Raw genomic sequence first — 122,348 nt, forward strand, 5'->3', positions numbered from 1 at the left:
ACTGAACCGGTAAACTTAATGACGCACTCACTCTTTTAGTTTTCTTGTGACTACTAATCACCAATAAGAAACGTTGATTCATTCTCTTTTTTCTTTCTTAACCCGGTATTTGTTTCTCCATATATATACATTGGTGGTGTGAAATAAAAACATGGGTTGCTCAAGGACTCAATCATTTGTTGTTTTCTGAGAAATACTACTCTCTTTAAGAAACTCTATCTTGCATGTAATTATTTTCTCTATGCTGTAAGAAACGGTTATGTATACTGATTTAGCCAGAGTGGATCATGCCATGATTAACAAGCTTCTAGTGATAATTCTAATAAAGTTTACTTTGGTTGACGCTAATATTCTAGTGGAGTTTGAGGTAAACCTACATGTTTAGTTCAGGCTTCAACCAATTTGTTGCACTTTAGCCACCAAAACCCAAAACATCTTGGATATGAGTTTTGGATCTTGTGAATTAAATCACAAAGCATATTGGATTCTTATGAACCATCCTCTACATAGTGATAAGACCAAACAAACCATTGCGTTTTCTTGCAGATCCTTGAGAAGGACACTTTACAATATCATGGTCACTCTATATACACTTCAACATTTGTGATTGACACGAAGCAAATATCAATCTTTCTCTTTGAGAAGAAGCAAGAAGAGAGCAGTTAAGAAAAGATCACCATCTTCTTTGTCTGATAAAAGAATGTCGACACGTGAAGACAAAATCATCAAGGACCCGTGTTTAATTAGTTATCTACAACTACAAATGACACATTAAAATTTTAAAAACTTATAAATGAAAAAAGGAACCTACTTCTTCGTCGGTAGCAATAAAACCATATGAATGCTCATGTCCCTACCACCTAACTTCAATTATTGTTGCTTTTACTACAAGTCCCTTTCTCATCCTCCACATCAACACACCAAACCCTAACGAACCGGTAAATTCAATGACGCACTCAACTCTTTTTTTTTCCTTGCTTTTCTTAATATATAATTTGGATTTCTTGTAACTACTAATCACTATCAAGTAACGTTGATTCATTCTCCCTTTCTTTAATCCGACATTTGGTTTTCTATAGGCCTTTAGGAACCTACCTAACCATACTTAGTTTGACAAGTTTATAGAGTGTTCCAGTGTCTAACAATTCAAGAATATTCCAAACGTATTCGACGAAAATCTTAAATCGTGTTCTCTTCTCAGTTCTCATACCCTAGAAAAAGTCCGAAGCACATCACATAGAAAGTGAATATATATAAATTTTCTATATATTATATGGCTACGTCGAGCAAGAGCTGCACTACCCAATGGGAATATTCGCTATAATTGGCTCAGTAGTCGCTACCAGCAGCCCCATTTTAAAATACAAACAAGAGAACAAAATTTAATTTAATATCCTAAATGAAATCTTGCCGACAAAAGATTTATCCTAATAAAATTTCGGATTTATGTCTTTCTTTTTTTCTTTCAGCTAAAATATATATTTGCCCTTTTTTAACTACGAATGAATGCACACGAGCGGTGAAACGCATAAAACCAGAATGATAACCTTTTTTGGTAATATTTCTATAAATTGTGTAAGATGCATTAAGGTTAAAAATCATTTTAACTGATTGTGATATGTGAATGTTAGAATCTACAGTTTCCTTGTTTGGTTGTGCAAAATTTAATGCTATTTTTCACCGTTTCCTAAGAAAATCTTACATGCTTTTTCCTTTAACATTAGCTAGGAACTTATTTTTTTTTAATAAGAACTTTATTCATTGAAGTTCTTCGGTAGTCTAGTGTTTCTTATGCGTGTGTATGACCTCAATGTTGCAGGTTCGATGCCTCAAACTATACGTTTGTTTTACAAAAATAAAAAAAAACTTTATTCCTTGCTTGGCTGTACAAAATCTGATATTTATAGAAATTTGTAAAGAAAAAAAAAGTATTATCTTATTCTTTTCCCAAAAACATTATTGGGAAATATTTTCTGGGGTAGATGGTATTGCTTGCCAGTACGAAACTCATGTATAATATTTTGTAAATAAAATGAAAATTATTCATTTGACCAAAAAAATAAATGAAAATTATTCTTTGTTCAACTGGCAAACCAGCATTTATTTACAGACATTTTCTGGTATCTCGATGCCATTTTCTCATAAGAATTATTATTACAAGCAAATATATGTGTGCAGCGCACGTGACAAGTTGTTTACATTCAACTTCTAATCTTTCAATCTCACCCGTCCAAATCGCCACAGTGGAGCCCGTTTCACAAAAGCGAATCATCCAGCTGTTTCCCTCGACCTGCATAGCTGGCACTGTCTTAATGGGTCAAGACAAGTTTCCAAAACCAACCTTTCGTTTTCTCTACAGTACACCCTCCCGCAGAGGAACAAATCCACTCTTATTAAACTCACCGATATCTCGAAATTAACTTTTCTAGTATGGGTTAATTAAAGTTTAGGGATTGCTCTTTGTAAACTTTCCCTTAACGACTAAGCCATACTGCCTTCTCACGCGCTACTAACGGAGCGTGAGTTTCAATCTCCTAAACAAGGAAACCAAATCATGAGAATCCAAAGTAGACATCTCATTTATAACCAATCTTTCTTCTTCTTCGTCTTCCTCTTTCCTTATCTCTCCATCTCTGTGGAGAGAGAAAGGAACATTCTTGAGATCTTTCTTGCACAATGCTAACTCATTAGCAGATTCAAGAACAAAGCTCAAATCTTTCTTTACACTCGCTTTGAAGCTAAACGTGTTCTTGTTCTTGTTCTGATAATGCAGTCAAACGCCGTCGTTTTAGCGGCGGTCTTGTGTTTGTTTCTTCTACCACCGTTCGCCGTCGGGATACGGACGGGTCCAGGGAGGATCACGACCGTCAACGGCGGAATAAATACGTTTAGTAAACTCGGTCCGTTCATGGAAGCTCCGGAATACAGAAACGGCAAGGAGTGCGCTTCTCTAGTAAACAGAGAGAACTTCGTATCGTCTTCCAACGACCCTTCTCTAGTCCACATCGCCATGACTCTAGACTCTGAGTATCTCCGTGGCTCGATCGCAGCCGTCCACTCCGTTCTCCGCCACGCGTCGTGTCCAGAAAACGTCTTCTTCCACTTCATCGCCGCAGAGTTCGACTCAGCGAGTCCCCGCGTACTGAGCCAACTCGTCCGGTCGACTTTCCCCTCGCTGAGCTTCAAAGTCTACATCTTCAGGGAGGACACGGTGATCAACCTGATATCGTCGTCGATCAGACAGGCTCTCGAGAACCCGCTGAACTACGCTCGGAACTACCTCGGAGACATACTCGACCGGAGCGTTGACCGAGTCATCTACCTCGACTCGGACGTGATCGTCGTCGACGACATCACCAAGCTTTGGAACACGTCGCTGACCGGGACACGTGTCATCGGGGCTCCGGAGTATTGCCACGCGAACTTCACGCATTACTTCACTTCGAACTTCTGGTCAGACCCGGTTTTACCGGGTCAGATCTCGGGTCGGACGCCTTGCTACTTCAACACGGGGGTGATGGTGATGGACATGGTTAGGTGGAGGGAAGGGAGCTACAGGGAGAAGCTAGAGAAGTGGATGCAGCTCCAGAAGAAGATGAGAATCTACGATCTTGGTTCTTTGCCACCGTTCTTGCTCGTGTTCGGAGGGGATGTGGAAGCTATCGATCATAGATGGAACCAGCACGGTTTAGGAGGGGACAACATACGAGGAAGCTGTCGGTCTCTGCATCCTGGTCCGGTGAGTTTGTTGCATTGGAGTGGGAAAGGGAAGCCGTGGGTGAGACTTGATGAGAAGAGAGCTTGTCCGTTGGATCATCTTTGGGAGCCGTATGATCTGTATAAGCATAAGATCGAGAGGGTTAAAGATCAGGCTCTGCTTTGGTTTGCTTCTTTGTCGGAGTTGGCTGATGATTGAAGCTTCTTGTGAGAGAGGTTAAAAGAAAAGTTACATTTGTTTATTTTCAATTTTCATGTTGTGCGTTTACAGGTTCTACAATACATTTGTTCAGGTGATTCTTTGATTTTGTGGTGTATAAATGGAATTAGAGAGGGAGAGAGTGAGAGATATAGAGGCTGTGGAAGCTGTTGATGAACCCTTTCTTTGAGAATTCTTTTTCATTTTGGTGCATCTTCTTGTTCCTTAATAAAACTCATCTTGAAGTGCCTCTTGAGATTTTCAAGTCAGACCATTTAGGTTGTGTATTATAGAGTAGCTTGGGTGACAAGTGATAAAGGAATGGATTGGTAACAATCAGACGGTATATCCTTTAACGCTGTGGTAAGAGATGCCTAATCAAACCATGACAGTGTGTGCATGCCATGGTCGACCTTAAGATTTACGAGGTTTAAGATAATCTACTCTATTAAAATTAGGAAGATTTACACGTATATTTTGAATGCGTAGGTTTGTGATTGACAGATAATCTACTTGATCGTTATCAAAACCATGATTACAAACATGACATAAACACAGCGTCGTTAAGGGATTAGTAATGGGCTGGTCTGTTAAAGCCCAAATGCGGTTTTCCTGGGTCCATAGCTTGTCGTTGTAGTTCACCGATGACTCTTGACTGACTCTTTTAGAAGGAATGAATCGAATCTATGTGGTCCCACACGTTCACAGTTGTCCCTGAGAAGCAGAGGCAAACATTTTAATTAATTTGATGATTAAAGAACTAAACTCGTGTCTAATTCAAAGTCTTTTGCGTCGAAGTCTTCAGCTTTCGAAGGTCTCGCTATTAGAGAAACACTGAGTTTCAATTTTGTGTGTCCACTGTCCACTGGAAGCAGAAATCCAAAAAAGTTGGATCATCATCATTTGGAGCTAACAATTGTTAGATTTTGTGGGCTATCTTCACTTTTTTTTTTGCTGGTAAGTTTCTCTTAAATTCTCTCTCCTTCAAAGTGAAATTTGAGTACTTTCAATCATTGGGGTCTTTCTATTTTGCTTCAATTATTTGAATGCTTGCTCATTTCAAGTGCACTTTCCGACAAGAATCTGAGTTTGCTCACAAAGAGAGATTTTGTCTTGTGTGAAAGTAGTAATTAGATCCTTTACTCTTGAAGATAAAATAGCTATGGCTGATACAAGTTGTTGTTGTTGTTGCCAATATTGACGATAAGGTATTATAATCTCTGTCTTCTTTTTAGATTGTCTCTGTTCTTGAGAGAGCTTCCCAAGTTCTTGACAAGATTGTACTATTTCTCATAGGTTTCTTGATTCATTCCTTTGGTTTCTAGGGGGTTTATGGCTTGATGGAGGATAAACAGGTAAAGGCAATGGCTCCATCGAACCCGAGCCTGCAAGTGTCGGTTTCATTTGGAAGGTTTGAGAATGATTCACTCTCGTGGGAGAAGTTCTCTGCTTTCTCTCCAAACAAGTACTTGGAGGAAGCTGGAAAATTTTCAACTCCAGGTTCCGTAGCTCGGAAGAAGGCCTATTTCGAAGCTCATTACAAGAAGGTCGCTGAGAGGAAAGCTGAGTTCATGGATCATCAGGATAAAGAAATTGGCAAGAACGCATCCTTTAGATCAGTCCTTACAGATCAGGGAAGTGTAGAAAGTGGGCCGGTGACAGAGTCTGTGGTTGAAGAAGGATGTAATGGGCAGCTCACTTGTGAAGAAGTTAAGCATGTCACTGACATTGTGAAAGAAGAAGTCAAGAACAGTCAAAGATTGGAGAACTTGAAAGAGATTGCTCTTGTGAAGGAGAAACCAGATGATGTTGAAGTGAGAGAAGAAAGTCTACCAAATGATACTAATGGCAATACAAATGAAATACCAATGAAGGAGATGGAGAAAGAGAAAACCCAAAAACTAACCAAGAAGGATGAAAAACGTACAAGAAACTCTCCCAAGGTAAACTTTCTTGTCTTCTGCTTCGGATGTGTTGAAACAGTTTGTGTCTTCTAAAACGCTCTTTCTTGTTCTTGTCTACAGCCTGATCAGGTGAGGACAAAACCGACAACTAACAAGACTGTAACAAGTAAGAAAACTCCACCGAACAAAAACATGATGAAGACAACAAAGAAACCAGCAGCCCCACCAGTGTCTTCAACTCTAAGAGTGTACAAGCCAACTTCAAAAGTCACTTCACAGTCTTCTGCAAAGAAGGAAAAACGTCTCGTCTTTACTGAGAAACAAACAAACCTCTCTGAAGTCATTGCATATGTCCATGAGTCTTGGTCCATCTGCCTCTGATCCTACTTCTCTAACAAGCACTAGAAAGTCATTGATCATGGAGAGAATGGGAGATAAAGACATTGTGAAACGTGCTTTTAAAACGTTTCAAAAGAGTTATGGCTTCAAAGCTTCTGTCGACGAGCAAAAGCCAGCTCTAAAGCAGGTATATTAGTATTTTCTTAGTAATGTTTTTTTTTGTAAAAGATAACCACTGATTCAGCTGCTTAAACACCAGAATCCTGCTAAGCCAACTACGAAAGCAAGTGGCATGGAGAAGAGAAGTAGTACTAACACTCGTGGACTGAAAAGCAATGTGACAGCTGAGAAACAACAAAAGGAGGTAATCTCTCTCTCTCTCGTGAGTTATGACCAAACTAAACATTGGAGGTTTGCGAACCCTAAGGCTGGAGTGGTTGATGTCAAAACTCGGAGAGACTCTCTTAATCCGAACGCAAGTTCTCTTCCAGTATACGTACCTTACAAAGAGGCTCTTCAGAAAAGGTGTTAGGATAGTTATAATCGGTTCGGTTTTAGTATGATCTTTGCCACCAATGTTGTTCCATTTAGTCTTGAGGTGAAGAGCCAATGATCTTTTTGTTATATAGAGAAGTCTCTAGTTGTTAAAAATAAGCCTAACGTTAATATCATCCCTGAGGGAATGGATGATGAATGGTTATAATTTACATTCCTGTGTATGTGTATAGACTGTGAGAATCATACAGTTTGTTTTGAGGATGAGTCAGAGCTACCATCTTTGGCTGTGATAATCTTGTATCTTGAAAGATATCTGGACCTTCGAAAAAAATTATTCACGGTTGGTAATATATTCGAAGAAGTAATGATAAAATTTTAGAAGTTACTAACTTCATTTGTGTTTTTTTTTTAATTATAAATAATAAATTGAGAAGTATAATTAAAAATTTAAAGTTTAGATCTTAATATATACTCCCTGTGGTTCATATTAGATGATGTTTCCGTTTGACCATTCTAATTGCATATGCTAAATGCATAACAATAAGCTCATTATGGAATTTGGACCTAAGCCTAAACTGTTTCCTCGCATAATCATATGACAAAGCGTTCCAAATTCCAAATTATAATGTTTTTGTTTTCCTTTGAATTTGACTGTATTGAATGAGATCCGTAATTATTTTCCTTAGTTACTAGAAGATAGAGAATATCAATAGTCGATAATCATTTACGCAAGACTCAATAGTCGATAATCATTTACTATAAATTCATCACTCATGCAAGTTTTTGAACCTCACTCGAAATAAGAAAAGCTCATTTGAAGTGTTATTACTATTGAAAATGTTTGGATTCGGATGCTTCATGATGTTCGTCTCGTGTGTGGTGATGATAGTGCAGGCTGCGATAAGCCTCGCTTCTGTCTTAGGTTATGTTTAGTGCTTAAGTTGTAATCGATCGGGCTTCTAAGTCAGATCTCACTATGAATTAATAAAAAATAATTTCTTCTTATTTCTTTAATCTCTTGTTCTTACTTTTTGTGCTATTTACACATGACTCTATATTCCGGAATTGTTTACGTTCGAATTTTCCTGTTACACGTTCTTTCTATACTTGTTAGTTTCTCTGGTATTTGCACGAAGTCAATGTTGATATATGTTCATTAATTATGAGTTCTTGTTTTTCTTTCAAAAAATTGTTTACTATTCCCTCCGTTTCATTATAAGTGTCGTTTTAGGTTTCGACATACGGATTAAGAAAACAATTAATTTTGTACATTTCCTATAAAAAAATACTATTACCTATACATCTAACCATATTTCAACCAATTGAAAAAATAAATTTTGCATAAAATTAATAAATTTTGCATTGAAAATCGAAAACGACACTTATTTTGTAACGAATAAAATTTTTTAAAACGACACTTAATATGAAACGGATAGAGTATAAGATTTTTGAAGCCCAAGAGCATTCCCATCGGTGAACTTGGGGGGGCTCGATTTCCAAGACAGTTTTATTGATTTTTTTGTTTTTTTTATCTTTTTCGTTTGACTTTAAAAAAAAATAGAGAAATTATGTCGTATATACACATAAAACAAGAAAATTAGCTAAATACCCTAACACTGTTGAAAACACTGTTATATTTTAAATAATACAAAACAACCTCTGTACACCTACTCACCTATGCTATCTCTTAGTTTAGATATTGTGTCAGAGACTACCAGAAATCAACTTCTATTACACACCATGTAATTAACTATACTATTATCCTAGTAAAGACTTCTACTGTGAATGAAAAGTCGTCATTTACAGAGTGTATAGTTCCTTTTTTTGCATCCGGATGAGGTAGAGTTTCTGTGGAATACAACAACTCAACCACCACCACCTTCTAGTTACAAAAACCAGCTTTTTCGTATGTCCCCTTTAAATCATACCTACAAACTGAATCAGAAACACTTCTTCCTCCTTCTCTTTTGATCTATTGTAAACCAGATTTTTTCTAAGCTCATATCTCCTCGATGAACTCTTTTCCTCTTTCTTATTCATGATCCCAATAGATCAATTTCATTTACATCTCTTATTTTAGAAAAAAAAAATTCGAGTCTTTTCAATAAACAAAATTCACTAAAACCAGGATTTTGGATCTAAATAAAGTTTGCTACTTTACAGTTTGAATCCCAAGATTTTTGAAAGATTCACAAGCCCATAAATTCCACTAGTCGAAGGTATGGTGTGTACTGAAATTCAAGATGGGTTTCTATTTGGTTTCACTGCTTTTGTTGTGACTTGTTAGATTAATTATTTTATTGTCGATATCTATCTACTTACATGTAACGTCTATTTGTCACAGTTATTATTAGATACAAAGAGAGGTTTCACAATTTAACATACTTTATACATGTTATGAATATAATCTAGACGTTAACCTTTTCAGTAGTATCTACCTTTCATAAATATATATTGGATTTTGCAATGATCTATTTATTTGTTATTTTTCGTTTTTCCAATTTTGTAACGATATCCAACTAGTTTCTTAACTTCCATAGTAACAGTTATTATTATTCTTAGACGTTAAATTTTTTTCTAGCTTTTAACTTCAAATATATTAGGAACTTGTTAGAGTTGACCAATGTGGTCACAATATCTGTTTAGTTACTTGTTAACTTATATTGTATTAGATATAAATATCTATGGTGATAATAATTTAGTTACACGTTAATGTCTATTGTAGTAGCTATTAGTGGCAATATATGTTTAATTATTCAACTACTATCTTCCATATACATATAGGATTTGCAGTGATAGTGTAGAAAATCGTTGAGCTTAGTGTATATTGTAGAAGTTATAGCTTGTTGTTTTTAATGTTGTAGGTGGAAATATTGTCACCAGTGACGGAGTTGGCTAGCACGATGAGGTCGAGGACAAGACTGTGGACAACATAGTTCACCTTATCAGCGAACAACACTTTTCTTTTGGTTCCTAACATTGTTATTATTCTCTATGTACAGTTAACAATTCTAATGATTTTATTATCCTATAAGTTTACATTTAGTAAACTTTAAATTTTACCCTAATCTTATAATGCTAATGTAATCAATATAATTACATTAAATGTTTTGCATACAATCACTAACTCTTACACTTCTGTCTCTTCTCTAGCTTCACCAACAATATATTAACAATTAATCATTGATGTTTGAATTAACATTTAATACAATTGTTGGATTCGATTTCTGTTACATTATTAACATATAATATGAATACTTAACAACTAACATTTATATTTACCAATTTATTTATTTTTTGTATACAATTACCGATGCTCACACTTCTCGTTCATTTTTTAGTTTCACCGTACATATACTTATTAACTACTATTATATGAGTTAACAGATAAGACAATTGTTAGTCACTAATAAAAATATATTTAATACAATCTAACATTTCAATTAACAAACGATGTAAATGTTCCATATATATGATAATAACATTTAATGTTCATAATCTAACATTGGTGCATACACAATTAGTTAACGGTTACTCCTATTTGTCGTTAGCGTCTAACACTATCTTTATCTTCTAATAATTTTACTATCGAAACTATGAGAATTACATTTTATATTAATACACAAATAAGACGTTTGCGGTGCCATCATGTTTATATATAACATCTAACATTATCTTTGTAGATTAATATAAATATTTCATCTTAACATGCATTCTATAACCACACGATATTCATTTATTGATAGAGCATATTATATAGTGTAGACCCTAAGTGTTTGAATAAGCTAACACTATAATTATCAGTTATGTGTAAATGGTTCTAATTAGCACTTATATAATACTATACTTTAGTGGTTACACATTACAATTAGTTGAAACCATTATATATACTCCACGAATCCTTGATATCTCTTACTTCCCAAAATATACCATGACAACTTGATATTTGTGCAGATTTTATTGAGATTTTTTTGCAGAAGGGCCCGCACACCAACACAATCATGTGGAGGAGAATGAACCTATTATCAGCCTATGTTTTAACATTAACCTAGAAACATGTTTTCAGTAAAGGGTATTATGGGAATGGGGTACAAAATTATCTACAGGAAACAAGAGTTTTGAAGCGTGCAGGGTAGTTTGCAAATATTTTCCCCTAGAGTGTATATCTACCTAATTATCTCAAAAAAATATATAAGCGGACTAATCACAGACTGCCATGTGTTGTGAAGCCCGCGAAACAGTAGTGATACCACCTCTTACGGGAGAGGCTGCACAATATAGGCTCACAAAAGACAGCTTATTATATATTTTTTTTCTTGGAACTTGTGTGAACTTGAGGTTAAAACCTCCAATGCACATTGCTCTAAGCTTATAATCTCTTTGTATTGGGGATCATATTAGTCAACCTCATTATCTTGAATTCTTCTAGAACCGAAAAAAACAAAAAACTGAAAAGCCAAAGAACTAAATGCTCATGGCTAGCTTAAACCATTATAAAAAAAGTTTACACAGAAAGTAATTATGATAATTAAACGTGATTTGGTTAATTTGAAAAATAATTGTAGAAGATTGATTAAATTATTAGTCTAGAAAAACAATGGAAAAGATAAACAAATATGGGTGTACGGAGGAGTGTTGGTGGGAGTAGGCATGGGACGGATCGGGTATCCGGGCAATTTTAAGGTATCCGGATCCAGATCTTTATCCGGCGGATCTATAATTTTGCTATCTTTATCCGGATTCGGAGTTTTCGGATATCTGGGTTCTCGGCTATCCGGGTGTCGGATATCCTTCTAAAATTTTTAATATCTGGCGGATATCCGGATTTGGATCCTTAAAATAAATAAAAAATAATATTAATATATATAAATATTAAAAATAATTTAAAAATAAAAATATATATAATATTTTTTTAATTATTTATATGCATAATATTACATAATTTATATAAAATTTATATATACTATATAAAAATGAAAATATAATAAATAAAATTAATATATATATAAATATATATAGATATTACTATTTTTGAAATAGTTATTAATAAAACTTACGGATCCGGATATCCGAACTAAAAAATTAAGATATCTGGATCCGGATCCGGCTTTGACGGATTCAACATTTTACTATCAAGATCCGGATTTGGCCCCTCCGGATATCTAAATTTTCGGGTCGGATCCGGATCGAATCGCGGATCGAATCGCGGATCGAATCCGGATCTCGGATAAAAGTGAGACAACTGATGTCAACACAATATTAATTTGTTAAACTAATCAATATAGTTTTGTCTGAAAGGCCAGCATTCTCCACGTGAACACTACGCGCCACCAAAAAACAAGAAACAACCTGACAGGCTCGTCCCTCTACTAAGGCACATGAAGCATTAGCTTTAGGCCACATAATATAAAGTAAATTATAGGCCAAAATTTATGAAGTTGTTTGTAGGTGAAATGGTTAAACAAGTGAAGTACAACTTCTATATTTGGGGTTCGAGTATTACTACTACCATTGTTTTTAATAATTTTAGATAAAAGTTACATTAGAATGCCACATTTTCTGACAGGCTTTAGGGCATCAACATCGCGGTCCCTTAGGGTCCGTCCCTTAAGAAGTATGGGTCGAAAATAAATCAAAAAGAAAAGAAATTGAGTGGAACGGGCCTAAAATAAGGGATTTCGGGCTCGTCCCGTGAGGCAACGTGTCAGCTCGAGATTGGGAGAGCAAATCGTCGAAATTGTCGGTGTCTTCGCGTCAATCTCATTCTGAAAGAGAAATTGAAATACGAAATCACGAAGGTGAAAAGTTGATCTCCTCAGATCGGAAGATCGATCTCTCTTTCACCTGAGGTTCAGTCTGCGTGTCTCCTCAATCGAAAGCCCAACTCACCAAAACGAGAGGTCGCTTCTTCCGTTGGCGTTTGATCCCCAGATCGAGATTCCGAGCTCCATCGACTTCCGTTCGCTTCCGGTCTTGTACGAACGGTCTCATCTTCCCCAAATCCTCTGAATCTCGACCCGAGCTCAATCCACAGCCGCTACCAAGGTATTTTCTTCAACTCCCATTTGAAATTGAAAAGTTTAGGGTTTTGTATTTTGCATGCGAATAGTCTGTGGTATAGATTCTATGTTGTTCGAGAACAATTGTACAGATTCTAGGGTTCACAAATGTTACATAGTTTTGTATAGATTTGTAAAGATTTAAATGGTTGGATTGTGTGATTGTTTTCGTTGTAGCTTGATTGATTGTTTCGTATAGATTGAACCATTGTAGTCGTTGTAGCTTGTTTGATTGTTTCATATATATTGAACCATTATAGTCCTTGTAGCTTGTTTGATTGTTTAGTATAGATTGAACCATTGTTTTCATTGTAGCTTGTTTGATTGTTTCGTTTAGATTGAACCGTTGAGTTTGGTTGTTGCTTGTTTGATTGTTAACAAATGTATAACAAACCAGTAACTGGTTTTAGCAACATGAAAGAACCGTTTGATAGTTTAGTTTTGATGCTTTGCATCCTATAACTGGTTTTGCGTCTCCGGCTAGCCATAGTTCATAAATCATATTTGTGAAATCGTTTACTTAATAGTCCATATAATAATAAAAGTAGGTTCTATACTTCATCTTTCAAGTTGTCTCTTGTTTTTTTTAACAAGTGGTTTGTGGTAGTTGTATATTAAAGACAGTGACTTGCTTTCTGCTTAGTTACATTGTATACAGTATGTTTTTAACAAAATCCGATTACATTAATGATGTTGTTACGAAAGTTGATAGCTTTTTTTTGGTGTAATAAGTTAGGATTTGACATTTCTTGTTGGGAGTTCACCATTATGAGTTTCTAGACTTCACTTCAGCCTATAAAATCTATTCTCTTATCTCTTTTATCTCATAACTCTTTCTCCATTCTATCTCTTATCTTTCTCTCTTCAATGGATCCAAGCACTGTTCCTAGTAAGTCCGCTAGCTACGTAGGACTGCTTCACAGTCAACAAGGAAGCGTTTATCATGAAAACTTCCTTTACATTTCCGGCTTTCAGTTCTCAGCAATCTGAAGACGCACCAGTAGATGCATAAGCTGCCCGTCCTGTAAGACGCAAGTGGACCCCTGCAGATGACGAGGTGCTGATCAGTGGGTGGCTCAACACTTCAAAGGATTCGATTGTTGCAAATGAGCAGAGGTCGGGGGCCTTCTGGATACGGGTTGGTAAGTATTATGCAGAGAGTGTCCATGGAAGAGAGGATGGTGTGAGAGAGCACGGTTGTTGCAAGAAGAGGTGGCACAGAATCAATGATGATGTTAACAAGTTCTGTGGCGCATACTCGGCAGCTCAGCGCCAAATTAGCAGTGGTGAGTCTGACACAGACGTTCTGAAGAAGGCGCATGAAATTTTCTTCTCTGATCAAGAGCACAAGTTCACACTTGAACATGCTTGGTGTGTGTTGAGGTTTGAACAGAAGTGGCTCAGCCTTAACACACCCAAAGCTGGTGGCGTTTCAAAGAGGAAGAATGTGCAGACAGATTCCCAAACTTCTACCAACGAAGGCTTCGTTGATGTTGAGAGCAGGCCCGAAGGTGTCAAGGCTGCTAAGGCTAAAAGAAATACAGGTAAAGGGAAGTCCGTCGCTGAGATTGCAACAGTTTGGGAAATGAAGAAGAACGATTTGGTGAGGAAGGAGAGACTGTCGAGGCTAGCAATATTAGACACTCTCCTCACCAAGCCTGTTCCATTGACTGAGAGGGAAGAATCTGCGATGAATAAGCTCCTAGCCGAGTTATTCTGAAAAAAATTAGATGTTCTTGTTTCATGTTCTTGTATGTTGTCACTTTAATTTTTAGGATTGCTCTATGTTTGTGTTTGCTCTATCTTTGTGTTTGGTCTATGTATTTCCGGTTTCGTTAAATGAATGATTTTCTTTCAATGTTTGTGTTATTGTTTATCTGTATATTTATCTGTTTCTGATTTTCTTTCAATGTTTGTATTTCATGTTCTATGTTTCTAACTAGTATGGCTCGACAATGTTTGCAGGTTAAGTAAAAAATGGGACGTTACAGCTACTCGCAGCCATCAGAAGACGAGCCTTTATTTGGAAACAATGACGACAGCGACTACAGCGAGACGGAGGATCTCATACGACGCGACCAAGCTGAGTTAAGCTTGGAACGTTGTTCACAGGTTCACTACCCCCCGCAACCGGAGGTAGAGTTTGGTTTCCCGCAGGTCTGCTATTGTGGTGCTCACCCAGTGCTTGCAACGTCTAACACTAGGAATAATCAAGGTATGTGCTATGGTAGTTGCTTAATTACTTAGCCTGTGAAGAAGGCTTGTGCTAGTTTATGTATGTGCTTAGCGAGTTTTTGCGTATGTTAAACAGGGAGAAGATATTACACTTGTGCGAACAAGGACGACGGAGATTGCCATATTTTCAAATGGTGGGATGACGTGGTGATGGATGAGATGAGAGCCAGAGATATACATGTGTTTCAGCTGGCTGAAAAGGTAGAAAGCCTAACCATTTTAACTGACTATGACACTGAGGAGAAGCTACGAAACGTAGAGAAAAAGGTTGGTGATATGGCTAAGGATAAATCATGTATGATGAAGGGGTTTGAGTGCTTTGTAATGGGCATAGTTGTTCTTTTTGTTGTAATATGCTTGGTGGTTATGTTTGGATAATTTTAACTTCTCTAACCGGCATGGTTTGGGTTTTTACCGGATGTAACGGATATGGTTTTGTACTCTTTAATATAACGCATAAGTTTGTTTATTTGTGCTCAAATAGAATGGCTGCCAATAACTAACATGATCGAGTTTCTTATTTGTAACATAACTCATTTGTAAACCAACTCATAAGATAGTTTATTTGTGCTCGTGACCAAATAGAATGGCTAACACATGTTTATTTCATTTATAACCATAAGTCACAAGTTGAGATTCTTTGTACCAATAAGTGAGTTGATAAGTCACATGTTTATTTTGCTTTCTACCAATAAGTCACAAGATGTACTAAAGAGTTAATATCAATATTCATTCACGGGAGGATTCGTAGCGACTTCTTCTTTATCATATAAGTATTGAGACTTCTTCTCTCATCTTCTCTATATTTCTAAACACTTTTTTATCTTTTGTTAAAATTTTCTATGGCTTCTTCTTCACATTATCATTACCACAAAGATAATGATGATGAATTAGATGACATATTTGAAGATTTATGTGAAGAATATATTGATTTCAATCCACAACCAAAAGAGCGAAAAACACGAGTTTTTATCGAGAGACACCGGGAGGAAGGCCATCAGAAGCTCTGGAATGATTATTTTAGCGAGACTCCAACATACCCGCACAATATATTCCGGCGACGGTTTCGAATGAGCAAGGCATTATTCTTGCGTATTGTGCATCGTCTGTCTACAGAAGTTGAGTATTTTCAACCCAGAGTAGATGCAACCGGACGGTCGAGTCTAACTCCGCTGCAAAAATGTACCGCAGCAATTCGTCAATTGGCGTATGGTGGTGGGTCTGACATAGTTGACGAATATGTCCGAATTGGAGAAACAACAGCTCGAAGAAGTTTGCACAATTTCGCTGCGGGAATAATCGACTTGTTTGGCGATGAATACCTAAGACGTCCCACACCGGAGGATTTGCAAAGACTACTATATATTGGAGAACAACGTGGGTTTCCAGGGATGATTGGAAGCATCGACTGTATGCATTGGGAGTGGAAGAATTGCCCCACAGCTTGGAAAGGAATGTATTCACGAGGAACCGATAAACCAACGATTGTCTTGGAGGTGGTAGCTTCATATGACCTCTGGATTTGGCACGCGTTTTTTGGAGCTCCAGGTACTATGAACGATCTTAATATTCTCGATCGATCACCCGTTTTTGATGACATTATTAACGGAATAGCGCCACAAGTTAACTTCCATGTTAATGGTAATCCATACAATTTGGCATATTATCTCATGGACGGTAATTATCCAAAATTGGCTACTTTTATTCAATCTATCCGACTACCACAAGGTCAGAAGTATTCATTATTTGCTCAAACCCAAGAAGCTGTGCGAAAAGATGTCGAGCGTGCATTCGGAGTCCTACAAGCTAGGTTTGCCGTTGTTAGAAATCCATTTAATATTTGAGATAAAGAAAAAATAGGAAATATTATGAGAGCATGTATCATACTCCATAATATGATTGTCGAAGATGAACGATCATCAGGAACTCAGGACAATGGTCGTGAATTTGAAGAAAGAGAATAGGTGGCTACATTTTCCGTCAATATGCCTTCACCTATCGTGAGTACAATTGATCGTGGAACGAGCGTTCGAAATAGACAAGTCCATGAGCATTTAAAAAATGATTTGATTGAAAATATTTGGACTAAATTTGGACATCTTACCCATAACATATAATTTATAAGTTTCTATTTGTATTGGAATAAATATTTGTGTGTTTTTTTTATAATTATGATGTTTCGTATTTCTATTTTACAACTTTGTAATTTTCTTAAAATTTCAATTTTAATGTTAAACTTTTTAAAAATATATTTCATTTACAACTTCTTTTTATATGTTATACATTATGAAAATAATAAATTAATTAAATAATAACCTAAGAGACCAGAAAAGTCCACTAATAATCTACCAAATTGTTTAATGTCCTTAGCTTAGGTCCCTTAACATATAAACTTAATAAAAAATGCTAAGGGCTTGTGGGTTAAGTCCCACCAATACCGATGCCCACGTAAAAGTTTGGGACGACACTGCAACCTGAGGCCCTTAAAATCCGGAGCCTCGCGGGCCGAACAGCGAAATGTAGTGAAAATCCAGAGAGTTTTAAATTTCTTCTTCTTTATGAGCGAACCTAAACTGTTTCTGCTTTGACAGTTCAGTCTTATGATCTCTCTAGATTCTTTAAGGGTTTTCTGGTGAGGTGTTTTGTTCCGGTTGAAAAATGGCAGCTCATAGATTTAAATCGGAGAATAAAGATGCTGAGAAGCAGCTACGTCGATACCCGTGCGACGTTCTAGGCGTCTTGAGGGATCAAGAAATTAAGAGCGCCTACCCTAGTAAAGCTTCTTTATTGGTTTCTTGTTGTCTCTGTAGTTTGCTATGCGAGTTTGGAAGATAAAGATCAAATCTCGTCACAATCTTAGTGGAAGATAGAATCTTTATGGGTTTGGGAGAAGATTCTTGAATTGAGTTTACCAATAAGTCTCTGGCAACATGTTAATGGGTACTTATACTAAAGGGAAGGCGGTGGTCTAGTCTCCTTCTGCTTATCTCTGTTTTAGTCTTGTTCCCTATTGTAGCCAATGCCTGGCTATGATCTCACTTTTGTGTGCGTAGTGAGTGTCTTATCTCCCTCCTTATAAGTATCATATGTGCAATGTTCACACTCACAGTAACGGAAGAGGAAGTAACTTCCGGGTTGGTGTGCAGAGTAGAATCATCTTAGCAAAAGAAAATTCAAGGTTGGCTCGCCATAGTCTTTTCCCGTCAAAGTGGTATGAAAATGCCAAAGCATTGAGATAATTAACGTGTGCGTCTGTCTGTTTGTGTATTTTGATCAAGAAGCCAATAGCGGTTGAGCTTAGCCCTCTTATTTCATTTTAAAATTCATACCACATGAAAAAGAAAAGGCATGTCATTACTGAGTATATAAGAAATCCTATACCTAATTTTGGTTTTAAAGCATTGTACAAAGGTTGATTTTCATGTGCTTTTTGAAGAAGAGAAAAAAAATGCACTCAGCCTACACGACTGCTCCATTAAGAAAGCGGAGCTCGAGCAAGAACCGACTGAGAAAGAGCTCGTTCAAGAAGGCGGTGGCTGGGGCATATGCACCAATTGATCAGGAAGAGGGAGAGAGCAGCAGACAGAGGAACAAGAAGCCATGTAGTACTTGTCATAAGTCTGAGACATTTAAAGGAGAAAAGCAGATGGTACAAATTAGTAACTACATTTGAAATTAGACAAGAAAAAACCATTTGCTGTTAGTCTTTGTATCTGTAAATCAGTTGCTGTTTTTTCTCCTTCAACTCTATCATTAGTAGTAATCAAAATTATTTGTTTGATACCTTATTATTAGAGAAAATTATCATGATCAAAGCATGTATGTAAATGATCATGGCATATATATAGCCTACAAGTTTTCAATCAGTAAATGTTTTAGAAACTCAACAAAACCACATTGTAAAATGTACTTTCTAAAACCAAATTGTAAAATTCTTATTTTAGTCTTCACGATTATTAGAAAAATGAAGGAGAATGTGGCTTCAAAGTTCAAACCATGTTATTGCATATTTGCTTATACCAAAGAAAGATCTTTTATCGTAATGGAAAGGCCCAGTAATACCTACAGCCCATAAGACCTTTTAAGAAAAAGCTTCAGCGTCCCACATCGGGGAGCCGAGAAGATAGGATCTGTGGAGACTTCAGTATAAATACGCTTCACACTCTTCGTTAGAAAATCACGCAGCCATGTGGTGAGCACAAAGCGAACTATTCTTTCGCCTTTTACTAAAGAATACCGTGTGCTCTCCACGCCAAGTGGCATACGCTTATTTTTGGAGGGATCCACTTTCGAGTGGACCCAACATATTTCTAGTATAAATTTTATTTGCTGTTAATTACAACTTGCGAGGGAAAGTAATTAATAATACAAAATCTAAGGGATTGTGTCGTTAGCATGGATCAATGAGTGCATCTCGGTCTATAACCCGCTTCAGCAGCTCTCTTTTCTTTCAGAACCAAGCAAGCATTGTTGGCCAAATGGAGAAAGCGTTCAGACAAAGTATGATACCACTCGGAAGTGCAGCCGCAGAGTCAAAAGGTACACACTCAGAGAGGATGAATCCTTTGACTCTGATCCTGAACTATGGGCTTTTAGGAGAAAACATGCTGATCATGAAAATTCAGACTATGCAGGAACAACCATTGACATGAGGAGTCACTACGCAAGTACATGGCAAGAACTCAAGAATATAAACAGAAATCACTATGAGATCATATGACATGAGAAGTTATTAATCATTATGCAATTAACTAAGTTAAGCAGTCTACAAGAGATAACTCCTGCTGAGTCAATCATTTCAGCATATCAATTAAGCTTATACTTAAACAAAATCCATACATGGCTCATTATGTTACTGTGCAAAGTATATACTCCAAAAATTAGAGGCAAAATCAGTCTTCTTTCACCGACGATAATAAGGAAATGATAAGTATAAAGCCGTCACGCCACTTCAACTTGTCCTTGTGTGTGTAACGCACAATAGGTTTAGTTAGCTTTTTGTATTCTGATATTATCTAATGCAGAGAAAAGGGAAGACTAGGTTGTCTAACCGGGACGACGGGTAGCCAAGTATGCTTGTTACCCCGTGTAGTGATCCACAAGACATCATCTACTTACAGAGAGAGAAATGCACTTAGGAACATACCCTTAGTACATGAACATGACTGATCTCGAAATATCCTGCTTCTTACAACTTGCTTTCTTAGTGTCTCTAGTCTTATCTTTTGACCTCATCTCTGTGGTATCCTCTTCTTCACATACTTAAACTTTAGGAGAAGTTGGCTCCTAAAGAAGGGGTTTTAAAGAGAGGTAGAGTTTTAAATATACACACTCAGTTCAGAATACACATCAATGTATCTAACATGGAAAAGACAAAAGGTGAGAGAGCGCAAAACATACATCCTCTCTCTCAAGTCTGAAGCTCCAAAACTGTAGAGTGGGTTCTTCATCCCAACAGAAGAAAGATATTCCTATGTATATACATAGCAAAACAGATTGCAAGGCGAAAGATGAACTCACGGATGAGCATCAATCTCTCTTTTGTTCAAAAGCTTGCTATCACATTTACAGCTGAGATGTATGAGAGAAAAACATAAGAAGCACACATCTTTAGTTGAAAAACTATAAAATGCGAAAACCCAGAATGAAAAATCAATACTTATGTTCAATATGACATCTTTGCGTACAATTCAACCATAACTTTCTACTTCGTAACGATAAACACGCCTAGTGTTATTACGTAATCGATCTTCAAACAAACATCTTACCAAGCACAAGGACGTGAATCTCTCTCGCCACTGGTGCGAAACTCTCAGTGAGCTCTTCTTTCCGCTTCGTGGAAGCCGAGCACGGTGGGTTTGGTTCGTTTCCCGGTTAATGGGTTACGTGTTTTTTAGAACTTGCTATATTATTTAGTTTGTAAAACAATAACCATCAGGTTTCGTGGTGTAGTCGGTTATCACGTCAGTCTAACACACTGAAGGTCTCCAGTTCGAACCTGGACGAAGCCATTTATTTTTTTTCCTCCACCCGCCCGGAATGCTTAATGGGCCTAACTATAGGGCTCGACAATCAAATCAGATATAGGGCCCGTCTGCCTGTGTTGTTATTTTCACTGTCAACGTCAAGAAAAACCAGTACGACTGTAAAATGCATCACGACCACGTGATAAATACTTATAAAAACTATGAGTGGGTTAAAGAAACAAACAGTTTGTTCTTTTTCTCCTGTGTGGTTTGAAGCTGCCATACTGCTCGTGAGTCACTAGAACCTCCAAACAATCATCAACGTACGTTTTACAACTATTAACGTAACCGACAAAGTCTAGCTAGGACCAACCAAACTAAAACACAAAATGTCCTAACGAATACAATAAATATAACGAATTAAAAAAAACCATAGTGCTTTATATTAGAAGCAATGCACCACTGAATCTGAACTCTCCAGAAGTATGACTCTGTTTCTGAAGCCTCTTATCATCTTCCTACATGATTCATGGCTTGCCCTCCTCTCTCTACTGGTAATCAAGATGTCATCTTTCTGACTTTCTCTATCATTCACTCGCCCTGTTTCTCTGCTCTGACAATAATTTCTTCCTTTGTCTCACGAGAAGAACTATGGATGGAGCTCTGAAGAGGCAGCTGGAGTTCCAAAAAGGCTCCAAGCATCCATTAAAACGACATGGGGGCGACAATTGAGGAGTTCACTTATGGTTCCACTATTCAAGTGTTTGGTGGCTTTTTGCTTGATAATCTCCCTCTTAGTTTTCATAGAGGGTGTTTACATGAACCTAGTAGTACTCTACGTTAAGTTATTTAAGCGAAAACCCGAAAAAGTTTATAAATGGAAGCCTATGCAAGAGGACATTGAGCTCGGAGATGAATCATATCCCATGGTCCTTGTCCAAATCCCAATGTACAACGAGAAAGAGGTATGCAATTTATATTTGAGAAAAAGACAAAAATAACACTAAATCAAGTTTATGTTCCCAAACTAGCACTCAAGGTCAAAAGTCACAAAAATAGCACTTAATGTTTTATCAAAAGTCACAAACTTAGGGTTTAGAGTTAAAGTGTAGGGTTTATGATTTAGGGTTTAGGGTTTAGATTTTAGGGTTTAGGGTTTAGAGTTTAGGGTTTAGGGTTTAGGGTTTATGGTTTAGGGTTTAGGGTTTAGAGTTTAGGGGTTAAGGTTTAGAGTTGAGAAATGAGGTTTTGGGGATAAGATTTCAAATTTTGAAAAATAAAAAAAATTAAAATTTTCAAAGGATAAACTTAGAAATGTGCTATTTTGGTCATTTTAGTTTTTGAGTGCTATTTTTGTGATATAAACTTAGAAATGTGCTATTTTGGAGATTTGCCCTATATATTTTATATCATGGACCGATATATTAAGATTAACCTCAAAAATATATATTGACAGGAAATATAAAGATGTGAGATTCCTAACACTCACGACGTGTTCTTACACCGCAGGTCCTTAAATTATCTATAGGTGCTGCATGTAGACTAACATGGCCATTGGACCGCTTAATTGTTCAGGTTTTAGATGATTCCACTGATGAAACCATCAAGGTCTCTTGCTAATCAAGTCTGATTACTTAATCAGACACATATCTGTATTTTTCTAAAATTATTAATGTGAAAAGGATTGAAACGCAGGAGCTGGTGAACAATGAATGTGCAAAATGGGAAAGTAATTAAAGGCGTGAACATTAAGTGTGAGAGGAGAGACAATAGAAATGGCTACAAAGCAGGAGCTCTTAAACAAGGCATGAAACATAACTACGTGAAGCTTTGCAACTACGTAGCCATATTTGACGCTGACTTCCAACCGGCCGGAGCCTGATTACCTCCAACGCTCCGTCCCGTTCCTTGTACACAACCCTAATGTTGCTCTCGTTCAAGCCCGATGGAGATTCAGTACGTAGACTACGGTATCTAATTATATTTGACACACCTAAAAGAACTATAATTAGTAACTTTTCTCTGAACTTTTATTTTAAAATTAATTGGACACTAACAAAAGCAATCATTTGTTAAAATAAATTATATGCATGCAATACCGGATATTCTTTCAAAATGACTTTTTTTATTATTCATTTCACCAAAATTCCTTCATTCATTTTCATTATATATACATATATATATATATATATATATATATATATATATATATATATATATATGAGAAAAAGACAAAAATAGCACTAAATCAAGTTTATGTTCCCAAACTAGCACTCAAGGTCAAAAGTCACAAAAATAACACTTAATGTTTTATCAAAAGTCACAAACTTAGGGTTTAGAGTTAAATGGTGGGGTTTAGGATTTAGAGTTTAGGGTTTAGGGTTTAGGGTTTAGGGTTTAGAGTTTAGGGTTTAGGGTTTAGATTTTAGGGTTTAGATATTAGGGTTTAGGGTTTAGAGTTTAGGGTTTAGGGTTTAGGGTTTAGGGTTTAGAGTTTAGGGTTTAGGGTTTATGGTTTAGGGTTTAGGGTTTAGAGTTTAGGGTTTAGGGTTTAGAGTTGAGAAATGAGGTTTTGGGGATAAGATTTCAAATTTTGAAAAATAAAAAAAATTAAAATTTGCAAAGGATAAACTTAAAAAGGTGCTATTTTGGTTATTTTAGTTTTTGAGTGCTATTTTTGTGATATAAACTTAAAAGGTGCTATTTTGGAGATTTGCCCTATATATATGTATATATATATATTTATATATTTTTTTAAAATTAAAAGCTAATGATAATTCATCTTAAAACGAACTAGTAATAATTTGAATTCGTTCTCGATCGTACAGTATGTTGATTAGGCCGCTTTATTTTTCGGTCTAAGAAACGTAAGAAAAAGTCTACTTTCAAATTGGGTGATTCTGTGTGTGGGGTTCATCACATTGAACGCAAACAAGTGCTTGATGACGAGGATTCAAGAGATGTCACTCAACTACCACTTTATGGCAGAGCAAGAATCTGGATCCACTAGACATGCCTTTTTCAGCTTCAATGGTGCATTTTCCTATCATCATGTTAATTTCTCATTCCCCTCCACGGCTCCACCCCTTAAATCTTTCGTATTCACCTTGTTTGACTCTTATTAGTGGGATGGTAATCAACTTATGTGTTAATATTCGATGTTTAACATTAAATCTTTGTCAGGAACTGCGGGTGTATGGAGAATGGCGGCGATGTAAGAAGCTGGAGGATGGAATGACCGAACCACCGTAGAAGACATGGACTTGGCCGTTCGTGCTGGTCTTCTCGGATGGAAGTTTGTCTTCCTCGATGACCTCACGGTATTCGATTATGTCCCTAATTAATTAACCATTAATTTTTAATAAAGAAAACTTGCCTCGAATCAATAAAATCCCCAACCTTAAAAACTCATATCATGTTAACTTTACTCGTCATACTGGATGATATCTAATATTCAATGATTGACATATACACATGTTGTCTATAAAAATCATTGCATAATGCATAATGCACACTGAGTTTTGTAGGTGAAAAGCGAGCTACCAAGCAAATTTAAGGCCTTTAGATTCCAGCAGCATCGATGGTCGTGTGGTCCAGCCAATCTCTTCAGGAAAATGATTATGGAGATTATTCGCAATAAGGTCTTTTCCAAAAAAATTGTTTCATCTTAAACACACACGTGCCACAACTATTTTGTTTTTTTGTCCATCACCTTACTAGTATGAGATATGTGATGTGAGGCTGACGTACATTTTCTTGTTGAGTGGTAAATTTCTTTTGTTTTTTTTCTTCATTTAACTATATATCAATTTTTTTCTTATATGCTTTACTGGAAATATGTAGATTTTGATGCTGAACTTGATTTGCTAATGTAATGGCCTAATGAGAAGATCGGGTTCAATCTAGTGTTATTTGGTTTGGGTAAAATATGTTACGTATTTGAAAGATTGATTGCTTTTGTTTTACTATACAAATAATTAACGTATTGTGTGTAATAACGAGCAGAGAGTGACGTTATGGAAGAAGTTGTATCTGATATACAGCTTCTTCTTCTTAAGGAAGATCCTAGTCCACTTTTTCACTTTCTTCTTCTACTGCGTTGTTCTTCCTACAAGCGTCTTCTTCCCTGAAGTAAACATTCCAGCTTGGTCAACTTTCTTCATTCCCTCTCTGATCACTTTCTTCATCGTCATTGCTACACCAAGGTAATTGGTACTACACTTCTTGATTTATTTTGTTCAATATACAAACATATAGTATTAACCTTTTAAGTTACTATATCGTAGATCCTTCTATCTCGTGATATTTTGGGTCTTGTTTGAAAACGTGATGTCAATGCATCGGACAAAGGGAACTTTCATCGGTATACTCGAACGAGGAAGAGTGAATGAATGGGTTGTTACTGAGAAACTAGGAGATGCTCTTAAGACTACGCTACTTCCTCAAATTGGAAAACCTCGTAACGGGTGTTTCGAAAGGTAACTAACTAATGAGCTATGAACTAATCAAAGCAAAATAAACATAACAATATACTTAGAAGAGTGTTTGGTTTGTTGCAGCATGAACTCGAAGGAGATAATGATGGGGATTTACATATTGTGTTGCGCATGCTATGGACTTTTCTTTGGAAACACATTGTTATATCTCTATCTCTTCATGCAAGCGGTTGCTTTTCTCGTCTCTGGAGTTGGCTTTGTCGGGACTTGAAAGTATAACACTGAAAGACCTTTTGGTTCCTGATCAAGAACTTAGTTGATGCTTGATGAGCCGTTCTGAAGCTATAGTTTGATAATTTCTTGATCTTTTGTCTAGCTACTACGTTAGTTGTATGTTTCGTGAATTGAATAAGATGATGATGTAATAACATTTAACAACAACAATAGCATGGTGTAATCCACCTGAAATTCAAGAAATCTCTAATCTGCTTATAAGGACAAGCAAATTCTAGGTAAAAACAACAACATGCGAGAAGCAAGCGAACATGCTTCTCGGTGGTCGATCAGATCTAGACGCTGTTTTTCGGGATAGCAGTAACATATAACCTTTTTAGCGCGATTTCACTGGACTCATGTGCCAAAGAGATGCAACCTTCGTCTCTCCAGCTCAAGCTGTGTGATGAGGACAAAAATGCATTAATATCACAGACACAGAGGCTTAATTAACATTAGACAAAATGAAATGAAAGTGAGACTTACCACTTTCTTGACTCGGTTGTTGGCAGCATCAGTTCCTCCAAAGACACAATCGGAAAGATAGGGGCTACGTACCCGTACTTCTTTCATCACCAATATGTCTGAGTTTTCCCATTGCACCGGAAGCCTGTAATAGAAACCATATTCGATTCATTAGACAAATCATTCTTCTGCTGTACTTGCTGAAACGAAATTAGAAACAATGAAAATTTCAAGATATATAATGTCCAAAACCATGCATCTCGACTGTTTCTTAACTCTATCACAGAGAAGACTAATAACGAATCCTTTGAAGCCATAGCACACTACATCTATCTGATGAGGATCTACTCTCTCTCATATCTACTAAAGCTATCACTTTCAAAAACGTTAAAAAAAAAGGAAAGAACTTTTACGTCTTAGACAAGGCGTCGAAGATACTCTGGGCCTCAGCGGTAACACCAACACCCATTCTCTCAGCATCCGCTTCCGCTTGCCTGCCTCAAATACATTCTCCCACTTAAGCTAAAAGACTTTGCATGCCAAAAAAAAAAAGGATTCAACTTTAACTAATTCACCTGACAGCAACTGCTTCTTTAGCTCGGAGACCGTCGAGATTAACCCAACAGCTGTCCGTAAGAAACGGCTCCTCGGTTTTGCCCAAATACGAAAGCCCTGTGATGAAACTCGCATTCACCATCCGAGTGTTCTTCGTATGCCCAGGTCTCGGTTTCGAACCCTCTTGTGGAAAGAAAAGCCAATCACTTTCGTCAAGGATTCATCAAATTAAGCCAAAGAATCATAATCAAAAGTTTTAGAGTTCGAAAAGGATATCGAAAACGACGAAGTTGGGGATTGTATCGTACGCCATGACGATCCCTCTGAACTCATCTCCGGTGATTAGCTTCACCGAGTAGATATTCCCTACAGCGAATTTGTCGCCTTCGCTTCCTCCGATGACGTTGGCCACCGATGCTCCTGCTGGATCCATGGCGGCCGCCGTGAATCGCGCCTTCCGAAACGCCGAAGTACTAAAACGTGAAATGTTTTTATATGCATGCCACGATATGGGCCTTCTTTTAGCCCTATTACATAAATGGGCTTTTTGGAGATTATATAAAACGATGCGTTTTATTTCGTTTCCTAACGTCTGAACCGGAAATTCGATCTAAAACCAAATTACTTATCAGAAGTGGTTGTGATTTGCTCCACGCCTCCACCCTGAAGGAACTTACACGTGACTTGACCAAGAGGGCGAAGCTAGCAGGGCCGGCTTAGGTAAGGGGTGAGCGGTGCAACCCCCGGCCCAATCCGTTGTCTCCCTATTTTTTAATACATAATGGCCGATTTTTTTAAAAAATACATGTATTTTATATTAAAAATAAGAAAAGTGGTCCAAATTTTTTTTTGTAGGAAAGTATTTTTTTATTTCCATAGAATTATTTTTAAAAATACTTCTGGTATTTTGAAAAAAACATATATCTATTAGATTTTGTAAAGAAAAATAATAGTTTGGAAATTAAAAAAAAAAATTTACCATGTCCCATGACACTATAGAGCCGGCTCTGAGCTAGAATAATTTTATTCAATGGGTGCACCAGTGCTAAACTATATAGCTGATATATTAATTAGTAGACATTGAATTTGAATTAAGGTTGCACAACTTCACTTTTGCCATCTAATACACCAATTTGTTTTTAATGATTTTGTACATAAAATGGTAAATAATATTATTATGGGTGCACTTGCCCCCACATCTCTCAACCTGCCTTCGCCGGGCAAGAGCATGTGTTGTTACCACCTTCATCCCATTGTTGTTCCAATTTCTTGCAACTTGCTGTTTATATGATTGTAGTAGAGTATGTCTCTGATCATATTCTTATCTGAATTACCTGTTGTTTTCTTCCTATATTAGTATAGACTCACTCTTGTTTTTATATGTGCGGTTCAAACTTTAAGCAAAATGCGGAAAGATAAAACATAAAATGATTCACCCTTGAATGTATTATGTATATGATACTAGGGCCGGTCCGCGCTACGCGCGGAATGTGATGTATGTTTTTGTGAAAATATAAAACTTGTATAACCGTTTTTGTATGTTCATTTGGTTGACAGTGCAATTTAGTCGATGAGGGTCATCAACACCGGTCTATTGTTTTATTCGTTCATTTTCATTTTAGTAGTTTATAGAATAGTGACTTCGGTGACTAATTTGATTTTAAACCATGAAGTGTAACAACCAATCCATATATATTTTTTTTGTTAATACTTCTGGTAACCAACAAATGAGATTAAAATAGTTTATAGTTTCTTCGCAGTAGCAAATAGGATTTAAAAGTAAAAATTGGGAGTTAAGTTTTTGAAAATACCATCCGTAGTCAACTGAGGAATATATATAAAATATACCTTGATAGGAAATATTGTTTGTCAATAAAGAAAGAAACAATTTTTTTTTTTGAAGATCTTTAGCTTTTAAGATTACAAAATGAAGCTATGACATGATTTGTTATATATATATATATTATCCAATAAAATCTATGATTAATATTTTGTAAAACAATAATTGAGAATTTTGAAAAATTATTTTAAAAAATATTTTTTTTTTCATTTGTGGGTGTAAATGCATATTACATAAGAAAAAATTTTATAAAGTTGGTTTTTGTAAGTAGTTTTTTAAAGTTTTTTGTGAGCTTTTTTAAATATAACTAATACTACTATTTTAACCAAACTTCCGTTGTTCTTTGATGTTGGTTGCATCAAGTCTTGAGTTAGCAAATTATCAAATGGTGTAACCTAAGTATGGATTTGTTAGATGAGCATATCGAGAACTTTCATTTTGGGAATCCATAACCGCAAAAATCCATTTATGTTTAATTATTTTATATTTTTGGTTTATATTTGGTTAGTCTAAAATTTGGTTTACTTGGGTTTTTTTTTTGGTTTTGGGCATTACTCGGATACTGATTTATATTGTGATTTTATAAACGTATCGAAGCTACTTATCTAGACCGGTCAAGTTTAATATAAAAATGAACATCATGAAACAAAGATAAAATAATGAGAAAATTGCCAAATATAACTCACAACTTGATTTCAAACACAAAGGTAAATCCAATCTTGAATCAAATGCAAAAGTAACCTAAAAAGCTATTGAAATTACAACCAGCCCCTTGTGAACAAACAAAAAAACCGAAATTTTTTTACGTTTCTAACCCCCGTAAGTCGTCTGGACGACTTACTGGAAAGTCGTCTGGTCTAGTTCTACTTAGAAATAATTTACAAATTTTGTAAAAAGTATTTTGATAAGTGAAAAATTGAAATCATGTAATTAAGATATGTTTTAAGAGATATAAATTAAGATATAACAAAATTTAATTGTTTTCAACATAGATGAGTGAAAGTAGTGAGTCATGATATTCTTTGGTTTAGGTTTTGCCAACATATGTTGTAGTATTGTATGTGTTCTTAGGGTTAGATTTTGGAATGCATAAATGTTTTTTTGAAAATTTTAAAATTTACCTAAGTGTGTTTATTTATGTGTATAGTAAACACTATTTAAGTATAACTACGGCTTTATAACATGGTTAGTTAGTTAATTTAGTCAATTTAGTTTGGGTTAAATTTAGGGTCTGCGACGAATTACTAGTAAGTCGTCCGATGTACAATATTCAACAGACGACTTACTAGTAAGTCGTCCAAACCGGACCGAACCTTTAATTTTTTACAATGTACTTTTAAACCTAACCGGATTATTTACCGACCATATATAAGGTGTTTTCTTTTTTTATTCACTGTTTCGCGAAAATCAGAAAACCCTAACGCCATTTCTCTCAAAGGCGATTTTGATGGCGATTTCCGTCGATTCTCTTTAATTGTTTGAGATGGTTGTCTTTGATTGTTTTGCAGGCAAAAAAAAATGGAGATGCCAAAACTCCCCCGTAGGATATATACATTAGGGGAAGAGCCCCCGCAGTGCATAGCATTTCGTATCATACTTGTTGGACGTTGCATACTGCTTTAAAGAAAGCTCTTCATGATGATGAATATGAAGAGCTGAAGGAGTCGAAGTTGGGAGTTTTCATCAAGTTCCAGGAGCTGGAATTTGATTGGGCTTCAAGGCTGGTTCACTACATGCTCGGTTTCCAGCTGGACATAAAGAAGAAATATGAGCTGTGGAGTCTCGTTGGTCCACAACCTGTGAGGTTTTCACTGTTAGAGTTTGGAAACCTCACTGGTCTAAACTGCGAGTACATCGAGGACCTTGAGAGACCTCATTGTATTGTTACAAAGGAGTTGACTTCTTTTTGGGAGATGTTGGGAGTTCATGTCGAAGCTGGGCCATCTACTCAGGAGATAATAGCAACATTTGAGAGATGCGAATGGTGGTCTCGGGATGATCGCAAGCGGCTTGCGTACCTTGCCATCTTCACTGGATACATTGAAAGGAGAAAGTATTCAACCTCTACACGGGTTAGTCTAGCAAGGCTAGTGATGGAGCTAGAACGGTTTGAGAATTATCCATGGGGGAGAGTCGCGTTTAAGGTGCTGATGGACTCTGTGAAGGGCAGAGATATTTCGGGTTGTTACAATATTAATGGGTTTGCGCAAGCTCTCCAGGTCTGGGTGTACACAGCTCTTCCAGAATTGGGTGCTACTTATGGTAATCCTCTCCCAAACAATCCGTCTCCACCGATACTGGCTTACAAGGGTCGCAAAGGACGCATACAGTTTAAAGAGGCTATCCTCAGTTAGGTATTTACTTCAATCTGGACGACTTCACAGAAGGCTTATAATTAAGTCGTCTGATAAGTCTTCCAACTGAACGACTTAGTAGAAGACTTATAATTAAGTCGTCTGGAAAGTCTTGCAGCTAGATGACTTAGTAGAAGACTTATAATTAAGTCGTCTGGGAAGACTATCCTTAAAACCTTGTTCAAGGACATAGCTGATGCCATGAGGGAAGGGTTTGGGACGTGCCTTAAGGAGATCAAGTATTTTTCGGAAAGGGTGGAAGCTGTGGAGAAGAAGGTTGGTATCACCACAAAAAGGAAACGGACATCATCTCAAAACACTACCTCTCCACCTAAACCGACGCTCGAACCCGAGGTTAGTAACGAATCCTCTCCCAACAAGTGATTGACTAGACAAAGTCTTAAGAATAAGAACTGAAAAGTTGCATTTGCTTTGTTTCTTGTATGTCAGAACATGTGTGCTTTGTTTATAGTGTATGGATTTTATATATGTATTTTGTTTCATATTTGAAGACACTCATTGGTTATTATTGTTTGAAATGGATCTTTGGTTATTATTGTATAAAGCCATCTTGTATATTGCAGAGTGAAAGTGTTAATGGGACGAACGTGGGAAGGAAGAGCTTGGCGGAGGATAAATGTCCAGATGTGCCCGCAGATGCTAGTTCCTCGAAAGATAAAGCTCCAGAACCAACCTTGTTCTATTGGACAAAAATTAACCCACTGTTTCGGATTTACAGAAGGAGGATGCTAGATATTAGGAAAAGAGGGAGGTTGATTTGGCACTTTGACGTGCAAAGAGTGATCGAACAAGGAAACTTGCTGCCTCACAGCAATCTCCTTATACGGCAAACAGCACGGCCAGAGTGATCATTCCAAACAAAAAGCTTTATCCAGGCTATAATCCTTTTGCACCAATTGACAAGAAGAAGTTGAAGGAGCTCGCTGATTGGTTGAAAACTTGTCCGTAAGTGTTTGCTTTTCCCATAATAGCTTGCTTTAGTCTACAAAAATTTTGTTTTTCAACATTTTGTGTTTGCAGTCATTATAGAACATCTCTCGATAAAAAACCACGTAAAAGTAGAATTTGGTGGTATCAAATCCTCTGAACCTCCTTAGAGTGGCTGGAGGACTGTGTAAGTCTTCTGCTATGACTTAGATGACTTACTGATAAGTCTTCTTTGTAGACGACTTACCAATAAGTCGTCTGGTAAGTCGTCTACGTAGAAGACTAACCAGTAAGTCGTCTGATATTTTCTGACTTGTACCCTATTTTATATGCAGCATATTGATGCTTGGATTAATGTGTTGAGGAAGAGGTACGACGCTAACCCACAACATTTCAGGAGTGAGAGAATGTGCTTCCTTGATCATCTCTTTGCTCAGCAATGGAGATTCAACATCAAGGATTTTAAGGACTCGGAGCCCGATCAGAACGGTTTAGGAAGAAGACTTCCTGGTGGGGCGTGGAATTATTATGCAGGCACTATACCATCATTTTGCCAATCGAACAAGGTTTGGGGGACAAATATTGATGATATCTATGTGCCACTGAACTACGCCGACACTCATTGGATTGCGTGTGGATATCGATCCCTAAGAGGCACATAGTCGTCTTTGACAGCATTTGTTCCAGTATCTCCCCAGAAGAACTCGATGTGGTAATGGAGCCTTTTCTCTACATGGTCCCTTATCTGCTTGTTGAGTGCGCTTCCTCAGACGAATAACGTGCCCAATACAGTCTGGAGCCATTCACATATGAGAGACCGACCAATATACCTCCGGCCCGAGTTTGTGATTGTGGCGTGTACACTCTAAAGTACATTGAATGTCATGCTCTTGGGATAGATTTTAGTAAAAATGACTTTGCAAAGGCCAACGGGAAGACTATGAGGGATAAGATAGTGGTGAATATATTTCAAGAGCTTCCTGACGCGCATGAGTTCGAAAGCAAGGACAATGATGCCAACCTGGGTGCGTATGAGGGGTGATAAATAAACTACGTTAGATTATTTTGTATGATAGATTAGGCTGATGTGTGTATTTGAACTTGATCCCTATTTTGTATTTGAACTTGATCCCTATTTTGTAACTATATTCTGCGCAGAAGACTTACAGTTAAGTCGTCTGGAATGTTGGACGACTTAACTATAAGTAGTCTGGAAAGTCATCTGAGCAGTGACCTTTTGTAACTATATTTCGGGTAATATAAAGGGCAAGACCATCTCAAATTTGTTTGGTAGTGCAATTTGACAAAGAAGTTGACACAGATAAGTTCATAACACAAATTTTTAATACATAGACTAAACACTGGACGATTAACTGGACGACCTTCTGGACGACTTAATTGAAGGTCTTCTGGAAGACTAAACACTGGATGACTAACTTGAAGGTCTTCTGGAAGAAAAAAACCTGGACGACTAACTGGACGACCTTCTGGACGACTTAATTGAAGGTCTTTTGGAAGATTAAACACTGGATGACTAACTTGAAGGTCTTCTGGAAGAAAAAACCCTGGACGACTAACTGGACGACCTTCTGGACGACTTAATTGAAGGTCTTCTGGAAGACTAAACACTGGGCGACTAACTTGAAGGTCTTCTGGAAGAAAAAACCCTGGATGACTAACTGGACGACCTTCTGGACGACTTAATTGAAGGTCTTCTGGAAGACTAAACACTGGAAGACTTACATTGTGGTTTCGTATGGCCAGTTTCCTTGCATTTTGAGCATCTATAAACCCTGTGTTGCTTCCGGGGTTTGCGTCCTCTCATCCTGGATAGCTCCAACCAAGATTGTCATCTTGATTTCTTCTGTCTTCCCGGACCACGCTTTACATCTGGAGGAAAGCATGTGCGTTCCTCAACTTGTTGTCCAACACAAGGATATATATTCTATGAGTATCCTGCAAACAGAAAATCTTTTGAGTACACTGGACATACAAGTGTGGAGATATGCAAACCAGCAGATATTCCAGCAGCTATAGCATGAGAGCAAGGTATTATCTCCACTGCATAGACACCACAATCACACTTTCCATGTTCCAAATCAACCACACAGTCCATTTTGCCACCTTTCACAAAGAATCGCCATCCATCAATTGGTTGTACCGTCATCGTATCCGCTATCTTCGATTGAACAGCAAGCAAGTATTCAACACCTCGACTATGTTGAGTTGGGAGACTCAAAGCATCTTCTCTCGTTTTCCAAAACCACTTTCCTAGCTTCTCCCTTATAAACTCCAACAGGAAATGAACCAGAAATCCTCTAGCTCGCTTCATAGCGGAATTAATAGATTCAGCGATGTTGCTTGTCTTTATGTTGTACATGTCCCCCTGACAATAAACCCTTGACCATAGGCTGACGTCGGCATTCTCCAAATACGTTGCAAGGTCCGGGTTTGCACTTCGTATCTCAACCATGTACCGGTCAAAATCTGAAACCGTATGAGCATAAGCAGCACCTTTCACCAAGTACAAGAGATGTTTCCCTTTATACTTTTTGACAATGTTATCTTGAAGGTGATAATAACATATTCTTCGGGTTGCCCAAGGAAACACCTTATCACACACACTTTTAATGGCCGCGTGCCGGTCGGAGACTATCACCAGAGGCTGCTCATCAGATACATAACTAGCCAATTTTGTGAAAAACCATTCCCAAGAAGGTTCATCTTCAGCATCTACGATCCCAAAAGCCAATGGAAATATCTGAAAATTCCCATCTTGTGCGGCTGTAACTAACATAACACCTCCATACTTCCCACTTAGGTGAGTCCCATCCACCACATTGACCCTTCTATGATACTTAAAACCTTTGATAGAAGCTCCAAAAGAGAGAAATAGATACTTAAATCTATTGAAAGAATCGGGATTTGCTAAGGAGATTTGCTCGAGATATGATGGCAGACGCGAATACCCATCTTCTGCTGATCCTCTCACCAATGTTTGTGCATACAAAAGTGCTCTGTATGAAGTGGTGTAATCAAGCGTCATGCCAAACATGTTCTTCATTGCATCAGTGATATGCTGCGGATTCAACCCATCAATGATTACAACACGATCAATGAAAAGCCTACCAACATACTTCGGAGTACAGTGTCTCCGCTGAGCGAGTCGGTCTCCCACTGAGCATGTATGTTTTTCCACATACTTTGTTACCCAAAACGTGTTTGTCCCATGTTTCACACTCGCTCTGACCTTCCATTGACAACCACTAACCGGACATGTTGTCACAAGGAGAGTTTTCGTTGACTTGTATATTCTGAAGGAGAACCTAAACCTCACTGCTGTCAACCGCTGCTCTGAAAACAGTGCATCCTTGCTAACAAAACTCTGGTTGACATAGATACTGTTTGTTAGGAAATACGCGGCCAAATTTTTGCGGAATTTGGATTGACCCCGTCCTTTCCTTGACTTTGATCTGCCATTACTCCGTTTATTTTTATCTGGGTTTCTCCCTCTGTTTTCCACATTGAAAGCAGAGCTCGTTGATGCCTCCCCAGAGTCTATCCTTCGAACTTCCTCAGCAAGGATACGATCTCTAACATCATTGAATTTGAACTTTTGAGTACCCACAGAATTACTAACCGCTGCCCTCATTGGCTCCCAACTATTTGGCAGAGATGCCAACAGAATCAGTGCTCGCACTTCATCGTCAAACTCGATTTCAACTGATGACAGTTGGTTGACAATCGTGTTGAACTCGTTCACATGTGCGGCAACCAGGCCACCTTCTTCCATCTTCAAATGGAAGAGTTTCTTCATGAGAAACACCTTATTGTTTGCCGAAGGTTTCTCATACATATCAGAGAGAACTTTCATGAGCCTTTCCGTGGTCTTCTCCTTCGCAACGTTGTGAGCAACGTTTTTCGACAGTGTTAACCTTATAACACCCAGAACTTGTCTATAAAGGAGCTCCCACTCATCCTGATCCATCTTCTCAGGCTTCTTGCTCAGCGGTTGATGAAGCTTCTTTCCGTACAGATAATCTTCAATTTGCATTCTCCAAAATGCATAATATGTACCGTCAAATTTCCAGATACTGTGCGCCGAACCATCTTCGCCTCTCATCGTTTCTGGAACCACCGTGTATTAAAACACCTCTGTCGACAAACCGATGTTACCGACAAAATTCACTATTCACGAATTACTGTTCACGTGAATAGTAACTCCGCAAAAAATTTGACCGATCACCGTAACTCAAGCTCTGATACCAGTTGTTAGGAAATACGCGGTCAAATTTTTGCGGAAAATCAGAATTTATGGGAGCGGGAAAGAAGCACACACACAAAATTGTTAACGGAGTTCGACCAATGTTGCATACGTCTCCGGAAGAATTTTTGTGAGAAATATATATATATTTTTTTCTTCTTCTTCTTCTTCTTCTCTCGTTCTCTCTCTGTTTTCTTGTTTTGGGATGCCTTTCCTCTTCACCTCAGCTCTCCTTTTATAGAAGAAGCTTGGACATGTGAAAGCCATAATTATTGACAAAATCACCTCCTTCACCGTCCAACTTCACCGTCCATCACCGTCCATTATGAAACACATGATTTTTGACTTACACTGTTACCATTCGATCTTCCTCCTTCAATCTTTTTGATATCTTCAAAACACATATCATCATCTTCCTCATCCTCATCTTCAACCTTTCTATAAACACTGTAATCCTCACCATTCTCGTCCGCTTCAGCAACAATAGAGATACCAGCATCCTTCTCCCCATCGTCCTCCTCCCCATCATCCTCCTCCCCATCATGATTTTCATGTTCAACCAAATCATCATCGTCATCTTCAAAACATTCATCAGCTTCATCAGCTTCATCAGCTTCATCAGCTTCATCAGCTTCATCAGCTTCATCTTCTTCCCAGAACTCTGAAACCGTTTCCACGTTGCTACGGCTTGATACACAAAGCCGTATTCCATGCGTTTTGGTTATCTCGAGCAAGTTTCGAACTTGTCTATCACTTGTAACATGAATAGGAGGGGTGTCTGGAGCCTGCATCATTTTTGCTGGTAATGAGTAGGTTGTCTCCACAGATTATGTGCTCATGTCCAGGTTATAATCTTCTTGAGACATTGCAAGAAGTTCAGCATGTGTCGAACCTTCCCCCAAAAAAATGATTCTCGCTCCTTTGACATTATCAATTACAAAATCCCAACGACAATCTTTCAACAACTATTCTCCATACACTGTATGTAACTGACGCATCTTCTACAAATATTCAAAATAAAACACATTAGTAAACATAGAGAAAATGAAAGTTTACTAAACATTAACGCAGACGACATACCAGTAAGTCGTCTAGAAGACTTACCAGTAAGTCGTCCAAACAGGTCATTTTTGCAATTGAATTTTAAATAGGACGACTTACAAGTAAGTCGTCCAGCTTTGTTTGTTAAAAAAAAAACCCTAGACGATTTACTAGTAAGTCGTCTAGGATAAACGGGTTAGTTTTGCATTTGACTGAATTGTGTCAGATATTTGACTTTTTCTGGACGACGTACCAGTAAGTCGTCTCCGGGAAAAGACAAATTTTAATATTTTATTAAAGCTAAACGACTTATTTGTAAGTCTTCTCAGGTTAGTTTGCAATTCGAAAAAGAAACTTAAATATTTAACTTTACCCAGACGACTTACTTGAAAGTCGTCCAGGTAGACGATGTACGAGAAAGTCGTCCGAGATAAGCAAGGTTTGACCATAATCTAGGAAATAAATCTCGACGACTTTGCTTATCTTGGACGACTTTCAAGTAAGTCGTCTGGGAAAAGTTAAATATTTAAGTTTTATTTTCCAATTGCAAAAGTAACCTGAGACGACTTACAGATAAGTCGTCCAGCTTTAATAAAATATTGAAATTTTTGTTTTCCCGGAGTCGTCCATTAAAAGTCAAATATCTGACACAATTCGGTCAAATGCAAAACTAACTCGTTTATCCTAGACGACTTATCAGTAAGTCGTCTAGGGTATTCTCTAGATTTTTTATTAACAAACAAAGATGAGGACTTAAAAGTAAGTCGTCCGTTTGACAAGAAGACTTACCTGTAAGTCTTCTACAGCCAGAATACTTACGGGTAAGTCTTCTACACGATCAGATCTGGAAAAAATTTCAATTTCATACCTTAAACTAGTGAGATGACTTCCTTAGCACACAGAGTCTTTTCCAACCACCCAGAATCTCAAACGAAAGTAACCCACCAAGAATAATATGCTTGAATGGCTCTATCAACCATAAAAAAATTTGAATCAAAAGCTTGAGTTTTTTGGATGAATATGGAGACAAAGTGAAAGAGATGTTGTTTTTAGTTCATAACAAGTGAGAAAGAGAGAGTGTAAATCGATTTTAGGTGCATTAAGAGCTTCAAATTGGTTGTTCATGGTGGTTGGGGTATTGATGACAATGGCAATCTTGTAATTATTTGAAGATGATGAGGGTGAGAGAGTAAAAATGTCATTTTCGGAAAAAAAAAATTGATGGCATTTTCGTTAATTATATGAACTTGTGGGGTGAATAGGACAAAAGAAAAATCCAAAAAAAAAACATGGGTTAATTTTAGGTTTGACTTTGAATTTTGAGTCAATTTTGCAAAAAGCCCTAATATAATCCATAATTAAACATTTGAACTTTTTCATAGCACAAGGAAAACTAATCTTCCAAAATCACACTCGTTTCGGCACATAAAGATTTTAAAAGAAATGTGTATTCGCCAAATCAAAGCTAAAGGAGTGAAAAAAACTTTTTTGTATGTTATGAGGATTATTACTGGTTTCTTGCTCGAATTCTTCTTCATCTGAGTCCTCTGCATTGTCTGCATCATCAGCGTCATCTGCTTCAGTATCGTCTTCTTCTTGATGGTTGTCAACTACTGGTTTTCCAATCATGGGTAAGCTTATGACTCATCTTTCTGATCTCGTTGCACTGCACCAAAACGAAAACACAACAGGAGTTTACTCAAGACTTACTTTGGCATTCACAAAAACAAACAGTGAACAAATACAATAATGCTTATAGTCATGTGAAACGTTCTGCCTTAAACCATTTCGATTTGTCAGTTACCAACAAAACCACCTTCATCAAATTTGAACGGAAACACAAAGATTACTCATTTATAATCTTTCAATTCATCACCAAAATTCACCCAATACGCCATCACACATGGACTAAACCGACGTCAATTTCAAAACCCAGAAATTTTTATTCTATCATCATTTTACTTATTACATACATATCTAAAATATTATGTTCGATTTGTCACAACTGAAACAAAAAAAAAGACATTTAAAAAAAAACATAGAACGATCATTCTTATGTGGTGTTTCTTATCAGTCCCTAGGCGTCGGTGGCTGCGGCTTCTTGTGATTCAACAGAAGCCGCCTCCGTCTTTACATTAGCTACTTCCTAAGGAGTCTTGCCATTGGTCACAGGTGGCACTAAAGAGTCAAACTTGTCTGATTTCCCCAGCACAATCTCAATCTGCGTAAAACATAATGTAAAAATAAGAAGTCAAAATGTTACACAAAGGGGAGGATGATGCTAAAGTAGTGAAACTTGCCTTTGCTTTCTGAACCATCTTTCCTTTGGCCTCATCCTTCATTCCCACAGTGGATGTCAACTCTTCTGAACAATAATAATAATAAAAAAAACAGATTTGAATTAGATTGAAAGCTTTTCTATCATCATGAAAAAAAGAACTTACTCTTATCTCTAGTCAATCCAGTGTTCTTCAAGATCTCAGAGATTGTTACCACCATCATTATTGCTGTGTGCAAATTAAAACAGTTAAAAGTAAAATACACAAAGAAGAGAGAGACCAGTCCATGCTTTTTCGATAAGATTTTAAGTTATGATGAAAATGTGGTGTATACCCATTCAGATTGCAGAGAGCTTGACCTCATTGTGTTGCTAAATGTACCTCTGCATCAAACGCAATGCATATCACACAAAATTGATTCAGAAACTTTTTCAAATTGCTCTATTTGGAATACAAACAAACACTTTGGTGGACATATAAAGGCTAGAGATCGTTCAGGAATCAAAACTAAATCAACCAAGCCGATCTCACGCTTCCACAAACGAAATATAAGAAGTAGATGCTTAAAAACCTAGATCCGGTGTGGAATTTTCGTTCCCATCAAAGAGATTTTAAAGTAACAATACCTTGTCGAGATTAACGTCGAAGAACAATGGGTTCTTCGTGTTGGAGACTTGAATCATGTTCTTCTTGTGAGTCTCCGTCTTTGCTGGAGAGAGGATAATGTTTATCTCTGGGGATGTGATCGGTGCAGGAGCCGGTGTTGCTATTTCCATCGCCATCTTCTTCTTCGATAACTCTCAGTTTCTTTCTGCCTAAACTTTCTCTTTTCTTCTCTTCTCTCTTGTTGGTAGCAGGAAAAAGTTAAATCGGGAATCAAAACCCAGAATGTATCATTCATGATTATCACACAGATTTCATCATACGTGATTAAATATTTGATTTTGGCAAATTACATTCAAGTGATATGCGAAAACTCCAATGGAAGAATACAGAGAAGAGAAGATATACCTTTTCTTCGAACTCCGCTTCTTCCATGGCAAGACAAATCTCTTCGCTCTGAGGCTGAGGCCACTGAATGGGTAGCAGACGCCGGATCGTCTTCGTCGACGACGGAAACTGGCTCATCAACGTCGATCTATATACGATAGGATGATTTCGAGAGGAGGGATGCAACACTACAAGAAAACATGAAATTACCGACTGCATGTTGCCACTGATTATGCAGTCGCAAATCAGTCGTTATTTTGCGACTAAACAAATCAGTCGCAAATCAGTCGTTGTTTAGCGACTGTTGTGCGACTATTTACTTTGGTCGGCAACTATAGTCGCAAAACAGTCGTTAAATAACGCCTGATTGGCGACTAAATACTCCATATAGGATATATATTAAGTAGTCGCAAAACAGTCGTTAATTACCGACTGTTTTGCGACTACAGACTCTATACCCTAAACTATTATCTTAACATCTATACCCTAAACCCCAAATTTAAACCTACATCTAACATTATAAAATTTAATCTTTTCAATCTTATCATTCAAATTAAACTTAAACTTTAAATATTTTTTAAAAATGATATAATAAAAATATAAACCTCATATATACTATATACATTAAATTTTAAACTAAACTCCAAAAAATATAAATTAATCTTAGGCTTTAAATCGCAAAATAGTCGTAAACACATGTTTTGCGACTGATTAGCGACTGTTTTTGCAGTCGGTAATAACATGTTTTCTTGTAGTGAAACCTTTTAATACTTGAATTTCCACAGCTTTGCAAGAGCTAACCTCATTGAATGTAGATCGTGGATGATGGATCATGGAGCCATTAAACCGACCGTTTCAGGTTGTGAGAAGAAACACAATCGTCACCGCATCGCCGCCACACGAAGAGGAGAGACGAAGACGAACCGCGTTTTATCACTTCACCCGTACTCCATAGGCCCAGAAAAATCTTCAATCTTCGGAGCCCAAGTACACAAATAAGCCAACAAAACAAAGCCCAACATACCAACGATTAAATGATACGCTGCGTCGAGAATCATGGGACAAGTGGCATCTCCTGATTAAACGACTTTCCTAGCTGGACGCTGAGGTGGCAGCACCAGGAGAGAAAAAATTCTTCTTTATATATAAAGATACTAATTTTTCTTTAATCAAAACATTATTGGCAAATAAGGCTCACCGTACACCCTATTTACTTGGTGACTATATAGTATATACATCTACATAATTTCTCGTCTTTATATAATTTGAGCAGCTGGAAAATGAATTCAAATACCTCCATGTTCTTAATTGGGACTGTTATCTTTGTCTTTTATCAAGTTTCATCAGCAACCTCTCATTTTTGGTGTCTAGAGCCTTCTCAATGTCGGAATAGTCTCACCCAAACCACCCTTCGAGTTTGCGTAGATAATTAATAGCTGCAGTTCCTTAACACAATCCACCACCGAAGGTAGCTCGCTGCTCTCTATACGGATGCACCGTGATGCCAAATCAGCAAACATGGCGTGCAAAGGAAGGAATTTCTTTTGAGTTATTATTATTATATACCTAACCATCCAAACACATTATCGTAAAAATGAAGAGCAATATTTTAGATCTACTGTAGTGTTGCAATCACTAGGATACTTTAAAGAAAATATCAACTCTTGTCAAAAAAAAAGTTGCAATCAAGGATACTATGTTCGAAGTGATTATATTATTTAAAACCATTTGAACGTCATCTTGATCACAATGTTGGTCCACATAAATGATATCCAATTATATGTAAAATGTGCTGCAATTCACTTATTTAGTTCTTTGTTGAACTAAATAAATAGATGTTATAGATTCTACGGGTGGGCACAAGGCGGATACTTGTTTTTTTTACGTATACGATACTTGGCTTGCGTCGAACGAGTAATGAATTTTTCAACTTGTACTTGACTTATCGGAAACGAGTACTTGTTATTTCGAGTACTTGTCCAAAAATATGTTACTTGCAAGTTACTTGCCTTGTTCGATTACTTGATCCTTACAAGTATTTATTAATTACTTGAATATATTCCAAGTTTCTAAAAATTACTTGATAGATAATATCTTACGAGAGAAAGTTACGAAGTTTGTTTTATTTACTCGACTTGGTAAAAACACGAGAGTTATTTAAAATAAAATATCTGCACCTAAAAAAAGAAAATAGAATTCGATAAGAAAGTATTGTTTACTTCTTACAACAAAGAAATATTTGTTTAGGGCTTTGGTTTTTATGGTTCAGTTATCATTTTTTTAGTCGTAAAACAAGTAACGAGTAATATCAAGGGAGTCGTAACTTTTTTTGTGATACTTGTTACTTGCCTTGTACTTGCAAGTAGCAAAACTCAACGACTTGATACTTGACTTGGTAACGACGAGTACTTGAAATAACGAGGCAAATACGGGTCAAGTAGCAGATATAAGGCAAGTAACGAGTATTCGTGCCCAGCTCTAATAGATTCAGTGGCCATCCAAGGGCGAAGCTAGAAGAATTTTCGAATAAGTGCGTATGTGATACAAAATGAAATGAAAGCCAAGGGGTCAACAAACTTAACACATCAGTAGGGGCAGAAGATCACTCTAACCATCTTTCCAAGCTGATTTTATGCAATTTTACATACTAAATGCATAATCTATATTATAATAGTTGAGTTTTTGCTCACTCCTTAGCGCGCCACGTCAGCGTTTTGTGGGCTCCACTTTTAAAAAGTGTGAAAAAATATCAAGTCCATGGCTCGAACCCGGGTTATTGAGATATAAACACCAACATTTATACCACTAAGCTAAATGATACTTAATAGTTGAGTTTTTGCTCACTCCTCAGCGCGCCACGTCAGTGTTTTGTGGGCCTCACTTTTAAAAAGTGTGAAAAAATATCAAGTCCATGGCTCGAACCCGGGTTATTGAGATATAAACACCAACATTTATACCACTAAGCTAAATGATACTTTGTACATTGATGGCTGAACCTAATATATATTTATGAAGGTCGGAAGCCCTTGCTTCTTCAGCTTCCTCTGAAGGTCGGGCCTACAAGTGTGTTATGGGTTTCATTTTTAAATGAGATTCATCACGTTATATGAAAAAAAGCTCAAGTTTGCAACAATTATAGTTTTTCCATATTGTAAACTGTTGTCGTTTAACATGAGTTTGGGTTCTTTTCATCATTGTCTCAAACAAGTCTGAGTTACAGAGTTGCGCTGTGTGTCTGTTCGTAATCTATTTTTTCACCAGTGAACTCTTCATGTCCACATCTTAAATCGCTTGATCATAAATTTTCCTGATTTGTAGTCCATCTGTAAACCCTATATATATGATCCTCATCTTTGATGAACCCAATTTGCATCTCCACAAAACTCATTGATTCCTCTTAGATTTAACCATCTTCTAGAAAATGTTTCTCTCTGCCTCTCCAGTTCGTTAAACCTGCATCCCGACATCCGTCACTCAACCTTCGAGTCTCTCCGTCTTGGTCGTAGTAGTCATAGCATAGCCTCTGGCTTCCTCCGCTTCTGGGATTCCCTGAACTTCAAGAAAGACAAGGAGTTTGTGGGAATCACGGTTCTCTTCCTTGATGAAAAGGTAAGTTAATCTTCGATCTACCACACTTATTTAACATAATTGTTTTAATTGATTTCCTGATTCTTTGTTGAATAATATTATTTGCAGATTCTGTGATTCATGGGTTTACTCCCGTCGGACGTGCTAATCATTACATGCCATCTTTGAAAGCATGTTCCATTGTGAAAATCGATCATTTTGAGGTTGTTAGGTGCTCAAGCATGTACAAGATAACTCATCATCCATTTCTCATTGGTTTCATCTCACTAACCATTATTGATGAAGTCATCACGGGTGCTCCTGAGATCAATCTCCAGTCAAGATTAGACTGTTCGACAATCTTCAAGTGATTGCGAACACAAACCTAGAACTCCCATGTATATTATCATATTGTATCTGATTTATATTATGTTTCGATATGATAACTGATATTTAAACTCGCAGATGTGGTTGGACAAATTCGTTCTGTCCAGGGCTCTGACCCCACCAAAGAAACAACTGGAGTCGTTATCCGTCTCCTCATTGATCTATAAGAAACAATCAACACATAATTCCCTTTATATTACTGTCTATATTGTGCTAATATCAATAATCAAAAATATTTTCTACCCAAGATTTGTGGTCATGTATTTATTTCCCTTACTTATCAATTTAATTTTACACAAATCTTTATTTTACAGCTTAAAAGAAACCACAATAACCCAAACAATCCAAACACCAAAAACTACAATCCCAAAAAAGATGAATCATTAATGATCACCTCTCTTTTTTGTCTAATCTTACAAATAAACTTCAAAAAAAATATACCAAACCAATCAATTCAACTAAAACTCAACGACACATACATTGAGCCAGCTAAACAAATACAACTACACGACCAACTATTTAACAATTTACAAACTTACTTTCGTAGATGCTTATGAAGAAGACGAAGACGACAACCAAGATCAATGAACTTACCTAAACACAAAAAAATAAGTTACAAACTTTGATAAATACAACTAACAATGATTTTTGTTTACATATTACCCATCAAATAAAAGATAAACAAACACAGCCACACCATGAGATACAAGAGACAATCCCAACATAAATGTGGCAACAACATCTCCACCTGCTCATTCCTCTTGTCTTATGAAAATAGCTTACATGCTCAATGTCAACATGCCAATGCTATTGTCTTCTTATGAGAAATACATATATTTTTTTAAAACCCATTAAGATTCAAATACTAATTGTCACTCATTTTATAGTTATTTCTACAAATCTTCATGTATTTGTTTTAAATGTCCGATAAAAGTAACAAGTTTAAAAATTAAAAAAACATATAACCAACATAATAAGAATAAAAAAAAATTATTACTTAATACACACAACTTACATAACTAAACTGGAAAAAATATATCCAGAAACAAAAGATACTCTCAACAAACTTAATATAATTTATGTAATCTCAACAGTATAAGTAACAAATTAAAAAGACAAACAAACAATAAATCTCAGTGATACAGCAAGCAACACCACGAACTATATCAATCACATTACTAACACAGTTTAGTCATTCATGAGTGAAGAACAGTGCATACACAGTTCATCATTATAACTCTAATCCTATAACAATTAAAAACTTGAAAAACAATGATCAACCCAAAACGCAAAATTCACAGCTACAATAACCCTAACAAATTTTAAGATGAAACAAGAACTCTGTCCACGACCCCGTGCTTGCACGAAGACAATGCCCCTAATATCAATAATATTACGGGTGCACGTGCCCTATTCATGCACTGGCTACGCCCCTGTGGCCATCCCGCACAATCAAAGCCATAATTAAGTGAGAATATAACTGAAGCGGAATAGAATCCTCCTTCAGATATTGAACCATTTTCACGTCAGTAATCCTACACACGTCGCATGAACTGAGATAGAAAATGATTGACATACGTCAAATGAATTTGATGTGGGTATTTTGAAAAGATATTATTATAGCTCGCCTCATTTTTCAACTGTATAGATTAAATTTTATACATAAATTAGGATCTAGAACAACTAAGATAGATACATAATTCACAATATATATATATATATAAGCAAACGAGGCATGGATATTTGGTATGCACACCAATATATTCATCTACCGACATGGTTGGGTGAGATATCAATGCAGAATGCAAATGCATAAGATTTGCTTAAATTTACAAGGACCCATAGGATGAATAATTAGTTGGATGGGTTGCTGCAAATTTAATGCAATTACCATATCAATTGGGCTTCTAAAAATCTCTCTATAAATAGAAACGTTCATTGGCAAGCTTAATATCATAAACAAATATTTCTAATAATAATCGAGCTTGTTAAGTTAGAAAATGGGATTGAGTGGTGTTCTTCATGTGGAGGTTGAGGTTAAGTCTCCAGCAGAAAAGTTCTGGGTTGCACTCGGTGACGGTATCAATCTCTTTCCCAAAGAGTTCCCTAAGGACTACAAAACAATGCAAGTTCTTGCCGGAGATGGCAACTCTCCTGGCTCCATTCGCCTCATTATTTATGGAGAAGGTATACTGTCTCATTTTATTGTTAATTTGTTACCATATATTGTTTCTTATTCAGACGTGACTAGAGAGGACCCGATATTGAGTAATGAGTATGGTATTACATTCATGAAATTTTTTTTTATATCACAACATGTACAAACCAAATATTTTAACAAAAGAATCATTCATGTTTCTTGATGGTTTCTTGATTGGCAAAATCATCACATTTTCTCATTAAATTGTTTTACCCTTTCATTGTTTATTAATAAGTATATACTTTACCATATAAAGGATCCCCACTGGTGAAAGTATCGGCGGAGAGAATCGAAACAGTGGATCTGGAAAACAAAAGCATGACGTACAGCATCATCGGCGGTGAAATGTTGGAATACTATACGACATTCAAAGGAACCATCACCGTTACTCCCAAGGGCGGTGGCAGCATTTTGAAATGGTCTGCTGAGTTTGAGAAGACCGGCCATGAGATTGAAGATCCACACGTCATCAAGGACTTTGCTGTCAAGAACTTCAAAGAGATCGATGAGTATCTCCTTAAACAATCCAGCGCCTAAAACTCTAGAAGCTTCTATTAAATATAAGGGGGTTCGATCATCTCTATCAGTTGTATTGTTGTCTAATTAAGAAGTTAAATAAAGTGGAATCTCCTTATGAATAATCATTTTAATGATTCCGAAGTCTGAGTATTGGAGATACACGTGTCTTTGAATATACGTATATGCATGATATCTTGGTAGTACATTTTATTAACACACGATTTAAACAATTCAACAATGCTTTCTGTTGACAAAAAGGCTTGTAGTTCACCTATTTAGAAAAGTTTTCCGGTTTTAAATAGCCAGTAGGCCATAAGATTTATACCAAAGCCTAACTAGAAAGAGTTTTGATCGCACATTATTGAAAAATATTAGAATAATTTAATTTAGTAGAGTTTTAAAAACTTGAATAAGGGTTCATAAACACGACGTTCTTAAACTTTTCGAATATTTATAATTTAGTAATATAAAAAAAATATTGCATTGCATGCATGTTTACGTCACTAAGATACAATATAATGTTTAAAAATAGTTACTTCATTGTTTGGTTATTTGTGACGTAAGAAATAGTTTTAAGCACACTAGGTTCTCTCCGCGCGATGCAGATGCACGGAAAAGTGTGTCATAGTCGAATTTTGATTATAAGTTTCAATATTTTTGTTTGAAATTGAAGCATTGTATGTTCCAAAATGTCTGAAAAATTGGTGAATATTGAGTTTACGTAATTGTTTAAAAGGAAAAAAAGTCGTAAGTAAAATAAATAATGTAAGAAACATATTAAGTCTTTCGCAGATCAGAAGTTGTGTTGAGGGTCATAAGAAATGAATGGTCATAAGAAATGAATGACCTGAAATTGGATAAGAATAAGTTAGTTAGCATAAATTTAGGTAAATACAGTAGTATTGCTATTTATATAAAAAGGTTTGTACCTGGCTTAGCTGGAGAAAAACCTATGTGTAAGTCTCTTCTTTATTGGATTGTATCATCGCTTGGTTGATATGTCGGGCATTGTTAATATGTGAATATAATATTTTATCAGAAGACCTCTGAAAATGATGGGAGTGAAAACTACTAAGTTATTTAAAATTACCTTTGTCGGGAGGAAGACCTTTGAATATTTCTTTCAGCTGGTGGGAATCTTCGGTTTTGATGATCGTTAATCCTGCTTTGTTTGTGACACGTGAGAGGGCCACATAAAGTTGACCATGAGAGAAGACCAGTTTAGACAGATATAAGATGACCTATTTTAAACTCTGGCCTTGGCTTTTGTTGATTGTCATTGCGTAGCACAATCTGATAGGAAATTGCCGCCGACGTAATGTGAACGGTAACTTTGTTTCATCATACCAAAGTACAATTCTTGGACCTCTTTTCCAATGTGGGAGCCAGTGATAATCTTGACATTGAGCACGCGATCGCCAACGTGGGTTAGGATCATTCGTGTACCATTGCATAATCCTTTTTTCTGATTTATGTTTCTGAGAAGCATAACTGAGGCACCAATTTCAAAATCTTAGCATCCCTTTAAATATAGTATTAATCCAATTTCATAATGAAAACACAACACACTGTTTAGTGTATAGTATTAATCTAATTTGATATTTTTATGGTCATGTGATACACGTATTTATTTATACATATTAGTATATGTATTTCTATATACAGTGAATCTAAATTAATGTTAATGAGATATGGGATTTCAAATATGGTAACACTTAGTTTTAATTTAAAAACGTAAGTATAAAATATGGTACACATATATATAAAGGTTAGTAGGTGCTTGAAGCAAGACTACACCATGTGAACTCGTCCGACCGACAAAAACGTGGCCACGTGGGGGTTTGACTGAACTTCGATTTGTTACCAAGGAAAAACGTTAAAGTAGAAGATTATTACCAAATATGTTATATAATGCTTGTGCAATTGCTTAAGATGGGAGGAAGAAGATTATTTAAAAAAGTAGGGACCGCAAACAAATAATTGTATAGTTATATTTCCTCTCTTTGGATCTCTCCCCGTCTTCGTATATCAGGATAGATCTCTCCCAGTCTTCGTATATTATCTGAGTCATTTTACAATGTAACTATGATCTAAATAAACTAATAACGATAATAATGTGTAGAATAATTAGTTAGGAAATGATAATATTTTTGCCGAAATTAATACACTAAGTTTATCTATATAACTCGTAACCATATATTTTATTTAATAATGATTATGATAAAGCGAAGGTTTTTTCCTGCAAAACCAACACATACCTAAAAAATTTCAACAAAGTTTTTTTGTGTGTTTCTATAATCTTATAATTAAATAATAATTCAGAAAATAATTAAGGTAATTGATTTTTTATAATTAAATAAAAATTGATAATAACATAAAAATGTTGAATACATGATATTAGATTAATGTTTAGTTTTAAAAGTATATGTTAACAATAGGAAAAAATTAAAAAAACATCATCTTTATTAAAAAAAGTATTTTAGTTTAAATAAGATAAACGCCACCAAGTAATCGGTAACATTAGGTTAGGAGGATGAAGTTAACATGAAGACAAAACTGATATGGCAATTTAGAATTCAATAATTTTTTATTTATTTTTTCAGAGAAGCTTGGCATCATAGATTAGTTTCTCTACATATCGGACAACTTATATTTCTGCGAAGCCACTGGTCAATGCATGCGAAATGGAAACTATGACCGTAAGCAAGGATGCAAAGATTGTTGTGTTGGTTGTAATTTCCGAAGCATACAATACATATATCGATTTCCTCTTCCGTAGTTGGAGGCCTATTAGTATCCTATAAATCAGTAATGATCAGATCAACGTCTAGTCTTGATGTTGCATTTGGGTTGTAATCTTTGATAGTAAGAGTAACTTGAAGATCATTAGCGAAGGTATTGATGTTGGCTCTAGCTTCATTCATCACGTATTGTTTGGTTTCTTCAATAAGGTATGTTGAATTGGGGTGGTCAATGTCGTGACATGTTAACATATCTTCCATGATTTCAGATATGGTGTCACTAAATTACCTTGGCTGTCGATCATTGATAGAAATTGAAAATCAATCACGGATTGTGTTGTATTGGGTCTGAGGATGTAGATTTGGAGGGTTCGCTTTGGGTTTCCACCTGTAGATCTTGTTTGATGTGAAATCCGATGAGATATAAGTGGTATATTACTCATTGTTGAGGTATCTGTGGGGGCTGAAGACTTTGTGTAAATGTGGTAAATAGGGTGAGTTTAAGTAGATGCTTTTATTGTCTTTTAACGTTGGTTTAAATGATCATTTATTCATGGATGTTAATTTTTTAGAGTTATTTGTTTCTGTTGAATTGACTTTTATCCTAACGTGTTACAGTTTCGTTGAGGGTTTAACATCATCGGAAATTTCTAAGTATTAGTTACATATTGGGTTTAGGTGTAATGGGCTTAACAGTGATGGTGATGTTATTTTACTTTAAGGTTTAACATTATCGGAAATTTCTAAGCAAACTATAAATAATTAACCTATGTTTAAATTAACTAATAATATATATACATCAAAATATATGTAGCACGGACAACATATATAATAGCATGACAATTAGATTTTATTTAGTTTAGTTCTTTTATTATCAAAACTCACATTTGAAAGCTTTAAAAATCTTAGTACCTTATGAACCAGCAACAATCGAAAATTAGAAAAGTGTGTGAAAATAAGATGTTGTCATGTAATTAACTGCTAAATTCAAGATATTAATACCTTTTATGAATTCTTTTAATGATGTTATATAGATTTTCTCACAGATTAATGGAGCGAGCACAATATATTTTTCTATCACTCAATATGTGACTATATTGTCTGCCAAATTATTCTAATAGTGTAAATAAAACCTAGAAATTCAAAAAATGATATATATAAATTATTGAATCAAATGCTAAGATAACAATATTCAAAGAAATCTTAGGTGAATAAATTACCAAATTCCATATATATATATTATTTTCTGATGAGAGTAAAATTTTGACAGTGCTTTTCTTAGGTGGATAACCAACTATAAAACAAAAAATATTGAGTCAACTTCTAAAGCATAAAACATTGTTGGTGCTAAATTAATGTTTGAGTTATCAAATTTCTAAAGGATCACTCAAAACAACAACTTATTAAATATTTCTATAGGATAATACGTAAGTAAGGATTTGTTTTACCGGCAGTTTGTGAAGGGGGTGGAGGAGGTGGGTTCTCCATTCCTTTTATATTTCGATCCTTAGAATCAAACCGATTGTCAGTTAGAGAGATGGACTAAGATTTGTATTTTGTTGGCTGCTTAAAATATTCTTACACTTACGCAGTTGGTTGTAGTTTAGCGTTGATTAGAAATTTCACGGAATAACACTGTACACAAACAACGGAGAAGACGAACCTGAGAGGTGAAGCACACAAAGAACGGAGAAGACGAACCTGAGAGGTGAAGCAGAGGAAACCTTTATTCTGCGTTTGAGGCGGCTGGAAGAATCTATATGTTTACGGAATGACAGTGTAGAATTTCTAAGAATGATTTAAATGTGTAAGGATGTATGCGGAAGGAAATCAGGGCCTAAGATATGCAAATATTTTCTTACGTTATTGGAAGGAAATTTTGGCGTTGAACACGTTCATGAAAGCTGGAGTAATTATGTTGCTTAATGAAAGTTGGTTGCTGAAATATTCTATCATCAATTTTTTTGTGTTTGTGGAAGTGGTGGTGAGTAACTTCCCTCGCACTCATGCATTAAGGTTCACGTCCACATATGAAAATGATAACATGTTGACACACAAAAATGATTGACCTGTTTCTTATAAGTCTAGATTTCAAAACAATTAAAGAAACAGAGTAATCCTTAAGAAGCAGAATAAGCGTTCAAAGTAGATACAAAAGTTTAAGAAAACCGAAAGAAACTATGAGTCAATAATACACTGGAAAGAAACACTTTAAAAGCAATCCCTTGCAAGCTATGAGACGCCACACGGAATCTCTAATTCCCACCCTTAAGGCATTTAGCTTTCCCCATCTCATCAATGCGACAAGTTCTCTTTGTCCCCTCTGCAGAATCCACACTGACTATGGAAGCTTCACACACGTTGATTCCAGTCTCAAATGTTTCCTCCGAAGATTCTGTTGCTGCTGGAGTGTCAAGAGGGAGAATCTTGGTCACAGTTAAAGATAACTTCCCTTCTAAGTTGTGCTTTGTAACTTTCACACAAAAGTTATGTTTTTGACCGATGGTGCTGATTAAAGCTTCGGGCACAGGCACCTCTTGGGTAACTCCTTGGTTTCCATTAGCCTGACAGTCAAGTTCAACAACGTCAGTTCGCAACATTTGAGGGTACCGAATGATGAAAGTTACCTCAAAATAGCTGCTGACCAATTATGATGCATGCTTCCCAGTCAACTCATAACCAGCATCACCAAGCAGTACGAAAACAGCTTGCTCACTGTTGTCATAGACAGATATCTGTGCACGGTACCTGTCATGAAAAAATCAGAAGCTAATACCATTCAAAGCGATACTGAGTACAAAGTGTAGAGTAAATACTGTGCTACTCCAGCTATGTTGACTTTCCCACATTTCGAACACATCAACGAAGTTGGGCCTTTCGTAGCCTTAGTATGGTAGCCACTGCATGAAATGTAATACCAGGTTGAGCCATGGACTACATCATCAATCGTAGCCGTGCACTCAAAAAAAACCTCCTGCACCGCAAAGCTACATAAGCCTCAAAGCTGTGTCTCACGTTTAGTAACAACTTTTGCATTAACCCGCTCAGCACTCTGTGGATTAGGGCCCAACCTGAGACAGAGTAGTAAGCATTGATCAAGTCAGTCATTGATATTGCGTTATGTAGGGAAAGAGTACATGTAAACATCCTTAAATATTTACCAGTAGTAGTCGATCGTAGGTTGGACGTCGTAGTCCATAAAAACACGTGAGGAGGACATTGAAGTGAGGACAAGAGTACCTGTTGTATTTAGAAAAACCCATTTAAAGAGCGCAAAGAGTAGATATGTAACTGTAAGAAAGCTTTACTAAAGATAGAAAGCGCAACCTCCGAGACTATTAGTGTTAACGGTCGTGACCAATAACACGGTGGGGGTGTTTTCGTATGATTTGAATTTTTTTTGCAGAAGTCTCTTGCAGCCTGGTCCCAAAGGTAGAGCTTCATCATAGGTCCACTGCAAAATATCGTCACTGAATGATTAATAGAAGTAGAGAGAAGCGGTGTATAAGAAATAAGAAAAAACATACTCGTGTGACTGCACATGAACCAGGACATGCCTCGCCCTTGCTATCTCCACTTCGTCAAGGACTGGGGTCTCAATAATACTCTGTCCATTAACCAGCTTCATGTGTCCAACAACATCTATCCCATTGTTCATCAAGTGTGTAAGTAAGAAGAGTAAGAAATAAGTAATCTACTATTTCATGACCACACAAAACCGAAACACACAATACTGAAGCAGCTAACAGATCCTAATCATACTATGCTACGATAGAACCCTAAAAAAAAAAACAATTCAAGACCCGAGTGTAGTAAAATGTGCTTCTTAATGTTACAAACAGAATTAGGGAATTTAATTTGTCACGTTATATTCTGAAAGAGTGATTTCAGAGACTGACAAAGACAACGGTTTCAGAGAATGCTTATCACAAATCTAAACACATTTTAAGCAAAATTCGAGATTTATATGTCTGAGCAGCAAGAAAGACAAATACCACATCAAGCACTGCAACAAAGAGATGGTGTGGGGGATAACAGAGATTACCGTAGAGGTCTCCTTTGCGATCGCAGTTAGCTTGAAAATCCTCAAAGGAATGAAATCGGAATCTGTCTTCATCAAAAGGGGTGGGACTGTCTTCAAGAACGGACAGTTCAGAGTTCCATGAGAGCGACACCGTCACGGCATGATCAAAAACCCGATACACCGATTTGTTGCTTGATCCATAGAAATTGTTTAGTCTGTAAACCGATCCAGGCTTCATTTTAGGCAAATATCTCTCAATACGTCCTGGCGAAATGAAGCCCTTGGATAACAGTGCCCTGCGAGAAAATACACTCACAATCAAATCGTTGTTTTTAATTTAATAGATACATAAGTAAAATTGGAGATTTCACATTTCAACGATTAGTTTTCTTCCTATTTTACTAAATATAAGCGGGATCTAAAAAACGATCTAAATAACAACGAATCTAAATAAATATGTTTGGTGAAATCAAGTACATGTTCGTCGATTAGAAGCATCTCAAGGCCAATAAGCGTCTTCTTTAGAGGGTTCCAAGCTTCCCATAAATGAATCAAGCGGAAACGCAGCTGGGTTTCGAGGGGACCCGGTGAGACATCTCGGAAGAACATGACCTTTGCATCATAATCGGAGGTGATAGGGGATTTTCCATTCGGTTTCATCGCCAATTGAAGTTAGAGAAGTTTTAGGGTTTGGTTTGCACTCAGGAGAGAAAATTAGTATATAAAGTAGCAGGAAAAGAGTAAACGGAATCGAAATCATAAAGAAGAGATTGATGGATCGAGATGTAGTGGAGTATTGATTGTGGAGATGAGGATCGAGAGAACTGAAACGATAGAGAAGAAACAGTGAAGACGAAGAGATAGAGGCGAGAGGCGTAGATCCTCGTGTCATCCATCTCGGGTTTTTTTTTTAATTGAACTGGATTGCTCAGCCCAATGCTAACCGATGAAGCCCATCGGAACACATCAGAGCCCATACGAAATCAACAGCTTACTGAGGAGATCCAACGTGTATTATTGAAATGTTTTGGTTGGCCAAATAAATTTGTCGACGTGGACATGCTAAAATCACTCTATATCTGCCTTTTAGTATATGATAGATTGGATACTCATATAGTAACAAAAGTTAGTAAGTTTTTTTTTTTTTTTTTTGTAAAAAGGGCTTAAAGTTAGTAAGTTGAGTGACTTAAAAATCTGCAGATGTTTATTTTTCATTATATATACTCACTGGTCAAAACTATTCTCAGTTCATGGAATTCGTATCAGCCCACATAATTAGTTTTAGAGATACAAACAAATGGTTCCAATTACTTTCTAAGTTAAGCAGATTAAATAAAACAGCACGTTTTCTATATCGTATAATGCAAGGATCTGCCACTGGTTCATTTAAAAGAAAAACTGGTACATCTCAAGAAAAAACTACTTTTGGTGACTCATGCAGTTATGACGAACAATTAAATCTAATCAATACTATTAAAATAGGAACATGACCAATTGATATAAGTGTGGTCTAATTATTTTAATACAATTATTAAAACTTCTTATTAATCATTTAAGATAAATATTATACAAAGAAAAACATATATATGAATAAAAACACAAATATAAAAATTAAATTTTAACAAAAATGTAAAACAAAAAATATACCCGCCATTTTAAGGACGGGTTAAAATCTAGTAATCTATTAAATTAGGATGATGACCTATTGATATAGGTTTAGTCCAACTAATTATTTTATAACTGCATCTAAACAACCAAAACCACTTTTTAAATATTGATAAATGTTATGTCTAACTATTTATTACTAATAATAACTAACTTTCTACGTTTAATTTATAATCTCTTTTTTTTATTTCCTATATTCTAGGAACCCATAACTCTCATTTATACTAACTAAAATTCACGAATATATTATATATAGTGAAAAAAATAAAAATAAATTTGAATTCACGAAATACTGTAGAACAATGACAGTTAATTTAATATTTGTTAATAATTATCATCTATATTAATAATTTTATGTTAAACCGTAGCTCCTCTAATAATAATAAGTATAAATAGTACTTTTAAGATTTAACCATTTCAAGACTCGTTAATTTTTTGGCTTCTTGATACCGCCAGGAAGGGGAAAAACAAATTCTTTTCAAACAAGCACAAGTTTATCGACAAATATTATTTATACAAGTTTAATATTTATTAAATTAAATCACTAAAATAAAATCAAATTGAAATAAAAAAATGATGAAGTTAGTAAAACCATAATGCGGGTCTGAATTATTTTAATTTCTTAATAAATAGTTCCATTTAAAAAAAATCATATAAACTAAATTTAATAAAATTATAAAAAAAGTTTAAAACACCCAAAAATGAATTTTATCAATACAGATCGAGTTAAAAATATAAAATATTTTATTTAAACTAAAATAATAAAAATAAAATCAGTGTGAAATAAGTTTAACAACGGGTTAAATAAACAAAATTATAATACGGATCATAATTATTTGGAGTTTTCAAAAATTTAGTCATATTTAAAATAACAAAAATAAGTCATATAAATAAATTAAAGATAAATTTTGATAAAAAGGAAAATTTATAATTTATTAAAAATCATAATTTTCATTATGTAAATTAATTTTTTCAACAAAAAATACTAACCCCGCATTTTTTAAGCGTGGATCAAAAAATATACCCGCCCTTAGAGGGACGGGTCAGAATCTAGTTTTTGTTTAATGTTATTTCTTGTTAAGAAACAAATGAGCACAAACTATCGTCTTCAATGGCACATTATAAAAAACCGTCTCTTAACTTTTAACTAAAGTTATATTTGACTTAGAGTAAGGTTCTTATCGGAATATAAGAAACCATCTCTTAACTTATATTCCGCTAAGAACCCACTCTAATAACCCCCATTAATCATGCTTTAAGAACTCCAAAGAAAATATGTCTATTACCAAAAGATATGTAACATTCGCATACTTTTCCAATGGACCATCCAATTTTCCTTTATACAATTTTTTTTTTTCTGAGCATCACTTAATTGTCATTTGGATAAACTAAAAGAACAGGTTAGTATATATTTCCAATTGAAATTTTGTTAGAAAAAGTTCTGTATTTTTTCATGTACCTATCAAATTAGAGCATACAATCTTCAATTTGATCAACACAATTTGTGTATTTTCAACTTGTCTTATCTGTAGTGGTATTCATAGCCAAGCCAAATAAAAATTTCTAAAATTAATTTCTAAGTTGGTTATTGAAATCACCTGAAAAATCAGCAATGTAAACCATTTTAATTTCTTTACCCACAGCATATATATGTACTTTTTTAAACATTGCGTATATATATATGTATATATATATATATATATATATATATGTAGTTTCCTTTAAAATGTAATTATAAAGAATCAAAATGCAATTGCTCAAAATTTGTAAATTTTATCAGAAATTCAACTTTAATTTGTTGAAGTTAAAGGAAGAAATTATATATTAATTCTTCCAAATACTCATCGTTCTAATATGTTACTAAAAATTAAGCACAACTAAAAGTAAATAAACAAAAACCTAAACATTTTTCAAGCGACAGTCAAATTGTAGCACAATCTTCAATTTACATAAAGTAAACTGACTAGACGTTCGCTCTAAAGCCTCTAATATTATCTTGGGAGAGAAATCCCTGGTCACCGTTGTGGAAAGTGACGGTGATAAACACGTGACCATGACTTGTAGTGGATTTTCTCCTGTGAAGCCTTCCAACAGGAACCACCGCTCACTTCGCCTGCGCCGGCTAATTTTACATTTTCAGACCCGTCGGTTCCACGGACCCAGGTTGCAAACGATTATTTTTTGCTATTACAATTTCTGAAAAATTAACAAAAGTAATATTAAAAAAAAAATGAAACCATGTATGTGACAAAGTTTATTACTTTTCTTGCGCATCAAGCAAGACTACGACTGGTTAGTATCCAATAAACTGATGTACTAAGCGTTTTTGTGAAACGCACATATGTGTTGCAGTTGCAGACAGGAAAAAAGTTACTAGAGCATTTGTAACTAGTAATATCATGATATTCATTAGTCATAACCATTTTTAGTTTCATCACATACACATCAATCTGTTGATACTAAACGATAATCAATTACGACATAAATTCGCTTGGTTAGAGTTCGTTTATACATTAGGCAGCTGATATCAGTTAATTTGGTCTTCGTAATTTATTTATTTTCCCATTTGCTACATGAATTAATTAGGTGGGTGGACTAAAATTGTAAATGCTGGAGCATTTGGCTATATATAGAAATATTCGATATCGTCCAATTAATAAACTGATATGCACGCATATTTTGTGAAACTTAGTTACATGCAGGAAAAGACTAGAGCGTGTCTTCTAATTATTTCATGACAGATACATCGGTTTATATTGATAAAAATTCTATATGGCGAAAAAATGAGAAGTGTAGGGTTAAGCAAAAAGCGTAAATGCAAATTTTATCTCTATATATATAAACACCGTCACCGAAAGGAGTGTAGTTTTACCTCAAAAAAATATACTTTCTTGCTATAAATACGTAGAGAGAGAGAGAAGCATGGCACTCCATGGGGATTCTTCCGGGGAGTTTGACATCAAGTCTCCGGCCGACAAATTCTTTACATCTTTCGCCGACGACATAAGTAGCACTTTTCGCATAATATGTAAATCATTTAATTCTTCCACAATTCATTCACATATATTTCTTTATCATATCAAACCCCTTAACTAATTGATGTTATTTCACCGTAGCGAAGGAGAAAAGAACAGTGACGCTGAGTTTGAGTGGGAATCTAGTCTCCGATAGCTACAAGAGGTTCAAAGCAACCATCACGGTCACTCCTGCGGAAGACGAGGACAATGGTAGCCGCGTAGTGTGGACCGTCGAGTTCGAGAAGATCCGCCATGACATCGAGGATCCAATGTGGATCATCGACATTCTTATCAATTATTTAAAGGAGACTGATGAAAATCTTAATATATAGCTTTTTAAATCACAAGGTGCGTCTTTATTTAGGATCTAACAACTTAGTTGAAAAAGTTTTGAGATATGTTTCTAGTTTATTGCAGCTGTATTTTGTTTTATCACGTTCGGCATATTAGGGTGTATAAACTCGTAAGGCTTTAAGATGAATGATATATAGATCAATTTGCAAATTATTGTTTTTACTATGGTAAGTTTAAGAAAGAGTAAAAGGTGACATCTATCAGCACAAATTATATGACTTTTGAGTTAACTAGAAGTCTACTCCTAACTATGGTATCTTCAACTTGTTGAATTATATAGGAGAGTATTTTTAACGCTGAATTTCATTTATATATATATGAGTGTGAATTCATTTCTAAAAAGGAAATTTATGTTATTACTAAAGTGCATTTGTTCGGCTAGACCATGTTTTCCTCGGCCAAAAACGTAAAAGCAGTAAAAACATAAGAATCTGTTTTGCAGTGCATAGTGCATACTGATGAGTTGTCATTTACTTCTTTTGCCTGGCCAGCAACATGTCAATAACGCAGCGGTCAGTTTCTGAAATTTTTTCCTGCAATAATCAAATTAAAAGCACAGTTTCCAGTTTTGTATTAACTAATGGACCTTTTACTAATGGATACATATACCAAGATCCAAATTCTCAAACAAAATTGAAGTTGCATACCGATTAACATCCCTAAATTGATAAATTTAAACCAAAACCAAACTGAAACACACACTCTATTTTTTTTTTTTAATTTCAGTGTTCTTCAAATATTAAAACCGGTAAAACATGAAACTAAAATATCTTTATTAAAATCTGAAACATTTGAGGGGATTTATTGGTGGTGATGTTTGGTGCATTGTCAAGAGGGAAATATGAGCTGTTAGACTAAGGCGATCCTATAATCTTTATTTTATTTTTCTATTAACGTATATGTTTGAATTAATTAGTAAGAGAATGGCGGGTGGGACACATTTTAGACCTTTCAATTTCTCTTTCTCATTTCCAATCATTGTCCTAAACTAATCCCTACATCGGCTCCACTAGTTTAAATTGTATTTGGGTTTTTCTAATTGTCTAACTAGATAAAAAACGCCGCTAACTTTTGATAACCGATCAATATCGAGAAAGCAATCAAAGCTGTATTAATAAATAATTTACAAGTCTCAGTCTTGGATTGATATTGCCTTCATCCTTTACTGGCTTCACCCGTTATCCTATCGTCTCTGTTTCGATTTTACCAAGATATAACTCTTATGTTCTTTATTTATGATTGTGTAAGGAAATCGATTAACGTAGAATCAGAAGAAGTGTTAGACCTTGCCCGCGCTAGGTATTCTCCGAAGCTGTTTAGCCACGAATTGCAGTTCAAATGCAATCAGTTGGATTGGTAATGCCTGCGTTGTGTTACTGACTCATGCTTAGAGATTCTACATATATATATAGTTCTACGTAGTTTGTTTTTTTCCTTAGTCGCGATTTCAGCTCGTGCCCCAAAATAAGAATACAAACCTTGGATACATTTTTGTTGATGATGGGGTACGTATGAGCCAAAACACAACAATGGTAGATACACCTTGAGGGGGAGGAGGAAGAGGGGGATAATATGACGATGATGGAGTATTTATGTGGACATAGGGAATATTAATTGGCGTCAAGTGAAGAAAATTCGAAGTAGTTTTCATTTTCTTATTGAGATTTATGATTTGTTGGATTGTTCGTTTTGTCACACAAAAAAAAGAGATAGTCCTATCCATGATCCTAGTTGTTCTTCATAACTTCTAAACAACTCAGTGGAATCGATCGTTTCTAGGGTTGTTTATGGACTGATTATCCTCTGAGGTGTCTTAATTAGTTTACCATAAAATTACACTTTCTTTTTATTTAATTATCCACATAAGAATTAAAACAATCAATAATTTACAGTAATTTAATTATTTTTAGTGGTAAACTTCTATAATTCTCCAAATAAAATGGAAATTAATATCAATAGTTATCAAGAAAGAAAAATTAGTATCACAGAATTATACTAAAGAATATTTCGAAGGTTTTATGCCAGCGATTGAAAATCTATCTTCCATTGCTCATATCAGAAACTCAATCGGCTTTCGTGGCATGAAGGCTGATTTCCGATAATATCCTTATCGCTCAGGAAATGTTTTATGGATTACGGACCAATAAAGCATGTCAAGGAAAGTATATGGCAATCAAAACGGACATGAGTAAAGCGTATGATAGAGTGGAATGAGACTTTATTAGGGCATTATTATTGAAATTAGGATTTGATCTTCATTGGGTCAAATTGATGAAGGAATGCATATCGTCAGTTCAATACATGGTTCTCATAAATGGTCAACCACGAGGTCTCATTGTTCCCCTTAGAGGCCTACGGCAAGGAGATCATTTATCGCCTTATTTATTTATTTTATGTACAGAGGCTCTAATTGCAAATATAAAAAAAGGCAGAGAGAAGTCAACAATTAACAGGGATGAGGGTAGCAAGAGCTTGTCCGGCGATATCACACTTGCTTTTTGCGAATGATAGTTTTTTCTTTTGTAAAGCTCAAAAAGAGGAGTGTCAAACCATTATTCGGATTTTAAAGGAATATGAGGCATTATTAGGACAGTTAATCAATTTTGATAAGTCTTCAATTCAATTTGGACACAAGATTGAAGAGTATGTCAGACAAGAATTAAGGGATATTTTGGGTATTCAGAATATTGGAGGAATGGGATCTTACCTTGGTTTGCCGGAAAATATGGGGGGGGGGTTCAAAGATTCAGGTTTTTAGTTTTGTACAAGATCGGTTAAATAATCGAGTTAATGGATGGACGTTTAGGTTTTTCACGAAAGGAGGGAAGGAAGTGATCATTAAATCAGTGATTACAGCATTACCAAATCACACGATGTCCAGCTATTGGTTACCAAAGGCTACTGTAAAGAAACTGACGAGTGTGGTTTCACAATTCTGGTGGAGTCCAGGGGGAAGTACTAGAGGCATGCATTGGAAATCATGGGACAAAGTATGTGCAGCAAAAGATGAAGGAGGTTTGGGTTTTAAGGACATCACTGATTTCAATATGGCGATGCTTGGTAAACAGTTATGGCGACTGATTGAAAAGCCCAATACGTTATTTTCTCGAGTTTTCAAAGGTCGGTATTACAGGAATGCTTCATCTTTGGAACCAATTCGTTCATACTCCCCGTCTTACGGCTGGCGGAGTATTATTTCTGCTAGATCTCTGGTAAGCAAAGGACTAATCAAAAGGGTTAGATTAGGATCTTCTATTTCGGTATGAAATGATCCTTGGCTCCCAACTACTCGCCCGAGACCAGCTAATAAAAATCAACACAACTTATATCCGGATCTTAAAGTCGAGTCTCTCATTGACTCTGCTTCGCATACTTTGAATTTGGAGGCAATTCGGGCTTTGGTGGATCCCCAAAATGCAAAACTTATAGAAAGCATTCCATTGAGTAGGACTTAGCGGATAGATAAAGATGGATGGCATTTTACAAAAAGCGGGAAATATGCGGTCAAATCAGGGTATCAGGTCGAGAGGATCTATCCAGATAGAGAAAGACCACCATTACTGATTGGCCCCACGGTTGATGTTTTAAACGCTTTCTGTTGGAAAATACGCTGCTCACCAAAGATCAAACATTTCCTATGGCAATTAGTGACATGGTGTATAGCAGTGCGGAAAAATTAACAATCAAGGGGGATTCAGGGGGATATTTGCTGTGTAAGGTGTGGAGCTAATGAGGAATCGATAAATCATGTATTTTTTTAATGTCCTCCAGCTATTCAGGTTTGAGCGCTTTCGAAGATACCATCAAACCCAGCTTTTTTCCCAACAAAAGCACTTTTCACAAATATGGATCATCTATTTTGGAGAGTCCTCCCGCAGATGGAGGATCATCAGTTTGCTTGGATACTTTGGTACATTGGGAAAGCCAGGAATAATAAAGTTTTCAGTAATTTGGATATGGATCCCATGGATACGCTTAAACTGGCAGAAACGGAGTCGACATTAAAGCACAAGTCTTAAATGCTCAGGGAACGGCTCCACAAATAAGTACGACATTACCATCAATCCCTGGAAGATGGTGTTTTACGGATGGTTCGTGGAAAGAAGATTCAAATTTCTCAGGACAAGGCTGGCTCAGTACTTTGGTAGGGTTTGATGGATTGATGGGGGCAAGGAATGTTCGGGCTAGTCTCTCGCCTCACTACAAGAAAACAGGATCTTAACGACTACAATATTAACAGCCTATTGGTCGTAATATAGGCTTTACGACCAAAAAGCTTCAAAAAACGATTGGTCGTTAAAAGCTGGTCGTAAATAATTATTCGAGGCACATTGGTCGTAAAGTTACGACTAAAGACTTTAGTCGTAAAGCAGACGTAAATGTACGACTAAGTAAATTGGTCGTAAGTTCAATGTAAAAGTATTAGTCGTACATGTGACGCACATTTACGTCTCGCAAATTAGATGTATATAGGTCGTAAACTTACGACCAATTTGCTTCTATGTCGATGCTTATTTGTCGAAATATAACAACTACTTTACATCGACGTTAGATGTTCATTGGTCGTAAATTAAGTATTTTATTTATTTATTTTAGAATTTTGTATTTGATTACGAATTTAATATATTAATTAAAATCAAATATTTAAATTTATTTTAATTTCAATTTTTAAAATTTGATAAAATTAAAAGAAAATATCTAACATTCAGAAACATAATAGTATCCATAATATAAAACATTCATAATACTATTTAACTAAAACCGAAAAAACTAAGTGTTAAGGTTTATTTCGTCGAAGAGGTCGGAGCTATGCTCATCCGCACGTCGCTCTAAATCTGCCTGCTCTGCCGGAGTGGGCTCGGGGACAAAGCTCGGACGTAGAGACTGCCACCTAGAGGCAAAAACCGGGGTGATGTTTGGGGTTGTCTCTATCATCAAATCGAACATATTTGCCATATATGCAAATTTTTCCCTGTGATCAGCTATGACTTCTTTGGCCGCAGTCAAATCCCTACGGAGAGAAGATTCTTCTTCCATTCTTGCAGCGTGTTCAGCTCTTGCCCTCGGGACATCGTTGACAGACCCGATCCCGATAATACGTCTCCTTTTCTTCGGGGCAACCTTCAATTAATAAATAGATATTTAATTAGTACATATGTAAAACTAACTTAAAGAATAAAAAATGTAAATAAACATATATATTTAAGATATCAAATTTTTAACCTGCTCAAAAATTTTGTCTTGTTCGACGGTGGACAGCTGGACCGGTGCACCTTCCGGATTTTGTTGCGACAACTGAGTCTGGACCTCCTGGATGCGAGCCTCAACAGTGTTGTAGATCCTCTCTGCTCGAGGATGTGAGAAGGTGCCATCAGAATGCTGATGTGTCGTCTTGTAAATTCGGGCCAAAGATGGTGGTGCTCCTTCTTGGGCAGCCTGTATAAAAAAAAAATTTAAATAAAACTCACGCATTTAATAAATAGTCAATTAATATATTTTTAATAAAAATTAAGAAAGATCGAAGACTTACAATTTGTAGTGCCCTCCCAACGTGTGGAATCTGTCCGGAAGTATGAGGTACTGGCAGGTTACCATCATCATCGCGGGTCAACCGAGCCGTAGAGCAAGTGAGAGACCTCTGAACTGACTTTGGCAAATTCCAATAAGCCTTCAAGCCCTTCCAAACGTCGTTGCTGAGGTATGCTTCTTTTGCGTCGTCCCCCAAAACCCTCCACTTCTCCTTCCAATCACCAACAATGTTCTTTAGGCGAGCCATCGCCTTTTTGTAGAACTCTACCTTCACCTTTTCGTTGACAGCAATGGACCAATTCCATTTTTGCTACAATAAAAAAAAAATTAAATAAATAATTATTTTTAAAATAAACAATAAAAAAAGATATTTAAAACTAACCGCGAAGCACTTGAACCAAGTCCTCCGAACGTGGTCAGGTGTAAGAGACCAGTTAGGATGCGCTTCCCGGAAGTTTGTCCTGATGATATCTCCAACGCTCTGTCCCACACAATTGTCCGTCGAAAACCTACAAAATTTGAAAGAATACATATATTTAGAGAGTATATTTAACTTCAATTAAAACTTTAATAAATTAAAAATTACAGTAAGTGTGGGGTGGTCGATCTGGGTTGATGATTCGTAAACCTTCTTGTCCCGGCATCTGGAGAAGGTCTTCCACTTGCATATGGTGCATTCGGTGGCACCATCAAATCTGGATGAACAAATTCAGGAGCTGGAGCAGCTGCGGGAGCCGGAGCTGCTGCAGGAGCAGGAGCTGCTGCAGGAGCAGGAGCTGCTGCAGGAGCCGGAGCAGCTTCGGGTGCGGTGGACTGCTGCTGAGGATGGTGTGGAGGATGATGCTGCTCATTCCGAGGCTGCTGTGGAGGCTCATCGTACTGGGGAAAGAATTGAGCAGGGTTATTGAACCGCGGATAGTAAGCTTCAGGGTCATATGCCTGTGGAGGCACATACGGATCGGCATATTGGCTATCAGGCACATTCTCTTGGCCGGATGCAGTGCCGGAAGTAGAAGCCGATGGATCCGACTGTGGAAGAAAGTTACTCGCGTAAGAGTTTCTGGGCGTAAGGTTCCTAATTCTCTGTCTACCGCTAGCCATAGCAATATCGTCAATCTGAAAAAACAAACATAAAAAATACATGGCTATAAACAATTCAAATTTATTATATAAAAATAATCTAAATCTATTCTAATTTGATCATAATCTAACTCCATCCTAATATAATTCCATCCTAAACTAATTCCAAAACTAAACTAATTCCAAACCTAAACTAACTAACCACCAAAATCTTAAAAAAAAAAAAAACCTAGAGAGAGATGGGAGGTCGTTGTTAGAGAGAGGGTAATGAGCAACTAAATGGCTTCGCGAGGTCTGCCTATATATAGAGTTTTGCTGTTAGTCGTAAATTCGTTGTAAATGTACGACCAATGAGAGACGAGCAGTCGTAAATAAGTCGTAAGTTTACGACTAATGGGGGACCAAGATTAATAACGACCAATGAGAGACTACTTTTTTTTTTACGACCAATCAGATACTAGTGGTCGTAAATAAGTCGTACATTACGACCTATAAGGGACGCAGTCTTTACGACTAATTAGGGACTACCGTTGAAAATTTGAATAAAAAAAGAAGAGAAGAAAGATACCTAGAAACACAGGTGGAAAGAAAAAAGCGAAATCTACGTAAAACATACGTAAGTCTCGCCTTGTCTCCAACTACATGTTTTCTAGGATTTTTCTTCTCCTTCTTTTTTTTATTCAAATCTTTATGATTTGAAAGGAAATTGGTTTGGAATTGTGTTTGATTTGGGGAGCAAAGTGGTGAGCTTTTATAGGAAACTGCCAAGGCTTTACGACTAATAAGCGTCGTCTCGTTTTCATTTAGTCGTAAATTAGAAGTAGGTAACGACTAATTAGCTTCGTTATCTTTTAGACTAGTTGTAACGGAGCCGTAATTTTTGACTACTTAGCTTCGATACCTTTTATATTAGTCGTAAATTAGTAGTAGTTAACGACTACTTAGCTTCGTTATCTTTTAGACTAGTCGTAAGAGAGTCGTAATTTACGACTAATTAGCTTTGATTTTTGTTTTAACCCTAAAACCGAAACCCCAAACCCCAAATCACAAACATCATAAGTTATACACTTCCAAACCCCAAACCACAAACCTCAAACATCCTAATTGAACAAACATGATCGGATAAGTTCTATAAATATTATATGTAATACAAAGTGTTTAATAATACAACAGAAACTCGATCACTCATCATCAGAAACATCATCCAGTTCATCGTTTTCTTCAAATTCATCTTCGTGGGCTTCGTCTGTTGCATCATCTGAAATTTCTTCATATCCCTGGTTGTATGGATCAACAAGTAAGATATCATTTGTAGCTTGCTCTGCTACTTCTACTTCATTTACGGTATCTTCTTGTAAAGGTGGTTGTTCATCAGTCAAGACTCGACACCGAGGTGTAACTTTTATAGCGGCTAACCAAGATATTCCAGATTGTCAAATCCTCAGATATGGAATAAAACAAACTTGGTCTGCTTGAGATGCCAATATGTAGGGTTCAAATTTGTTGTACCTCCGTGTAGCATTTATATCAACAACTCCAAACTTGCTATACCGAACACCTCTATTGACGGTGGGGTCAAACCATTCACATTTGAAGAGAACGCATTTCAGCTTCAACAGGCCGGGGAACTCTACTTCGATGATCTCTTGTAAGATTCCATAGAAATCAGTTTCACCTTTCACATATACTCCATAGTTCATTGTTGCTCGCCGACTTCCATATCTGTAAGTGTGAGAAGTGTAGCCTTGTGTGAAATACATTGATGTTGTGGTGACCTTAGCGACCGGACCTTGTATCATTTCGTGAAACCACTGAGGATAGAATGGATCATCATAATCAACCTGGATCATCAACATATAAATATATAACTTCATAATCAACCTTAAATATTATATTGTGATGTGTATACCTGCGTTTTCAACCACTTCACAAAATGTTGGTCTTTCCTTTTGTTGAGATCATTGGTTGATATCCCTGGTATAGCTTCTTCGACTTGGGCAACGAAATCGCTGTTTTATGCCAATATACATATCATTAAAGAGTAATATATATATATATATATATATATGTGGTAAAAATATGTAACGGCCAAATTAATTTTAATTACCTTTCAAATGCCTCAATCTCCTCGCAGTTAAGAAGTATATATGTGTGGGCACTGTGAGCATCATCTTCACTCGACCACCAAACTTCTTTCAATTTCCCACCTAGACGTCCAATCTGACATAATATGTCTGGAACATCTTCAACAATATATGTCGGCATAACACCACCATAATCATATCTGCTCGTAGTCGTTTTCCGTGTTTGGACTTGGGACCCAAAGTAGTACGACGTGAAGTGAGATGTTTCCTAATTCAAACTCCCAGAAACTATTGAACCTTCCACCTAGCCAGATTTTTGGCTTTCCCTTTCAAATATTTCATGGCTCGCTCGTAAGGATACATCCATCATTTATGAACAGGTCCACGAAGAAATGCCTCGTACGGAAGGTGGACAACTAAATGTTCCATGACGTTAAAAAATGACGGAGGAAAAATCTTTTCCAAGTTGCACATCAAGATCGGGATATTCTCATCAAGTTGTTTGATGACATCTACAGTTAAGGTGCGTGCACTAAGATCTCTGAAAAAATTTCCGATGCTTGCAAATGTACAAGCCAACGTAAGATACTTTTCATAAGTTTTTTTCCAAGAAGAAGTAATATTAGCTTTATTTGTTACCTGCAAGTGCCTCGTGAACATTTTTTGGAAGCAACTCCGCAAATCCAAATGGTAGAAGTCGTTGCATAAACACATGACAGTCATGGCTCTTCATCCCTGAAAACTTATGTCCCTGCTGATCAACATATCTTGATAGATTTGAAACATATCCATCAGAAAACTTTACATCTAATGCCACCCACTTGAACAACGCTGCTTTTGCTTCTGCTGACAATCTGAAAATGGGAACCGGAATTTTCCATCGTTTCTAATATGCAGCTCAATCCTAGAACATAATGCATGCAAATCCAACCTTGAGTTCTTGTTATCTTTTGTCTTCCCGGGGACGTTCAACAATGTATTGATGATGTTGTCAAAGAAGTTCTTCTCTATATGCATCACATCAAGATTGTGGCGTAGAAGTAGATTTTTCCAATATGGAAGTTCCCAAAATTTACTCTTCTTGTGCCAATTATGCTGTGTCCCGTAACCATCAGACATATTTGCAGTAGTATGCCAATTACCCCTTTTCTTGACTATGTCTTGTGCACCATAGTAATCAATATCCTTCTCGATTTCCTCTCCAGATAAATATGGCGGAGCGGTGTCTCGTACAACTCTTTTTGACCGAAACAATTTTTTGTTCCTTCGGTACGGATGATTAATGGGAAGAAATCTCCGATGACAATCAAACCAGGACGTCTACCTAACATTTTTCAGCTGAAATGCGTTTGTGCTTCCCATACAGTAAGGACAAGATAGCCTTTCATGCGTCGTCCAACCTGACAACATCCCGTATGCAGGAAAGTCACTAATGGTCCACAAAAGAACTACTCACATTGTAAAGTTTGTTCTCGTTGAACAATCATATGTCTACACGCCTGTTGACCATAATTCCTTCAATTCTTCTATCAAAGGCTGTAGAAAAACATCAAGGGACCTCTTCGGATGCATTGGCCCAGGTATCAATATACTCATGAAAAGCAATTCCTTTCCCATACACATCTCTGGTGGAAGGTTGTATGGTGTTAAGAATACTGGCCAAAGCGAATATTGTCTTCCAGACATTCCAAATGGACTAAAGCCATCTGTGCAGAGCCCAAGATAAACGTTGCGGGGGTTGCTTGCAAAATCAGGGTACACTGAATTCAAGTGTTTCCACGCTTTTGCATCAGAGGGATGATTGATCTCGCCTTCCTTCTGAGTATGTTCTGCATGCCATCTCATCGCTGCTGCCGTCTTTTCAGATTGATATAATCTCTTCAGTCTATCAATGATAGGTAAGTACCACATCCGCTGGTACGGAACCCTATTCCGCCCACGTCCTTGCGGTTTATATCGTGGCTTCTTGCAAAATTTACACTCTAACAATTCTGAATTTTCTCCCCAGTATATCATAAAGTTGTCTATACACACATCAATCATCTCCGAAGGTAAACCAAGGCTATGAACCAGTTTCTGAATCTCATAATAAGATTCAGCACACTGATTATCTTCAGGCAAATACTCTTTAAACAACTCAGCCCATGCATCCATACAAACTTCAGGTAAGTTATGATCAGTTTTGATATTCATCATCCTAGCTGCCAATGATAATTTAGAAAGACCTTCTCTACAACCTTCATAAATTGGCTCATTAGCTGCTGCTAGCATCTCATAAAATCTTTTTGCATCCAAATTAGGCCCCTCAACATTTTCTACCTCCTCTATTACTGATCTTGTTTCACGAAATGCATCTGTAACCATATCATGCATCCTATCATGATCTACCATATGATCCTCTTGAAGGTTAAAACTTTTAGAAGGTAAATGAGGTTCCTCTCTGTTACGAACATTTTCAACCTGATTACTACTATTAGCTTCATTCCTATTATCAGCTTCTCCGTGGTTAAACCAGATATAGTAATCTGGAGTAAATCCTCTATTTACAATATGTTTCCAAACAGTTTCACTAGCAGCAAACTTGGTATTGTTGCATTTACGACAGGGACAAAACATTTTACCCGTTTCTAGTGTGAGAGACGTCTATCCGGCGTGGTACATGAACATCTCTGCTCCGTTGAGAAATTCTTCTGTTACTCTTCCGCTTGAATCTTTATGCACATACATCCAACTCTGAAGGTCATAGATATTTCTAGACATTTTTTTTTACTCTTTCTCGTTTTTTTTTGTGCATCTTAAGAATGAGGGAGAAGATCATATTTATAGGCAAATTTCGATTTTGTGTTTACAACGAATTTACGTTTGATAATAACGTAACCACCAATGTGCAACTGAATTCCTCGTAAATTGGTCGTTAATCAGATGGTGCAGCATTGATGTTACATGAAAGTGTAGTCGTAAACGAGAAGTTAGTTTACGACCAATTTGCGATGAAAACTATTAGTTGCAAAATTACGTCTAAGTTACGACGAACATTCAGGTAGTCGTAACTTAGTCGTAAAGTCGAAGGTAATTTACGACTACACATTTGTAGTCGTAAATCGTAGTCGTTACTCCCACGTTTTCTTGTAGTGCCTCTTCATGCGGAGATGGAAGCGTTATTATGGGCAATGGAATGTATGAGGAATTTACGTCAATTTCCGGTTACGTTTGCAATGGATTGTTCTCAATTGGTGAAGATGGTTTCGGAACCAGAGGAGTGGCCAGCTTTTGCAAGTTATTTGGAAGACATCAAGACCCTGAAAGAGTTTTTCACCCGATCAGAGCTTATCTATGTACCACAGACGCAAAATTCAAAGACGGATAGTCTAGCACACAGTGCTAGGAAGCAACCGTCTTTTGTCGTTCACATGGATGAAGATCACCCGGTTTGGTTTACAGAGTCAATATGAGTCTGTACAGTTGATGACAAAAAAAAAAACTAAAGAATATTTTAAGGAAATTAAATTAGATAGATATATAAATGTAATCGTCACTAGATCTCTACCCGCGCAATCGCGCAGATTTTTGTTTTCATTTATTTTTATATAAATATTTTGTTTTCAATTCTAAATTGGCATATATTATAATATATATGTGTCTATCAATTTTTAAAACATAGTAAGTTTACGGTATATTTTTTTCATTGAATAGATTGTTTCAAACTTTCACATGTATTTGTATCTTCTTATATATATATATTTTTGGATTATTATTTCATTATTAAAATCGTAACAATAAATATAAAGATTAGTAAAATATTGCTTTATAAAAAATAAAAAAAATATTGTTTTATCGTCATATTCAAAGATATTGTAACATTTCACAAATTTAAAAAGTTTTTAAAAAATTAAAATTTTCGCTTCATAGATTTATATTATCGAGTAAATAATTAAAAATTTAGTTTTTGTTTAATTTTTAAAATAAACTATATAGATTAAAATTTGTTTTCATTGGTTTAAGGTAGTAAAGATTAATCATTGTTAGATAATATAATTTTTGTTATTTAAAAAAAAATATTTATAATTTTAAAAGTTAACATCGACAAATATTTAAATATTTAACATATGCAGGTATAATATTACAATATTAAATTATATCTATTTAATTTATACTATCTATAAATCCAATGGATCATCTATTGTTTATATTCAATTATTGATAGCCCAATAAAATTTCTGATAGACCCAAAATTTAAATGATTAGATTAGAAATTAAATGTAACATGATTTTTTATAAATAGGTCCATTAAGTTTATTTTTTAAAAAAAATTACACATGAATCAAAATTATGTTAGATATTTTGGTAAAATATCTTGGTTTATAATTATCTATTAGGATAATGTTTATCCTATGTTTTGTCTTCTTCTTAAAGTCGGTTAAAACCACCGACTTGGTTTACTATATATATGTGATCATTTGTAACAAGAAGAGAAATGAATTAAGTTTAATAATTATCTTACACACACTCGAACCTCTCACCTCTCGTCTTGCCTCTCCCTCTTTTCCTTTCTTATAAACTCCAAAAGATAAATCAACCTCACGTTATAGTTTACAACACGTTATTAGCACGAGGCTCTGACCAACTGAGACTTATCAATCCGAAAATTCTTAAACCAGCTGAGGTAATGTTTAAATTTATGTATTTCAATATACTTAATTTATTTAAATTTTATTATTATTTCGAAATGAGAGGCTGGACCTTCTCCGTTTATTTTTCGGGATGATAGGCGCTGCCTTCCCCGACTGATCGTTATGGTAGGCTATGCCTTCACGATCAGAGAAACACGTGGTAGGCTTTGCCTCCGGAAGATGTCAAAAATGGTAGACTAAGTCTTCTCGGACCTTGAAATAATTAAAAGTCAAAATGGTAGACCATGTCTCCTCGGACTTTGGAAAATGATCAATATGATAGTCTATGACTCCTCAGATCATGTGGTAGCCTCCCGATTTTATTAATGCTATTTAAATTCCTACAATTTAAATTTATGCAATTTAAATTTATGCTTTTAATTTTTGCATTTAAATTATGCATTTAGATTCCTGTATTTACTATATTTATAATATTATTCTATGAATACAGTTATCATGTCGAATTTGACAAAACTCGAAATTAATGCCCTGGATATTACGGGAAATAATTATATGACCTGGGCAGTGGGTGCAAAGATGCACCTGAGAGGAAACGGGCTTTTGGAAACCATCGATAGTTCGAAAACAGTGTCGGATGAGAAAAAGGCTAAAGCCATGATACTTGTACGACACCACATACATGATGGTTTAAAGGATGAATATATTACGAAAGAGGATCCTTGTGACCTCTGAAAATCTTTAAAAGAGAGGTTCGATCACCAGAAATATGTGATCTTACCGAAAGCTAAACACGAGTGGATCCATCTCCGTTTCCAGGATTACAAAAGTGTTAGTGAGTTTAATTCCGCGATGTTCGGAATTACTTCGAGGATGATGTTATGTGGAGAGAAAATAAGTGATTATGATATGATCGAGAAAACTCTCTCCACGTTCCATCCTGAAAATGTAATCCTGCAGCAACAGTACCGGGTGAATGGATATACCCGTTACTCGGAGTTGATGCAAGTCCTCCTTGTAGCGGAGCAGAATAATCAACTCGTGACTTTAAACCATCAAGCTCGTCCCACTGGATCTGCTCCATTCCCTGAAGCGAATGTTGCATCATCCAGTTATGATAATAGAAGAGGACGATGTCGTGGACGTGGTGGAAACCGTTATCATGGTCGTGGAAGAGGACGAGGAAGAAGATTCCATCCCTATGATGAAAGAAATAATAAAGACTTCCACGAAAATGAAAGGAATGAAAAGGGCCAGGATGATAAAAGGAAAACAAGAAAGGTTTGCTACAGATGCGGCATGAAAGGTCATTTGGTACGTAACTGTCGTACGCCAAAACATTTAGCCGATCTGTATAGAGAATCCCAAAAGGGAAAAGAGAAAGGAAGAGGTGAAACAAACTTCATCTCTGATGAACCTGAGCCATCCTTTCATGGTTTGAACGATGATACTCATCTCGACGTATCAGACTTTCTGGTTGAGCCAGAGAGTATCGATGAGTGATGTAGATCGATGTGATATAAATAGACTGTATTATAGTATCTATATCTTTTGTTGTAAGATATATGTTATGTTTGTCATGTTTGATGTTTAATAATATGTTTTATGAAAATTTTATATTCAAAAAATGCCAAACTTTGAGACTATGGATGGAGATCTGTGTTTGGCAGATAGTGCGTCAACACACACGATAATTAAAGATAAGAAATATTTCTCCAGTCTCAAAATAAGAAATTACGCTGGAAGCGTAAGTACAATATCTGGTAATGCAAAGATTATTATGGGCTCTGGAAGAGTGAAATTTTCAATGCCAGGGGGGACGATATTTGAGATAAATAAGGCATTGTATTCCCCCAAGTCTCATAGAAACTTGTTAAGTTTTAAGGATATCCGAAGAAATGGATATCGTATTGAGACTATGAGTAAAGATGGCATTGAATTTCTTTGCATTAAGTCCGAGAGGAAATATATATTGGAAGAGTTAAGAATGTTATCCTCTGGACTATATTGTACGAAAATAACCATGACTGAGTCTTATGCCGTGGTAAACATGAAGTTTACTGATACATTTAAAATTTGGCATGAGAGGCTAGGACATCCTGGTTCAGTCATGATGAGAAAGATAGTGCAAAATTCGAATGGCCATCCGTTGAAAAACGGAAAATTTTTGCAAACGGGCGAGTTTACATGTGATGCATGTTCTCAAGGAAAGCTTATAACTCGGCCATCACCAGCAAAAGTAGGCAATGAATCACCAATGTTTTTGGAAAGAATACATGGTGATATATGTTGGCCGATCCACCCACCGTGCGGGCCGTTTAAGTATTTCATGGTATTGATTGACGCATCTAGTAGATGGTCAAGTGTGTCTCTTTTGACGACACGAAATACGGCTTTCGAAAAGTTCACTGCCCAGATAATAAAGCTGAGAACGCAGTTCTCAGAGTATGCCATTAAGAAAGTAAAGCTTGATAATGCTGGTGAATTTACATCACAAGCCTTTGATGATTATTGTATGTCAATGGGGATTGATGTGGAACATCCAGTTCCCCATGTGCATACACAAAATGGCATGGCCGAGTCATTGATAAAACGGTTGCAGTTGATTGCAAGACCGTTAATCTTGAGAACAAAGCTCCCAATTTCTGTATGGGGACATGCTATATTGCATGCGGCTGCACTGGTTCAGCTAAGACCAAGTGCATATCATAAGTACTCCCCATTACAATTGGCATCTGGGCAAGAGCCAGATGTATCCCATCTCCGTGTCTTTGGGTGTGCGGTCTATGTTCCGATAGCTCCGCCACAAAGAACAAAAATGGGCCCACAAAGGAGATTGGGAATATATGTGGGTTATACGTCACCAAGTATAATACGATATCTGGAACCAGTAACTGGTGATATGTTTACGGCAAGGTTTGCCGATTGCCATTTTAATGAGGATGAATTTCCAGCGTTAGGGGGAAGAATTGGTAAAATTCCTCAAAAGATTACATGGTGTACACCGTCGTTGTTACACCTTGATCCCCCTACGAATCAAAGAGAACTGGAAGTTCAGAAAATTGGGCATTTGCATAATTTGGCAAACCAGTTACCAGATGCGTTCACAGATACAAGAAGGGTGACGAAGTCATGTATACCCGCTGAAAATGTTCCATCAAGAGTTGATGTTCCTAAAGAACAAACTGATGGAAATAAAATGAATGAACCTAGGGTTCAGTTAAAGAGGGGGAGGCCAGCGGGTTCTAAAGATAAAAATCCCCGAAAGAAAAAGAAATTGGATGAGCAAAATAGTATGGTTCGAAAAGAACCTGATATTGAAAGATGTCTGAAAGTAGACATAAATGGAAAGGTTCTAGAAGAACCTGATACTGAAAAATGTCTGAAAGAAGGCATATATAAAGATGATCCAGATGACGAGAAGGGAACAGAAAAGTATGAGATTTCCATCAACTACGCCCGAGATGAAAAGTTATGGATCAGAAATAAGATAAAAGATGTTGATGGATGTTCTCCTTTTCTGTGTCCAAAGAGATCGATCATGAAAATGATGATCCCGATCCAAGGTCCATTTTAGAATGTCAAAAAAGACATGATTGGGAGGAGTGGAAGAAGGCCATTCAAACTGAATTACTCTCTCTACATAAAAGAAATGTCTTTGGACCTATAGTCATAACGCCTGAGAACGTAAATCCTGTTGGGTATAAGTGGGTATTCGTGAGAAAAGTAAATGAGAAAAATGAAGTAACACGATATAAAGCCCGATTAGTTGCCCAAGGTTTTTCTCAGAGACCGGGAATTGATTTTGAGGAAACGTATTCCCCGGTAATGGATGCAATTACGTTTAGATTTTTGATGAGCCTAACGGCGTCTAAAAATATTGAAATGCATCTCATGGACGTTGTGACTGCGTATTTGTATGGATCGTTGGATAACAATATATATATGAAGCTCCCTGAGGGATTGAAAATGCCTGAAGCATTGAAAGAAAAATCCAGGGAGATTTGTTCGGTCAAGTTACAACGATCACTTTACGGATTAAAGCAATCCGGACGCATGTGGTACAATCGCTTAAGTGAATATCTTTTGAGTAAAGGATATGTGAATAATGCGATATGTCCATGCGTTTTTATAAAGAAATCGTCATCTGGCTTTGTGATCATTGCTGTATATGTAGATGACCTGAACATAATTGGAACTCAAAAGGAGGTTGATGATGCTCGAACTCATATGAAAGAGGAGTTCGAAATGAAAGATCTCGGCAAGACAAAGTTTTGTCTTGGGCTCCAGATAGAGCATCTCCGAGAAGGTATATTTGTGCATCAATCAAACTATACGAAAAGGATATTGAAACGCTTTCGTATGGACAAAGCAACTCCTTTGAGTACTCCAATGATTGGTAGGTCTCTCAATGTTGAGAGTGATCCTTTTAGGCCCTGCGAAGATAGCGAGAAGATATTAGGTCCTGAAGTACCTTATATGAGTGTTATCGGTGGGCTTTTGTATCTTGCAAACTGTACCAGACCCGATATTGCCTTTGCTACTAACCTCTTGGCAAGATATAGTTCTGCTCCTACTCGCAGGCACTGGGACGGAATAAAGCATGTATTCCGTTACCTCCAAGGTACAATTGATTTAGGGTTAATGTATTTTAGAAAACCCGAGTTTGGTAGGGTTGGTTTTGCAGATGCAGGATACTTATTCGATCCTCATAAGGCTCGATCGCAAACCGGCTACGTTTTTACAATTGATGGAACCGCGATCTCTTGGCGGTCCCAGAAACAAACTCTGGTTGCGACTTCTTCGAATCATGCAGAAACAATTGCGCTTCACGAAGCATGTCGAGAATGTGTGTGGCTTCAATCAATGAGTCAACACATACAAGAAGCAAGCGGAATAGTCAACGAGAAAGAACCGACGAAAATATTTGAAGATAATTTGGCTTGTGTTGCTCAACTCAAGGAAGGCTATATTAAGAGCGATAGAACAAAGCACATCCCTCCAAGATTTTTCTCGTACATAAGGGAGCTCGAGGAAAATAAAGAAGTGGACATCGAGTATGTACGGTCATGCGAAAATCCGGCTGACTTGTTCACCAAAGCTCTTCCAACTACAACATTCCGAAAACACGTCTATGGTATCGGAATGCGGCATTTACGTGATCTGTAACAAGAAAGTTACGTCTACTATTATTAGAGGGAGATTGCGGTAGTGTACTCTTTTTCCCTTGTCGTGGTTTTTGTTCCAATGGATTTTTTTATGTTTAGGTTTTTAACGAGGCACTACGTATTACAAAATAGATAACTAAGGGGGAGTGTTAAATATTTTGGTAAAATATCTTGGTTTATAAATTATCTATTAGGATAATGTTTATCCTATGTTTTGTCTTCTTCTTAAAGTCGGTTAAAACCACCGACTTGGTTTACTATATATATGTGATCATTTGTAACAAGAAGAGAAATGAATTAAGTTTAATAATTATCTTATGAGTTGTGATTTCTGTTTTAATATACAAGATATACTATATATAGGTGATCGATGATTAAAATAAAAACGAAGAAGCGTCCACCACCACTGCGACGACGAGGAGATATGTCGACCCTGGAAAATCCGTCGGTAGATTCTTATAGCGTGCAGAGGTATATTGGCGTCAAGTGAATGAATCAGAGGTAAGTCTTCCAACTTCTTATTGTTTTATTGAATTTAATTTATACTATATGATGTTCTTAGAATCGATCGAACGTTCTAGGTTGTTTATGGAATTGATTATTTGCTGATTGATCTTAGATTTCTGATATTTAAAATAAACCGACCGCTTCTAGATTGTTTATGGACGGGTTATTAACTAGCTGATGAGTCTTAGGTTTCAATATTTAAGCTAAATCGAACCCTTCTATGGTTGTTTATGGACTGATTATTTTGCTGACTGGTCTTAGGGCTTCGATGTTGAGAATATTTCATTACCATCAAATTCTGGAGTGATCACTGGACTGATGCCCTACGATTGTGTACGTTTTAAGAGTTATCCTCATCACCTGTAATGGTCAACCTTTATGCTAAGGTGGGGCTTCATCGTTACAATATGTTTAACAGTTTAAGGTAAATTTTTATTTTTTTTTGCTAAAATTTGGAGTTTAAGGTAAATTTAAAAAAAAAAAACTACAAACTACTCTCCTCTTCTCTTTGTGCTTTACCAACATTCATGCTATTGTTCCCTTATACCACATTCAATCACTTTTATTTCTTCTTTTTTTTCATCTGCTAGGAGACAAACTTCCAGCTTGATTCCCTATTGAAATTCAACATGTTACAGCATTGTTTGTCCTCTTTCTACATCACTTTGCTTGCACACGATCCAGCTATTCACCCACTGGAGAAACCCTTCCCTGTGAAAGTTGATGAGGAAAAAAATACACTGTTTGCATATTATATGCACCATTTCCAGAGTTAAAGATGAAGGTGACTTGTTTTGCACTATTGTTCATTTTTTTTTTTGCTTTTTGTTCTTTTTTGGTATAAAATCTTCACATCTCTTTTATGATTAATCATGTTGTTGCGTAGTGAACCCCAAGAAGCCCTTTGTAGCACACTTTCATGATGCAGCAAAGGAGGATGGTCTCTTCAAAGGTGAATTGCTTGCAGATAGTTTCTTCAAAGGTGAATTACCTGATTGGCCGTCAGATGATGCTTTGAATAATGGAAAACGGTTTTACTTGGTAATTTTCTGTAAGAGACACTATTAACTTTTCTTTTCTCATGATCAATTAAGCAAGTAGTGATATACTTTTCTTTTTCTTTTGGCTTTTGCAGGTGAAGGAATCAGAGTGGCAAGCCAATGATTGGATTCCTATGTATCTGGAACTTGTAATTTGTGCAGATGCTAGGCTGGTCGCGAAGGTAAATTTTACATATCAATTAATCACATATCATGATTGATACTAATGGTAATAATAACAACTAACATCAACAATGTTGTTGTTGACTCTGCTACAGAGGGATGTTGTTTCCAAATTGGCGATTCTGGAAGTGGCCATAGAAACTGGTATTGAAGATATGGAGCCGCCGAATGAGAGACTCAAGGCCACACGTGCAAATGTCTACATAAAGTGTAAGGGCCTGGCAAATGTTTGTTCCCCTAGAATGATTTTTGAGAGCGGTGAGCATGTCGAACGCAAAGCTGTAGTTAGAAGAGTCCTTGATGAGGATGGATACCTGACTATTTCAGGTAAGTTTTGTGGTGGTCAAAGTACTCAAAAGCAGCCTTCTGTGGCTCTCCATAATGAAAAGAAAATCCAGAGTTCTAAAAAGCGACCTCGCTCAGACTAGTGCAACTCATGGAGTCTGACCGTCCGCGTGATGACCAAGATCCATTTTGAATGTGTGGATCAGATAATCACATGTGACAAAGACATCAGCATGTGTTCTGTTTTGCTTTGTTGTTTACATCCATCTAACTTATACTAGTCTCTCTTTATATGTAATGCAACATGCCTGGTAGAGGCTTCTTCAACCGTAACCTGCATTAAAATGTCAGACTGTTAACATTGGAGCTCTGAACTCAATATAAACTCCTCATATCGATACGTACGAACCAATTAAAGATGCTTTATAAACGTGTATCATCACGGATAAGAACTCATATGGTCTCTTCAAAGCATTCAAAATACAAAATACAAACGAACAGTGATCTTCAACGGCAAGTTGAAAGCTATATTTGCATAGACGAACAGTGAACTCATATTTTCCTATTTTAATGGTGGGCTGATACAGAGTTTGTATCTTGAGTTCTTGACGAATATACAGAATTTCTTAAGTAAGTTTTGGATTTTCTATGCTGTGTGTTAGTATGAATTATTCTCACCAAAAAAATGTTAATAAAATACCCAATTTACATCAAAGAAATGTTAAATACATGGAAAGAAAATAATAAATTGAATGTTCTGTAAGCAAGTAAGACTGATCTTGGGAAAGCATCGTCAAATTCAACTTTTTATATTATATTTTTCAATTGATGATGCATATACTTGGTTGTGTAATAATTTGCTTTTCAAAAGTTCTGAATATTGACTTTGTAATCTTCAATTCTTATTAATAAAATTTGTTTATTTGTCGTAAAAAAAATGGTTGGGATCCAAACTGAAATGTAGTAAAAATAATTGATATTGATAGTGGTTCGTAAAATCTTATCACTTGATTATACTTTATCATGATTCTATTTTGAGAAGTAATTACTTGGAATCAAACGTCTTGAGATCTATAGAGTGGAACACATAGATTCAGTGCGAAAGAACGTTAAAAATTGTCTATATATATGCGATGAACGGACATATCGAGAAAATGTTTGTATAGGCGATGTCGAAAAAAAAGGCCATGATCGGACATATATGTCGAGAGCCAAGTAGATTCAATATGCAAAGGAACGTAAAAAGTGTCTATAGATTATAGGCAATGATCAGAAATATCGGGAAAAAGGTTAGGGTATATATGGTATATACGTATACCCAACGAGGACTAAGATTTTATCACGTCAGCCATGTGGATCAAGCGACGGCACAACAAACCCAGTGCATGGTTATTGGTCACGAACTGCCGCTCTGTATCACTTCTTCCTCTGTTAAACCCAATATACGAGTCTATTCTTAAGTCATTACTAGTTAGTAGATGAAATATAATTTTATTCTGCAATTTTTTTCAAGTCAAAAATATATTTTGCTGGAGGAGCACAACTTTTTTGTTAATGTACATGTTCTATTTTTACATGAAACGATAGTTGTAATTCTTTCCCCACAAAAATTCCCCCACGAAATTATAAAATCCTGGTTTATAAACGGATTAATTAGTATACCATACCCGATTAAAGATTCAAATCAGATCATATCCAAAAATAAACTTGACCCAAGAGAGAAACCGACTTTGTATGCTTTTAAAAACCTACTAGATTTTTCACCCGCACATCCGTGCGGGTAGATTTTCATTTTATAAATATATAAGGGATACCATCGCAAAACTTTAAAAGATATTTACATTTTAGTGTTATATATTGTGTAAATCTATAATTTTATTGGTTATATTTCTTTTACGATATTATTAATGTATAATGATTTGTTTTATATATTTTACTTTATTATTAATTGTTATTATATATTAATATATTTTTGAGTTTGGTAAAATAAATTCATAGTATGAAATAAAAAAAATTGAGAATCTCCTTCCTTTTTTCTAATTTTTATAGACTGAATACAATACATTTTAAAATTTTATTTAGTTATACTATAAAACTGATATTTTCTTAGCATAATTTATATTTATATGTTGTTTATTTTAGTATATTGTGGGATTTTATAAGTAAATACATTATAATAATACTATATTATTAATTATGAAATCAATCGCTGCATTAATTTAAAAATATTTTAAAATTTTATTAAGATTTTGTTAGGTTTTTTTAACATATTTTGTTATAAGTAAAAATAAAATTTAAATTTACTGTTAAAATTTATTTATTAATATCTATGTAATTTATAAGATTTTTTTAGAAATCTTATATATTAAATAGATTAACTTAAATAGTCAAATATATGTAATTGATGAAATAGACCTAGTATGATTTTTATGGTATTTCTTTTAATAAAGAAGATATAGAATATAATTATAAAATTTGAAAAATAGCATACACTTTTATTTTTTCTTGTTTCATAATAAAATTTTATTTAAATTAATGTATAATAGTATATATTATTAATTACGAAATTAATCAATGGTATTAATTTAAATAAAATATTTTAAATTTTTAGAAAGATTTTGTTAGATTTTTTCTCAACATTTTGTTATAACTAAAAATAAAATTTAAATTTACAGTTAAAATTGATTTATTATTAATATCTTTATATATTGAATAGATTAATATAAATAATTAAATAAATGTAATTAATGAAATAGACCTAAATAAAGCTAGTATGACTTTTTATGGTAGATAAAAATGATACTTCTCTTTTAACAGAGAAGATAACCCAGAATTTTTTAAATAAAATTTCGTAGAAGAGCCCTAAACTCGTGTTTGAAGATCAGCCACCACGACGGGGAGAATGATGACGACAGAAGATAATGTTCCGGAGGAGTATGTTTCAGCGGAGGAGTACGCAAGAGTGCGTGACGATTACTGGCGTGTTGTGAGAGAATCTGAAGTAAGTATTTTTTATCATATTCTTCTAGCTAGGGTTGCTGATTATGGATTGATTCTAGTCCATTTTTGATTATGGACTGTTTATTGTGGTGATGGTTTAGGGCTTTGATCTAGAGGATGTTTCAATTCCACCATATATGTGTGGAACACCAATTTGTGTAATGAGGACTTATGAATGTAATGATTGGTGAAGAGTTATTGTATGGTGGGACTGCATCGCAACTAAATATATTTTGTTTTATTCTAGTTGGTGTTTAATATGTTACTTCTTTCACTCTATTTTCTTTATTCATCTGGCAGGGGACAAACTATCAGCTATCTTCCCTAATCAAATTCAACGTGACGATGAACTGTGTGAGCTCGTACTACCTGACCTTGTTAGCACACGATCCAGATGTTAGCCCAACGGTTAAGACCTTTCAGGTTCGGATTGATGAAAAATCGTTTGGGCGTTTGGATTTTACTTGCTCTGTTGCTAGACTCAAAGAAGAAGCTAAAGATGAAGGTAACTCAGCCAAAGAGCCATTCATGCCACACTGTCCAGAGGCCACTGTTCCCTTCGTAGGTGAATTGCCTCTCTGGCCATCGGCTGCTGATTTGAATGATGAAAGCCGATTTTACATGGTAAGCTTAACTTTTGTTTTGCACATTATCAATTAAGCAAGTTATATATATATATCTTCTTGTTGATTTTAACAGGTGAATCGATCCGAGTGGGAAGCCACTGGCTGGATTTTAATGTATTTGGTACTTGTCATTTATTCACATGATAAGCTTATCGTAACAGTAAGTTTTGCATATCAGCTAATGATATTTCACGAATGTCATTGTTTGTTGTTCATAATAAGAACTAATACCAATATTGTTGTTTGTTGCTGCTCCGGAGGGACAGAGACTATCAGTCTAAGTTAAAGATTGTTAATGTGGTCATAGAAACTAGTGCTGATGATTCGGAGCCGTCGAAAGAGAGACTCAAGGGCAAAAGTGCACACGTTTACATAACCTTCAAGGGCTTGGATGAGCCTCAAGCTCCGCGACAGAGTTTTGAATTTGGTGAACATGTTGAGCGGAGAGCTATAGTTAGAAGAGTCATCTGTGAGAGTACATGAGATAGAGATGAGTCTCTTGGGTAAGCTTTGTGGTGGTAAATTTACTGGAAAGCAGGGTTCTGTGACACGCCGGAGTGGATAAGAAGCCTAGAGTTCTAAAAAAGCCCGGACTCGCTCGTTCTTAGACTATGGCAGGTGCATTTAACAAGGTAGATCAGATTATAATAAATTGGGCTATTTTATGCGTCTGGTGGTTTGTGTTTTTTCCTTTCCCGTCAAATTGGCAATATCGAGTTTACCCACCAACCTCAAAACCATGTTCTTGTGTAAAATCATGTTTTTTGCCCAGAACATAAATTTGTGTGTTTCCCACCAAAATCTCAGTATCGTGTTTCTCATCCTAAAATTGCTAAACCATGTTTTTTTTTGCCAGAATCGTAAAAATCGTATTATCTTCCAAAATAGTAAGATTGTTTTTACTCTTCAAAACCGTTAAACCTTGTTTTATTGAAATCTAAACAAAATCTTATGCTTAACCAAAAATAATAATAAATTTGTAACTTAATAAATATTTAAATTTAAAATCATTTTTATGTTTGACCATTATAATCATTACCTCATTAACTTATATAATAATATCACAAATTATATTTATATCCAAAACTATATAATTTTTTTAATATAAATTATGCCAGTTTTTGTTTTCATGACATTTACATCCAACTTAGTTTTGCATGATTGTTTCTCCTGCAAAACAAATGGTTTCTTATAAATTTTCATAATTTTGTATCTAGATACATAACAAAGAATAAAATCTCTCATAAATAATCTTAAATGTGATCAAATGATTTACTACATCATGTTTCATTTGTTGCAAAGTAAAGTCTATATCAGTCGCATCATTTAACATATCAAATCGTAGTTTCAAATTACTTTCCCTCAAATTATTCATATTCATTTCATTATTGTTTTATAAGTTACAAACGTCCATGTCTCTTTTCATTCCGCTTAAATATCATCCACTATAAACAAAAAAATAACAAGTTGTATGAGTATCAATATGAAAGAATGAAATCTACTTTGTGGGTTTGATGATTTTAAAAAAAATTGGTCAACCAAAAAAGTTCTAACCAAGTTTCTTCAAATCAGATTATGTCTTTGGACGGTTGTTTTCTGTTCTTCGAATGTAATAACATGAATTTGTCACATACTAGCTATAATTGTTTGAAGTACAATTGTAATAGGAACAATTGCAACAACATTCTAATTGGCAAAGCTATTAAGAACTCTGCACGTAAAATTATATATATTTAAACATCATTGAAGGAAATCAGCTAGAAAATGATCCTTTAGATGGTTAAGAATATTATTGTTAACTGCTTTGATCTGAAATCTAGCTTAGGTTTTAAACTTGAAACATAATTAAGAATGAAAATAAAAAATATACTTTACAGAAACTGAAGATTGGGAATTTTTCTCATAAGAATCCAACTTAAGAAATAAGATACATTAACAAAAAAAAAATTATGCACTTAAAGTAAAGTACAATAGATTAACTTTGATGTAAGAAATTAGTTACATTAATAAAATCTAAAACAACTTGGTTATAGCAAGAACAATTATGAAAATACCTAAAATATAAGAAATAAATATCCAATAATTTTCCAACGTCATTATAAAATACATAAGCTTTGAAAAATATGTGAAAATAAATGTATCAACAAATTAAAATAACAAATTAAAATACACAAACACAAAAATATAATTGCAACACATATATAACTGTTGACACAAACAACCTTCACCCAAAAGCACATAGACATAATATTATCAACTGCGAAATACAAAGACTTAACCAACATAACTTACCAGATAACCACCCGCGCTGAAAACGCGGGAACACCCCTAGCTGATTAAAGAAACAAAAAGAAAAAGAGAAGGATTTCCACGTTACGGAAAATAAATGGTAAAACCAAAAGATGTCAGCTTCGTCTATTCCAGATTTAACTTGAGTAATCTTGTTATTCTTCTCTTGTACACAAGCACATAAAAATTAAATCAAACCTCTACTCTGGTTTATAACACCACAAGACGTCATGAAGGTGAACATGTCTATGCATAATAACTCCAAGGAAGACAGTGATCCGTACTAGAATAAGAACCAACTGAATAAAACCTATGCAGGCTATGCAGATAGCTAGCTACATTATTATTATCTTTAAGCTAATAAAAGCTTTCATCTTCGGTCCCCCAAACTATGTATTCAAATCCAAGCAATGAGATAACATCATATACAACAGAAAAAAATCGACATTTAGGTATTTATACGCACAATACCGTCTCAAATTATTTATGTACCCTGTTCAAAAAAATATTGATCGTATATTTAACTATGTAACATAGTATTCTTAAAAGTTGATAGCCCTATTTGTATTTATTTGACGTCCTTTTGAAATTATAAGCTCTAATTTGGTAGTATATTTAAAAATTATTTTTTAAACCATAATTTGTGTATTTATCTTCAAAATCTTCTTAATTTTCTTCATTTTTAGATTTGGGCCTTCTTCGACCGCCTCATGCTATTAGACGGCCATGTATATGCAGGAAAACAGAGATTGGGTTACTATGATCAAGGTAATGCTAACTTTTTTGTGCAATACACAAAATCACATCTATTTAAAGTTTTATACACAATGAGAAAAACTTGTGTGCTTCCTCGATCACTTTCAAGTCTAAACATGGGAAATTTTGTTCAAAAAGAAACTCGGAGAATCTCAAATCCCAAACAAAGCCAAATTTCTTGTTTCAGAAAACATAATTTTTAAAATAAATATAAACCTGTTTTATGCATCTAACTGCTCTGGCAAGACCTATCTTTTGTTTTGCTTTTGACTCTGGATCATGAAAATAAATACTCAAATCCACGTAAATATTTTGAAAATGTGACTATTATTGTTGAATATATATAATATGGAGTGATTTCAAAAGTATTTTACAACGTTTTCTCTTTAGAATGATCTTATATCTTTTCGGATTTTCCCATTCTTTACCCTTCTCCGCCTTCTTTCACAACAGGTCAGTGGCGGAGCTAGGTCTAAATTTTATATGGGTCACAATTTATTTATTATAGACAAAATATACTTATATGAAACTTGAACCCATGACATGTGGGTCAACAAGAACATTTTTAACCAGTTCAACACAACTACAACATTAAAAATAAACCTAAAAACGGTTATAAACCAGATTGTGGATGCCTCGTAACCAAAAGATTATGATTTGTAATCTTTTCATTTATTTATGACGGTGTAATCTCCTATATAAGGAACCTCTATGTTATGAATAAAGATAGATTTTTCCATTACTTTTATAACACGTTATCAGCACGATTGATCTCTAAAACCTTAAGCTAAAATATCGACCATAAACCCTAAATCTCTCTCCATTGCTAAAACCCTAACATCTATCGATCACCTCTCTTTGATCATGACCATGATCTGTATTCGACCACTGATCTCAACAAGATCGATCTATGGACTGATCTCTGCAAGTTTCAGTACGCCTCAACTATTCCAGGTTGTACGATCAGCCTGTTCTAGTCCGTGATCAAACTGTTCCAGATCTATGAGTTCTTTGACTGCAAGTACCAGCTCGCGTACCAACGATCCCGATCAGCTCAACCTAAGCTAAGTTTTTGATCTCTATCTGAATCTCCATCGATCTCTTTCTCTCGATAAACCCTAATCACTTTCGATCTCAACTTGTACCCGATCTCAGCTCGCGGACTGCAAGGAAACAGTTTGGACCAGTCCGTGTAAGGTTCCAGTTTGTACCAGTCCACGTAAGCTCATTCTCTTGGTGGTCCATTCAACCCATCAAATGTTTAAGGTATACCTAAACTCTAAGAACCAAGAATCAAATGAACTAATGTTCAAAGTGAAACCCTAAAATCTGTAAACCCTAAATTATGTGTGCATGGATTGTTTTATTTGTTTGATTGAATGTTTCTTTGAGGTTTAAATCCGTGTGAGTTAGGATTGATAGTTTTTATAACCTGATTGAATGATTTGAAGTTTAATATTGCATGTTAGAATCTGTTATAATATAAACCCTAATTCGAATTGATAACCCCTAAAATAGAATCCTTGTATTGCATAATCCGAATTGAATGTTTTGAGGTTTCATGTTATATTAGGTTGATAGTTTCATGATGTAATCAACTGTTCTGAGGTTTAAGATTATTTGCTAGAAGCTGACTGATTGATAAAACCCTAATTTTGAATTGAAACCCTAAACCCCAATTTGCGTATTCCTAAAATCAGATTGCTTGATTCCATCTTGCTAATATCAGCCTTGAAACTGATAAATATCAGCCTTGAAACTGATAAATATCAGCCTTGAAACTGATAAATATCAGCCTTGAAACTGATTAATAAAATTGATAGAATCAGCCTTGAAACTGATTGTTTTGGTTTTCATGATTGAATCCCTATTTTTGGATCGAAACCCTAAATTGTGTAATGCTTGAATCCGTTTGATTATTTTTGATTATTGATCCAATTGCTAGTCTTGATAAAACCTAATTAAATCTGATTGTTAGTCTAGCTAAATCTCATACCTGAAACTGATTGATTAATTGCTAAACCTTGATTGAATGTTTTAATATTACCCTTGCACATATAGAATCCGATTGCTAAGATTGAGTGCATCATATCTATTTGGCCGTGTGGCCAGTTTGCATCATATATCATCCTGGCCAACATGTTTATGTTATGCGCATGATCTGATTATTATCACCAATGCATGATCTGATTGTTTTAAATTGAGGTTCCATAATTCCACTCCTGTACATATATAATTAGTATGCTAGGTTTGCATTATAACCATATGGCCGCATGAAAACATATAGAAATTGCTTGTTTGGTAGATACCCTTGCTTGATAAATCTGTGTGACGTATTATGCATCATATATCACTTTGGCCGTGTGACCTTATTGCATTATATCACCTTTGGCAGTGTGGCTTGTTTGCTTATTAGAAATGTATTGACTTGACGGCATGCCTTGATTATGGTCGTATGTTAAATATTTTATGAGATCTAGAATTGATTGATATATGATTTGAGATGTCGAAAATCAACTTGGATTTTGCTGCCCTAAATCTCTCAGGAGATAATTATTTGAAATGGGCACTGGATACTGAGTTTATCATAAAGTCAAAGGACTTGGAGAATGAATCACAAAAGACGATAATGCCAAATGAGAAAGATTGATACATGAAAATATTAATTATTAGCCATCATCTTATTAAAAGACTCAAAGATCAGTATCTGACTATAGAGAATCCTCTAGACCTTTGGACAGAGTTAAAAAAAAGATCGAGATATGATCACCAAAGAACATTGTTACAAAGGCCCTATTTGATTGGAGGAATCCCAAAATCCAGGACTATAAGTCCGTGGATGAGTCTATTGCTAGCTTGGCAAAATAATAGATTACTGATGAGAAACAGTGAATTGAGACCTCCTTGATTAACCCCATTACCAATAAGGCCGCAGAAAAGAAAAAAAAGGTAACCACGTCCAAAATGATAGACCACACGGCCATGGCCATGGAGGGTGGAAAGGACGTGGCCATGGCCACTATAACACATTTGGCCGTGGGAATCACTATGGCAGAGGCCGTGGGTATCAACCCAATTTAAACCATGGTCAAGGCAGTGGCCGTGGTATATCCTTTAAACCACAAAACTCGACCAAATCAGTGTGCCATAGATGTGGAATGGGGAACCATTGGGCAAAGATATGAAGGACTCCCAAACATTTTTGTGATCTCTATCAAAAAGAGTCTGAAAGGGAAGAATCCTGAAACCCACTTGGTCTATAAAGATGGCGAAAATAATTTCAAACATGATCAAGATGATCTTATGGAATATGAAACTTATGATTGCCTAAAAGAATCAAGTTGATAATCTGATTTCGACATCAAACTTGTGTGATTGCTTTGCTTGTATGCTTTCTCTGATTTTTATCTCCTTGAATTTATTTCTATTACATTGTCTGCCTAGATTAAATGAATGAATGATTTTTTCTATATGAGTACACTGAAAAATGCCAATATAAGTACTAAAGCAGGTATCACCAGTCTGAAAGAAGACTATGGCTAGACTAATATAATATTGCTTAAGGGTATGCATCTAGAAATCAGTGATGCCTTATATTCACCCAGCTCTAAGAGCAAGAGCAGCCTATTGAGTTTCAAAGATATAAGAATGAATGGTTTCCATATTGAAACAATGGGTGAAGGAAACAAAGAGTTCCTTCAGATATATGTATAAAATCGCCCAAGGCCATAATAAGTCCTAAAGACTATACATGCATTCTCTACTGACCTAAACTATGCATAGATCACTATGATAGAGGCTAAAAGCCTGCAAAAATATACACTTTATGGCACGACCGGATTGGCCATCCTGGTCCAAACATGATGCAAAAATTGATATTCAAAAGGCACACATTAAAAGATAAGAAGAGTTATCCCAAAGAATCTCACGTGTGTAGCATGTACACAAGGAAAACTCATTAGGCCATCACCAGTAAAACGGCTACGAGTCCCTTTTTCATAATAAAGACTATATGTCTAGATAATACTGGTGAATACATGTCCCAAACGTTTAAATGATTATGGTATGTCCTTGGGGGTAAGTGTGGAGAACTCTGTGATACTTGGTAGAAATCTTTTAAAACGCAAATAGCTGATTGATAGACCATAACTTATGAGGTCAAAACTCCGGTTCACAGCTTGGGCCACACGAAATTTACATGCACCTAAGTTAATACGCATCAGGCCATTTAGTGAGCATAGATATCCCCTATCACAATTATTAACGAGTCAAGAGCCAGACATACCCCATCATAAGACATTTGGATGTGATGTCTATGTACTAATTGCTCCACCACAGAGAACTAAGATGAGACCTCAAAAGGAGGATGGAGATATATGTTGGATATGATTCTCCCACAATAATAAAGTACCTTGAGCCAACTATGGGTGATTATATTTGAAGCCAGGTACACAGATTATTTTAAGACCATGAGGAGAAAAATAATAAAGATGGTAAAAGAATGGTAAAAGAAATAGAATAGAATCAACCATCAATGTCTTGGCAAGATCCTCGGACTAAAGAATGTGAAATAGACCTCCAAAGATTATACATTTACAGAGCTAGCTAATCAAATGCCAGACACATTTGCTGACCCGAAAAAGAATGACTAAGTCATATATAAACCAGCTTGTAAAGCACCAACGAATTTGATGTCCAAGAAGAGACACAGTCAAGTTGCTACAGAGTCTAGACAACGTATGAAACGTGGTACACCAATAGGTTTCAAAGATAAGAATCCTCGAAAACAAAAGAAAGGTGAAGAGAATGATAATCAAAATCCAAATCCGAGGTTACTAAGGAAACCATCCCAGACATGGAGATAAGGCCGGCCGGCTCTAAGGTACAAGTACCAAACAATGTAGCTTGGGACGCCAAGCTGCAAAGTATTAAAGGTCCTGATAATAATGAATCTCAATCGATTATATCATGTCTGGAACATAATGGAACCAATAAGGAATGTCGACATAAGATGATTTATTTGCATACAAGGTAGCACTTGAATTTATGAATATAAGCGAGGATCATGAACCCACGTCAATATAAGAGTGCGCACTCGTAGAAAAGATTGGATTGAATGGAAACATGGGGTTAAATAATTTAAAGAAGAAAGACGTATTTGGCCATATGATTAAGACACCATATGATGTTAAAACCAGTGGATATAAATGGGTCTTGTGAGGAATAGATATCGTGAGATATAAAGCTGATGTTGCACAAGGATTCTCACAAATACCAGTAATAGATTATAAGGAGACATACTCTCATGCGGTGGATGCAACTACTTTTAGATTTCTCATAAGTCTGGCTATATAAGAGAGAAAATTAGACTTGCAGAAAGTTGATGTAGTGACTGCATATTTATATGGTCCACTGGATAATGAAAGTACTAGAGGGTATTGAGCTGAAAGTACAGCAAGTTCTCGAGAACAATATTGATAATCATCAAAGTATATGATCTGAATATCCTAAGAACCTCTGGATACAATTTCCAAAACAGTTGAATATCTCAAGAAAGAGTTTGAGATGAAAATTTGGAAAACAAAGTTTTGTTTGGGATTACAGCTTGAGTACATTAACAATGAAATCCTTGTGTATCAAATAGTATATACAGAAAAGGGTACTCGAGAGATCTAATATGGACCAATCTCACCCATTATCTTGTACATGGGGTGAGATCACTTGTTTTGGACACTGATCCATTCAGTCCAAAGGTGGACGATAAAGAAGTCCATTTAGTCCTGAGATGGACGATGCAGAAGTCTTGTTTTAGACACTGATCTGATTGGTCCATAAGAAAGACGATGAAGAAGCATTTGATTTTGGTTTATTTTATACTAATCAGCCCAAAGAGGAGTTATTTGGTTTTGTTGATTTGTTTTCAGACATGTTATGTTTTACACATGTTATGTTTTACACGCATATCACAACAACATCATCCAAGATTTTGTGTGTGTGTATTTGAGGTCGATGACTCAATATCTTCGATCAGATTGTGGCATGGCCGATGGTAAAGAAGAACCAACTATCATGTTCGAGGACAAAGCATATTCTGCCCAAGATCTTCATCACCCACGGATTGCAGAAAATTGGAGAGGTCTAAGGGACCTTCAGTAATGTCCAAATCAGGGGGAGTAATGTGTGTTGTACTTTTTTTCCTTCACCATGGTTTTGTCACAATTGGGTTTTTCTGTTAAAGTTTTAATGAGGCAACATTAAAGCACATTACAAGCTCTAAATGGTTATGGCATCTAAGGGGGAGTGTTATGAACCAGATTGTGGATGGCTCATAACCAAGAGATTATGTTTTGTAATTTTTCCATTTATCTATGAAGGTGTAATCTCCTATATAAGGAATTCTATCAAATGAATCAAAATAGACTTTTCCATTACTTTTATAACAAAAACTAATATTTATAGTTTTCACATGGGTCAGTTGACCACCTCCTCGGCCACTGCAACAGGTCATGAAATAAAAAAGTAGATGGCTAGGCTGAGATAAACTTTGAACAAAATTTTGTTCTCCTGTACCCGTACCCGGCCCAGACAAACATGAAAATACAACATTGATAGAGAAACATAGACATATCCCTCATCACCTCGATAAACACCATTGCTCATTTTACACACTGCCATGAGTTATTACTTGATTTCTCACTTGTGTATACATCAAGCTACTCACTAGGCCAGTGGCCACATGCCGATAAAAAGATGATACATTTGATCATTATTTCACATGTGAACTTCCATGAAAATATCTTCACGAAATTTCTTAACCCATATAAGAAAAATTTAGTAAATAGAATGTTAACTATAGTCACATAAGTTTAAACTTTTTGTGTTTAATTAGAATGTTAACCTTTTTATCATCTTCCAAGTCATCATAGTGATTTTGTTATTAACATGTAAGCTAAATTCCCCAATTTGATTATCAAGTTGTGATTTTGATATATCTACAAGAGACAAATCTAAGACTTGTTTAGTTTGCAGATTATTTCAAATTTTGGGCAATCAAGAGAATATTTTAGAAGAGATTTCAGCCTATTACGCCTATTTTGTCTTTCTCTTTCTCTGAACTATTAAGAGTTGTGGGGACAGAGAATTTCCAATGTTTACTATGAACTTGATTATCTTTACCTAGTTTTCTTTTGAAAGAACCTTGTTGAGGTGTCTAGCCACTAGACTATGATATTACATTGGTTTTTGTTAGAAATTAATTATATCTTAGAGATCATACTAGTTCTTTAAAAGCTTCATTTTATCTATCAGCTCAATTGTTTACTAAATATAAACAAAACTCATTTATTTGGCATGAAAAAGCTCACATCAAACATGGTACCATCCAAAACAACATGTGAATCAATTGAACAGTTAGAAAATGTCAACTTTTTGCTACATGTTTCAGATACGCTTCATGTAGATGAGTTGATAAGTTGCATGCACATGATGATTCCATTCTACACGGTATGGAGTCGAATTGTATTGGTTGTCAAATTGTTTGTAGCCCATAAATCTTTTCTACTTTGTTCTCTTATGAACAAAGAGGTGTTCAAAGTAGTGTGGTTCTTGATTCCATGAACTGTCGTATCTTGCATCATTTTGATAAGGTTTTTTTCTTACTTTATGTTAAAACTGTTACGTTTTGAGTATCAAACAATGTTCTTTAATGACCGTTTCTTTAGTTTGCAGATTAGGTCAAATTTTGGGCAATCCAAAGAATCATTGGAAGAATTTTCAGCCTATTACGCCTCTTTGTACTCTTAAAGAAAAAATAAAACCTTATGATGAGTCATGGGGACATAGAATTCACAATGTTTACTATGAATTTGTTTATGGATTGATTCTAGTCGATTGTTGTTTATGGACTGATTATTATGGTGATGGTTTAAGGTTTTGATCTCGAGAATGTTTCAATTCCATCATATATGTGTGGAACACCAATTTGTGTAATGAGAACTTTTGAAGGCCATGATGGTCGTTATCCTTATCGTGATTTGGTGAAGAGTTATTGTATGGTGGGACTGCAACGTCATAATATAAAGCAAGCAACTAAATATATTTTATTTCATTCTAGTTGGTGTTTAATTTGTTACCTCTTTCACTCCATTTCCTTTATTCATCTGTCAGGGGAAAAGCTACCATATGTCTTCTCTAATCAAATTCAACATGACGACGAACTGTGTGAGCTCGTACTACTTGACCTTGCTTGCAACGATCCATATATTAGTCCATCGGATAAGACCTTTCAGGTTCGAATTGATGAAAAATCTTTTGGGCGTTTAGATTTTACTTGCGCTGTTGCTAGGCTCAAAGAAGAAGCTAAAGTTGAAGGTGACTCAGCCAGAGAGCCATTCATGCCACACTATCATAGTAATCCAGAGGCCAGCGTTCCCTTCGTAGGTGAATTGCCTCTCTGGCCATCGGCTGCTGATTTAAATGATGAAAGCCGATTTTACATGGTAAGCTTAACTTTTGTTTTGCACATTATCATCTTGTTGATTTTTGCAGGTTAATCGATCTGAGTGGGAAGCCACTGGCTGGATTTTTATGCATTTGGTACTTGTCATTTATTCACATGATAAGCTTATCGTAACGGTAAGTTTTGCATATCAGTTAATGATATTTCATGAGTGTCATTGTTTGTTGTTCATAATAATAACTAATACCAATACTGTTGTTTGTTGCTGCTCCGGAGGGACAGAGACTATCAGTCCAAGTTAAAGATTGTTAATGTGGTCATAGAAACTAGTGCTGATGATTCGGAGCCGTAGAAAGAGAGACTCAAGGCCAAAAGTGCACATGTTTACATAACCTTCAAGGGCTTGGCTGAGCCTCAAGCTCATCGACAGAGTTTTGAATTTGGTGAACATGTTGAGCGGCGAGCTATATTTAGAAGAGTCATCTGTGAGAGTACATGAGAGATGCGCCTCTTGGGTAGGCTTTGTGGTGGTAAAAAGCAGTGTTCTGGTGACACGCGGGAGTGGAGAAGAAGCCCAAACTAGTTCTTTAAAAGCTTCATTTTATATATCAGCTCAATTTTTTACTAAATACAAACAAAACTCATTCATTTGGCATGAAAAAGCTCACATCAAACATGGTAGCATCCAAAACAACTTGTAAATCAATTGAACCGTTAGAAAATGTCAACTTTTTGCTACATGTTTCAGATACGCTTCATGTAGATGAGTTGATAAGTTGCATGCACATGATGGTTCCATTCTACACGGTATGGAATTGAATTGTATTGGATGTCAAATTGTTTGTGACCCATAAATATTTTCTAACTTTGATCTCTTATGAACAAAGAGGTGTTCAAAGTAGCGTGGTTCTTGATTCCGTGAACTGCCGTATCTTGCCTCATTTTGATAAGGTATTTTTTCCTTACTTTATGTTAAAATTGTTACGTTTTGAGCATCAAACAATGTTCTTTAATGATCGTTTCTTTAGTTTGCAGATTAGGTCAAATTTTGGGCAATTCAAAGAATCATTGGAAGAATTTTCAGCCTATTACGCCTCTTTGTCTTACTCTTAAAGAAAAAATAAAACCTTATGATGAGTGATGGGGACATATAATTCACAATGTTTACTATGAATTTTATTATATTTACCTAGTTATCACTGAAGCCAATGGTTTCCCATATTTTTCTAAGAATAGTTCACATTCTTGTAAAAGAAAAACAATTGTCATTTTACATGTATTCCAGACAAATATAATAAACCTAAAGTATCTTTTAACCTCTCCAATTAAGTCACCAATCCGACTTCTCATAAGCCGGTTTATGTGTAATTTTATTTGCTTTCCAGTAGACAAACGTTCCTTTCTAGCATGCCGATCCCTAGCAAACACCTATTAAGAAAATATATATCTCCATCATGTTTTCTTGGTTACAAACATGATTATATGCCAAAAGAAAAAAAACTCTCACCTTTGAAGGTAATAATGCATCAAGTTTTTCGAGACATAATCTAAATATCCTGCAAAAAAAAAAAAATCAATCTTATAACCTAGAAAAGAAACTCACACAATGAAATACAAAGGTTTCAGCCCACCTTCTTTATTTTGCTGGAATTCTTCCAAAAACCTCTTGTGCACCTTCCCACGTTCCTCATTTGCCTGCAAAGCTAACCATTTCAAATCTAGAGCCAAAAAAACGACACCCATTTGTAATAGATTCAAACCTGAGATGTGTCTCTTGAAATTATCACTTGCTTCTCAGCCTTCTCAAGTTTCTCAATGAACATGGGTACTTTGGACATGATTCCTACGCTGAGGAAAGTGAGGAAAATAGCTGAATCTGGTGAAAAGTTCATTTTCTACGCTCGTTGAATTAAAGAAAATGATTTAACGATGTCATTTTAATCTTCTCGCTTCTTTAAAGAAATGTCTTTTTCCTTTTGGAAACGAGACCATGAGGTTTTCAAATTAGAAAAGATTAGCAACTAAACAACGGTATTAACTTGATTATTTTTGGAAGTTATAAAACTAATATTCATTACTCATTAGAATTATAAAATGATTTTATTTTAACAAGGTTTCAGAAACACGAATTTTTGGAACTTCTGAATATTACAAAGTTAATTTCAAAAAAAAAACTATTGAATTACATCATTGTTTAATAAATTAGGTATGGGTGTTTTTCGGGTCGGTTTCTTTTGGGTTCAAGTACTACAAACTTGGGTTAAATTGGGTACTTGAAAATTTCTGGCTCAGGTTCGGATTGGTTTCTCTCGGGACATGGTCGGTTTGGATATATGTAAAATTCATATAATTTTCAGATTCGGGTCGGGTTTGAGTATTTAAGATTCAAAATAGACTCGAAGTACATGAACCATCAAAATTTATCTAAAATCCGTCATATTTATCTAAAAGTTTATAAAATAACCAAAGAGAAACTATTAACAACTAAAATTAAACATTTTTAAACTCCAAATTTGATATGTTTGAACCGAGATCCGTCGATAAACTAGTAAAGAGAGGGGACGAGAACTCGTCGGTGGGTCGAGACAAAGACGTTTATTAGATCAAGGAATCGTTTGATTGTGTTACAAAAGAGGAAAGAAACGGTAGAAAGTAAGCCGGTGAAAGCTAGTTCGCCGGAAGGTAAAAATCGGCGAGAGTAAGATGAAAAACCCTAATTTCTAGCCGAAAGTAAATGTGTAGTGATTTGCGGATCCCTTCCTCGTTGCCTCTCTCTTCCCTTTTATAGGCGGTTACTCGTTAACCTAACTCGTCTTGACCTAATGGGCCTTTCGTCGATTGCGCCAAGCTGTCGGGCCGCTACTTTGAGTCGTCGAATCGACTGCTTTCAGTCGTCGAGTAGAATTTTCAACTAAATAATAAACTAAAATATAAAAATAAACACATGAAATCATAGTTTTGGATATTCGTTTTTAATTGGGTATGAATCGGTTCTCGTCGGGTGAGTCTATTCGAGTCAGTACTCTTTGGATTTAAGTTTTTTGTTTTTGCTTCTGGTTCTTTTGAATAAAAATTTTTAGACTCAACTAGATACTTATAATTTGGTTTCGCTTCGAACCGGTTCTGGTTCGGATTTTCAGGTTTGGATAAAATATCCATGCCTATAAGAAATAGTGTTAGACACGTTGGATACTCCTATATGATCAACTAAAACTAGTAAATTGGGTAACTTGGAAATTTGCAGATATTTATTTCATTATCAAAACTATCCTCCAGTTCACCGAATCCGTATCAGCCCACATAATTAGTCTCTTAGAAATACAAACAACTGTGGTTCCAATTAGTTTCTAATTTTAGCAGATGAAAAATGTAACACTCTTTCCATATTTTATAACGCAAGGACCACAACTGATTCATTTTCAAGAAAAAATATACTTTTTGTGAGATTCATTCTAATAAACAATTAGTCAATTCATATCTTTTATTATCATTTCTAGTTAATAGAAAAATGAGCAAAAGCTCTTAATTCTTTCCAATGTGGCATCACTTTTATTGACTCACAAAATCATACTGTATGATACAACCCTCGCACATTTTATTTTCGTTTCATCTTGAGTAGAAATCAATCGCGTTCTTTTTCAAGGGACCTTCCAATTTTCTTTTAAATAATAAAATGTTATTTTGTGAGCATTAACCAATATTTTATTAGATGAGATTTGTAATTCAAGAAAAATGTTAATCTCACCAAAATCACATTGGTCACACAACAAGAAGACTATTCGTGCAAATTAAGCCAGTGAAATAAATTTGCTCTGCAACATTATGTATTCGTCCAGGTGGTGATTCGCTATATAACGTCATTGGATTGATTATTACTAGTAGAAGTTTAAAATAATCTAGTAATTAGCCTTACAAAAAAGTTTTTCTACTGACAATGGTGTAAATCGAACATGTGGCATAAAGAGATTAAGTGAGTTCAAGTTAGGGTGTGTGCCCACTAGACTTGGTTAAAATTCATATATAGTAAATATTCTAAAAGTTTTTAAGAAATATTTTGAAAGCCTTCCAAAAATTAAAATAAATTTTTGCATACTGTGGTAATCGAAAACACTAAACACGATAGATGGTGATCAAGATGAGGCGTGTAGCCACCAGACTATGTTGTTACGCAGAATACTGATAACATTTGCGTTATTATATACTATAGACATGATTGTTTCGTAAATGTTTATATTGTTAAAAATTTGTATAATTTTGGTTAGTGGGGCCCAAATTACCCAGAATCTATTTCAAGTGGTCTCCAAATTATCACAGCTTAATCTTTGATCCCATACTCAAAAAAACTTTTGTACACAACGAGACAAACGTGTGCGTTTCCTCGATCACTTTAGATACCAAACGGGAAGTTTTGTTCAAAAAGAAACCCGGAGAACCTCAAATCCCAAACAAAGCCATAAGTTCTTGTTTCAACAATGGAAAGAAAATAGGAAGGGTAAAAGGTGATTTTGCAGCATCTAACGGCTCGGGCAAGACCAGTCTTTGTTTTTGTTGTTGAATCCGGATGATAAAAACAAATACTCAAGTCCTTATGCTCACAACCCACGAGGGAAGTTGTTGATTTGTCCTTCCTCCAATACATCTTTTCCGTTCACTTTGTACCCAATCCTCATGCGCATCACAAGAGATTTCTGTCATATAAACATTCAATCCCTCGAGTGTTAAAATCTAGAGGATCAACCAATCTTTATTTGAACATAGATTGAGCTGCGGATCTCATGAAATGATTCACTTAATGTTGAAGACATGAGCTTAGAAAGGAAGCTCAACAAAGAAAGTGTAGATACCTACTTAACAAAAAAAAAAGAAAATGTAGATACCTTCCCGTGCTGGCTGTTAGTGACTCTCAGATTCTGCGTTACCTTACCACCGCTTGCCGGGAGTGTGTTACTGCTAGCTGGATCCAAGTGCAGCTGGAGGAACTGGAAAATTCCAAGAACGACAGACCAGGTTAAGGAAAGAAAACTTTATACTAAGGGGCAAAAAAAAGATGAGGACGAAGTTAAGAAACTGAAATCACCTTTGGAACAGCTGCCTGGAAGACAAAATCAGTGAAAGTATCAGGAGATAAGTTTATAAAAGTGGCCTCGACATTTGTTGTTTGTGGGTTCCCTGATGGCTTTGAGAAAGTGAATTCAATCTTCAAGGAGCTGCTCTCGTATGCAACAATAGGTGGATATGCTGGACCATTGGTTGCTGCAATTAAGTTACTGATTTTCGTAAAAGGGTTTCAGTGATTATATAGATTCTGTTTCAGTGATTATCTAGAGACATTTCTTTACCTTCCTTTGATGGACTTGGAGAAAGGCCATCTAACAAATCAAACATACCACCAGCAGACGCGGTAGTTGCTATGTGAGGTGGAGCTGATGAAGAAAGTGCGTCCAGCGCAGTAGAAGAATTATTGTTCATGTCGGCTGTTGATAACAAATCAATTGCTGATGTGCTGTTTTGTGCCGGAGAAGGGGTCCCAATTGAAAGAATATCCAGCAACAGATCTGTGCCGGCTTTAGGAGCTGGGGTTGCACCTGAAACATTGCAAAGCTTAAATATCATAACTAAGGACACCATAAAATGAATCGAGCAGCTGTAGAGGCGCCACCAAAGAACTAACCAGATTGTGCTGATGATGATCCTAAGTCAACACTGAGAAGATCCTGAAGGAAATCTGCACCAGATGAACTACTAGGCGCAGCCAAGATATCGTCAGAACCCAGGTCCAGCAAGTCCACTAGTGGAGCTGCAGAAACACCATTTGGAATACTAACTGAAGGCTTGGCCATTGTTGAAACTGACGCAGGCAAAGAGCCAGCCCTCCGCACATTGAAGGTAGCCTCATCTAGCACTGGCATTCTCTCAACCAGGGAAGACCTATATGCACAGAGACCTCGCTTTCATGAGCTCTAAGGGGCAGGCACAATGAAAAAAATACACTAGAAGATGGATAATGAAGAGACAAACAAGGGATTTCATTAACCACCTGATATTTTTATGCCTCTCAACGATAGAATTGAACTCAATAGCTCTCTGCTGCATTTCAAGGAGAAGGCTCCCTTTCTGCTTCAAAATTACATCTTTAATTCTCCTGCCAGAATTTTATAAATTTGTTTAATCACCAGAAGAGAGCTGAGAGCAAGGATGGACAATGTATTTCTAATAATTTCTCAGAAGGTTACGCACTGCAGTTTCTGATAGACACAGCCAAAATTCCATTATTCATATACTCAGTACGCATATGCATCTTGTGTAGAGTTGAAGTTGAGAAGTAAAGATATTGGATGAACGAGGGGTGTGGGGGGATAAGAACAACAGACACTGAGATTGAGAAAACTTTAACATACTCTGAGATAGAAGGAAATCGAGATGACAGCTTCAGTAGAGCAACCAATGCCATCGCTTTTGTAGTCATATCTGAGTTATGGCGAGTAATGGCATCCTCAACAACGTCCACTGCATCACATTCCGTTACCTGCTCAAGGCAGTCAACTAGTCATTGCATGTTTTATTTTACGGTCAACAAGACATCCGGAAAACAAGAGCATCTGCCTATTAAATAGGGATAAAAATGAGTTACTATTGGTACTGTAGTGCTCACCGTTATTGGATCTTCAATACCAAGCATCCCCACATTGTTGACCAACAAATCACCATATTCCCCAATGCACCATATGGCCACTCGGACAAGGGTCTCCTATTTGAAATCTCAAAGAAACCATATTAGGAAGGATTACACAAATTGAAGATTGAAATCAATCAAACATAGAAAATAAGAGGTACCTGTTCCGAATATGTCAAGACTGCTTTGTATAATGCTCTGACTGTATACCCATGAAGCTCTGATGCATTGCTTATGACAACAATCAGAGCATGCCACACATCATCTTTCACAAACTTTCCAGCCTACTAAGACGTAATAGAGGACAATAGGGTTAAGGCCGATACAAAATGTCCAATCAAAAAGAGCTTAGACAACTATAAACTCTTCAAACATAGCATAAAATGTCTCGTATTTTTATCCATACCTCCGACAGAACCTTGAGCATCTGATCAATGTACCAGATTTTCTCTGGAGAAAACCTGCATTATCGAAATTGTCAATAAATCAATATAGAATCCAGTTAACTCGACACTCAAATCTCTTGAGCATAAAAAAAGTTAAGGCAAGTGCTCACTTTCTCAAACAGAATACTTACTTCTCAACGATAGAACAAATTTTTGCACTAAGATCCTCCTTAAAATCTTCATCGCTGATTTCCAAATAATCAATTAGCTCCTTTGTCAGTTGTTTGACATTATTCTCATTCACCAAAAGAGAGACGAGCTCAAGAGCTCTTTTCCGGATAGAAGCATCTGGGTCCTAAATTGTTGATGGAAGCAAAAACCAAATTAATATGAATTCTTTCTCTAAGACAAGTAGACAACTATTACTTACAGTTGTATACATATATTTCCGGGTAGTACTAAAAACAATACCTTAACACATTCCAAGATTGTAACTCTGTGCCTTTGCACTGCTTGATCATCAAAAGCGATTGCTTTCATCAGCATGTTTAATGCAACATATCTGAGAGAACGAGAATATGAATTTCATAAGGGGAGTGCAGTGCAGCATGTCTGAGAGAACAAGAGTGAGAAATTATAATATAAAACGAATATTAAGAAGCACTGGCTGATAACAAGAGGGCAATGTGTTTCATAGAGCTGCATTGATAAACGGAAAACAACAAACTAGTAATCTAGTTCTAAACATATGGTATCATATGATTGTAACAGATAAAAACTGAAGTGAAGGGGTTGAAACTTGAACCTGATATTATTGTCACGGTTAGATAGGAATCTTCCCAAGATATTGATAGCAAGCACACGCAAGCTACTGGTGTCTTCAATGGCCATGATTGTTTCAACACACTCATAGAGTATGGCATTTCCTGCGTTCTTGTTTGATTCAGTTTTTGTTGCCACCTACAATAGCATGAAACCAACTAGAATAAAGATATCTCTCAGCGTAACAGCAAGGAACTAGAAAACAAAGCAACCAACAGTAGATCCCTGACTCTGAAGTTAGAAGATTTCTAAAACAAGACATGCAACAGAAGCAAGATTCGCCATGGTGATAGAACTGATTGAAGCAACCTTATCTAGCCACAAATAAGCACTCGCTAATAAACAAAGACCGGCATCAAAAGAGGTAAAATTCAACCCGGCCAAAAGTACGTGTAATGTCAGTACCCAACAAGTCCTGTATCCAACAAAAATAATGATATCCCATCACCTATCAACTAGTGAAGCTTCTTTCTCCCATTACGCTATACTTAAACATGAGCTGTAGCACATGAGATAACAAAGCTATCATATAACACTAGTACTTTCTACAAAAATTTAAAAATATATATTTAATGCAACTGAAAGAAAATTACGATAAGATCTTGATGGTTCCTAAGGGAATTACATCCTAAATGTGAAAATGGTGAGCCATATCCAGGATCATTAGCTATTTGTTACTAACCTGGGCAAGTATATCAGTCATCAAATCACTAGCATTGGCGTCACCGTGGCCTAAAACACGCAGGACCTTAAGTAACCGTATGTGTAAAAAAGGGTCTGTGATCCCTGCAACATCATACTCAGGCTGATATGCGCTATTTGTAATATCCCTCAGAGTTTTTATTAGCCCCTCCGTGCATTTCTGCATAGACAATACAAAGACAAAACTTTATCAAAAAACCTGTCTGCCCATTTCAGCACAATGATCTAGTTCTAGGCGAATACCGCACGTGAATCAAACTCATTTGAGGGCAGGAACGTAAGTGAAGGAGAAATATAGTACACAGAAGCATTATACAAGTAATATAGTGGGCACATGTACGGATGTTCAACGAAAAATATAAAACTACAATATGCCGCTGCTCCTGTATGCACTAATTAAGCGATTTACAGAAGTTTATTGAGCTACCTTCCTGAAGAATTCTAGGGCCTCATCATTGATCGTGCATAGTTCATAACAAAGTTGAACTCCTGTTATAAGAACACCATGATGCTTTTCTTTAAGCAAGGACGAAGCCGCATTTATAAAGTTCTCCGCAAGATCTGGAACTTTCCTTACTATTCTAGTGGAGCAAAGTGCCGCCTACATATAATACAACAACACAAATGGTCAAAGAAATGAAAGAACAAAAAAAAACAGCAATCGAACTCCATCAAGCCATATATAGGAACTAGAAAACACTTCACCTTTTTCCGGATATTAGGGTCACGAAACTGGATCAACCTTTCTACTTCCGGCGCAAGATCACGAGCCATTTCCGCAGAACAAATATTCCCTAAAGCACAGAGCGCCAATCCTACAACATACTGGTTCGTGTGGTTAAGATCTCTGCACGTGAGTCAAGGCTAAACCGGAACAAATCTATTAAGCTATTTTCCCCACCTTGAATTCCTACCATAGCAATGAATCCCAAAAGCAAATGTGCGATCTTTCACCACTAACATTGAACAAGAATCTAAGCAAAGGCCATGCTATTAAAATCAATACAATATGCTTTCCTCTCCAAATTCCCATCACAGCAAATGCAACCCTAAATCAAGAGTTCAATCTTTCTCCACTAACACTGAACAAGAATCTATGCAAAGTCACTAGGAACAGTAAAGGATACTGTTTTAATGAGTTAGTGACGAGCATCAAGACTTCTTGTCTCTCATCAAGAAGCAACATTAACCCGAGATAACCAATCCTCTTCTCTGGAAACCCCGGAGACGCAATAAGCTTCAAGCACTCCATCTGCCCAAAGTGCGTAGGGTAGCCCAGCATGTGTATGAACATGAGCTTAGCGAGGTTCCTGTGCCTATCATGAGGGTCATTCTCGTTGATAGATGCTCTGATATCAGCACACTCTTTTCTCACAACGCCACGCTCCTCAGCAGCTGTTTTGCAAGCTCTTATGGATCTGATCATGTCCCTGAAATCATACAATTTAAAGTAAATTTTCAAACTGATCTGAAACATATAAACACCCAAATCCTTCTCGCATTCCCATTCGTATATGATCAGAAACAGAGACTATTATGAAACGTGAGATGGAAATGGAAAGAGGAGGATCCAATTACCTTAGACGAGTACTGGAAGAGAAGGGATTCATGGTTGGAGCAACTTTTAGGAAGAATCTACAAATCGAGTAATCCGCGCGGAAGAATTACGCCGCCGGAGCTCCGAGTAGCTGATCTAGAAACGAGGGATGAAAACGAAACTGAGTGATTTGGATCTCGGTGGACACGACGACGATTCTCAGTCTTCGTAAAGCCACATTCCAAATTAAATACGTTGTAACGTGATTATAGATTAAACGGCGACGTTTCCTCAGCAGCCAGAAAATATAAACTAGCCGACAGTGGGCCTTAGTTGGGCCCAAGTGTAACAATTACTTGAACAAGTGCGCGACACTTTAATAAAGTTAAAAGATGCTATGCAGCAAGTAAAGACGCAAGTCGCTTTCTCTCCCACTACTCGATTCCGACAAGTCGCTTTCTTGTTCGTCGTTTTCAATCTGGGTATGTTTCTTTCAGATATCTGCTTCTGAATCTGTTAACTTGCCTCAATTTCCAAACCCAAAAATGGGATTTTTAATAATATTTTCATGGGTACGAGGTTTGTCGACGGTCATAAGTCTGGAATGAATCCACAGACGACTCATGCTCTACCACCAGGATCATCTTCCAATTTGATTCGTTAGGATGCACATTCTACACTAGTACTTCTTTTCCTCTGTCCATTGGTAAATACGCACAAATCCACCACCTTTAGTACTAATCTATGGATCGGATCATCGTAGCTGTGTTTGTAAATGGGTAGTCGATTGAAGCTTGTATAAGTAAATGTTAGGGCTAATGGGTAGCTCATTTGGAGTATGTATTTGTGTAGATAGTGTGATGAGTCGGTTTGCTGGGGATGGGAATCCCGGTTATTTAGATGGGTAACAGCCGGTTCAGCAAACCTCGTGGTAGGGAATGTCTATGTTGCTGATAAGAACAAATAAAGCCATACGCAAGATTAGCTCTCTTCAGGTGTTTTATCCATTTTCTTATGCCCCTTTTTGCTTTGAATGCTAGTTTAGTTTGTTACTGTCTAATCTTTTGTTTACTGGGCTGCACATAACGCAACATTCTCTAGTGACTTTGAAAAAACTTTTGTTACGCATAGATGTTGTTTGCTTGTTGTCTCTGACCATGGAAACGAAATGATCCGCCAGATAAACCTAAAGGAGGAGGATTAGCTCGAAATCTCTCATACTAGTATGTTTGTTTTTTTGTTTTTTGTAAATTTTGATACACTCTGCTTTTAGAAACTTCAAGGATTCTCCTTTTGATGTTTTCAGGTTTAGGGTCATACTCTCTTTGGTCAGTAGGGATTGTCCTCTCATGCTTTCTCGGTTTAGCCATTGGATTTGCTACTCGCCCTTACATCATTCGTCATGTGAGTTTCTTTATTTTAACTATCATCATCACATTTGTTTATGTCTCTAACTCTCTTAACCAAATTGTTATAGACAGGAAGAAGCGAATCACCACCACTCGTTTCATCATGACATGGAAGCTTCTCCTAATTATCAAATTAGGTTCGGACCTTCTTCTCCTACGTTAGAAACTTAGTTGCTGGATCGTTACTAAGTAGACTAATTATGATGATTGTATCTCACCTTTCCCTCATTTATTCCGCAATAAGTAGATTAGAAAGTTCGATGGTATCTCCCCTTTTCTTCATGTGTCAACGGTCAACCCAACAATGTAGCTATCTTAAACAAGACAGACACGTTACTAAGTAGACAGCAACTTAGAGCCGCCGCTCTCTCTGGAACCTTCTGATGATGTTATGGACCTGATTACATTTGATGATGCACAAGAAACTAATAATGATGAAGAGTGCAGTGATCAGGAGACTGACATTGCTTTGACTCTTCCTCGTGCAACCATAGATGACATGATAAACGTTCAGATTCAAAGATGGCTGAGAACAGCGCTGCAGTTATTCCTCTGCTGACTAGGCTTTTGTTTTTGTTTAAAAGCAGAGGAAGTATGTGTCTTCAGTAAAATTGTTAATGTTCTTGGAACTAAAATAGCTTTGTGCTGAACGTGTTCAAATCAAAAATGTTCTTGGAATTTCAAATCAAAAATTCCTTGTAGGCTCCACTGCTCAGATTAGCAGAACTTTTGATTTGTCATCTAAGTTAAATGCATTGTATTTATGTTATGCATTTTAATAGGGAAAATCGCATTTTAAACCTTGAGAGTGCCACATTCTCGCACTTTAAACACTGAACGATTTTGACTCGCACTTTAAACCTTGAAATTGACATTTTTATTATAACAAACCTCCAAGTCAACTAGGTGACATGTACTGTTCATTTTGGGATGACATGCCGGTTTTTTCTTTTTCTTTTAAATAAAAAATAAAATACATATAAAATTCGAAAAAAAATCAAAAAACTTGAAAAAATTGGAAAAATTCAAAAAAATCTAAAATTTCAAAAAAAATATAAAAAATAACATTTCAAAATTAAAAATAAAATTAATATTTTTAAAAATTAATCCAATTATAAACCATTAAGTATATATAAGATAATAACTTGAATGGTGATTTTAGATTCTGGTTTTTGGTTATTGATTTTTTTTAAAAAAATTTGATTTATTAATACTTAACTTGTTAAATTTTCAAAATTAATCCTATTATTGGTATTATTTATTAAAATGATATTTATTTTAGTAATTTTAAGTTTGTTTAAAAAGAAATTAACTTATAAGTGAAGTTCTTAAAAATAGTAAATAACTTTGAAATTAAATAAATAACTTTGAAATTAAATAAATAACTAATCAAATTTTAGAGAAACTAAAATATGTGCTACTTATCTAAGAAGTTTCACTCATACCAAAACCTAACATATACAAATCTAAAGGCATACATCTCTATCTCTTAATTATATTTCAAACTAACTTACAGTATTTTAGTTAAGGTCGAAAACATTTTAAGTGGTCTATGAGAAATTTTCTAGTTTCACAAAAATTTAATAAGTTAAGTATTAATAAATCAAAAATTAAAAAAAAATCAAAAACCAAAAAAACAGAATCTAGTATCACCATTCAAGTTATTATATTATATATATTTATTGGTTTATAATCGGATTAATTTTTTTAAAAATATTTTATTTTATTTTTAATTTTGAGTTATTTTAATATTTTTTTAATTTTTCAAAAAAAAAAACGATTTTTTCGAATTGTTTCGAATTTTCTATGTATTTTATTTTTATTTAAAAAAAAGAAAAAACCAACTCGTCATCACAAAATGAACAGTACTTGTCATCTCATTGACTTAGTAAACAAATAAATCTCGTTGGAGGTTTGTTATGATAAGAATGTCACTTTCAAGGTGTAAAGTGCTAGTCAAAAACGTTCAGTGTTTAAAGTGCGAGAATGTGACACTCACAGGGTTTAAAATGCGATTTTCCCCATTTGAATATATATGTTTTGTACGATTATTTTAAGGTTACATTTGTGAGTTTAGAACTAAAATTATTATTAAACTGAGTATAACTGAGTTAACTATAAATATAAAACATAATTTTTACATAAATTAATAATTTGTTTGTTTATGGGAAAATTCTCCTTATATAGAGAATTACAATTTAATATTAATAATTTTTATATTTTTAAATACAATCAATACTACTGTAATTTTAAGATAATTTATTTATTTTGTTTAAAATCATACAATGAGTTTATGACTATTAAGAAAATTAAATTTTTGATTGTTGGAATGAGCTTTTTTAATGGGTCATGAATGTAATGAATTAAATTAATGGTTAAGTATATTTTCAAACAAAAAAAATCGAAAGACTTAAATGTCATTAATGATAATTTTAATTCCTTTGGTAATTTAGGTAAGATTCTTTTTCATGAAAAGCATAAAATCGTGTTTTAATAGTGTTTATATATACTAGGGTTTGGCCCGCCCTACGGACGGGTTAGTAACTGAAAAATTACATAATATATTATCAATTTTATTGAGTATTTCAAAATTATTAGTTTACTTTAATTTGAATGCGATCTCTATTTTTAATATGTAGGATTTGTTATTCTTATTAGAGGTAAAACTTACAATTATAATACAAAACATTACAATTATACATGTATTTCAAATTCATAAAATTACAACTATACATTTTTATATATTATCTATTTTGAGAAACGGTAATATTTTGTTGAAATGATATTTTTTGTATCTATATTATGTTTTTTCCAACGTATCTTTTGATTTTTTTGTTGAAATCTTGAAATACTGATAAATACTTACATACTATAATTAACTTTATTGTTATTTTCAGAGAATCTAACGTTCTTGGTTATTTGCAAAGCAAATACTGGTGTGAAAAAATAGGGTATACATATCAGAAAAGCTGTTGTATATTTATATATTGTTTGCTTTTCTACTTAAAACCATAAAATAAAAGGTGAAATTCATTTAAATATCCTCTCTTGACTTTTGTGGTTATAGGATATGTTGAGAGAAGTGCAAATACACCTCATAGCTTTTAGTATGTCATTCACAACCTTCCAATCTTACCATATGATTCAAGTGTAGGTGAAGATAATTTAGGCACTACATAACACACATATGTAAATATATTGGTATTGTGTAGTTACTACGTATTTTATATTTAATAAGTCTGAATGTTTCATCCTTGGCCTTATTTCTTCGTGATATTGTGATACATAATAAATAGTTTTATCTCTTCTGTGATAAAAACCATCGAAGAATGCACAAAAGATGTCATCTTAAAGCTATTTGACTCAAACTTTGAGTTAGTTTTCAACAGGCTCAATCAAATATTTTCCATGAACTCTTTATATGTTTTTAAATTCAATTTATAATATTTTTCTCGATTTTTTTTTCAATTTCAAATCTGTATTAATTAACCCTAGGTGTATAGGTGTATATTTTTAAGGATACATATCGGTGTATTAATAAGAAATTTTATAACCAATAATTTTAGCTTGGCTGATTTAACGAATAATCAAATAACTAGGATAAGACTTGCGCCTTGCGCATGGTGAGTTTATTTGTATATATTATCGATAGTTTTTTTTATATATGTGATCATTTTATTTATATATATAAAATATTTTTTGTTGTTATTATATAATTTCTTTCCGATGGATCGGATCAATTTTTATTAAAAATAATGGAACAAAACTATAATTAATACATCATGGGTTGATCGGATTGGACATTAAACAAATTATGACATAAAAACCTTATTTTTTCCATCGAACACATTCTTGAAAAAAGTGAACAGTATTGTTTTCACAGTTGAATTATTTTGACTTTTATCTTCCATATGGTTTTGAAAGCTTTCAAATCAACCATCGAATTGATACATGTCATTTTAATGTTTTTAGTCGTATACTTAAGGAAAACTTACATTTTTGTAATTTAAAGTCGTTTTAAAAAATTCAAAATATAACATTGAAGAAAAATCTAACATATAAGAAAAATCTAACATATAAGGTGTCCTCATTTTTGTATTTTAAAGTCATTTTTTTTAAAAAAAATAACATATAAGATTTCCTCATTTTTGTAATTTAAAGTCATTTTAAAAAATTCAAAATATTACATATAAGAAAAAATCTAATTTTTTATTATATGGTTAATGTGATTGTTTATTTTTTAATAATATAAAATTAAACAAAATGAAGGAGTATGCAAAAATTGTTATCAAATCTTTATTATTCATAATCATTAATTGTCATATATATGTAAATCATATTAGGTAATTTCGTAACTTTTATTTAGGGAACAAATACACACTTCTTATATTTTAGGTTAATATAATGTTCTCTAGTGGACATTAAACAAATTATGACATAAAAACCTTATTTTTTCCTCGAACACAATTTTGAAAAAGTGAATAGTATTGTTTTCACAGTTGAATTATTTTGACTTTTAACTTACATATGGTGTTGAAAGCTTTCAAATCAACCATCGAACTGATACATGCCATTTTAATGTTTTTAGTCGTATACTTAAGGAAAACTTACATTTTTGTAATTTAAAGTTGTTTTAGAAAATTCAAAATATAACATATAAGAAAAAATCTAACATATAAGGTGTCCTCATTTTTGTATTTTAAAGTCGTTTTTTTTAAAAAATAACATATAAGATTTCCTCATTTTTGTAATTTAAAGTCATTTAAAAAAAATTCAAAATATAACATATAAGAAAAAATCTAATTTTTTATTATATGGTTAATGTGATTGTTTATTTTTTTAATAATATAAAATTAAAAAAAATGAAGAAGGATGCAAAAATTGTTATCAAATCTTTATTATTCATAATCATTAATTGTCATATATATATGTAAATCATATTAGGTAATTCTGTAGCTTTTATTTAAGGAAAGAATACACACTTCTTATATTTTAGGTTAATATAATGTTCTCTAGTTGACATTAAACAAAATATGACATAAAAATCTTATTTTTTCCAGCGAACACATTCTTGAAAAAAGTGAACAGTATTGTTTTCACAGTTGAATTATTTTGACTTTTATCTTCTATATGGTTTTGAAAGCTTTCAAATCAACCATCGAATTGATACATGTCATTTTAATGTTTTTAGTCGTATACTTAAGGAAAACTTACATTTTTGTAATTTAAAGTTGTTTTAAAAAAATTTAAAAGATAACATATAAGAAAATTCTAACATATAAGAAAAATATAACATAAAAGGTGTCCTCATTTTTGTATTTTAAAGTCGTTTTAAAAAAATATATAACATATAAAGGTTTCCTCATTTTTGTAATTTAAAGTCATTTTAAAAAATTCAAAATATAACATATAAGAAAATTCTAACATATAAGAAAAATATAACATATAAGGTGTCCTCATTTTTGTATTTTAAAGTCATTTAAAATAAATATATAACATATAAAGGTTTCCTCATTTTTGTAATTTAAAGTCATTTTAAGAAATTCAAAATATAACATGTAAGAAAAAAATCTAATTTTTTTACTATATGGTTAATGTGATTGTTTAAGTTTTTTCAATAATATAAATTTAAACAAAAATGAAGAAGGATGCAAAAATTGTTATCAAATCTTTATTATTCATAATCATTAATTTCCGTATATATGTAAATCATATTAGATAATTCCGTAGCTTTTATTTAAGGAAAGAATACACACTGCATATATTTTAGGTTAATATAATGTTCTCTAGTGTTATATAATTATGGAATAATGTGACACCATTAGATTAAACTATACTTTATATTAGATGCTCTAGAATTCTTTGAAATGGAATTTAGAAGGCATTTAGAGTGCCACCTAGGATTTGAGGTTTTTTTAATTAATACAAAATTAAGGTTCTAATTTTTCAAATGCTTCTCAATTAATATATAGGAGATGTTATTGTACCCTGGTATTTATATTTGATGTGGTTTGTATATAGTTGCCAATATATCACCATGTCTTATTTATAATTTTATGTTTTGTTATTTGAGTTGGTAACATCATCAAAGTCTACATACTTTCGTGCCAGCCAACGGATTATAATTGTCTATACAACAATTACAACATACCGGGATTGATTGGAATGAATTTTAACTTTATATATTTTAGCCCTGTTCGTTTCATAATCGCCGGATCCAGCGGCTGCGGCAGAAAAACGTACTGTGGCGGAGACAAAAATCAGTGTCAAAGGCCAAAGTTGACGCTAATAGATTGCCGGAGAGAGCAGAAACTTAAACGCCAATGCCGCTGATTTATTCAGCGTCCGTTTTATTCGTTGTTTGTTGCCGCAGCGACTGAAAGTTCAGTTAACGGTGCTTTACTGGTGCTCTGTGTTGCCACTTTTAAAGGTTTAATTTTCTGATGCTACGTTTGACGCTGCGTTGATGAAACGAACGGGGCTGAAAGTTATACATTTTTTTCTAAGCTATACATTTTTTTCTGCTGAATCTTGGTTATAGTTTTAAAAATCTTTGTAAAGCATGATTGGAAGAAATTTATTTTTATTTTTGCTAAGAAGATATTTTGAAATTAGCTGTGAAAATATTTTACATCATATCCCTTCTAAAGAATTTGCCAGTCATCACCATCGTTAGTCATATCACAAAGTAGTAATAATAATACTCCAAGCAACGTATAAACTTTTAGAGGAAGTTGAAGAAAGCTCGAGTCATTGTTTCAACAGCAACCATAGGTTCACAATTTAAGCTAAAAAACAAAGGTTCATATCTACCTTAGATGGACTTCAAGATAAGGAAGCAAAGATAGTTAGGTCCGAATCCTCGCCAAGTGATTGGTTTAGGAAACTAACAAATCGTAAATGTAAAATATGGTATTTATTTTTAGTGTAGACACGTTGTGAAGAATTTATTTTACTTCCTCATAAATTAGAACAACCAAGTGTTAAGAGAAGAGAGGATAGGTGGAGAGACAGGAAGAACTTAAAAGAAGGTTAGTTGCAGTCTTACGATAATCTCTTGGCGCCTCAAATCGTTATGCTTCAACTAACATTAAGTAATAAGGTTATGCCACATCACCATACGTCTGCAATCTGGGGGCATGTGTTATTCAGACAGCTAGAAGAATATGAGATAATGGAGTAGCTTGTTTTAACTCTAGACAGAGGAATTGGTCTCATGGCCACATACTTTGCCATCATATTCCTGTTGAAGAAGAACCTCTGTTGCGATATATGCAGGAGCACCAACAGTTATTTGATAGAGAATGGTGTGCCCAGTAAACTGTAAATAACACACGCAGGAAAAAAAAACTTCGAGGTGAGTTTGATTGTTTTTCTCTATTTGTACATTGGTAAAAGAGGCATGTTGTCTCTAAAAGTGTTACTTCTTCCTAAATATTTTAGCGGAAACACAATATGTTTATTTGTTTGATATTCCACATATTTGGGATAACTCTGTTTCATATTAAATTCAAATTAATTTACTGTTAGTCAGTTAATTATGGATCAATTGGCTAACCTTACCTGGTATACGCGAAGCTGAGCTGATTGCCACCACGAAGGTATTCCTCCAACATCTGAGGATGATACTCCAGTATTTGTGTTTTCCCAGATAACTAGCCCATTAGCATCATCTAGAGGAGAGTTTGAATCTAAAGAAGAGATATAAGAGGATCAAAACCTCTCTGATGGTTCCCCCTGTGAACTTTACAGGCGGCTAAAGTATTGATCAGCCGGTTCCTGCAAATATTGACCAAAAAAATTAAAAAAATGAGCATAGAATAACACAAAGAAGAACAATACAACACCTTACCCAAATCAGAACTAAAACATTATTAACATTAGTGGTTCATTCTATATGAAGCATTCATAAAGTGTTTAACTAATCGTAAGATACACTGAGAATTTGGAAAAAACTCGGAAACAGAGAAAAAAAACCTCATGTGATTCTAGAGTTGCGGCGGCAAGGGGTAGCAATTCTTGGAAAAATCAGTCAGCAGAGGAGGCCGATTAAGTTCCATCTCTACAGGAATCATTGGTTGACTCTGCAACGACACCAAACATACAAAAATCTCCATAAGAAGTGAGAGCAGAAGAATTTTCAATGAAGAAGTGAGAGATGTAAGATCCGTTCCAGAAATGGTAAGAGAGCTGAAGTGAGAGTTGGAGACGATTGATCGGCGAGAAAAGAGATGGATCGCAGAGGAAGCCTTCCGGTTTCGAGCGCGAAGATCTCCATTGGTCTGATGCATCGCAAGTCTCTCGATCTCTCAATAGTTCACGAATCGATCTAGCAATTAGGGTTTGGAGAAAATGAGAAAGGGCAAGGTCGAATCTTTCAACTTTCAGATCGTAACGGAAACTAAGAAGAGGAAGAGCAAACGGAATTGGGCTTCCTGGTCCATTCACATCAATATGCAGGCTCATAAAAAAAAAGGAAAGCCCAACATTACCCAAAGCTGTGCTGACGTGTCCGAATACAAATTTTCTATTGGACGATTTTCCTATCCTACGTAGATAGCCTAACTAAAGTTCATATTCCCCTTTTATTACTTGTTTGATATATATATATTTTTTTTTCCTTTTCTAGAATCTATAATGTTTCATTTTAGATATAAAAATAGAAAACATTACTAAGAAAAGTTGACAAGCCCTACTAAAGGCCATAAGAGCATCCCAAAAATATTCTATATTTTAAAGCTTATAAAGTTCTATATTTAAAGTTTCAAAGTGTTTTTCTCCAAAAAAAAAAATTCAAACCTAACTTCAAAATAATTTTTATTTTATAGTCTTTACATTTTTCATAATTAATATAAATCCATAAAAAAATTATAAATAACTATCACATATATAAAATATTACAGCAATATTAATTATTAAAATCTTACTAAAATATAAAATTATAAATAGAAATAAATAATTAAATATTAGACTACAAGCAAAATACCACATTATTCCATAAACTTATTTCTGTAATGCTCCATTTTCGATTATACAAATTTGTTTGGACAATATTTTGGAGATTTTGTAGGCTTCAGAGCAAATTTACAAGACTATTAATGTTGTTGTAATATTTAAATTTGTGTAATATTTATGTCTTCATATCTTTATATATAAAATAGACTTTTTCCCTTCTTCCGACAAGTGGCAGGGGGGTTTGCTGCCACGTGTCATCTTTTTGTCTTTTTACATTTTAGATCCTTCTTCTTTTAGATTATTGCAATTTGATTCACTATTTTCTAATTATACATTATCTAATCCTTCTCACACTAACCATCATCATTTGAATTTTGCTAATATATTTTAATCTATTTTATTGTTCAAAAAATTGCAAAACAAATAAAGAAATAAATAAAAAATATAAATGTACTTTAAATATTTAATTTATTCGCAGCTAAAAATAACATAAACTTTCGTTATTTTATTATTTTTTACTATTTTCTATCATTTCATTTACAACTATCTATTTATCTTAATATTAACCAAACTAAAGCAGAACACATAATTTAAACATAAAACCACCATAATCCCAGAGAAAAAAAAAGCCAAAGAAACACTAACTCAATAAAGGTCCAGAGCTCAAAGGCGATCAAGAACGAAAACTAACTTACCCTACTTTATCATAGAGTATCTTGGCCAGAACAATCAAAAGTAGGTAAAATGTAGAAATATAATCTTCTGATAAAGCAATCCCTCGAACACAAATGAGCGTGATCAAGGACCAATGCAAAGAACCAAGAAAGCGGATTAGAGTAAGAATAATCAACAGAAGGCCAAAATCACCACGAAGCAGGAAGAGACATACATAACAAACGATAAGCACAACCACCAGCTAAGAGGTAAGAAGCATCTCACAAACTAAACAAGCAAAAACAAGACGCCTATGCCGGGGAAGAACCACAAAATTCTGGATAGAAGAGACCAAAGCTCCAAGAGTCTAATATCACACATTTATACTAAGGGAAGAAGAGAACAACATGAGTGAGGGAGAAATGAAGCCAACCCCCGAGAAACATGAGTCCAGACTTGAGACCAGAAACAATCTTCCAAATCTACAGAGCATACTCGGAGGAGAACACTATCCAAACCTAGAGTGGCAAACATGGCGAAAAAGAGAGAGAGTCACAGAGACGCAAGCAGGGTTGAAAGCTGCAACGAGATGAAAGAACATAGCTGGAAGGGTAGACAAAACGAAATCATCAAATCGTGGAGCCGTCCTCGAGCTATAGAAGTCAGATCACCAAAAACCATATCTTGAAAACCAAGACGAGAGGGGAGTAACAATGGTAAGCCAACGACGAGGAAAACAACTTCAAAGACGACTAAACTCTGACCCAACCCAAAGAGATGCAGTTCCTAACATCAGCTAAAATCTAAGGAAGAAGAGGAGCATCCAATATTGCATGGAGTAGCCTAAAATGATGCGAGAAACAACCGCACAACTGGGAACTCCTAAACCCGATCTACAATAAATACCAGAAATCTCAAGGTGAAGAAGGCGATAAAGAACGAGAGCATGAGGTGAGTCTTTTTTGGTGATGATGAGAAACACCGCATACCAGAAACGTAAAGAAAATATATAGATGTTGAAGGCTCAATGTAAAAATATGGAAAAAAACGAAAACATCTTGAAAGTTATAATGTTCAAAAATATAAAAAAAATTAAAAGAAAATTTTGACGCTGAAACCGTAAATCTTAGAATCAACAAATGCATAAATGCAAAGTTATTGAAATTCAATATATTTTTATATTAGAGGCTCACTTCATTGCTAACAAATACTATATAGACAAAACACATTATTAAAACAACAAAGACAAAATATATTAACATATCACTAGTACTACTACATAACACAATAAAAACACCAAATAACATTCTTAACAAATAAAAGTGATCACATAATTACATTATCCAAACAATCATACTTTTAACAACAATAAAACAATATTCCGCGCGAAGCGCGGACACCCCCCTAGTACCTTATAAAAAAAGTTTTTTTATTAAGTTTCTTTTGTTCTTGTTGTCTAATTCTAGTTTTAAAATAATATAAATACTATTTTAAACTTTGATTTAATTGTATGTGTAAAACTTGAAATTATAAAACAAATCTGAAATATTTTTGAGATATAAAAAATTTAAGGATTAAAATGTTACAAAAAAATATTTAAGAATCATAATTGTGATATGTAATTAAATATAAGGACTAAAATGCAACTAAAAAGATGATATAATTCCCTCCAACTTATGTATATAACTAACTATAGGTCACCAATTGCCAGAATCTTAAAAAGAAAAAAAAGAAGAAACCAATCTGAGGTAAGTCTGCCGGTGGATTTTGACAGGGCGCAGAGGGATTACTGGTGTCAAGTCCGTCAATCTGAGGTAAGTCTTCCATCCTCTTATCTTATTGTTTACAGAATTTAAATTATACTATGTGATGATGAATTTGTTCCTTTGTCACACAAATTTAACGCTTACAAGATCTTAGCCTTTCTTAAATTAATCGACTGCTTCTTCTAGATTGTTTTGTTTATTTTGATTATTTTGTTAATAGGCCTTCGATATAGGGAATGCTTCAATACCATCAAATATGTGTGGAATGATCACTGGACTGTTTCCCATCGATTGTATACGTGAGAGGGGTTATCCGTATCATGTCTTGGTCAACCTTTATGCTAAGGTGGGGCTTCATCGTTACAATATGTTGAAGGTAACTAAAAAATCTCTCTGTGCTTTATCAACATAATATTGTTCCCTTATACCACATTCACTCACTTTACTTTTCTCATCTGCTAGGGTACAAACTTCTAGCTTCATTCCCTAGTGAAATTCAACATGTTACAGAATCTTATGTCCTCTTTCTACATGACTTTGCTTGCACCCAGCTCTTGAACCATTGGAGACAACCTTCGAGGTGCAAGTTGATGAGCAAAACATAAACCATTTGGAGTTTACTTGCTTCATTGCTAGACTTAGAGATGAAAGTGACTTGTTTTGCACTATAGTTCATTTTTTACGGTTTTTGTTTTATTTGTATAAAATCTCACATCTCTTTTATGATTAGTAATGCTGTTGCATAGTGATCACCAAGAAACCCTTGATACCACACTTTCATGGTGACGCAGTGGATGATGGTTTCTTCAAAGGTGAATTGCCTGATTGGCCGTCAGATGATGCTTTGAATGATGGAAAACGGTTTTACTCGGTAAGATTATTTGTAAAACACTATTAACTTTTGTTTTCTCATATGATTAGTTAACCAAGTAGTGATATACTCTTCTTCTTTTCTTTTTTTTTGCTTTTGAAGGTGAAGAAATCAGAGTGGCAAGCCAATTATTGGATTTCTATGTATTTGGAACTTGTAATTTGTGCACATGATAGGATGATCTAGAGGGTAACTTTTACATATCAATTTACATATCATGACTGACACTAATGCTAATAATAACAACTAACATCAACAATGTTGTTGTTGTTGCTGCTACAGAGGGACGTTTATCCCAATTGGAGATTCTGGAAGTGGCCATAGAAACTGGTGTCGAAAATGTGGAGCCACCGAATGAGAGGCTCAAGGCCAAATTACAAGGAATTACAAAAACCAACATCCATTTGGTTACTCCGTGTACATACAAACCACCAGAGAAACTTCAGAAAGATATTCTACACAAAAAGATGAAAACTTAAAATTCCTATACACAACCCCAATCTCAATATTTCCAAGTTATTTGTTGGTTTTGGTTACTCACACTGACACACTTCTTCAGAATCATTTATTGGTTATCAGATGATGCTCTCAAATGCCGCAGTGTATGTGAGGAGGATTCTTGTTGATACTCAGGCTTCGAGCTGCTTGACGCAGCAGCTAGTCCTCCTAATAGCTTCAATACGCAAAGACATCATCTAAGAAGCTACTTAGCTTTGTTTGGTTTTCTTCCCACCGTGCAGGCAAAGATCTTTGGTTGCACTGGGAAGTCAGTCCGGATTTGTCATCGAGCTTAATATTCTTTCAAACATGTCCTCAGCTGATCTTTTATCTCCTACACACATCACCATGTCAGTTGTCTTAGTTTTTTTCCAGTCTCTATTAGAAACCTTAGCAGAGAGAAGCATTTTATGCTAAACTCTTGAGCATGTAATATACCTTATGGAGTAACCATGTTAAGCTGCTATTCCAAGATTTTCACATGTGGATAGCAATCACTCAAAGACTCTTAGCCTCCACCACTGACGATAAACACAGTATTTTTATTGAAGTTAAATTTTGGGTTATCCTTAATTATGGGCCAATAAACTCTTATTGAACTAAACCCAAAATTAAGCTCAAGTTCTAGAATCTTTCTAGAATTATCATCGCCTCCTCAAGAAGAAAAAAATCTAGATATTGTATTAGAAAAATCTAGAGAATAAGAAAAAAAAATCTAGGAAGTAAAGAGGTTATAGTAGAATAATCTAGATATTTGTAAGATAGTTTAGAAGGCTATAAATACCTCTTCATCCTTCCATTTATAATAACACAAGAATTTGAAATAATAAGAAAATTTCTTAAAGAAAGAAACAGTGTTATACTCAAAGTTCTCCAAATCTTTTTGAGAGTTCTTTCATATTATTCTTCATACTTAGAAATTCTCTTGGTTCTTTCGGGTTCTCGGGTTTTACGGTCTTGGGCTAGTGTTAAGCACTATCAAGGGTGGTTTCTTTACATGGTATCAGAGCCAAGCTAATCTTGTGCTCATCAAGATCGGGTTTTAAAGAGAGCTCAGATCTATTCTAAGTATGGAATCAACGGGTCGTGTTGTTGGATTGGGAATGAAAATCTTAAACCAATCTAACTACCGGTTATGGAAGTCATGCATGGAGTCATACCTGGTGAGTGAGGACTTATGGGATGTCGTCGGTGGTAACAACACAACACCACCAAGGGGAAATGCTGCAACCCCGGAAGCGACAAAGGAGTGGACACGGAAGAATGCCAAGGCGGAGTTTGCTTTGAAGAGGTCCATATCTTCAAGCATATTTGAGCATGTCTCAAGGTGTACTTCCGCTAGTTCCATTTGGCAAGCTTTAGATCAATTGTTCAACAAGAAGAATGAGGCTAAGCTACAATTATTAGAGAATGAGCTTGCGAATGCGAAGCAGGGGGAGTCTTTAATCTCGAAGTTTTTTATCAAGGTAAAGAACCTATGCTCTGAGATTAATACTCTAAATCCGGAGGAGTCAATTTCTGAAGTACGGTTGAAGCGGTCTATCATTCGAGGTCTACGGCCTGAGTATACACCGTTTGTGACTTCGGTTCAAGGATGGGCTACACAGCCTTCCTTGGAAGAGTTTGAAAATTTGCTAGCTTCGCAAGAGTTATTAGTCATGCAAATGTCAGGAGTCAAAATTAATGATGACTCGGGAAGCGCCTTTGTAGCTCGGAGACAACAAAGCTTCAAGGCGAAAAACAAAGATGGAGGTTCAAGACACAATGATGGAAGTGAAAGATCTTCTATGGATAAGAAAAAGTTCAAGTGCTACCGGTGTGGAAAGCTTGGGCATTTCAAAAGGGATTGTCGAGTCAAGTTGAAGGAAACAAATATGGTTGAGTCAAAAAGTCATACGGAAGACGAAGAATGGGGGAAATGTTTCACGGTGGAGGGTACACAGCCAGGTACACCCACAACTAAGAACTTAAGAAATGATTGGATTGTAGACTCGGGTTGTAGCCATCATATTACGGGAGATGAGAAGTTATTTTCTAGTCTTCAACGTCATGACGGGAAAGAAGCCATTATTACCGCTGATAATTCTAGTCTTCAACGTCATGACGGGAAAGAAGGAAGGGACTGTTGTCATTAAAGGAGATGATGAAGAACCGATCACCCTCAAGAATGTGTACCATGTCCCTGGAGTAAAGAAAAATCTTCTTTCGGTGGTGAATGCGGTCGACTCAGGTAACTATGTTCTATTTGGCCCAAGAGACGTTAAGTTCTTAAGGAATATTAAAGAATTAAAGGCGGATGTTGTTCACACTGGAGCACGCGTCAAAGATTTATATGTTTTATTGGCTTCACACGCCTATGTGGAGAAGATGAGTACGAATGACAATGCTTCCATCTGGCATGCCAGACTTGGCCATATAAATATGACCAAGCTTAAGGTCATGGTGAATAAAGACTTGGTTCATGGGCTTCCAAAGTTGAAGATTCAAGATGGAGAAAGAATTTGTGAAGGTTGTCAATATGGAAAGTCACATAGACTTTCATTTGATCATTCAACCTCAAGATGCAGCGGTCCATTGGAGAAGGTCCATAGTGATTTGATGGGTCCAACAAGAACATCCTCCTATTCTGGTTTTCGCTACATGATGTTGTTCGTAGAAGATTTCTCACGGTACACTTGGGTATACTTTGTGAAGGAAAAATCAGAAGTATTTTAAAAATTTCAAGAATTCAAGGTTACCGTGGAAGGAGAGTTTGGTCGGAAGCTAAAGACTCTAAGGACGGATAATGGAGGAGAATTTATGTCAAAGGAGTTCCTCTCTTTTTGCCAAAAGAATGGTATTAAGAGAGAATATACATGCCCGTATACACCTCAACAAAATGGAGTAGCAGAAAGAAAGATTAGACATCTAACCGAGACGTGCAGAAGCTGGCTACATGACAAGAATTTGCTTAAGGCCTTATTCTTGTCATGTAGATGTGCAACTTATGTCATCAACCGGATGCCACTCAGTCCAAACAACATGAAGTCTCCTTACGAGATGATTCACGGGAAGAAGCCAACGGTGAAACATCTCAGAATATTTGGATCAGTCTGTTACGTCCATGTGTTCGACTCTCAAAGAAAAAAGTTGGAAGCAAAGGCAAAGAAGTGTATCTTTGTCGGTTACGATGAACAACGGAAGGGCTGGAGGTGTATGGATCCAAAGACACATAAATACACAGTGTCTCGTGATGTTGTCTTTGACGAAGTTTCATCCTACTATGGACCACATCAAGTCTTAGATGAGCAAGATGGTTCAGGTTCCTCTAAGACTAATGAACAAATAATTCAAGTTCCAAGTGATAATGAAAGCTTTGAAAAGGAGACTCAAGGTGAAAGGGGGAGCGTTGACCAAGATGAAGAATAGGAGCATGATCATGGTTCTGTCGCCAATCAACGACCAAAAAGGAACATTGTCAAACCCGCTCGTTTCAGAGATGAAAAGTTCGTCACCACTTACTCTTGTTAGTTTGCAGCTCCTCTAGATGAAGATGAACCATCATCTTATGAAGAAGCAAAAGGAGTTGAGTAATGGATGACCACAATGAAGGAGGAGATTAATGCT

General features: G+C 35.4%; 8 protein-coding genes, 2 long non-coding RNA genes, 2 other non-coding genes and 4 pseudogenes across 14 annotated transcripts; 13 read left to right on the forward strand and 3 right to left on the reverse strand.

The window, feature by feature from the left end:
- The first annotated feature begins 2,578 nt into the window (after positions 1 to 2,578).
- LOC106371043 (probable galacturonosyltransferase-like 8) lies at positions 2,579 to 4,167 on the forward strand. Its single transcript, XM_013811062.3, has 2 exons — positions 2,579 to 3,933; positions 4,011 to 4,167. Exon 1 carries the CDS (start codon positions 2,768 to 2,770, stop codon positions 3,914 to 3,916), a length of 1,149 nt encoding a protein of 382 aa, XP_013666516.1. The 5' UTR covers positions 2,579 to 2,767; the 3' UTR covers positions 3,917 to 3,933; positions 4,011 to 4,167.
- A 153-nt stretch (positions 4,168 to 4,320) lies between these two features.
- Positions 4,321 to 6,918, forward strand: LOC106369437 (annotated as a pseudogene).
- A 1,106-nt stretch (positions 6,919 to 8,024) lies between these two features.
- LOC111208328 lies at positions 8,025 to 9,777 on the forward strand. Its single transcript, XR_002660322.2, has 2 exons — positions 8,025 to 8,876; positions 9,522 to 9,777. It is a non-coding gene; the product is annotated as an uncharacterized LOC111208328 (long non-coding RNA).
- Positions 9,778 to 13,583: 3,806 nt separating this feature from the next.
- On the forward strand, positions 13,584 to 14,436 carry LOC106369439 (glutathione S-transferase T3-like). The gene is made up of 2 exons (XM_013809594.1): positions 13,584 to 13,605; positions 13,766 to 14,436. Exons 1-2 carry the CDS (start codon positions 13,584 to 13,586, stop codon positions 14,434 to 14,436), a joined length of 693 nt encoding a protein of 230 aa, XP_013665048.1.
- A 4,698-nt stretch (positions 14,437 to 19,134) lies between these two features.
- Positions 19,135 to 19,250, forward strand: LOC125591036. Its single transcript, XR_007327023.1, has one exon. It is a non-coding gene; the product is annotated as a U5 spliceosomal RNA (small nuclear RNA).
- A 1,638-nt stretch (positions 19,251 to 20,888) lies between these two features.
- Positions 20,889 to 20,962, forward strand: TRNAV-AAC. The gene has a single exon. It is a non-coding gene; the product is annotated as a tRNA-Val (tRNA).
- A 315-nt stretch (positions 20,963 to 21,277) lies between these two features.
- Positions 21,278 to 25,399, forward strand: LOC106371044 (annotated as a pseudogene).
- A 358-nt stretch (positions 25,400 to 25,757) lies between these two features.
- LOC106371045 lies at positions 25,758 to 27,160 on the reverse strand. Its single transcript, XM_013811064.3, has 5 exons — positions 26,923 to 27,160; positions 26,667 to 26,832; positions 26,505 to 26,585; positions 26,113 to 26,236; positions 25,758 to 26,025 (listed from the first exon to the last, which is right to left on the reverse strand). Exons 1-5 carry the CDS (start codon positions 27,077 to 27,079, stop codon positions 25,984 to 25,986), a joined length of 570 nt encoding a protein of 189 aa, XP_013666518.1. The 5' UTR covers positions 27,080 to 27,160; the 3' UTR covers positions 25,758 to 25,983.
- An 11,884-nt stretch (positions 27,161 to 39,044) lies between these two features.
- LOC106370116 lies at positions 39,045 to 40,818 on the reverse strand (annotated as a pseudogene).
- A 5,388-nt stretch (positions 40,819 to 46,206) lies between these two features.
- LOC106358106 (MLP-like protein 423) lies at positions 46,207 to 47,169 on the forward strand. Its single transcript, XM_013797848.3, has 2 exons — positions 46,207 to 46,503; positions 46,773 to 47,169. The coding sequence occupies exons 1-2, from the start codon at positions 46,317 to 46,319 to the stop codon at positions 47,051 to 47,053; spliced, it is 468 nt and encodes a 155-aa protein (XP_013653302.2). The 5' UTR covers positions 46,207 to 46,316; the 3' UTR covers positions 47,054 to 47,169.
- Positions 47,170 to 56,477: 9,308 nt separating this feature from the next.
- BNACNNG62160D (uncharacterized protein At1g24000) lies at positions 56,478 to 63,368 on the forward strand. Its single transcript, XM_013810767.3, has 2 exons — positions 56,478 to 58,493; positions 58,582 to 63,368. The coding sequence occupies exons 1-2, from the start codon at positions 58,388 to 58,390 to the stop codon at positions 58,812 to 58,814; spliced, it is 339 nt and encodes a 112-aa protein (XP_013666221.1). The 5' UTR covers positions 56,478 to 58,387; the 3' UTR covers positions 58,815 to 63,368.
- A 9,641-nt stretch (positions 63,369 to 73,009) lies between these two features.
- LOC125590509 lies at positions 73,010 to 73,660 on the forward strand. The gene has a single exon (XM_048764095.1). It carries the CDS (start codon positions 73,010 to 73,012, stop codon positions 73,658 to 73,660), a length of 651 nt encoding a protein of 216 aa, XP_048620052.1.
- A 3,793-nt stretch (positions 73,661 to 77,453) lies between these two features.
- Positions 77,454 to 79,752, forward strand: LOC106370117 (annotated as a pseudogene).
- A 2,493-nt stretch (positions 79,753 to 82,245) lies between these two features.
- On the forward strand, positions 82,246 to 83,449 carry LOC106369441 (UPF0725 protein At1g23970-like). The gene is made up of 4 exons (XM_048764096.1): positions 82,246 to 82,341; positions 82,442 to 82,498; positions 82,641 to 82,845; positions 83,274 to 83,449. Exons 1-4 carry the CDS (start codon positions 82,246 to 82,248, stop codon positions 83,447 to 83,449), a joined length of 534 nt encoding a protein of 177 aa, XP_048620053.1.
- A 15,325-nt stretch (positions 83,450 to 98,774) lies between these two features.
- LOC106371047 (AP-1 complex subunit gamma-1) lies at positions 98,775 to 104,874 on the reverse strand. Its single transcript, XM_013811067.3, has 18 exons — positions 104,631 to 104,874; positions 104,180 to 104,482; positions 103,758 to 103,899; positions 103,480 to 103,653; positions 103,033 to 103,212; positions 102,334 to 102,488; positions 102,000 to 102,090; positions 101,720 to 101,883; positions 101,549 to 101,603; positions 101,304 to 101,426; positions 101,122 to 101,217; positions 100,868 to 100,995; positions 100,507 to 100,611; positions 100,141 to 100,397; positions 99,809 to 100,054; positions 99,547 to 99,722; positions 99,347 to 99,448; positions 98,775 to 99,157 (listed from the first exon to the last, which is right to left on the reverse strand). Exons 1-18 carry the CDS (start codon positions 104,660 to 104,662, stop codon positions 99,062 to 99,064), a joined length of 2,625 nt encoding a protein of 874 aa, XP_013666521.1. The 5' UTR covers positions 104,663 to 104,874; the 3' UTR covers positions 98,775 to 99,061.
- Positions 104,875 to 104,985: 111 nt separating this feature from the next.
- On the forward strand, positions 104,986 to 106,800 carry LOC106370119. Of its 3 annotated transcripts, none has more exons than XR_001274192.3 (6): positions 104,986 to 105,071; positions 105,169 to 105,295; positions 105,770 to 105,812; positions 105,896 to 105,993; positions 106,067 to 106,135; positions 106,246 to 106,800. It is a non-coding gene; the product is annotated as an uncharacterized LOC106370119 (long non-coding RNA). The 3 variants fall into 3 exon arrangements; XR_001274193.3 differs by adding an exon at positions 105,442 to 105,584 and having other exon boundaries at positions 105,037 to 105,295; XR_001274190.3 differs by having other exon boundaries at positions 105,050 to 105,295.
- Positions 106,801 to 122,348: the final 15,548 nt, after the last annotated feature.

Source organism: Brassica napus, chromosome C7 (genome assembly GCF_020379485.1).
Source record: "Brassica napus cultivar Da-Ae chromosome C7, Da-Ae, whole genome shotgun sequence".
Classification (NCBI taxonomy): Eukaryota; Viridiplantae; Streptophyta; class Magnoliopsida; order Brassicales; family Brassicaceae; genus Brassica; species Brassica napus.

Excerpts from the sequence above, each read along its gene's own strand:
- BNACNNG62160D (XM_013810767.3), top strand. The coding sequence starts at position 58,388 with ATGGCACTCCATGGGGATTCTTCCGGGGAGTTTGACATCAAGTCTCCG. Across the intron at positions 58,494-58,581 it reads TAGCACTTTTCGCATAATAT|CGAAGGAGAAAAGAACAGTG; the intron begins GTAAATCATTTA and ends ATTTCACCGTAG.
- LOC125590509 (XM_048764095.1), top strand. The coding sequence starts at position 73,010 with ATGTTCGGAATTACTTCGAGGATGATGTTATGTGGAGAGAAAATAAGT.
- LOC106371043 (XM_013811062.3), top strand. The coding sequence starts at position 2,768 with ATGCAGTCAAACGCCGTCGTTTTAGCGGCGGTCTTGTGTTTGTTTCTT.
- LOC106369439 (XM_013809594.1), top strand. The coding sequence starts at position 13,584 with ATGGATCCAAGCACTGTTCCTA. Across the intron at positions 13,606-13,765 it reads GGATCCAAGCACTGTTCCTA|ATGACGAGGTGCTGATCAGT; the intron begins GTAAGTCCGCTA and ends GGACCCCTGCAG.
- LOC106358106 (XM_013797848.3), top strand. The coding sequence starts at position 46,317 with ATGGGATTGAGTGGTGTTCTTCATGTGGAGGTTGAGGTTAAGTCTCCA. Across the intron at positions 46,504-46,772 it reads CCTCATTATTTATGGAGAAG|GATCCCCACTGGTGAAAGTA; the intron begins GTATACTGTCTC and ends TACCATATAAAG.
- LOC106369441 (XM_048764096.1), top strand. The coding sequence starts at position 82,246 with ATGACGACAGAAGATAATGTTCCGGAGGAGTATGTTTCAGCGGAGGAG. Across the intron at positions 82,342-82,441 it reads GTGTTGTGAGAGAATCTGAA|GGCTTTGATCTAGAGGATGT; the intron begins GTAAGTATTTTT and ends GTGATGGTTTAG. Across the intron at positions 82,499-82,640 it reads TGTGTGGAACACCAATTTGT|GGGACAAACTATCAGCTATC; the intron begins GTAATGAGGACT and ends TTCATCTGGCAG.
- LOC106371047 (XM_013811067.3), bottom strand. The coding sequence starts at position 104,662 with ATGAATCCCTTCTCTTCCAGTACTCGTCTAAG. Across the intron at positions 103,213-103,479 it reads CCCTAGAATTCTTCAGGAAG|AAATGCACGGAGGGGCTAAT; the intron begins GTAGCTCAATAA and ends TTGTCTATGCAG. Across the intron at positions 100,612-100,867 it reads CGATTTCCTTCTATCTCAGA|GAGAATTAAAGATGTAATTT; the intron begins GTATGTTAAAGT and ends AAATTCTGGCAG.
- LOC106371045 (XM_013811064.3), bottom strand. The coding sequence starts at position 27,079 with ATGGATCCAGCAGGAGCATCGGTGGCCAACGTCATCGGAGGAAGCGAA. Across the intron at positions 26,833-26,922 it reads CCCCAACTTCGTCGTTTTCG|AAGAGGGTTCGAAACCGAGA; the intron begins ATATCCTTTTCG and ends TTTTCTTTCCAC. Across the intron at positions 26,586-26,666 it reads AAAGAAGCAGTTGCTGTCAG|GCAAGCGGAAGCGGATGCTG; the intron begins GTGAATTAGTTA and ends TATTTGAGGCAG.